Source organism: Poecile atricapillus, chromosome 3, assembly GCF_030490865.1.
Source record: "Poecile atricapillus isolate bPoeAtr1 chromosome 3, bPoeAtr1.hap1, whole genome shotgun sequence".
In the NCBI taxonomy this organism is placed as follows: domain Eukaryota; kingdom Metazoa; phylum Chordata; class Aves; order Passeriformes; family Paridae; genus Poecile; species Poecile atricapillus.
Window position 1 is genome coordinate 23,796,214 of NC_081251.1, and position 101,730 is coordinate 23,897,943.

Here is a 101,730-nt window from a genome sequence, read left to right on the forward strand (position 1 = left end):
CAGTTGAATTGCAATAGCTTTTCACCCCTGAGCACCTGCACCTTTTGCTGCTCGTTAATGATGTTCATTAGTGTGTAGGACCACACTTCTGTCCAGGAATTTGTGGCAAATAGGCTTGGTCTGACAGCACTGGCAGAGTGTGGATAGACCCAGGGGCAGGAAAGAGGTACTGCAAACAAGCACCTGAAGCATATCTTGGTAGCAATGCCACCAAAGTTGTAGTGATGTGTTAAATCTCAGAAGGAAGGACCTTTATGTTCAAAACCTGCCTTTGCCAGCTGTATGTAAAACTTGCAAGACCGCCACTAAATGCTAGTTCTACAATGGCATCCTTGTGTTTAGTTTTGGGGAAGGAATTTGGCTAAGCAAGCATTAACTTACTTGATGGAGAACACAAGAAGTGAAGTGACAAAACATTGTGTCATACTGGAGTGAAGAAATGACTGAGGAGTACACAAGGGGCTCCACCCAGATGCAGTCCTTTGCTAACTCCTCTCAAGCATTTTACTGTAATATTTGTTTTTTCTCCTTTCAGCCAAATGTAGCATACCTGTAAAACTTATTTTAGTACTTAAAAGTTGGACCCTGATTGTTTTGGTATTTTAGCATGCAGAGAATGTATATACTTACTTCAAGGGAGACATAGGTAACTGTTTGATGTTGGGATGATAAAGAGGACCATGAGCAGGTTTGGGATTTTCAGCTTAGTGTTAAAAGGGAAAAAAAGATACTTTTCCCATCACCACCTTCAAATAAAAAAACCCTTAATGACAGAAATTTCAGCTATGCAATAGAAAACCAGCTAACAGGTTCAAGATGCTTTGTTCTAAATATGGAAACCAGAGTTTGGTCCTAACCTGCAATTCTGCACTTTTTAGCAGGGTGGCTCTGGTGGCAGGTCTTGGAGCTAACACAGAGGGGTTTCTCTTGTACTCATTTTCACATTCTTGCCTGTCTCATCAGTTTGGAGTTCTGTGGTCCCAGTGAAGTGTGCTGCACAATTTGCTGAGCATAACACAAAAGAAGAAATTGTTACTTTAGTTTGTGTAATGGCAAAAGTCACACAGGTAAAACACTGCATGTCCAGAGAAGGAAAAGCAGCAGCAAAGCTGAAACAAAGATTAGAAACATCAGCTCCAGTCAGGCATGACCATATCTGACTGATTCCAGGGAAAATTTGTTTTCTGTGTGAGGACCAGTTTCCCTGTCAGCACTGTGAATATTTCTCCCACCTGTCCAGCTTCAGTGCCAGATCTGCAGCCTTACCCTAGATTGACTGTGTTCTCTTTTTTCTGACAAGTCCTTCAGCACTTTTCAGACTGATGGTGAATCTTGGGTTTCCTTCATTTTTCTGGAACCAAAGAATTTCTCTATTTTCAGCCTGATAAACTGCTGGCAAGCCACTGCCACTCACCTCCTTCTAATATGTTCTGTTTTAAAGAATTGCCATTTGGTGGGCAGAGCCAGTGGGAAGGCAGGGGTCTGTTGCTAGTGGGTTGGAAGGAGGCGTTGCTACTGAAAGAGGAGGTGTTGAGCTCTGAGACATTTGGTCTAGGGGAACATGTCCCTGCCCGTGGCAGGTGGCTTGGAACTAGATGGTCTTTAAGGTCCCTTCCAACCAAACTACTCTGTGAAGTCTATATTGGACATCTGAGATGCATCTCCCTCCCTCCTGCCTGTGCCAGAGCCTGCTCCTTCACTGACTGGCACTTGGCATGGCTTTGAGTAAAGGCAAAGGCCAGACACTCCCCTGAAAAACAGTGACTTGTTCCTGGGTCATATTTGTGATGTGAAAGGTCCATTAGTTAGGCTTGTACAAACTATTCCACAGCCTTTTATCTTCTGTGGGAACTTAGTTTTCGAAGGACATTTTGATGCCTTTGTTTGTGTTCCCTGTGTGACTAATTCAAACCAGAGCCATTTCAACCTGTTTGCCTGGCAGGCCCAGAGAACCTACAGAGGATGCAGATGTTAGGGGCAGAAGTTGCTGCCAGTTTTCTGGCTGTGCAGTGACGAGAGCTGCTGGTCAGAACTGCCAGGCTCCCCACAAAACCTCTGCAGAAAACAGGCTCTTCAAATTCCAGTGCCACCATCACAGCCTGTGAGAGGCATCACCATGGGCTGCCAGTACAATCAGTTTCAGAGTGATAGGTCCTAAAACCCACTTGGTTTGTTTGCAAAGTATTCAGAGTGTGGTGTTCTCTCTGTAGAGTGGGCTGGGTCTCACTGGTGCTTTGAAGCATGGATAAGCAACAAGTTGCAGAATTATGCCTGCTTTAGGGCATCAAAGCTCAGTCATTGGGATGAGAAGTAGGAGATACAGTCTCAACAACTTCTGGCCTGAGAAAGACCAGACATACTTTACTTTTCCCACCATTCCATGCCCTCATGTCCCCAGTGCTGCTTTTCACCTGGCTAGGCTGGAAAAGATTTGAAGATTTACAGGGCCAGCATGACTATCTGTTGCGAAAGGCATTGGCTGGGTATGTGTATGTCTGCATTCAGCTTTGGTCCTGGGGCATTTCTGAACTGCCCTAGGAGCAAGGTGGAACTACTGATGGCCCAAAGGTCACACCAGTCTGCAGGCAGAGGTTACAGAGAGGGGAATCGGGGAAGGGTTCCACCCTAAAGTGCCATATTTTTGAAGTGCCTTTCCGTGTTACGAGTGAGTCCAGTGCACCATGGGTACCAGCAGATCTCGTCACCACTACAGTTGTTGTGTCCCACGCTCCACACCAAAACCCTCCTTCCCTGTTGTCTTCAGGGACACTCACAAAGGCTGAAATTGCCAAAGCAGTTTTGAATTTTTGGATATAACCAGACCATCCTTATTCAGTTCTGCAACTATTTCATCCAGTTGGAACCACAAGGGAAACAGAATTTAATTTCCAGTTGGCCAAGATGGGAGGGTTGACGCTGTAATGATCCGAAAAAGTATCAAATGCTGTACAACATCATTAAGCAGAAATAGAGGAATATGCAGATTTCTCAAGGCTGAAACCTGAACTGGAGGTATTAAGTTAAATTACTTTTCATGCTGTGTGCATTACAGTCACTGGTTAAAGCTGTAACAGTTTAGCAGGCATTTGCATCTCCTAGAGTGTCCTATTGCACTTTTAGCAGAAACACTATAGGTCCAGGAAATGGCATTGCCTTTATGCTAGTTTGCACCCAAGTCTTTTAAAGTCTTGTGTGATAAACAGGCTATAAAATTTTGCCTCTAATCTGTATAACCTATGAGTGTTTTTTGGCTTCTATAAACTATAAAATCTTCACTTTTTGTCACACAAGGTATACAAAAAGTTGATTTTACATCAGGATGCTTTAATAAATTCCTGTTTATCACAAATTATTGCTTAGTACGGTCACATACTGAGAAATGTTTAAAAGACTTAAAAAACACACACTGTTTTTATAGCCAGGGGAGATAAATCAAAATGCAGAAATGCTTCTTTCTGGAATCCCACAGTTGTAGCTAGGACTTGGTTGTAGTTTAAGGTGAATAACCTGGTTCACACAGCTGTTTAAAGACAGAGAAATAGAAGTTGCTGGAGAAATGGTGTTTTTATTGTCCAGAAAAGGAAAGGTATTCCAAAGAGCTGACAAATAATTCTGCATAACCCATAGTAGTCCTGTTGGCACAGGATATGGTATTGTTTTCTAAGTTTAAACAGTAATAAGAGATTGTGTGTACATATCCTGATACTGTCATTTGTATTCCTGACAAAATCACAAGAGATTCAAGAAGTCTCCATGCTTAGAACACATCCCCTTTTGCACCAAGGGGCTGGGAATGCCAAGTGGCTGCTGTCGCTAGCTCATCCTGTGTATCCCTTTGGAATGCTGCTTGCAGATCCAGTTTAAAACTGACGCTTATTCTTGGCAGCGCAAACACGTATGAAAGCAGAGGTGTGAACAGGGACATGTACCACCACCAAGGATACTGGGAACTGCAATAAAGCCTGTGCAGCCCATCAAGTAGCCCTGCAGAAGCCAGGAATGGTGATCCAGGCCACCACGGAGCTGCAGTCACGGTGAGATAACCACATGCATGTTTGAAGAGCAAGTCTCAGCACAAGGCTGGGCATTGGCAGCGCCACAGGGGTTACCCCACTTGCATGGTACTGTCTCCAGGGGCCACACCAGGCTCAGCTGAAGTAAACAGAGACTTCATATTCCTCTAACGGCAGAACAAATTTGAAGTGTAAAAAAATAGTCCTCTCCAAAATATATGACATCCTGGAGAGGAAGGAGTACTCCTGAACCCTCCAAGTTTGGAGTAATTTTGGGATCAAATGATGCCATAAAATAATTGAATAAGGGCCTGCCAGGCTGCAGGTTCTCATCCCTCTCTTCTTTCTTTTCCAAAATATGTCCTTCTCTTGCATGTCTCATCTCCTCTGAATGTCCTTCATGCAGACTGGAAACAAATGGGTTTTTTTTTTAAAAAATAAAATCTATACTTTCAAGTATCTGGATTTAAAGCTGTTTTGGCCTGAAGCACTTAGGAGTTGCAAGTTCTAGGGAAGTCCCACTCCAGGCCCTGGAGCCTGTCCCATGTTCATGAACTCACCAGAGAACAAAGCCTGCAATCTCTAACTGGCCTCTGGCAAACACATCTGAACTGCAGCTGGCTTGGTTTTTATCCAAAGCTCTATGAATTGGCCAAATTTTCACTGAGAGTATAAAAAGTCCATCTCAACAGTAAGGTTAAATTTTCTCCAGTTCCAAGTCCTTCTTCCAGTAAGAAAAAAAAGCACCACTGCTTTTCAAGGATTTCCAGAGTACTGGGAGGGGAAAACGGGTTTTTGTTTGTCTTCAATCTGGCCATGCTTAGGTTAAAAAAAAGGTGCTCTCAGAAACATGAACTGTTTTGGCTGGAACCTTGAAGAAAACCCACACACCTGTCAAGCAAAGTGTGGCTTAAATATTTGCTAATTGGGCAAAAAGTAATAAATAATAATAAATATATATAAATGATAAACAAACCCAGGACTGAGAAAGCAACATGCATTGGGCAGTCCAAAACTTAGGCTGCACTATCAGCCATGTATGTAGTTTGCATCTTTCCCTCCCTCAGTTTCAAACTCTGAGAAAATTTGGACTCCAGGATCGATGTGGGATTGGTTGTGGTTTGGATCAGTCTTTGTTTTTAACTGAATGTCTTCAGTGAATCCATTTTATGGTCACACATATCTCGTATTTGCTTTCCATGTAATGAAGTTTGACTACTTGAGCGAAACCCAGTAATATGCCTAGGAAGCTTGGCTATACAAAAGAGGTTACAATGGTTTAACTTCAACCAAAGGGCCGAAGCAGAGAGTAGCTAAGTCTTGTGCAGAATATCTGTTTTGTTTCCTCATGTAAGCAAATACTGTGTTTTGTTCACTGAGTATCAGTTTCTAACACTGTTCCTGAGTGTACCTTCATCATCCAGCACTGATGTGTCTCAAGTGCTTGGAATCAGTCCTGCCACCCAGGTGGGGTCACTGTTGCTATAAACAAACCAGCTGGCTGATATTACTGACTTCTGCCTGGAGGAATTTTGACAATTTGATTATAAAATGCATTAGAAACTTGAGACTTAAGGCTGAAGGGAAGAATGAAGGCTTTAATTGAAAAGAGAAGCAATTCCTGTCATGAAGAGGACTCTACAAGCACACAGTTCTTCTGTCATACAATATGCCAGTACTACATATTAGCAATAGCCACATACCCTGGAAGTTATGGGGTTCATTTTTGGAAGTTTCAGCATCTTCTTTAGCCCCACAGACAAGCTGGCCTGCCAGGGCAGCTGGAGTTTCCATCTTCATGCTGTGCAAGTTGGTTGTGAGAGGCAGAGCTGTAAGACCCTAGCGCTCTGCCAAGCCTCATATCCTTCTCTGTTCTGGATCCAAGAGTTCCTCTTACACCACCTGCCACCTCAGTGACTCTGTTGAATTTGCACAGGAACAGAGCCAAGGAGCAGCTTCAGACAAACAGCAGAGATCTCAGTCAAGAGGCAAGTATGAGCCAAGAGGCTTGTGTTAAGATGTAATTTGTTAACAACAGCAGCAGCTCAGCCAGCATCTTGGATTAAACCCCAGAATTTGGGCCCAGCTGACACATGCAGTGTGGATGCTGTCTCACATATTGTCTGACATGAGCCTCCCCTTCCTCATATCCACTCCCAAGGCACTTGGCTACCACAGTCCTCTGAGGCTCCGTCCTCTGTGTATTTTGCCTTTTTTACTTCTGCTGTCATAGCTGACCAAATTTCAGCCCTGAGCATTGGGGTACCGGCTACTTTTTTCCCTGAACATGAACTCAAATGAATTCAGTCACCTGTCCTCTCAGCAAGCTACAGTCACCAGTGGCTCCATCCCTGCAAGTTCAGTCTCCATTGGAGGTGGGAGCCTGAGGCTGAATGCCCCATCTTATCCTATTTTCCGTCCCCAGTACCTCTGCAGTGACATGGGCTAGCTCATCTTTTTGAGACATTTCACATCTAATTCCTATCCTGGGAGAAGCTCTTACATTGAGCTACGCAGGAGGACCAGAGCGCTATGAGAGTTTGTAAGCCAGGGGGCTAGAGCTGTAAGCAGGTAGTTATTATTCAGCTGCATGCACATGCTGATGCCAGGCACGCTCTGGGGCTGTGGCCGTGCCCCTCCTGGCACCTGCCCTGGCACTCGGGCCAGTGTGTGCCCCACAGCAAGCTCACCACACATGGAGCATGCATGGGTGTTTGGGCATAGGACTGGTAGGCTTTTCTTTCCATTACCTAGTGTTTTCCCATGTTAAGCCACAGATACAGAAGGGATGCGCTGGTTTTCATTGCAGTGAGGAAGTAAATCCCAGATCTTACTGTGTGGTTTATAATGAAGCTTCACACCTGAGTTTGAAGCCTGCATGCACGGCTTTTGTGACACAGTGGCTACTCTAGAATAGCCAATGCCCATTAAGAAGCAACCTACTTTCTGTAGGTCAGATGTTCCCTCAGGAGTCCTGTGCCAGACCGGGCTGTGTTGGACTCTTTCCACCTGCCCTTTGCAGATAATTCTGCTTTGCCCAAACCAGCCCCACTGCTGAGAGCCGCCATCCCTTCTTCCCTGCGCGGTGTGAGCCAGCGCCTGTGGGAAACCCGGCTGGAAGCGGCCCCTGGAGCGCGGCCCCGGCTCTCGCAGCAGGGAGAGCTGGCAGCGCTGGGAGTAGGGGTCGATAGGGAGGGCGAGTCCGAAGATGCAGGGCTGGCACTGTAACACCAAAAGGTAAAGAAGGCAGGAAGAGAGACAATTAAGCACTAATGAGAGCTGAGTGTGCTGCCGGATCTGCGGGTGCCGTAGAGATGGGGGAGGGGAAGGGAAGGGAAGGGAAGGGAAGGGAAGGGAAGGGAAGGGAAGGGAAGGGAAGGGAAGGGAAGGGAAGGGAAGGGAAGGGAAGGGAAGGGAAGGGAAGGGAAGGGAAGGGAAGGGAAGGGAAGGGAAGGGAAGGGAAGGGAAGGGAAGGGAAGGGAAGGGAAGGGAAGGGGCAGCGAGCGCTCGAAGGCAGCTCCAACCCAGCCCTTGCCTCTACCACCATCTCGTGGCGAACCAGCAGATCCCAGCGCCGAGCCCTTCTCGCCATCGGCAGCAAGGAGAAGGGGCAGAGACCTGATCCTCACATTTTACAGGCAGCGCTGCCCCGTGAGCCCGGCGCAGAGGAGAGGCCGGGAGCTCACTGACCGCCAATGACCAGAGCGTGAGGGAAAGCGGCAGCGGGCTCATCCCCAGGCCATGTGCCCAGCCCAGGACAGATCATTCCCCGGTGATGTGCAAATACGTGCCCAGACCAGGACAGACTCGAAAAGGTCTGTCTGACAGATCTGAGCTCATCTGCACCCACAGAACCTGAGTCAGAGACCTGCCTTCCAAGGAGCCCCCAGCCCTGAGAGGTGCCATAAGAGGACGTGAGTCTTCTCCTCCAACACTGGCATAAATACTGTTTGCAGGGGGAAGAAAATATTGTGCCTGCTCCTTTTACTATGGGATGGTCAAATAAACTAAACCAGTGACAGTAGTAAAACAGGCTCACAGTAGAAATTAATAAAATCAGCTTAAAAAACAAAATTTCATGGAAAGGCAGAAAAGGAAGAGGACAGCCAAAATTATGGAGAAGATTTATGATTTCCTAGTGAAAATATGTGAAGCAGTTTTGAGTTTCAGTTTAGCTGCTTTTAGAAACCAGTGACAGTAACAAGCCTTAATACACCATGCTTTATTGTAGGAAACTCAGTTAATGCACCATGGACTAATTCCTACATTTGAGATTCTCTCTGGCCTGATAATGAATCGGAAGTGATCTCGGGGGAGGGGTTGGTGAGGGGGTCAGCGAGCTGCAATCTGAGCCAGATCGCAAGGGTTGAGGACTCAGGCAAAGCAAACCCAGTGTTTCTCACTGAGCACCCTCAGAAAACAAAGTATCCAAGCAAACACTGGGTGTTTCACATGTGGTTTGCCCATGCAGAGCCTAGTTAGCTGGGCCTCAGGTTTGATGTATTGACTGGCCAGAACAGTCTGAGTTGGAAAGGATCCACAAAAATCATTGAGTCCAGCTCTTAAGAGAATGGCCCACACAGGAACAAAACCCACAACCTTGTCATTATTAACACCATACTCTGACCAAACAAGCCACTCTCACAGAACAAAACACTTCCCTCTCGCTCTGTCTCACTATATTAGGAATGGCGATAGTGACAACACAGGCTCTCAAGCTTAGCTGCAAAAGAGAGCAAGTTTTATTCTTCCAGATCCTTTTTTATAGACAGTTCCAAAAGGGCCCAAAAGGGTAAAGCTTTCATTGATCATCAAACTGACACATCACCATCATTGGACAGTTAGGAACACCCCTCGACTGCTTCTTGCAGGTAAACAACAAGGAGACAAACAACATCTGCAAAGGTTGTTTTCCTTCTCCAAGGATTGTTTGAGTTCCTCCTCACAGTTTCTCAGGCCACACTTTCTCAGGCCAGTGTGAGAAGGTTATGTGACTTAGATTCGCACAGACACTGTGCTACCTGCCTGATCTCTCACATTCAGTATCCACACCTCTCCCCGTTATCTCCTACTTTGCTGCAAAAAACAGAGAGAAGAGAGATCCCTGTACTTTGACTTCCATCTCCTCCAGAAAAAAAAGGCTTTCTTGTCTCATTCTTGAGGGATCCCTTGTGTGGACTACTTTGCCTTTGGATCCCATGCCAAGCCCTCTGCATTCCTTTGCTCAATTCTTGGCTGTCTCAGCTAGAAAAAGGGTGTCTGATTTAAATCTGTGGGTGGTGATCAGCAGGTCCCCAAGCTATAGCTGTGCATACAAAGCATTTGGCATCACACTTCTCTCAGATCACTTGAGACATCCATGATATACACAGCTAGAGCAGATCTGGACTCATCTTAGAGCAGACAGAGGAGTCCAGACCCTTTTTACCCTTCCTTTCATTTAGGAAATAAATGCATGTCCAGTGTTTCCTTCACCTGAACAATTTTACGCATGGATTCCAGGACAAGATAAAACAGAGAATAGCCTGATTGATTATATTGACTATATGTCTGCAGGCTGTAAGTAGAGCCCAGCCTGACTGATTATATTGACTATATGTCTGCATGGAAAGCCCAGCCTGAGCAGCTCAGGCACAGACACCCGTGGTGGAGGCTGTCTGCCTTGAGCCAGGTGGATGCTGGGCCCTGTCCCTCCTCTGCCTCCACTGGGATATCAGAGGTGGCTCAGCACCTGCAGCCCAGGGGGAAGGTCTGCAGGAAGTGTTGCCACTCCTGGGCAGAGGGATCACCTCCTACCATCCTCTGCCCCTGGCCTGGGGCACAGAGGTTAAAGTGGGGTGTCAGGGATTTTAACAATCTTAGGGACTGTTAAAAACCAAGCTGCCAAAGTGATGTGTGTGTGGTTTGACTTGTGTGTCTTGAGATCCTCTCACAGGGCATCCCATGCCCCTCCTTTAGGGGATGGGCCTCAGGAGAGATCTGCCCTCTCACCAGATCTGCTTTCTCTGCCTCCTTGTTTTCTTGATATCCAGCTGATATGGAGCTACTTGTTTTGTCCTGTGGAGACCAACAGATGCTGAGTTATATTTAGCAATGTTCCCATACAAAAGATCAGTCTTGTTAGGCAATGTTGGATGTACTGCATCTAGTGAACTACATGGCTAAGTGCCATACTCTGATCCAGAAATTTCTGTTGCTCAAGCAAACAGGAAGCCCAGAAAATGCAATTATGTGCCTACTTTTAGAAGGAAAAAACTAAGCCATGGGTAGATCTATTCCTAACTTACTTCAGAAACTTCTAAAATGCATTTTAAGGTAGTCTGTGGTGCACTTAGAGGATGATCAAGAAACAAACCTTGAAGCTTAACACCATTATTCACACTGAAAGTTTGGCACAGTGAGACAGCTGGGGCTGTGGGCTCTGCGCAGCTGTGACACAGCCCCATTGGGTTCAGAGTAAATTACTCCTATCTGGTTTTCAACAAAGTTGCATGAAAGTCACTGGACTGTTACAAGTTTTGTTTCTCCTCTCAGGCAAGACCACTTACTCTGTGGTGCCGATGATCTCCTAAGCATTCCTGTTGTTTAACTCTCCATGCAGAGTGATGCATGATGAAAGCAGGGCTGTATTTTATTACCTTATAATAGTGTTTCTCAGACTCCTATAATGAAATACCTACATCAGAGCATGTCTGAGGCATCCTGGTGTGTATTCAATGACATACCAGATGCAGCTGTGTGTTCTTCTATCTGTGCAGCCCATGGTCAATGAGAACCAAAGAACAGAGGATGGAGGAATTAGTCTAGTCTCACATTAGAGGACTGGGCTCTATGAGAGCAGAGCTTTGCAGAGCTCTTTGGGACCTGTCTTCCTGAGTGAACTGTGGAAGGACAGATGAGCATCGCTTCTCTCAAAACAGGCCACCATTCTAACTTTCATCCTTGCTAATATACTCACTGCAACTTACAGCTTCCCTCACCTCCACAATGTACCCCTCATCGTCAAGATCATGCTTTTACTGCTCACAGAGAACGTAACTCATATTGCCAACAGCTTGGTTTATATTTAGTTGTCATTAAAAGCTGGGGGAATCAAATAAAAGACACTATTGGCTCTGAGAAGCCCTGCTCTGCAGGCAGTCAGATGAGATGACCTTGAGAGCTCTCCCATTTCTGGTTGCTGCAGTAATCACTGCTGCTGGGAAAATGAGTCCAAACAGGCTGAATTCAGCACACTATTTCATTACATTTTTCTGTGCTTGTGGGTTTTTTTATGGAAAAGCACTCCACATTCTCAGCTTTCAAATTTATTTCTCTATTCAGTTGTCCTAACAGCTTCTATTATCCTTATTTCATGCTGTCTTCCCTCTTTTTGTTCCCTTCCTTGTGCTTTGTAGAACACTGCTCTCTTAGCCAGACACACAGTGTATCTCTGTGTGTTGTTTTCTTGTATGCTTGCTACTTCTGTTACTTTATCTTGGTCCTTCCCTTTGTCTTTTACTGCTCTTCACTTTGAGGTACTCTTTTCCCCACCATTTTTTGGGCTTGGTTTTTTTGGGGGGTTTTTTTTGGGTTTTTTTGTTTGTATCCTGGATTACATGCTGCTTCTTGAACTGGATCTTTATTTTTGCATGTAAAAACCATTGCATTCCTTTAATCTCTAGTACAATCTTACCACCACTTATACTATGTTGACTTCATTGATTTCAGGGGAACTGAAATTGATAAGAGGATAATCCAGTTTGGAAGAGATCAAAAGCCAGATGATACAAAGTGGTAAAATGAGGGAGAGAAAGCTTATAATAATCTTTAAGGTAGATGTTCCTGGGTTGCAAAGGGAAATCTTGGACTGGATCTGCTAGACCCAGCAGCAGATCTGCGGGCATGACTGCAGTGTGCAGCTGGACATGCCATAAACTCACTTGAGCTTTCCAGAGCCAAGTAATACTGGGTCAGGTCACATGCACCACTACCCAGAATTCTTACGGAAGAGCAATGTATTCGTCCACTAGACGCAGTCTCACATTTTACAAGTGAATTTTGGCCTGCAGCTGTCTGGGGAAACTCACATTATGCAACCTGCATTTGATCACCTTTTTCCCTTGTCATTTGATTTCCCTTTTTCTCTGTCAATGATGGAGAGCTCTTCTTTGTCCCACTGTATTTTTATCTGGGCTATGAAACAAAGAACATCTCTCCCTTTGTTCAAATAATCTGATATAATTTTTTAAGGACAGGGAAGTAATGGGAATAGGGAGACTATTTTTATTTATGAAAACAGTGCTATCAGCCCAGTCTCTAGTGTGAGGTAGTCATACAGCTCAGAAGCACTTTCCATTCCCATGGTTTATCCCTTGCCTTGTACTTGGGTCAGCAGGACGATGGCTTAATTGCTAGACTGTTCCAAGAAAAAACGTGTGATCAAAATTGAAAGACCAAACCTAACAGCAATGAGTCTCTGAGCCAGACTGTCACTTATTTCAGTCACCTTCCTGATGACAGAGCTTCCAGGGCTGGTAATGCTGCCAGCAGCATGACAGCAAGTAGGGTGAGGCTTCTCTTTCAGTCTATTAGTGTGAATTCTTAAAAGGTTGTGTTTAATCCAGGCTAACATAGCCACAATGTTTTACTATTTCAAACATGCTCATCCTATATAATTCCCATTAGATGTGTTCATAGCCCCCTGAATGACATAGATGTCATTCCAAGCCCCTTCAAAGTCCCCAGGACATCAAGATAAGTATATCCCCTCACTGTTCTGATAGCTCCAGTCAAAGAACAATTTTCTGGTGTTCAAATGCTCTCTGCAACACAATGGTTTAAAAAACAAAATAAAACCAAAAGCAAAAGAACAACATAAACTAGGAGGCAGGTTCTGTAAGACTAACTGCAAAGCTGACCTGCTGAATAGCCTGTGGTGGCCCAGCCCAACCCAATGGATGCTGGCCATGCCATGGGTTTCCATTACCTCTGATCACTGCAAATAAAGAGCACAGCCCTCCCCAGTGGTGACATAAACTATCAGGGATCACACTCTGTATTTCACATTGCTGCTATCACAAAATCAGGATGGCTGTCAACACTTTGCTGTAAAGCTGAAAAGTGGATAAAATGGATAAAGCTGAAAAGCAGATACAATGTAGAACTACATTAAATCATGTATATTTTAATTACATGGTATTACAAATTTCTCAAAATAGCTGCACTAAAAGTTGTCTTGACAACATTCTCAGTGAAAATGCAGTAATTTTGTTTCTTTTACCTAGAGCAGATTATAATGAGGATATGAATGTACCATTCCTTAAACAGAATTGCCAGCTTTTTTACTAAAATTAATTTCTCCTTTTCACTTTACAATGGATATACTTTTCATAGCAGGAATGATTAAGAGTAAATTTTCCTAATGAACACAGACAGCAGCCTGACTTTCCCATGCTGCCCTGGAGATGCAGTATTGACTTGTGTGTTGTTGTCTAAAGCTGTCAGGATTGTATGTGCTGACTAAACTGGAATTTTGCTTCCAGCTTTTCACCTGTCCCCATGCATGTCCCCATCATTTCTCATCGTTCCATCAGTTTGCATAATTCCTCATACCACAGCCTATAGACCCCTGAATCTTGCTCCTGCTGCCCAGGAGCAAGATGGTCACTGGGGGCTGTCCTTGGCTAAGTGCATCAGGGAAGGCAATGTTTTCTCCTGCCGGCCTTTTCTCAAAGGAAAAATTGACTAAGGTTTGCACAGAGGCTTCATTTAGGCACCAAATGTGCTCAAGTGGTTAAAAGCCAGGCTTGGCACTTGGTGATACCTTTCAAATTCTACCTCTATGACTCTCAACAGGGCAGTTAAGTTTCATAATTCCTCTTGCCTCTCATGGACTTCAGGGCCTACATAATCACAGTATGGTTGAGGTAGGAAGGGACCCCAGAAAATCATCCGACCCAAGTCCAGGATCATCTAGCAGGGTCACTTACAGCAGGTTTCCCAGTACCCTGTCCAGTTATGTTTTTAAAATCTCCAAGGCTGGTTCATGGGGTGCTAGGGTTTAGTCTACCACCTCAGTGTGCTTGTTGAGCCCCTGCACGCAGGCCAGCAGCTGTCAGATATTTCTTCTCTACTCTGCTACTGTGGAGAGAGATAAGATACAGAATTCCAGCTGCTGAAGCAAGGGAGGCAGGTTGGGGTACGTTAGGAATTCCAGAGAAGCACGTAGGAGAATATCATCCTGGACTGAGAGGGGGTTTCAAATAAGAGAGGGGTACATGGGGTTTATGTACTAGTGTAGTGGGGTAAGATTATATTAAAGAAAAGGTGAGGTTGGAAGTGTGTCTCTTTCATGTTTTTGTGCAGCCCATCCAAGGCATATTTGGAGAAAAGACAATTTCTCTCTTCCCCTTATTCTTCCTCTACAGTCCATGCATGCCAGAATGAAAGGGTCCCTGGGTTAGGACTGTTTTTGTGTTGCCTCACTTTTCCTTCCTGGAACCTGTTTTCTTCTAAGCTTTGTGCTTTCAGGTGTTTCAGCTGCAACAATTATCACGTTTGTACCACACAGGAAGCCTGATGGTACATCAGCCTTTCAACTGCCGCCTGTTTGATCAGGTGCACAGAGGTAGCAGGCAGAATTCAAATTACTCTCTGTCTGTATTTGCTTCCTCTATCTCCCAACTCCAGAGCTAGAAAAGAAAGATGTTGTTTCCCATCTTTGCTTCTAAAAGCCATGGTTTTCAAACACCCTTTTGATCTGACTTTCACTGACTGTCAAGGCAACCTGTTCCTGGCTTGCATACAAAGGGCACTTGCTCTCCCTTGCCTGCTCGGGTCATTAAACTTCAGGGCCTCACTCACTGCTCTCGTTCATTTCAAGCTGAGAAACTCCTGCTGTCAGGTAGGTTTGTAATGCTACTGTGCCATCTTTGTAAAGTTTTGTGTCTGCTTTCAGAAGTAACATGTAACTCCATAGAGAGCTGTGCCACTAACATTTCCTAGTCAATGAATTGTACCAAGAAAACCATCTCTCAATCATTTCAATGTGACATAAAGTATGTCTCAAGAAAACCAAAACATTCATGGTGAGTGCAAAGAACAGTAAGGAAGAGTGGACAGACAAATAGTGTGGCCTTGAAGGTTTTTAAACTGCATGAATGTGAGCAGTCTGCATCTGATTAAAGAAATCAATTCCTCACATCTTCTCTCTCCTTTGCTCTGCTTATGGCAAGGGGGAAAATTCATCCCTGCTGTAAGCCAATTGAAGTCATTCTGATCTCTCTGTTTTTAAAACTTACTGCTGTGCTTTTTGTATTTATATGAAGGAATACCATAAATAAAGAAAAAAAAGAGAAAAATTAGGCAAAGTTACAATAACAAGTGAGATACCAAGCAAAGATTAAAGCATAAAACAAAATGTTAGAACTCAGTGTGGAGTCAAACACACAAAAATTCAGCACTATATCTTTATACCTCCTCTCCCCTCTCTGTCTGTGTATTGTCTTCTTAGACTGTCATCAGCTTGCCATCTCACAAATGCCTGGTATATTTCACAGCTTAGAAATTGAAAATGCAGCAGGACAAAATTTCACTTTAAAATAAGGATGTATTTCACATAGGATAAACAAATTCCAACTAACCTTAATGTGTTTGTGTCAAATACAGATGGAGTTTCTCAAGGAAGCTTCTCTTTGCTGTTTGGTGTGGGCTGCCTACTCCATGCCAAGGAAAGCCATAAGAATCCACACTGGAGGTGAAAGGAAAGGGACCCTCACTTTCTGTTCTCACTCTTTGAGTCAAATCTGATGCTGCTTAAGTTTGCAAAGTCTGTACATGTATCTCTTTATATATATGTGTGTTTCTAGGCACCTATGTCTATATATCTGTATATAGGTAATGCCTTGAAATGAATACAGCTCAATCCTGTTGAGTCTTCCAAATTCGGAGGCAGAAAAAGAGTAATTTTTAGAATTGCTGCTTCACATAGACCCATTTAAATCTTGTCTATGTCTTCTTTTTGCCTGGACCCAAACCTCTATGCCTTAGTATACAAGGTATTTATTTTATTTGGTAACATTGCCTTGGAGTAATGAATTGTCCCCTCAGTCCTGACCATTTCTGTTTAGGTAAGAGTAAAATTAAAAGGTTAACTGGCAGTGGAAAATCTTACACATTGGACAATGGAAAACTGCAGGGGTTCAGGGCTCATTCTGTTAATGAGTAGCAATAAATAGTATCTTTTGTCTTCCTATCTAGTTATTTTGGATAAGCCAGCATTGTCTTATGCTCTTTCAATTGCAAAGCCAATTCCCTGCAGAATGCCAAACCTCGCCAGCAGCAAGGTCATGCTATATGCACACATGGGGAAATCTACTGTATGGATCAAACTGTAATAAAGAGGTATCCATGTAAACCCGAAGTTTAGATGCAACCAGGTGTGATAGCTCCATGTACTGAGGTTGCAAAGCTCATGTAGAAAGAAAGACAAATTAGCAGTGCTGGACTGATGGCTTGAGTACCACAGCAATGGCTCATTGACGTGTTTGCACTGCAGACCTGCTCTGCACAAGCACACAGCAACAGTCAGGGGGAGGTGTAAACTGGGGAGTCACACCAAACACTTCTGTTTTCTCCTTGGGGTAAAATTCATGTTGTCTGGGTACAGCTGTGTTTGTGAACTCAGCTGAGAGTGTCTGTCCAGATAAAGGCATCAAAGCTGAACAAGAAAATATGGTTGTATAAGCAAGGCAATTGTCTTTGAACATGAGGTAGGTGCCTAGCCACCTAACACGCTTGCTCTTGAGTATTCTGCCATGTTGAGACATTTTAAAGAAAATGTTGGTGGATGGCAGCTATGATTTCACCCATCTGTACCTCAAGAAGAGTCCAATTCCAGTGGAAGACAATCCTCATAAAAGAACAGTTTACACAGAGCACTGCAGTATTGGTCATGTCAAAAAACATGGCTGATGACTCACTTTGAACAGAGAGCAGCCCTCCTTCCTTTCCAGAAACATTTCTGAACTTCCCGGCAGGTTCAGAAGTTTAACATGAATAGCCTTCTAATTTTAATGATATTTTATATTTACTAATATTGCTATTCCACAGATTCACAGAGTCTTAGAGGTTCAAAGGGACCTCTGGAGATGGTTATCATTCAACCTGATTGCTCAAGCAGCGTGACCTAGAACTGTCTGGCCAGGAGCATGTCCAGTTGGCTTCTGAATACATCCAAGGACGAAGACTCCCCAGCCTCTCTGGGAAATCTGTGCCAGTGCTTAGTTGCCTTCACAGAAAAAAAAATGTTTCCTTGTATTCTGATGGCACCTCCTATGTTTCATATCCACAGAATCACAGAATCACTGGGTTGAAAGAGACTTTCAAGATCATTGAGTCCAACCCATGCCCTAACACCTCAACTAAACCATGGCACCAAATACTACATCCAGTCTTTTTTAAAACACATCCAGGGATGGGGACTCCACCACGTTCCTGGTCAGACCATTCCAGTATTTTACCATTCTTTCCACAAAAAACTTTTTCCTAATATCCAACCTATATTTCCCTTGGCACAGCTTAAGACTGTGTCCTGTCCTTCTGTCAGTTGTTGCCTGGAGAAAGAGACCAACCCCCACCTGACTACAGCAACCTTTCAGGGTGTTGTAGAGAGTGAAAAGGCCACCCTTGAGTCTCCTTTTCTCCAGGCCAAACAACCCCAGCTCCCTCAGCTGCTCCTCACAGGGTTTGTGTTCCAAGCCCCTCACCAGTGTTGTTGTCTCCTCTGGGCGCGCTCAAGCGTCTCAATGTCCTTCCCAAACTGAGGTGCCAGAACTGGACACAGAACTCAGGTGTGGCCTCACCAGTGCCGAGTACAGGGGAAGAATGACCTCCCTGCTCCTGCTGGCCACACTATTCCTGATCCAGGCATGGGGCCATTGGCCTTCTGTTCCCAGTGAGGGCACACTGCTGGTTCATGTTCAGCCGGCTGTCTCCAGCACCCCCAGGTCCCTTTCTGCCTGGGCACTGTCCAGCCACACCATCCCAAACCATCCCATTGTAGGGGGCTATTGTGGCCAAAATGAAGGATGGCCAAGGTATCAGACACAGCCAGCATGGGTTTAGGAGGGGTAGGTCATGTTTGACCAAACTGATCTCCTTTTATGACCAGGTGACCTGCCAGGTGGATGAGGGAAAGGCTGTGGATGTGTCTATTTGGACTTCAGCAAGGCCTTTGACACTGCCTCCCACAGCACACTTCTGGAAAAGCTGCAGCCCTCGGTTTGGACAGGAGCTCTCTTTGCTGGGTTAGGAACTGGCTGGATGGCCCAGAGAGTGGTGGTGAACAGTGCTGCACCCAGCTGGTGGCCAGGCACCAGTGGTGTCCCTCAGGGGTCTGTGCTGGGGCCAGTTCTGATCAATATTTTTATTGATGACATGGATGAGGGTATTGAGTTGTTCATCAGTAAATTTGCAGATGACACTAAGTTGGGAGTGTGTGTCGATCTGTTGCAAGGGAGAAGGGCTCTGCAGAGAGATCTGGGATGGCTGGATTGATGGGCAGAGTCCAACAAGATGATGTTTAATAAGTCCAAGTGCCAAGTCTTGCATGAGTCCTCCAGTTGCAGTGGGAGGACTGGGGATGAAACCTTTCACTTTTGGCTTCCCATATAGTCAGTACAGAGATAGAGCAAGAGCCTTACCACAGGATCACCCATTCTATCCATTCTAATATTGATTTTTAAGAGAGATGGGATAAATCATTGAGGACTATCTGTCACTACAGGGAAGATAGTGAACTGCTTAAGCAGCTAGTTCAGTATAAAACATCTAACTTGCATGCAACTCAGGTCAATAAGATGAGTCATACACTTGCCATCTTTTTAATTTATTTTAATTCCCTAACTGTAAAATGAGGATGCTACGGCTTCCTTTTATCTCCCATCTATTTGAACTGTATGTAACTACTATGTTAAAGCTGAATGGTGTTTTGCCTGGTGTCTAGGAAAATGACAACTGACATATTTTTGAGCTTTATTGTCATCAGGCTACTACTATTAACAATGAGGGGATAGAATACAGAGCTTCTAGAGCAAATAAGTTTTGAGCATCCATACACAACCTAAAAAACTGACATAGAAGGGGCATTAAGGGAAAAATAAGGCAGTGAATTTCCACAATTTCTCATTGTCTCAATCTTCTGAACTGCCGACAACTTAACTGGCGTATTTCTTATTTTGCTGTTTTAACAGCAGATAATTATAGCTCATTGTTCCATAGCTTACTGTATAAAATGCTGAGCAGTACTTCTGTCTGTTCTTCTTACCTCTGAGGAACTTTAACTACCTCTGATTCTCGTGTCCCAGATAATCACTATTAAGCAGTTAAAAGTTCATTAAAAATGAGGCCAAACATAGATGAAAATGCCAGCAAAAACATGCCTGAAAAGACAGATGAATAAAATGATAGTGCCATTAGAAAGAGATTTTCTCAGATTATATTTTTAAACATATCTAAAGAATATTTTATATACTTTAATTATATTTGATGAAATTAACTTTCTTCAGCATAATCCTAAGGATGTGGAATTTTAAAATGGAAATGATACTCCGAAGCAGCACCCAATGAGGACATTTTCTGCAAATACTCATATGTATATCTTTCATGACCTAGAGTTCAAATTTATCCACTGTTTTCCACACTATGGAAATAAATTTAAACTATAATGCACAATTTAAATGAAGATGGGAAAAGCATATTTGAGTTGCAGGCCTGTACTTTTCCACAATTAGGAAGGCAACATTTCCCTTGGGTTTTCTTTCTTTGGCTGTGAAGAAAAATGGCTGAGTAGTATTTCCAAAACATTTCTGTGCTATTCCACATCAATAGCTCAATAAAAGGAGGTTCCTTCTCCCATTATTTTAATCCAAACTCCAGCTAAAAACCACAAAATTAGAAAACATTCCTTTAGACATTCCTCTTTTTTTTATTTGAAGTTCTCCAAATTGAAATGCTGCTCAGGTCACCCCTTCCCTCAGCCTGAATTCTACTAATAAGAAGGTCCTTGGCATTTTTTCTTCTTTGTGGATGGGTAGGGAACAGCCAGTGCTTTTCTTGCTAGCAGATAAACAGGATGGATAAATAGGGCACTGCAATCCTAGATTAAGACAGAGATTCATCACTGACAGATACTACGAAGGTCAAATAACATCTTACCAGAAAATATCTAAAATCGTGAAGCACACTTGGAAGCACAAGTTGGAACTGTAGTTCCTGACCAGGTCACAGCAACCAAATCTGTTTTCCTACATTTAAAACTAACTCTAAACCACTGAACAATTACTAGTAAGCTTTGTGTTTTGCAGCACTGGTTGAAGCAGCGTGAGGAGCTGGCAGAGCCAGGGCTGGCAAACAGGCATCAGGGCAGGATGCAGACCTGAACAAGGCAACAAAATCATGCCAGCACTCTGCACCAGGCCAGCTGTTTGTGCAAATACATGTTTGCTAGAGCCTGAAATAATTGTTCAGAGAGCAAAGTAGAGCAGTTCTAGTAGAGATACAGGCTCAGTAGCCACCCCCTCTGCTGGGCAGTGGCTGTCAGGAAAAGGATGCAGATAACCAGCAATATGACTAAGGGGAACAATTATGAGGGGAATAATTTTTTATTTGCCAGAGACAGCAAATACCAAAACTGTTGTTGGCCCATTCCTAACAGCTGCATTGCTTGCAATATAGTCCCATGAGAACCTGATGGTCATTCAGAGATACAAAATGAGCCTCTTTGTTGGTTCATCTTATGCTGTGGGATGATAAACATGAGAAAAATGTTAAGATCTTATTAAAGAATAAAACAATGTTTCTTCATTTGGTCCTTAACTGCTGCAGGACTTGAATAATGATCCAACTCCAAACTGCTCTGCTTACATGAACCAAACCAGAAAACCAAGAAACCCAGTGAATGTGAAATGTCAAAGAGAAGATAAACAAATTCATAAAAGTACATAAAATATAAAAAAAATTAGGCCAGACGTTGTCATCTTGATAACTTCAACAAAAAGCCTTTCCAGATTGGTTTTGTGCCAACCTAGTGCCTTTCTCTTAGTAAATAACTTCAATGATTTGTAGACGTGTTTGTATGAAGTTTCCTCCTATTTTAATCTTCACAGGATCAGTAAAATGTTAGCTTAGGGATACTTTTTCTCTGAAGCACAGGAGGCTTAGTCAACCTATTCTGCATAAACATGTGAAAATACACAGATCAATTGATTTACAAAAGGCAGTACAGTATCTACCTTGCCCATTCCTTCCTGTCCTGAGGTAGCAAAGATTAGAGATACGGGATGTATTTATTATGTTTTCCCTATGCTTGAACAATCATATGAAAATGCAGTTCTGCTAAGTCTGTAGGCTAGGAACCAAGGATACTTCAACTCCTTGTGTTTTGCCATCACAACAGGTCTTCAAGATATGAAAGCAGATCAGGTAAGCAATAAAATCTCCCCAGGTGAGACAGTGAGAATGCAATGTATAATGTGACGCTGAAATAAAATGGATGGTTCCAAATCTGGCAAAGTGAGCCAGCCCTTTTCCTTTTTTAGGCCCTGAAATATTTAGACATACAATAGGTTTCCTTGATACTTCTGTGTGGCACCTTCTGTCCAAGAGGATCTTGGGGACAGGTGAGTGCTTTCACATACTGCTGAGAGCCTGAAGCTTCCTAGGTGGGGTTCTGGGGCCATGATCCAAGACAGCCATAAGGACTAACACACAGGGCTGAAGGGAGCAGCAGAAGAAACAGGCTGCTCTTAACTAGAGCAGTGCTAGCCAAGTACCAGAGATCTACCCTTGATTTAAAACAAGGCCTGTGACATCTTAAACCACCACAGTTTTTGGGATGATGTCTGGTTGGACAACAGTACCAGCAATGTACCCTCTTTGAACCAACCATTCAAAACATGCATCTTCAGCCTCCTTGCGCCTGTTCTCCCTGGCACCTCATCACCACCCCAACCAACAAATTTGATCACTCACTGGTGAATTACACTGAGAAAAGGACTGACCTCCATCTGACAGTTTTAAAAGCTCTTGTTCAAGGAAAAATATGTCAGATTGGATTTGAGCTTCTCTGGAGCAGCTGAAAGGAGATCTTGTGTCTTGCCATTGTATCTATTTCATAGGTAAAAAAAACTGCAGACCTTGAATGCAGCTGAAGTAGGCACACCTGTATCTTTGCCTGAACACTACACTGAACCCCTATTTTTACCCACTGTTACAGCTGACTGAATTACAAGGTCATGAATTTTGCTGAAGGCCATAACATAAGTCATCTGATTAAAACTCTGCCCTTCACAGCTCACAGTTCTTTTCTCTACTCATTAGTACACACAATGTAATAAAATGTTGGAATATCCCCAGAACGGAGTCTTGCTTAGACCACTTCCTCTGCAGTTCACTAGCACAGACCTTAATTCCTGGCTTAGGCAACTTTCCAGCTCAACTATATGATGCAAAATAACATTTTAAGTTAAATTCCAAGTGGGATAATGAGCAGCTACAGAACTTTGACATTGTTCTATATTTAAACAAAATCACAAGAGGAATTTTAGAGAGTATTCAAGAGGGTAAACAGAATAGAGGCTAAGCAAATGCATAGTGGACACTATTCACCCTTTCTATTTTCCATCTTGACAAGGGTTCTTTGATGCCTTTAGTAACTTATGACCTTCCCCTCTTCTTTCATTTTTTTAGTTTTTTCCCACAATTTTTAGCAAAAACCCTTTACCCAACTCTCTAATCTAGGATAACTGAAAACTGAAATTTTGGTAGAATTAACCATCTGTTCTGACTGATGAGAAATCATTGATAATATTAGATATTGTATTAAAGATGCATTAACACTCTTCTAACACAGTATAAGGAAGGGCTCATTTTATAAACTCCTAGGGTGTTGGAATGAAAGATGTGATAGTTCCCATGTAACCTCATAAATTCTCTTGCTAGTCAGTTTTGAATCTATGAGCTCCAGTAAAATTCTCATGAGAACATAGTATCCATCCATAAAAACTCCTGAACCCCCCATGGGAATCAGCTGGTTTAGAAGGGTTCAGAGGTTCAAGCCTGTGGTTTATTTATTAAAATTTTCTCAGTAAATATATCATGGTATAATAGATAACAACCACACTGTTTTGTGCTAGCAACATCCGTCTTCCATAATATACATGCACAGTAAGTTTCAAAAATAGGAAGGAAGAACACTAAGTTACATTTAAATGTGGGTGCACTGAACCTTTTCTCAAAAAGAGTCTGAAATCATAAAGAAGAGTGAGAATTTGCCTCCTTATTTTTCAAAACCACTGTAATCAAACTTGTCATTGTCCTCAAATGCAGCTAAGATGTTGCTCTATACAAAGGCATAAAAAGGGAATTCACATCACCAGAGGTTTTAACAGACTGGGCTGAGATCATCTTCTAGTCCCAGAAGATGATGGTGACTTAGAGATAACAGTGGTAGAGCACTAGAAGTTGCAGAAGTACATTCCTTCACTGTAGTATTAAAAGTGTGAATCTGACCAGAAACACCATGTCCATGCTGGAAATACAAGCATTTCATAGTCTGTGGTTGAAGGCTCTGAACCAATTCTACATCCTCCCTCTGTAAAGCCTCCAAACCAACCTCTAAAAAAGTGCAAATTCCTTTCTTTCCTTGGAGACAGTAATTCAATAGACAGTAGTAGCTTCTGTGAGGCAATATGGTACCCAGGAATAGCTCAGATACTCACTCCAATGACGAATTGCTGGGCATTGCAGCACAACGATAGCTAGTTTGTGTCAGACTAATTATCCTAACACCAGATTCACACAGTCATTTCTACCTCAAAAGGCTTCCAACAGAAGAAGAATACCACTAAAATCCAAATAGATTTTTTTCCTGTTGGAAAGCAAAGACAGTTGGTCTATATTCTGTGGTGGTGGAGAAGAACACTTCCACCCTAAGAAAGAGTCAGTCTTTCAGTGATAATTTTTGGCAACTCATTTTAGACCTTTCGAGGCAGGCTCTGGAGGTGGCAAGACCAGGGAGGCGACAAAGTCACCTTCCTCCAAGCTCTACAACCAGCTGCCAGCTTCCAGCTCTGAAAATAAAGAGTCAGCTGGCCACAGCTCTCCTGGTCCAAATCACGCTGCTTCATGCAGGTGTGCAGACACTGCAGCCCCAGCACACTGCAGGGGCCAGGACTGCCAACATCACCATTACTCTAAGGTGTCAGGGATGAGCATGCCATAGGCAGCCTCTGCATTCTCTACTCTGCAACTCCTACGTCCTGCACTCTTCTCCTGGCACTATTAAGTATTAAGATCAAATGGGAGAGGAGGACACTACGAGGAAAGGGTGGAATACCCTTGCATATTCCCTGCCTGGCCTCCCTAGGGCACAAATACACAGATTTCATACTCAGCTGCTCTGTGCTCCATATTGCATCCCATACTCAGGGCCCACTGCCTAATGCTGACGGAGTGTTTGCCTACAAAGAGCACAAGGCTGTGCAGAAAATGAGCCTTTAGTCTCCCCTCTCTATAGTCTGTGTGCATGCAGATCCTGCTCAGAAAAACGGGCTCCATTCTGATTTCTGCAACCATCTGCTGAAATATAAATGTGTTTTACTTTTTATTCTATAGAACTCCCAGTAACTTCTCAGGCTTCCGTCACTTACCATAATAGTACCTTGAATATGTTCAGAAAATTTGCTTAGCTTTGATAATAAAGTTCAGGCTTCATATTTCAAAGTAATGTACTTCAAATACTGCTGGGAATGCATTTTTATTAAAAATTCTCTATATCTTTCCCTTCTCTTCATGTGAGCTTGGCATATGTACAGTATTTGAATGTCTGGATTAGAAGGATTAATTAACAAAAATATTCCAACAACTTTTTTTTTTTTTTTTTTTCTGAAAGCAAGCTTACTCTTTGTGTGTGTGTATATCTGACAGAGCTGGTTTCCTTCACACTGATAAACACCCAATAAATGTTTAAATAAAATTCAACAGCTCAACATGTAAAATAAGCATTACAAATCTTTATTAATTTCTCAATGTAATCAAGAGTTTGATCCGATAAGCAGGGTATATTATTTACTGTTAACAGCTATAGCTGTGCACATACAGGGAGTCTGCAGGCACCTTTTCACATTTATACATATTTTCTTTGGAATAGAGCTGGCCTTTCCATTTGCTACATCATTTACACCATATGGAAAATAGGAAAGCAATGTAATACAGCACTGATTGACTTCTGCAAAGTAGAAACCAGATCTGAATTTCATTTTAGCCTAGTCAAACCTTAAGGCTTTAAGGAAAGCTTCTGCTTGGTCCAGAGACAACAGTGACCTGCAATTTACACAGCACATCTTCTGAAAAATTCTTAAACTTACAAAAATTTACAGGGGTCACTTCTGTCAAGAGTGAACTGCAGAGAGAGGTGAAAAATAAGTTTGTGACATAAAGAGATAGGCGACAGAAATTAAAGAAAACAGACCAAGAATAATGTATTCCCTTGAAAAATGTAGAGGATAATAGGTAGATGCACTATAAATTACACTGAATTATCCTCTAGCTCGCAAAAAATGTCAAGAGACTTTGAATACCTACAGATGGTCGGTGCCTCCATTTTCAATTACCTCTGACAGATGGCCCTTCCCTATGGCCCTGTGCTGATATGCCAAGAACAGAGATTAGAGATTGACTCAGAGGCAAGAGCGGTGCCATAATTTGCAGCTGTATTTATAGTCAGACCCAGAGTGTTCTTTGCCTCTGTGTCTGCAATTCAAAAACACTGCATGAAGACATATTGAAACAATAGCAGCCACTTGGTTCTATCCCCTGTCCTGATTTACCACCATAAATCATACTGTAGTGAGACAAGGCTATTCATCAGTTGTATGAAGACCCCAGAATGTATCAGTATCCATTACAGCAGCTAACAGCTCTGCATAGAGTTAATGAATTTCACTATCACTACAACTCTTTCATTCCCAAAAGCTGAGGATTCTGTTATAGATCAAATCATCAGTTAAATTATTGGCCAATAATCACAAAACCCAAGCCAACTGCTGACAAATCAAATCCATAACTGGCATTTATACTAAATTAATCATGCAGGGTATTCGTTAGCACTTTACCACACTGTACACAGTCTGGTTATTTCCTGACTCCAGTTCCAGTTTCAATCATGGCTCTTCATTTTATGTAAAACATCCAAAAAATAAAATGACCCAAATGTCTTTATCACCTGAAAAAATGTAAACTATGGGAGTGCAAAATGTAAATTCTTCACCATCCATTAAGGCTTGAGGCCCAGATGGTCTCTCTGCAATTTTCCCAATGATCCAATTTGCTATTTCCATCCCATTTGTGATGCCTTTATTGAGAATCATAATAGGTGTTCTAAACACATTTAGGGAAGCAACTGTTAATTTGTTAATCTTATTTTTGGATTTTGGAGCATTAAGCGAATCTGGAAATAGGTTTGCTTGCCCACTTATCATTACCTTCAACTGTGTGGGATGCATTCAGAACCCGAGTCACTCTGTCAGGCTGCAGGCTGCTGCTCGGCCATGCCCTTTGCTCTTCCCACTCCTGTGGCCCATGCACCTCCTAGGGAGGGCTCTGCCTCACTATGGACCTGGCAGGTATACACAGCACGCCCTCGGAAAATGGGATAGACAATGTCATCCCTGAAGATAAAGATGTGTGTGAATTAAGTATCTGTCTGTGTCTGCACATGAAACACAACTGCCTGGTCAGCTTTTGCCCAAAGTGATCATGTTACAGAAGATGATCATCAGCCAGATTATGAGGTTCCTGGGGAATTACAAAAAGACTTGACACAAAGCAGGAGCCAGACTGAAAAAAAATATAAAAGAAGTATGAAAACTCCTAACAGGACAGACCTTGGAAGGGAAACAACTGTCTCAAGTTGCATGGGTTCAGCCCCTGACTTGTAGGGAACTGCAGGAATCTGTAAAAAGGTAGAGGATCCGCATCTCCCACGGGAGACATGTAAACAAGGAAATCTGCAGTCTTTGGGAAGGGGGGTATTTTTGTAACCCATACTGCCCATGAGTTGAGGGGGTGCATACAGCTCTGTGCATATGTGTGTCTGCATGTTTCTGGGACTAGCTATAGAAGACTGTTTAGAAACCTTTAGCATGGTTTGCCTACTTGTATTGCTGGTCTTGTTTCCATAGTTCACTGATTGCTGGATAATTAGACTGCACCAATAAAGCAATAAACTGCTTTGATTCATATTTATTTTAAACGGTATGAACTCAGCAGTTTTTCTCCACAACACATAACAAGTTGTTGAAACAACCAGATATCTCTGCAGCACAAGGATTTCATGATTTTTCCAGAGCATTGATTGACACTGAATAAATTCATATTTAGTGAACTGTATCTAACCACAGGTGAGATCCCTTGAGTGCATATGTACAATTATTTCAGATTTTCTATTTCATATAGGAGTTCATATGCAGGTGTTAGATGGTTAGCATTTGTAACTAAACATACTTCAATCTAGGGATCAGCATTCAATGTTGGCACTGTATTTTCCCCTTGAGTTATCTGTGAAAAAACCAAACTGGGCTGATTTGGATGTCTATTACCACAATCTCACAGATAAGTCCCTTAGCTAAGCCAAAGAATCAAAACCAGAACTGTACAAGTGTTTTTTGCATGTTGCAGGGGTTCACTAATCCTACAGGCTTTAGGAGGTTTTTTTTGAAAAACCAATTGAGAATTTCCTTTAGGACAGACAAATCTTTACAATTTTATCCATTTAAGCAGCCTGGTCAATTCTCCTTCCTTCCATAGCTGTAATAATATACTGTAGTATTCCCTAAAGCACGTTTTGCTATGCATGCCTGGGTATACTAGTCAGTGCTAATTTGCTATAATCCTGCTGCCCTGACTTTCCCAAACCACATCACTACAAATGTAGTCAGTTTGGTCCAAAGTGTGGGCTCTGCAACAGCCTGACAGCCCTAAATATCACAGACCATTGATGCATTACCAGTGACAGCAAACTCTCCACACATTCTCACAGTACAGATAAGACACAAGCAGCCAAGCAATCAGAAAGGCTCAAACACTTACCAATTAATGAACTTTGAACAACTCAGTAAAGGAAACAAACATGCACACAAAAAAGGTCAATTTCTGGGATGAGAACGTAGCTGAATATCCCAGCCAAAGATAATTGTATTTCACAAAACTGCAAACCTCACATGAGAGTTTATAGTGGAAAAACACTGACAAGCCATTGTCTGCGGCACTGTATTCACAAGGCTGCGATTATAGCTTTACCATAATGAGTGTAACTCTGTGGTCAGAAAGACTGAAAGAATGATATGATATTTTCCATGGAATATTTCTTCCTTCTTGGATGTTTGGCTTGAAATCTGGATTTTATGTTGCAGTGTTGTTGGCATTATCTCACTTTCATGTTTGAGGCTGATCTATATGAGTACTTTAACTTTCCTTTTTCTTTTAGGTGTACAAATAAAAGTTACTTCATCTTTTCCCAGCTTGAGTAATTGCACCCAACAGTAGAAATGTAAACACTTTCTATCACTTGATGTTTATAATCTTCTCTTTGCACTCACAGTGGTATTCCTTTGGGTATCATCAGCCACAGAAAAAATGGAGACAGCTTTTTTCTCTTTTCTCAAATTAGGTTACTTCTGTTATTAGGCAAGATCCCTAAGGTCTCACTGAGCTGTTCCTCTCCAGGCAGGCTTGGCAAGACATATCCTAACCCACGCTGCCTGATGACAAGCACCATGAGATACCAGTCTCACCACCCACTCGGGGCTCCTCTAGCACATGTTTGTGGAAGGTTCCTGGCTCATCTGCTCTGGAGGAGCAGCAAAAAACCCTCAGAGGAGACAAAAGATCTGGCTTCATAATCAAACAAGCATGAAATACAGTACTTGTGTATCTCTAAGTGTGGGAAGAGCTTAGGAAAAGGAAGAAAAACAACATCTGAACTGTTAAAAGTGTTACTTCTGATAAATGTAAAAGACGGGTTGGTAATCATTACCGGAGATTGCAGAGTAGTGGGTGGTCCTCCTTAGTGGATGTACCAACTCTAATGAGCTCTGATGAGGAAAAGGTCAGAATCTCGATAGGAAAGTGCTGGAACAAGAACATTGCTTTGAGGGCCCAAGCCTGTTCACCACTTTTTCTCAGTTGTGCTTGTGTAAGCAACACTCCTGATGTTAATGTGATTATCTAAAGGCAGAAGGAGTACTCATACAAATAAGGGCTGGGATCCATGCCTAGTAATCTGTCTAATCTGGCACTCTCTTTCCTTCAGCTGCACTAGATGTTTTCCAGCAGATGACTCTTAAATAATATTTCCAAAATACACTGATATCCTGGGGGAAATTCTAACACAGCTTAAGAAATCTTTCCTGAGACATGACTATTCATCAAGTTCTATGCAGACAAAGCAGAAGGATCTCAAGGGAAAGTGTAACATCAGGAGGGCTATAGTTCAGTCTAAGAATCCCTATCTAAGCACTGATATTATGTGGACTGTCCTAAAAGTGTATGTTTGTTTCCTTTATAGGGTACAAAGCACTGTTAGTGACCTACGGTTCAGGATTCACTGAAGTAAGAGAACCCTGATGTATCATCTTCAAAAATTAAAATACAAACTCCTACCTATGATTGCATTTATCCTTATGTACCTGTGGACACAAAATGAGAGCCCTGAAAAGAACATAAAGGATGTCCTAGTGGGTTAGACCAACATCCAGCTATTCCCAGTATCCTTTCTTTAATAACAAGAGATACTATTTAAAGAGAACAAGCCAGGCATATACATTTCCTTTATTCCCCTCCAGCACTCACAACCACTGTATTAGGGATGCTAGGGAGCATGTCTCTACTAAATTATTTTTGCGTCTCTCCATGAATATGCAGTCCATTTAACTGTTTAGTCTCCACTGTGCTGACCCATTTGCTTTCAAAACCTCTGCCAGCAGTAAATTCCAAAAGTTCGCTACATCTGCTACATAAAAATAGTATATTCCCTTTTACCTTTTCTAAACTAATTTCCTTCTGGTTTCAATGACTGCCCCTACTTCTAGTTCTGCAGGACTTGGAAAACATCAATCTTTATTCACTCTACCCACTACCTTGATTTTATAAATCTTGATTACATCTGTTCTCTCCAAACCGAGGCTTCACACTCACTTCAGTGGGTAGCTTCATTTCCTTGTATTTTATCCCTGAGAGTATGGGATGTGGGTTTGAATGAGACTGTCCCTCCACCTTTCGCTCCCTTCTTCAATACATAAGTAAGGATCAGCTCTAAGATTGCAGTTTTGCAGAAAAAAAATGTCAGTGGTGAGCTAAATTTTCTGATGATTTATCATCATGGCTCAGCACAGAGTTCACTGAATGCCAAGCTTGGTTTGAGGAAGGAGAATGGGGAATTCAGCAATTGAAATAGGTTATTTCAAAACCACAGCCTGAGCCACTCTCTGTGCACACCATAAAAGCTAGATCTCAGAGACCCCCTCCTTCTGCGAGGGATGTAATTTCTTACTTTCCCTTCTGTTTGGTGTGAGAATGATCTGAAGGATGCTTATGATGTGGATACTCCTGTCCACAAGCTTGCCCATACTGGACCTGAACAAGGTTCAGCCAGCTCATGCTCCTGTCTATGGCCATGGGCAGGAAAGAAAGAGTTAGAACAGTGGGCTTGAACTGATGTGGAGGAAAGACTAAGGACAGGGCATGTATATATGAACTTCCATTCTAAAGATTCCCTAGCTTCAAACTGTTTTCAGACCAGGAAGCTTTGAGGCACATACAGGTTTTAGGTAATCCTTGGTGTACTTGGTAAATTTGGAGAGGGCAAGTGACCCTCTGTCCTTCAGTGAGCTGTTGTCTGAAAAATTTATTTCTCAGTATGTGTGGGTGAAAACACACCCCTCTGTACAAATACATAGTGGTGAGAGGTATCAGAGATCTGCTGCTTATCACAGGACAACAAATATTAGGGAAAGGGTCTGAAAATATACACACACAAAAATCCCTCCTTTGACTTTCATCAAGAAAGAAACTTTCATCCTCATGAGTTATTTTCAATCAGCTGAAAACACCAAGCAATGACTAATAAGCCACTTCAAATAACTTTGAAATCCCTTAGAGTTTCACTCTGGCCTCATGAACTACTTTAAAATCCACATGCTTAGTATAAAGATGGAAAAATTGGGATATATCAGAAGCAGAGATAGTGGTCCTAATCTGGATTTAGTTAGACCAAGGATTCCTGAGATACTGAAGAGAAAAATCTCCATTTCTTCAGATGAAATCTATCAGCCTTTAAGAACTCAGCTGTGAAAAACAAACCACTACACTGAGCAGATCCCAAGGCAGTTTAATCACTCATTCTTACCACACCTACGGCCCTTTGATTATGCCTGGTGAGCAGAAACAATCTAACATCTGCTCCCTCAAATCTCTGTGTATCACAGCCCCATTCTTGTACTTTGTTTCTATTGACCTCGCCACCTTTACATGTAGCTAGAACCTAACTTCTCACACTAATACTGTGGACATTGTCAGCTTGCAAGGCCCACAGGAAAGTTTCTGTGGGCATGTACCTTATTTCAGTGTTTCCTGGACTCAGCATCTGGGATGATTCCTGAGATACCACTGACCAACCATAATTATCAGTTGCATTTCCCCAAATTTACGAAGAATTTCAGTTGGTGCCATACCCAATGGTTTCTTGCCGGAAAAATTTCCTGACAAGTCAAAGAAAATGCACAGCTTCAGGTTATCTCACTTATTTTTGCTGATGCCTGCAGAGACTCTCCCCAGCCTCCCACCCAGCCATGCAATCCCATCTCTTTCTTTGTGTTCTGATGCTTTGTAAACACTCCTGACTTAACTAATTAAAACAAATGACTGATTGAATGAATTCAGCACAAAGTGATACATTTTTCTGCCTGGTTATGTTTCTGCTGGGCTGCTGAGTTGACTCAGTCATTGAGGACTAGGAGAGACAGAGCAAAACTCATCAACTGCTTCACAAAATAACAGACTGGAGCAAAAAACTGGAAATGAAGAGGTCCTTTTGGCATCAGTGACCTGTTAAACTTGAGCACCATCTCCTGTGAAATCACTGCCCAAGAACCCATCTCTTTCTCCTCTGCAGGCTTTAGTCCATGTTCATATACGTTTAGTTCATAGAAAAGGCCTTAAATATGTGTGTCAGCCTATCAGATTACTTCATAGTTATTATTAAAAGCAGTGTCTCTGCCTTTTACTATTTGATTGATGATTCCAGATCTAAGCTTTCATACTAAATTTTAAAGGAAGTGACACTTCAGAACTGCAGTGTAATAACCCACAAAGTCAGTGCAGAATGGTGTACGTCAATGTGTACATCAACTGCCTCAGCTTTTTAAAACAATCTTCTGTTACTTTGACACCACTGTCCTTCTCACTGCTTATCTACATACGTGTGTATATAAAAGCTTGCCGAATTTATCTGTGATAATCACTTTTTTGTACTGAAACTTAACAACTGACTTCTTCATTAACAACCGATTATTAAATCTGAAGCCTCTGAACATGCATTTCAGAAACAGTATTCTGTCCCCTCTTCCATAATCCCACCCAATGAGAGCAACCTTTGCACAAAAATATTCCAGCACTACTCCTGTCTCAGGGTGCTTAGCTGATTTTTTCTCCCCATCTCATCACCTTTTCTTCTGTCTATGGGATTTCAGAGGCACTCTTCCATTCCACAGATCCCTTCATTATGTTCTGGGATAGCAATTTGTGTTACATCTTACTTTGAAGCTTACAACTATGAGTAGACTTTAGTATTAATACAGGAAAACCAACAAAAAGCACAAGCAGATTACTGCAGAGAGGGGTCTTTTATGTGCTTCATCCTGCCAACACCTTCTCTAACAACAGGTAGCCTCAGCAAAAATGTTCCAGGGGAGGGAGATGGGCTGTGCTATACAAGCCCCTTGGAGGTTTCTTGTTTTAGACAAGACATAAGCAAAGTAAGACACAAGCTCAGACTTTCTCAGGGAAGAATGCCCGCGTTCAGGTGAGAATGTAACTGTGGATAACACAAGGTCACACACAATCAATACAGGTGAAACTTTCTAGGGACAGAGCTGTACAACACTTTTAACTCTTTTTCTCTTCAGGTCACATTTTCCTGAAGATGGAAAAATATATCCCCGAAACTAAGGCAATTTGCTTGCCAGATTTCAAAGTTTGTTTTTCCAAAACAAAGAGATGCAAGGGGCTGTTCAGTGAAATTGTTATGTTTATAATGGACAAAACCGTGTATTTTTGCCTAAATTCATCCTTGTAGTTGGCTCAATTGTTGTAAATGGAACTTTCCAAACCAAAGCAAACAAATCATTATACAAAACAATATAACTGAAACAAACTAAAATAAAACAGCTGGAAGCAAACACCCAACAGGGGAAATTTTAGCTCAGATTGGCAGTAAAAAGCAAGTAAAAACTACACTAGAAAGCACACAGCAACAGCAACACTGGCTATGCTGCTAGCTCTGTTAGAGCTCACTGTAAGGACGAGGTGTTTGATTTGTCATGCTACCAAAAAACGAATTTAATTAATTCTACTCCTATTCAAAACCTCTCATCTGTGCTGTAAAATACAGCAACCATTTAACATCAGACAATAGTTAACTAAAAACCTTAGGGAAAACAGTATAAAATACCTTCTGTAATTGAAAATTGAAGGGAGCTTAACAAGCAGCATATAATTATGTGAATTCAAATTTTACCCAGACTTCAGGGTTACCCAGTCTGCTTAAGTGATGAGTATCATTGAATCAGTAACTACAACTGGTCATTATCCTAGAGGTGCCAAAAGATACTGTTTTTGTTGCACTTTGGAACCCCCTTAAATAGAGTTGCATGGTTCTGCTCCATTTAATTCCCTGTTTATTTTACTGTGCTTTTCAAGACCCACAAGTGTAATAATACTTCATCAAGAAATCCAGGATTTCTGGATTTCAGCTTATGAATCCACTTTTTGTTTGCATTTTGGAGCCATCCTGCCCTCAAGTGTCCTATGTTTGTTTTCCAAAGTTGCTGTACCTTCAGTCTTCTTTCCCACAGACACTGTGGTGAGATAAGGAGAGCAGTTCTGTTTCCACTGAGCATACAGACTTGGACAGCTCATATGGAGTGGGTTTGTATTGCAGCAGTTAAACACTACCAAAAAAGAAAAAAAAACAAAAACAACTGCAATGTTAGGAGTGGAAATTAGATACCTTAACCCTAATGAGAAAGCTGATTTGCTTTCCAGTTTGCTCTTTGGAGCGGAAAACTCCCACACCTTTAAGCAAAGAAATCTAAAGGAAACACAGGATTTTGGCAGAGATTTTCAAATGACCCCTGAAGAAGGCAGGTATCCAAGTCCTATTACGTGGCATTGTGAGTCTCTCCCTGTTGTGGCCATGTTTATGCTCAGTCTGTTTGTGGGAACAAGGGAAGTGTGGGGAATGTCGCACACAGGCACCCCTGTATCACCCCTGAAGGACACATCCTGTGCTGGTCAAGAATCACTCACTTGAGAAAAAGCTAAAGAAACACTGCGGAGGGGACAAAATATGGACAAAAATAGCTTGTGGTGGAATAGGTCCAGAAAACAGGGCTAGCAGACAAGAAGTCGGGGTGTTAAAATAACCACATCAAGCAGTTTCATAAATTAGCTACGTGTTTAGTATCAGTGTTGGGACTTGCGTCCGATGTTTTCCCTGACAAACACATCCGAGCTTTCAGCCTACGTGCCTGCTCACCTGGCTTCATGCAGCTGCCCTCAGACTTTCAAAAAACACAAGCAAGGAGAGAGAGGAACCTGCTTTTGAGAGGGGCAAGGGGCAGAAGGGTGTCTGGCACAGCAGTAAGTGCCCATTGCTGTGTCCCAGGGTGACTGTGGGGGCTGCAGGCACCAGACCCTCACCCTGCTCTTGTCTCTGTGGGATGGGAGTGTTTTAGGGACGAGTGGATCTGCAGATGGGCCTCCTTCATTCGTGAGTTCTTGCATCCCAAACATGGCAAGGCAAAGAGGGTTGGCCTTAAAAGAGTAAAATATCCACGGACCTTTCCAGAGCCTGAAGGGCTGGATAAGGAGTCTCAAGCAGGAGATGCCCACCCTGAAGCAGGGCACTCACAGAGGAGCCCCAACAACGGTGTGCTGCCCTGCACCAGCACAGCCACGACTCACAGAATCACGGAACTGCTGGGGGTGGAAGGGACCCGTGCAGATCATCTAGTCCATTATTAGCACCATGCTCTGTCCAACTGAGCTGAAACTTGGTGCGGTTTAGTCCATGGTCATTGCTCCTGTGTACCACCAGAAAGTCTGACACCACCGTCTCAACACCCAGCTCTGATTTATTTGCATGAATGAGATCCTTTCTCATTCTTCTCTAGACAAAATAGACCCAAGTCCTGCAGTCTATGCTTATAAAAGGGATCCTCCAGACCCCTAGCCACTTTTGCGGCCTCCGCCGGACTCTCCCCAGTAGTTCCATGTCTCTTTTACTGCGGAGCCCAGAACTGGACACAGCATTCCGGATGTCGCCTCCCTAGGGCCGAATAGGGAGGGGAGGGGGGAATCACCCGCCCCCCGACGCACCCCTGGAAACCATCGCCCTCCTGGCCGCAAGGGTGCTGCCGGCTCATTGTCACCCCATTGTCCCCTGCGGCCCGGCTTCGCCAAGCGCCGCCAGCCGCCGCTCCGCCAGCGGCGCTGCGGGCGGGCCGGGCCGGGCCGCGCCGCCGCCATGACGGCGACAGGCGCCCTCCTTCCGCCGCCGCGGGGCTGAGCCCGGGGGGCGGCTCGGCCGGGCCCGCGCCCCACGGAGCCCGGCGGGCGCGGGAGGCGGGGCCGGGCCGGGGCAGGTCAGAGGGCGGCGCGGCGGGACGAGGTACGGTGGGGCCGAGCTGTGGTTGAGGCGCCGGGGGGAGAGCGGGGCCGCCCCCGCAGGCGCCTGCCCTCGGCCGGGGGCTGCGCCGCGGCGTTGGGAAACGAGATGCGGGCTCGGGAGGGAGTCGGCCACGAAGGCCGGCCACATCAAAGGCCTAGGGATCCCTGGTCCCCCGCATCCCTGGCCCCCGCCTCTGCAAACCTCGTTCTGCAGGGTGCCATGGCCCCCTAAACCCACCTTTTGCCCTGAGGGGTTACGACTTGGGGAGGACTGGGCTCGCTGCGAGCTGCTTACTTTTAATAATAAAGGCTTGACATGAAATGCTGAGTAAGCACTCTTCGCTACCACCCTTTAACACTGTGGTCAAGTATGCACACGCTGAGGTATAATAATGATGCTTAATTAAGTGTACGCTTAATTTGGGAGGAGGAGAAAGGTGTGTCCTTTCTCCCGATGGGAGAGAAGTCGTGGTGCTGCAGGGGCTCCCTGCCTGCAGAACACTGCCATTCAGGCATTCATTACACAGCACTGCCAGGCAAGTAGGGACCAGCATCACAACAGAACCTTGAATGTTCTGTTCTCAGAACAGAAGCCTAACTCCAGACAATGCATCAAAATGTAAAGGTGAAATAAAAGGGGCATAGATTCAGGATAAAGTGCCTGTATGTATAGCTTTCCAAAACAGCCTAAGTTTCTGTCTGGAAACTTTGAATAGATTCTGAAAATTCGTACTTTTGCCTGGTGCAAGGTTTGTTACATGCTGCTTGAAATACTCCAGGTACAGTGTGGTTGAAAGGAGATGAAAAGACTGAGCTGAGCACTCAGAAGACTTCTACCTATCCATAGTGTGCACTCAGTTCAGCCATATGGCATGGATGCAACAAAACCTGCTGTGGATGGTGTCAAGCTTTTTTATTGCATACATGTATTTGTGTCTGAGAAAAATGTATGCTACATGTATCCCCTAGTGGAAGTATGGTGTACCCAGATACTGGGGTGTAAGGAAGGGCAGCATTTAGTGAAAGGATGGTACAATAGGCAAGAGGCACACCTTCACCTTCTGAATGTTTTGACACAGTAGTCAAACAGAACTTAGGAGAGTGTAATGTTATTTAGAACCCTTTAAGTAATGATTTGTTTTTTACCAGGAGGAATGAATTTGTTTGCCTTCAGTTGCAATATGTTTGGTTTTTTTCCAGAGCTGGGATCATGGCTGTTGACTGGATTGGTTTTGCATATGCTTCATTGCTGGTGTTTGGAGGTGTTGTAGCATACACTCGTAAAGGTTAGTACTGGGATAGAAGGATTTGGAATCAAGTATTTGATTTCTTCTATGCAGTTTGAGACATGAAAACTTTGCTGTAATTAACACTGCTGCATTTGATATCCATCATGTGCTGCTGTAAATGCACTGAGTCTCATGAGATGTTCTTGGGCCGGCTTAAGCATTTTAAGTGAGTTTGTTTTCAGGGCAAAGAGTTGGGGTTGTTATGTTGTCTTTGACCTTAAATGTGTTTTGGGCTTTCTCATCTCCTTTTAATCATTCCTATGTTCAGCACAGTATGTCCTTGATTAAAGCTTATTATCTACAGAGAAATCCAAGCTTGATTCTGACATTTCCAGATGCACGGTGGGAAAAAAACCTTTACTTGTATGCTCTAAGTTGGTGGTTAATTCTCTGGTAATGTTAGAATTGTGCCTTTTCACAGTAAGATAACGAGTCAGGTTGTAGGTGGCGGTGTGCCACAAAGCTCCGGTATTCCCGGGATTTTTGCAGTCCCGCGGGGGCAGCGCCTGGCCCAGCCCCGCGCCCGGCAGAGGTCGCAGCCGTACCGAGGACGAGCAGGCGGGAGCTGCAGGCGGGTCCCGGCAGTTCTCCGCAGAGCCCCAGCAGCGCACCGGGATCCGACCCTGCTCCATTGGTTTAGGGTCACCGTCTCCCTTCGCGGTGTCCACATGCTTTGCTCTCGGAGACACGGCTTCACATCTGAAATTTCTCACACTCTGTGTTTTTGTGTTTGCAGCCAGCTGCACTCATTGACTATCCCATTCACCTGTCCTCTTCGTTCTTTAATACTTGGTCAATCCTCGTGGCAAATCTAGATTATTTTTTATTGGTTATGATTTACAAAGTCTTGATTTAAAAATACCCAAAATAAAAGGATTGGGAGCTAAATGACATCGGGGGTCTGGGTTCTTTATTTATAAACATCTGTGGGTCAGCTTAATTCAAAGAATGTCTGCTGTGCAGATTCTACACTTTTATCATATGGAACCAAGACAAATGTCTGTTCAGAAATCTAAATATATTAGGGATATATCTGGGATTTATGAACCAGTTTTTTAATAGCACTGCAAGAAGATGCCAAGTTACTTTTAGAAGCCGTGTTTTCATCCTCACTGCCATTTATTTGTTTTTTTCATTCTTTATTCATTAAGTGTGATGTCGGTGATAGCATTCCTTTGTCCAGGACTTATATCAGACTGAAAGGTCTGACACTATTACCACACATGTTTTCCAATTTATATGTATTGACACATTTCTACCATTCTACCATTTTTGGAGACTCCCAAGTGCTGTAAGATGTAGTTAAAATGAACAGACAGTTCAAAGAAATTACAAAAATCTTTCTTAAGTATGATAGAGAAAATAGACAAATTTAGGATTGTATTTTTCCCAAGTTGCAAGTGTTAGTGGATCCTGATCATCTCCCTTTTAGTTGATTTTGCTCCTAATGCCACACATTAGAATGACCCAGTTATAGAAATATTACCTCTCTATTCACACTGGGTGAGGTAAGCTGGAATGTGGCAAAATCAATTCTATTTTTAATATGTTTGGATAATACCGTGTAGACAGACAACTGCCTTATAGAGGTTGAGCTTCGAGACATTGTATTGAGAAATAACACATGAATGATTTCTTGCAGGTAGTAAAATCTCTTTAGCTGCTGGACTCACCTTTGGCTCAGTGGCTGGTTATGGAGCTTACTGTGTAACATGTGATCCGAGAAATGTGAAGATATCATTGTGTAAGTGTTTCACTACAGTAAACAAACAAACAAACAAGTGGCATCCTGAAGCATTTTACTGCATGTAAAATTCTCTTTTTAGTAAATTTTGGGTATTGCTTTGGTTTAATTGTTGGATTTTAAATAGAGTTCAACACTTCAGCTTAGCTTCAGCAGCCATTTACAAGGTAAGGCAGATCATTGACATAAAACCAGCAGGTGTGTTTTAGCACCTGGCAGCACCTCCTTTTATGAGATGGTTGCCTAACATTGCCTAATATTGTGAAATCCAGCTGAGAAACAGGAGGTAGTACTGCAATAAAATCATTAGCGTTACAGATTAGAATTTTGCAATTTGAGCAGTAAAGTGCTGCATAATGTAATGTATCCTCAGCTCCCAGTGAATGGTACAGTTTGACCTAGTGTTGACTTAGTGTTTTTCCTTTGCTGCTAAGAAAGACAGGATACAAACTATGCAGTAATTGTCATGGTAGCTAGTTTTCTGTGAAACCCTCATGGAGGCAAAAAATGACAATCCCTAAGGGGGACATAAACCTCGCACAAGGGATTTTCAATAAGAGCTGTTGGGAGTTTGTCTCAGTCATGGTTTTAGGAAAAGTGTTTAGGCTATGGTTTCATATGCAGAAATGAATTTAAAATACGTTTAATCCAGACTGTGGGAGTACACAATTGTTTTTTTCTCAACTTAGAATTCATGGTATATTGTTAATTCTGGCTTTATGCTTGCACCAATCACAGTTATAAAAACTTCCATTTTAAAAAAATGTTGAACAGCATTGACAGCAAAGTGTTCCCAGCAAGTTCTTCAGTAAAGGTGGTAATTGTGGACCTGATCTGCTCCTAGATGGCCTTAAATTGGATTTCCAGTTTAGCCAGCATGACCTTGTTCAGATTATGTTATCCCACTGTTTTAAAAAAACCCAAAACTCTTTTTGGAATGAAGACAGAGCCTTAAGTATATGTAAATTTATAATCATTAATGTGAGATGCTTTTAAGTAACCTATTGTATTAGGGTCACTTAAGTCACTAATTAGATACAGTATTTATGGAAAAGAAGACTCATAACAACTTAATATATGTTGCCTGTTTCCCAATTCCCAAGTTTTTAAGGGACTAATATAAATTTTTCCATTAATGTCCTTTTGAATGTCTGATACCTAAAACAGTCAGTGTTTTGCATTTCATGTAGTTGTAGGCATGTGAGGACTTTCTCAAGTGGAGAAATGTATATTACTTATTTAGCAGAAGTTACAGCCGTGAGATGAGATGGAGTTCACTACACCTGCCTTGGAAAGTTCTTCTTACATAAAGTTAAAAGAACAAAGACTTTTTAAAACAGTCTTAGTTTAGAATGTTTACAAAGAAATGTTTTAATTGCTTTTTATTATAAATGTGTATTGCTTTTGTGGAAAACTAGAATGTTTTCACTTACGCCCTATGTGCCAAAATGTGAAAAGTAGCTAGAGCACAAAAGAAAGATCAAAATTAAGTGCATGGAAGAAAGTGACTTAGAAACCTCTATAGTAAATTATAATGTAAAACAAGCACCAAAACCTTTAAAAGGTTAGGAAATCTAAAAACAGCCTATCCATCCAAACCATAATTATTGACAATAATTAATATCTGTAATTAATTAATAATTAATAATATCTGTGCAAGACTCTCCTACAGTAACTTAGATAATATTTTATTACAAGACTTTGATAGTAAGGTTGCTGTAACTTGTCCTACATACAAAGAGTATGTAGCCTATGGGTACTCCAAGCAAATTCTCTTAGTTGTTTTATAAATTATTATTTCAGGAGTTTTCCTGCTTCTCCTGAAATAAGCTCTGTGCTTTCTTGGATAAGTAAATGTGTTTTTATGTGTTTGAAGTAGACGTAGAAATTCAAATCTCAGTATTCAAGAGTCAGTAGCATTCACAATGCAAGTTGATTCTGACCTGAATATGACTCACTGGATTGAATTTGTCTTGATTTATTGAATTTCTTTGACTGGTTTAAGGTGAAACAGTAAATGTATAGCACTTTCTAAAACTGTTCTAAAAGTTGAATGTGTTAAAAAGTCTCTGGACTTTTTAAAAGCCAGATAGTAGCAAATGGAAAAAAAACCCAAACAACCAAAACTTACAGAGTGAGTATGCTTTGTAGCTTGTAATAAACCGAAAATATACTCAGGACTCTGGCAAGACACATTCTGTGGAATAGTTCACTCTTGAGACATTCCTGAGAGGATCAAGGCTATGTAACTAGAAAATAAGAGCAATGGATAATGGAGCATAGTATTTTTTTTGCAAGGCATTTTTAATGAGTGCATGTAGTTGGTAGAGTTCTTTAAGATACTTATAACTGCCAGGGCATGTTTGTAATACTGAAGTGAGTTTAAAACTAATTTTTGACACCTATGAACACAGGACTGGCCCCAGGACTAGACAGTGGAGTTTGAAGAGAATTAGCCAGATGGTTTAACTGCTCCATAAAAAGGGAACAGTTCTGTGTAACTGCTATTACTTTGGCTGTGAGAGTGACAAAGCCCAGCTGCTCATGAGAAGTCCTGCCTCTCTTCTCTTCTAGGAAGCATTTCAAGTGACAGTTCTCTAATTAAGGTAGCTATCTTTGCCATTTTATGTGTTCTCCTCAGTCTTCTCATTTATGTAGAAGCCTACAGCCATAGTTCAAAGTGAAATCCCTGTGCCTGATGAGTTCATTGCCACTTCCATTTTCAGATGACTACTCCCAAGAAAAAAATGCAGTTTCTTTCATGATGTTTGTTCTCTGCTGCTTGTGCTGCATTTATTGCCCCCTTGGGCTGCCCACCTCTTGTCAGAGGCAAGGATGGTTCCCTCGTAGCAAAAGGCTCCAAAGGAATTGTAGTCATTGTAGTCATGAAGAATGAGATGTTGATAGCCATATTCTGTATACCAGAGATACCATATTCTGTGGCAAAAACAGGTGGCAAACTTTCCAATATAGTTTTTAAGGCTCAGCAAATAAAAATCTAATATTCTAAAAATAGAACAGAAAATAAATTGAGCTCTAGCTCCTTGAATACTTAGAAAACAGCTGCAATGAATCTAGGGTGATGAGATTTATGAGACACTGTTCCTGTAATTCAGTATACATGTTGCTGCTGTGGCCAAGATTCTTTCTACTTTGCTGGTATCCCCATGAATTTAGATATGGGTGAGTAGAATTGACTGATCTTACCTAGTCTTCATAGCATAGGATTTAGCATTCTGCTGCACATGAAAACTTTATTTGTAGCTAAAAGAAATCATAATGGTGTATTTTGAAAAAGCAAGAATGTTTTTATAGACTCTTATTTCTGATCTAATGTTTTACCAAATTGCAGTTCATAGGAAAACAGCAATGACCTTTGATAACTGTGTGTTCCTGAGTGGTCCACTGAGAAAAGTGAGAATATAAATATACTGGATTGTCTTTTACAGTTTCATCTTTTCTTTTGACCATTATAATGGGAATGAGGTTCAAGAGGTCCAAGAAATTAATGCCAGCTGGACTAGTAGCATTCCTGAGGTAAATACATATTATGGATCTTAATGTAAAGATCTCACTGGTTTTCAAATAGTTGCCATTTCACACCCAATTCAAGGCAGTATTGGTGGAAGTCACTGTCATTCAGCAACTATACACCTTAAGTGAAATTAGTTTGGAAGTCACAGTCCTGTTTCCCGTGAACAACTTTTTCATCCTACTAGCCAGATACAAGTGATGAGAAGTGACTTTCTCAGCGCAGGAGAGGTCAGCAATTAAATATTAATGCATATTGATAAGGCCTTTGGAAGAACCTAGATAAGCCTTAGTGTTTTCAAACACATACACATAAAATTAGTCTAATTTCATACAACACAGTCATCTTAAAAAAAAAAAGGCTAACACTTTGGTTTAGAAGTGCTGCATTCAAAACTACTGGAAGCACACTACTGTTGAAAACCAGTACAGTTTTGACCTTACCTAAGAACTTTGATCAGTATTAATGCAATTAATATTAATTAATTAAATTAGTATTAATTAAATAAAAAAAAAAAATATCTGGCTGTTCCAGGCTGCTTTATTGCTCATGTTCGGCATTCTGGAAAATATAATTTTCTGAACTTACTCATTTGGAGTTAAATAATCGAGGAAGTTCAAAACATTTTCCCAATGAGTCTGTAATAAAAAACATTTTCTGTGTGTAAATCAGAATCCCCATCTTCTGTAGGAATAATAACTGTTGTTTCATTGTTACCAGATTTAATATACCACTATTCTGTTTTACTTCAGTTACATATAGGGAGGAAAAGAAGCAAATATGTCAAGATGCAAAATTTAAGAATCAGGATTTACACTGGAAAATGTTGTTGTCCATTGTGGATTGCTTTTCCAGCCTAGGTGGGCTTTGTTTTGCAAGACACTGAAACTGTAGATCTAGATACCTGAAAAGACAGCTTAATGGAGACTCTAGTGTCAGTTATTTATGACTGCACTGTTATTTAATTACGACTTTCACTGATTTTATTAATGACAGACATATTTATGTTTTCTTGTTTTGGGTTTTTTTTCAGCCTTTTGATGATTTTGAGGCTTGTTTTTATGCTGCTGTAGGAGAATTTGGAACCGAATATGACTACCATGCCCACCAAACAGACATGCTCTCCATACTTGAAAGACCAGTTTGAATACAAATCTTATACTGCATTTATCTCTTCTGTAAAAAATCTGTACCTGTTATTTGATTTTTGACATGTGCTGATATTTTGAAAGCTTTTTTTAAAAATTAGAGCAAGTGTTTTGTTGGTATATTTTTATCTACTTTCATTTAAGCAGTCTATTAACTCATAGATCTTTCTTTAGTAGTTTGATCTCTTTTTGGGGTGCAGAGCACCCCAAGAAATTGAATTACTCTTGCACTGTATTTCTGAAATAATATCTATAAATATATGTTTATGCTAAAAAGGTATCTTGTATTGAAGTATAATTTTGTAGTTTCTGAGATTAAATAATCAGTTCTAAATCAAGAAAGTCTTTGGCCTGTATTGTGTTGCACTAGAAAACCAGCTTTCTTTCCAACACACATTCTTGTTCCTCTGGTTCTAAATATAAAAAATCAGTGTTCAAATAAAATGTAAAATGTTCAGAGCTTGTCAGTTTTTTAACCAAACGAGTGAGACATTTTGTCAATGGAAGAGTTTGGTGTTGTGCTTTGTACTCAGTAGTGGTTTAACACATGTACCATACTGTAAATTGCCAGTAATAAGAACCATGGCTGAAGTTCATCATGCTGTGGAACAGAGAGGTTCCAAGCACTTAGTACTCTGGAACAGGTTTGCCATTCCAGTGTCACAGAGATTATCTTGCTGAACTCCCCCCCATAAACAGAAGAGGCTGTTCAGTCATAAACTGTTCAGGGATTGAAGGTGCTTTCATTTGTGTAGAAAATAAATACTCGCAGGATCTCAAAGCTTGACTAAGACTGTCTTCTGGTATACAGGGAATATAAGCAAAATCATTAGGAAGCAGTAGGGGTGAAGACAAGCAGAATGGGTATGTTTGAAGACAAACAGAAATGTTGCTGCTTTTCATTTTTTTTCTTACAAAGGTTGCTTCTGAAGGTTATCATGTGTCATGATACCGCCTTTGTGATGGTTCCTAAATCACAGCATTAGTTTGGAAGAGAGGAATAGCCCAGTGAAACAAGTACTGTGCTGGCCATGGCAAAGCACTGCTTCCAGCTACTGAGGTAATTTTAATGTAAACCTGTTTGGAAGTCAGCAGTGCCCAGGTGACTGGGGCACTTATGGTTTGTACCTCTGAGATGCACATGGCTCTTAGGCACTAGTCAGGAAAGGAGGTAACTGCTAGGCAGCAATTCTTCATGTACACTGGCTGACTGCTTAATCAGCTGGAGTCCTACTGAGGAGAAACAACTAAGTGCAAAGAAGGATGGTTTATGGCAATGTTCTTAAAGGGAAAAGTGATGGTTCCCTGTTGGAGTCTGAAACACAAAGTGTGTGCCCTTGTTTCTGATGCTTGGCTTTGAAATCCAAGAGAACACTGAATTTCATACAACATGAAATTTATGAGCATGCTTTTATGGTGTTACATGAAAACAACTGTTAAAGTTAGATAGAAAAGTTAAAAGTGTGAAGGTGTCGATTAGAGAGTTTTCTTAAGTCACTGAGTGAAAAAGTTGGTTTAAAGTTTAAGCTAGTTTAGAAAGTAGAAGACAAGATGGAGGATTTAGACTGTTGTTTATTTTCCTTCTTCTTTCTTCTTCATGTTCTTCTTCTAGAGGTTTTTGGGTAATACTAAGTGATTGGATAGAAAATGCCACAGTGCAGCACACAGGTGATGGGTCATTGGGTTATTAAGAAAAATAATATATCTGTCTATTGTTAATTGGGTAAGAATGAGTATAAAGATAAAAGAACTGCGTAGCACAAGGCCATTTTGTACCATCAGAAAGAAATCAGCCAGTTTGCAGTGAATTGAACTTGTGCAGCAAGTCTGGAGAGACCTGCCAAATTTTGTGATAACATCCTGATAAACACAAGAAACAAGATCCTAACAGGCTTTGGAGTTTTTGTCCTGACCCAGAGAACTGTAATAAGCAGGACTCCCCATGAAAGAGTATCCCCAAGGAGCTCAGCTCAGAGAAGACTGAGAAATTCAGGAGTGAAAAGAAGTGCAGAAGAAGTACAGCAGCAGAATCAAGAGAAAAAAAGAAACAAGAATTTAAGGAAGTTATAGTTCCCATGAAATTAGGGTAAAGAATCTGACATAATAGTGCATGCTTTAAGCATCTTGAGGTAAAACTCACTCTTACTGAAAAGGTAAGCAGCCAGTGCATTTGGCTTTATAACTGTGGGAAGTGACTGCAGAAGGTAAAACCTTACAAAATAACTGCTCAAGGGTCATTTGCCTGACCATCCAGCCCAGCAGCAAAAAGAAGAGCAAGTGAACAGGTAGGTGTTTTCAGTATATGAAAACCACAGCAGGCCAATTAAACACAAGGACTTTGATCTTTCAGTGAAAAAAAATTGCTCTTAAGAGATTCATGTGGGGATTAGAAAAGTTTCTTACTTCTGCCTGTAAACTTAAAAGGATCATGAATTTTAATTTTATTTTTAAAGGTTTTATTTACTTAATTTTTGAGCTGTGAAATATAGCAGGGAGACAGTGAACTTTCTAGGAGACCACGTAGAGAACCAACCCAAAAGATTCTAGGCCTGACTTTAAATGACTTCTCAATTTTCACAGTGTGGCTCCTCTATCCTGCAGTTTATAAAAAGGGGGTTGGGGTACATGTGGCTTTTCTGCAGTACTCCAGAAGCTACAGTTGAACATTTTACCCTTCCAGGCATGCACTGTAATTGAACACACACAAAGTGTCAGCATATTTTATTTCATATAACTGCTTCACTAAATTCTTCTTTCTGGACTAAACAGGTCCAAATTAGCCTTTTACTCTAATTTAAAAGTGTATTCACAGTGTATTGTTTCAACACTGGCCATATGATACAAGTTACAGAGCACATCTATGCAATTTACACTTAAAAAGCAAGCTCTGGTAATATACTACGGTTGGGTTATCTTCATCAGATTAGATGTTGAATATTTTCCTCACGACAGCAACCATCTTATCATCTGTTGGTGGCTTCCTCTGGCTGCCAGGCTGTAAGAATTTTTTGATTGTTGGAATGTTGCTGATTCTTCCTTTAAAAGCCTGTAAGAAGCAAGAGCAAAGCCATTGAGATTAAGGAAATTATAATTCCATCCTTTATAGTTTAAAGATCAGGTGACTTGGATTTTTACTTGTCAGACATACTTATTAAACAGAAAAAGGTAGTAGCTTTTTATGATCTGTAATGCTGTTTCTATGCCTTAGTTTCCCAGATGGGAATGGAAGAAATTAATATTAAAGAATTAAGATTCATCTAGTAAAAAGTGGAAGAAAAAAACCCCACATCCTGCATCCCAATCCTGCAGATACGTTTGAGGGTAAAAAAGAAAAAAAAAGCAAGAAGGACAGGAGTATCTCAGTGCAAAGCACTACAGAAGTCAAGGCATACAAAACTTAACTGCTCTTTGTATACAGTTTCTTAAAATAATTTTGCTGGCAAAAAGCAAAGGACAGGAACTGCAGACACACCAGGCCACAGACTTTCCTTCCAATGTTATTGCTGTGCTTGAAAACATGGAAGTAGCCATTAAAGGACCAAATTTGTAGCACTAGTGAGTGAATTCCTGCCAGCTGAGAACAGCTGGGAAAAACAGAACTGAAGAAAGCAGCTCTGGGACAAGGCAGTGCACTGAGTGTAGGTTTTTGTAGTCAGTCCAGAGAAGTGTCAGTACCATGGCTCAAAAGATGCAAATATCAATTAACTTTTAACAACAGTCAGTGAAATTTGTTTGTTACCTTCCCTTCCATATTGACACCAGATGATTACTAACCTGTAGCAAAGGGAATGCAAACAGTACATCAGGCTTACATTCTTCTGCCATTAAAATGGCTTCCAGCAGATGGACATCTGCCCAGCTTAATTTGTTGCCAACAAGATAATCCTGTCCATGATCTTTTAAGGCCTATAAAGTATGAACAAATTAAAAAAAATTAAAAAAAAATCAAATGGGATGTAAAAATTTTATCTAGGTATTTAATTGCAGAGAGATTTCTAAAAAAACACAGCAGAGCAAAGCCATGCAAGAACCTATTAAGTTAGAAAGTGATAAATATTCTTTAAACAAAAAAAATTAAACCAAAATTCATGTTTCAGTGTGTATGATCCCATCTCTCACTCTAACCTACTGCACTAGGTAGCTGTATACCATGTCCAGTACCACAAGAAAGACTTAATCACACAAAAGTAACTGGAAGAGGTAGTCAGGCCAGCTTACATGTAAGCACATCTGAAGTTTTTAAGAAAAAAGTTAAGTGAATTTCCAGATGTTTCAGCAAAATTTGAGACTGCTGATTACAGTTTGAAATATGTCCAGAATGAAGGAATATAACCTTCCCACCCTTTATCCCGTAAGGAAGGGAACTCCTTTATGGCAAACTGCTGATGAAAGAATCACAGACTGCCAAAGCCACTAACAACTGTAGTAGACAAGTTGAGATGAAGGTTGCAGCACAGCTTCAGAGCATTTACCAGCTCTCCAGCCTACCTTTGTCCCAAAGACTATACCCTCCTATCAGGAGCAAGAGAAGGGTTTCTGTGCCTAAGTCACACCAAGACTACTCTTAAGTAAAACGTGCAGTAAGACATCAGTCTGTCGCTCTGGAAGCCAGCTGCTTCTCCAGGCCCATCTGCCAGTTCTACCATAGAGGCAGCAACCATGGGCAGAGTCACAGCTGATACCTTCACGTAGTTATTTCCTACACTGCTCAAACAAGGTCCACGACAGCTTATCAGACTGGGCGGAAATTCCTAAACATAGCATTGGAATCTGCAGGGCTTTATATTGCCTTTTGCTGCTCCATCTGGCTGCTGAGAGTTTGAAGTGAGCACTCACAGCTAGGTACGTTTCCAGTCAGCTTGCTGAATGACTAACACAAAGACTGCAAACCTTGATAAGCTGAATCAATGGACACCTTAAACAGCTGCTACAGAAAGAAAATTATTAACCATTTTAACAAAACTAACTAGGCTAAAATCATGGAAAAGTTCCACTGTGTCTTTACCATAACCAAACAAGGATTACTTTAAAGACTCTCCTACATGGGGCATACATATTAAAACATATCACAACAGTAATTTATGCCACCTAGGCACAGGCTCAGAGAATTTTGGTACATTTTTTAATTGTTTAATATCTTAAAATACATATCAGACTTCTAATCTTTGAAAGATTTGTGTGTGTAATCAATACCTCTCAGCACAGCCCTCCATTGATATGGCAGTGGATATATATGAACTCTGATTACAGAAGTGCTGGATTATGTAATTTACATCATTATTTTAAAGAGCAGCCTCTGTGGATTTTGTTTGTGCAATTTAAGGCTCTAATAAAGTGGGACATGAAATTGCATCAAGTTCTATATTTTTTTGAATGGACTTCAGCTGCCTGGTAACCAAGGCTTCAAGCTGGAAACCCAGCTAAGCTCTGAAACAACACAGCTTTGTACCCTTGGCAGATGTTTGAAGAGACCACTATGCCGTGAAAAAGCACTAGGAGAAAGTCTGTACAGCACAACCACATGTGGTACAAAAGGAAAAGTTACAAACAGAAGCAAACTTGTGAGATGAGGATCACAGCTGGCTCAGTTCAAACAGGAAAATTTTAACACACACAGAATTTAAAATAGCCTTGCAAGAGAAATAAAACAACAGAACAAACAGCAAGTTAGTAGAAAATGGCAATTGAGTAACATCCAGGCAATGTTCCAGGGAGAAGAAAAGAACAATCCATCCCCTCCCGACCAATTCCTCCCTAGCCAAGAAAGCCTCTTCATGTCCTCTAAGGGGATGGCCAGCATACCAATGCCTTCCCCCATAGCTCAGGCTAACTCTTCAGAGCATGCTAGACAGTAAATAATTGCTGTATGCTTCCTATGCTATGTATCCGGCTTGCAGAGCCGCTCTGTGCACACCTAAGGATGCCCAAGTAGCAATTCAAGAGAACGAAAATCATAGTCTCTAAGGGTAATATATTTAAGCAATGGATTTAAGGAAGATCATAGAATTGGATCTTTAGCTGTAAAGCACAAATATATTTAACTTTGAATAGCAAGAATAAAGGAGGCTGAGTGGGAGACCTTATCACTCTCTACAACACCCTGACAGGAGGCTGTAGTAGGGTGGGGGTCAGCCTCTTCTCCCAGGTAACCAGTGACAGGACAAGAGAAAATGGACTCAGGTTGCACCAGGGGAGGTTGATATTACATTTTAGGAAATTTTTGTTCATGTAAAGGGTTGTAAAGCATTGGAATAGACTGTCCAGGGAATTGGTGGACTCACTATCCCTGAAAGTGTTTGAGAAACATGGGGATATGTCACAGGAAGACACAGTTTAATGGTGAATATGATGGTGGTGCTGGGTTGACAACTGGACTTAATGATCTTTAGAAGGTCTTTTCCAATCTTAACAAATCTATAACACATTGCACTTCCAGAAAATAAGTACTGAAGGCTGGCACAAGTATGGAAATGGTGCATTTAGGCAAAACACTGGGAGCCATCACCACTAAACTAGGTTGGAAAAGAAGGATAGCAAAGAGACCCAGTACTGAAACCAGCCAAAAATTATTTTGTGGCCCTCTTTTCACATTGCTGGATACTGGCTCCATTTATCCAGATATATTTCTAGAGTTGTGCTGTCACTTGCCTTGTGGAAAGTAGATGTGTGGGGATGGGGGAGTAGGGTGGGAGTGGGGTAGGAGGGGGAGCCTCTAACTCACTGTCTTTGTGAATTACTGGTGATTTATCACTTACCTTTTCATAAACAGGAAAGTACCTGGTTGTAGCTCGTTCAATGATTAAGGCAAGATTCTTTTCTTTTGTATCAGCTGGTTGAAAAGGGAGATACATGATCATTCCCATTAGGTCTGTAGTTCCCTCCACGTACATATCAATCCTGAAACAAATATTTCCATTTGACATATATCATTCAAACTTTCCATTTTGGTTATTTTCCTGAAAAACAACTCTGAAGTGAGACCTTATCTCACTGAGCAAAATGTTTATTAGTGAATGTAATGTAAGACACTGGTTTATTTTCTTGGTTCTTCCACTTTAAGAAAACTTTCAGTTTTTTTCAAAGCACAAATTGTCAAACAGGCTCAGCATATACAATAAGCAAGATAAAAGGCTGCAATTAATGTATTTAAAGTAGAATTCATGCTGTTTTCCATTGATAATCTATTCATTTACGCTGTGGGAAAAAAAGACTGAATATGCAAATCACTTTAGGAAAAAAAACTAGTTCTGAGGTCTAATCATGAGGGGATGCTGGCTACCAATTGCCGGTCCATAAATAATTTCCACAATCTCTTGAGTTGTTCTTCCATTCTCACAAAATAATCCCTCTGCAGTAAGTGACAGTCTGTTAGGTGTACTCACCTTTAGGTGCAGATACTTCACAGCAACATTCTTCCTGTAAATGTTAACAATCATGGAGGGGTGTTAGTAAGTGGTACACTGTTACCATACCAGGCTCTTTCCTTCAGGTCCTTCCCATAGAGGTTGTACTTTGCTGCAATGTAGCTGAGGATGGCTCTGGTCTGCACCATCCTCATCCCATCAATCTCCACCATGGGCACCTGCTGAAACAGCAGGACTCCATCTAGGGAAGGAAAAGGAGCAATCTACTCAGTCTGCTGAAGGACTACACTGAAAATAAGGAAGAGCCCTGGTAAGAGACCAAGACATTTCTAATTCTCAGGGATGAAAGCATCCACAAGGAAGCAGCTCTTCTTTACAGGTCACATGATACTGCAGGTCCTAAAAAAATACCTCCTGTTGTTCTTTTGTTATATTTGTGTGACTTTAAGTTTAGGGCACAGTTTACAGACTCACCATTGCGCAATTTTTCTAAGTCTTCTTTAGTTTCTATGAATTCTTCCTCAAACTGAAAAAGCAAAAATAGAAAGCAACACTGTCACTCCAAAGGCAGTGGAGAAGTGGAAAGAAGTCTGGCAGTTAGAATCCACCTCTCCACACTATTCTCCATTCTTTCCTCATTGTGTTTGCCCTGTTGAGGAATCCATTCAGTGCAGTTCCAGCTCATGGAGCTCTGGGAACCCAAGGCAAGAGCTGGGAACTGCCTCCATTTGCACAGCAAAGGGCTCGGGACCTGTGCCACTGGCCAGGTGAGACACAGCAGGAGCCCATGACCCCAGAACCTTCCCTTAGACTGTGAGGGTATAAAAGGGATTTCCTTTGTTCCGGGTCCCTCCCTGGAGATACAAGCTCAACCTCTGTTGTTGTACCACAATTAAATTATTTTACGGACTGATGGAGAGGCTCCTGGATGGTCAGACAGGAGTTTCCTTAACAGACCCCCTACTTCATCTCTGCTCCAGCAAATAACCCAAGACTTTGGTGTCCCTAGCCCTATAGGACTGTACAATGCCTTATGCTCCAGAAAGAACTTCCTCATTATAAAGACCAGACTCGTCTGCATGAACCATAAACAGATACCGAATCACTCACTTAAAAAGCAGCTGATGCCACATGAAATATTGAGAAACTTCTTGTAAATTATGCCTCTCTTGCACAGCATTTATCTCACTCCTTAATCTAATGGATTTAATGAGGACATTTGAATATGACAAGATCTTGGTTTCCTCAGCACTCCTGCTCTGCACATTCCCTGTCAGCAACATTCTCAAGTAAGCACCATTTTAAAAAGCCTTTTATTTCCAACAGAGTAAAAATAGTTTAAAAAAAAATATTCAAACAAAAACTTAATGTAGAAATTAGGATGGCCTTCACCTGATGTGAACCTAGACAGATCCCCTAACACTGCTTTTGGGGCAGATCTGCTGATTTATCCTACACAGGTCCTGACCCAAAGAACAAAAGGCACTTTGTTTAGAGAGAATGTTCAAAAGTTTTCATGTGGTATGCATGGTCTTTCAGTGGAGAAAACTCATGAGATACAGAGAAGTTATGAGCATTGAGAAAAAGTCAGTTTTGTCTGTAGTAACAATAACAATCTCAGCTTAAAGTATGTTTCAAAAAATGACACCTATCAATTCTCTTTGTATGTTAAAATATTTTTACTGTGCAACTACTGCTCAAGGAATGCATGAAATACAAGAGTGTATCACTCAATCTAAGCATTCTGCATCACAATATGTGATGATGTGCATATCCCTAAGCACATGTGCAATTGGGAAACCATTACAGAGAATACCTATTTTAATCACAATCACTTTATAAAAAAAAGGTACAAACCTCAACACCAGCTGCTGCTAGCAGCCATCGGATTGACTCCATCTTCCCCCTTCCCTTGGTGTAGTGCAGCTTGGGTTTGCCTGCCATGACTTCAGAGTTCTTGTTTCCTGATAAAATCAAGATTATAATCTTATAGGAAGCATGTTTTAATTAGCATTTTGAATGTCCCACTCCAAACTACTAAATACAGTTGGATGAACGTAAAAGTAGAAGAATAATCAAGTCCTACACACTTGTGCTTGATGCAAACAAGTTTCCTGTGGATTCATGGAATAAAAGAAAAACTACACACTACTAGAATGTGCAGCCATTCAACCCTGTCATGACAATAAACATCTCCTAAACAATATATTATTATAGTTTTCACAGTGTACTGGAGCTTTACAACCAAAGCAGAATTGTAGGGTATTCCTGAATTAACACATTTTTAACCTTGCAGTGATGCAAGCTTTTCAGTAGATGTTGGGTTTTTTCACATATCATACCATACTTGAAAAATCTACTGTAGCAAATGAATAGTATTGCAATAAAGCAGATGAGACTCAGTTTCTTTATGAAGGAAAAGCTGAATCTTTATTGCTTAGGACATATTTTATAGGATTCTCAGAAGGCACTGTGTTAGATCTACTTGGCTAACAGTGACACTTGGTTCATTGGTCGGTAAATGGCATTTTGCATGTCTATTAAATGTCTCTATTCCTGGATTATTTATATATCTTCTTCACTGATTCTCATGGGATCAATTTCTTGTTTTTGCAGGTGCAAACTGATTTTCCTCAGAAGAATAAATTGTTGTGCTAACTGACTTTCATTCTTATGATTTTTTTCTCATGGGAACAATAGATTAGCTGTTAGCTGCACCCAACCAAATTAGCAGACCTAAACCATGATATTATATGATATCTTTCTTTTATATGATTTCTACCTGTCTGCAACAGAATGGCTTCCAAAAAACACCAAACTAGGGTCACCAGCACTATTTTAGTCTCTCTCAGATGACAGTTCAGAGCCCTGTGCTCCTGTGCCTTTACAAATATGCTTTTAAAAGCAACATATTTCATCAGGCTTACTGCATTCCCTATTTAGCTAGTTCTACTACAGTGAAACTGTAACAGGGATTTATATTCTATCTGCCCTGAAAACTTCAAAATCAAAAACCAAACAGATGGGACTGACTTCTGATAAGGCCTGGGCAATGCCCTGGCAGCAGGGGACTCAAGTCAGCCCATGAGATGATGGCACTGGGATGAAACACTTTGTCCTTTCAAATTTCCTTACCATGTGCAGTCACATGCAACTGTGTGACACTGGCAGCTGATGTGAGCTTGCCTGATGCTGGAAACAAAGCTAACACTGTACTCTTATCACTAATGGGTCACAGAAGAATGAAGCAAATTTCATAAGAAGACAAAGGCACAGACTCATAGAATGCTTCATTGTTAAGCCAAGGCTTTATCTGCTCACAGGGAGGCTTATTTATGCTTGCACAGTCTTCACAATACATAGCTGAGCCACAAAGTAAAAATTTTGGTCATAATCCCAAGGCATCAATCAAGAGGCACAAACATCACAACAGCGACAGGGGAGACTTCATCCTTGGCCATCTCCACTGAAGTCCTTTGTGTTGGGAGCTCCACAGGCTCCACAGCACACAGCCATCACTTTATTAGGAACTGGACTCACAGGAGAAAGAGGTGCCCCCATCCAAAATGCAGGTCTTCAAAACCACTGCCCAGCTTCCACCTAGCCCTGGCAGTGTCTGTGTCCCCAAGCACCTCAGTCTCTTGTAGCAAAGTTCTCCTGATACAAAAATATGTGCTTGGCAATAGATTACGTCTTGAGTGGAGCTGGCACCTAATCTAGTGCTGCTTGATGCCTAGCTAGATTCCTGATGCCTGAACAGCAGCAAGGCACTCAAAGAAGTGACCTGGCACAGCTCCCTTACCAGGCCTTACACACATAAGGCCACGACCTACACTTCATCTCTATTTCCCATGTATGACTTACACTATAACAAGTAAGAGAGTTCCTGACCTTCTCTACTTCAAAAATACTTCATTCCCTGATGCTCAGAAAGTAGGTGTTGGTCTCAGCTTCATCAGAGAGGAGAACTGCACTAAACCCTCACAGACTGGACAAACTAACCTCCAGCACATTGGATCAAGGCTGGGGAACACACTATAAGGACAGGTTAGCAAAAGCAGAAAGAGGAAACATCCTTGGTGTCTTCACAAAGCAGAGCTGGAGCTAATAAAATTCAGGGTCCCAATTGCCAGACTCAACTCAGTGCTCCACTCAAAACAGCCAGGAATATCTTCCTGCAAATGCACTGCCAAAGGTCTGAGTTTGGGGTTTAGGCTGAACGCTCACACAGGGCTTCAAACTATTTTGGTAACTCTGTTATGGCTCTGTAATCCATTTGTAAAATAGTGAGTAGTGATAAAATTTTGAGTCGAAAATTGGTAAACTGTCTTTCTTGAATAGCAATAATGGACCTGAAAATTAATCACAAACTTTCTCGATGTTTTGGTGCATCAGACCTCCCTTGGACCACAGCCACGCAAGTGTCAGAGAGGCAGCTACCGCTGTGATCGCTGTGTTAAATTTGGTCCAAAACAATTCAGGCACCAGCCTTCCAGTGAGAAACAAGCCAATGAATTCAGCAGCAAGCTCATAATCTGATCCAAGACATTACACTTTCCTCCTGAGTGGATACGAGCCCCACAGCAGTTCCCTGCAAGGCTTTGTTGCTGGAGCCGGTCCCGCACGGGGCTGTTCCTCAGGACGGCCGGACAGCAGCGCTGCTCAGCCCGCCTCGGCCCCGGACCGCCTTAAGGAAGGCTGCAGCTGCTCCAGCGGCTGCTCTCCACTGCGGCTCGGGCCAAGTGCCGATCCGAAAAGCTTCCTTCCACCGCCCCAGCTAGGAGCAGTGTCCGGACGAGAGGAAAGGCAAAGTATTCCCAGAGATTGCAAAACTTGCACTCCAAAGAGCAGTTCCTCTTCAGTTTCCCCTCTTATCCTACCCAGAGCCAGACACGACCCCTCCTGCGCCCACCCACCCGCCCGTCTTGGTCCCTGCTGCGGGAGGGAGGCTGGGGAATAGCCCCCGGACAAACTCCCCGGAGCAGCACGGCAGGACGTTCCTCGAAGGCCAGCCGGTCTGTCACGCACCTCGCCCTTTGCCCTCCGGGCAGGAGCCCTGGTCCCGGCAAAAACCACACATCGCACCGGGCCGGCATCGCCCGCCCCCGCCGTGACCCCCGCCCGCCGCCGCAGTACCGTCTGTCCGGGCCGCTCCTCCGCCACAGCACCGCTACGGTACCGAAACAGCACCGGCACAGCTCCGACACAGCACGGAAACAGCGCCCGGGCCTGCCGACACACGCCGTCCCGCCCCGCCGTGCGGCCGCTCCTCCCCTCGGCTGCCGCCGCAGCCCCGCCGTGGCCACCGCCCGCCCCCGCTGCCCACCGCACCAGCAAACCCCACCGCCTCCGGGAACAGCCACCTCGGCCGTGGCCCTGCACTCCTGCCGAGCTCCCGTTGCTAAATGTGGAATATGTAAACATTTTATTGAGAAAGGATGTGCTTTTGATCTTTGTATCATAGAGCCTGATCAACAAGAAAGAAGTTTTAATTCGTGGAACAGAGAGCAGCTACCAAACAAGGTTTAAGTGATATCCAACCGTGGGAAAGAGAAATTACTTGTCAGGAGAATTGCCTTGTTAAGGGTTGAACATGTTTTAACGATCTCAAACCTAGGGAGAATTTAGCAAGGCTTGGAAAGGAGGATGTAGCTCTCATAGTGGATACATAAAATACAGAATTTACGAACCACAAGGACATTTGGCAGAACTCCCAAGATGAGGACGAAACTAATAAAGCCCACTCATCAACTGTGCTGAGATCAGCTCTGACTGGGCAAAAGGTAATTCCGTCACGGAGAGATTCCCGCACCACTGACTCACAGCCCATCATCTCAAGAAACCCAACTCAAAAGAAGAGAAAGATTGAGCATGCAGGCTAATTAGTATGAGAAGAGGGAGAATCATTAACCTATAGAAGAGAGAATACTAATTATTAAGAGAACTAAACAACTTGTAATCAATGAACATTAATGCCTTTGCTTGCTAAAATGAATAAATAGTAAAAAGTCGTCCTTAATTTTTGGAACACCACCAAGCAACCAAGCTTGCACAACTCTGAAATTAATAGTCAACATCTCTCTTAAGTGTGTAATTACTGGTTTGTTGCTCACTGGGTAACAAACCCAGATTTTCTGGACATTTCCATTGGGCTGGCTCTGAGGCAGCTGCACCTCAGGGACATGGCCAGGACACAGTGAGCAGGAGACAGGCATGGAGGCCCCGGAGCACCCATGATGTGACCGGGGGAGGCTGGGCCTGCAGCCCCTGTGCAAGGGGTGCCAAGCACGCCTTGTGCCAGAGGCTCTGGCTCTGTGTGGCTGAAAACTGGGATCCTTGTGGGGGATCATGAAACCACAGGGCCAAGTCTGCAGCTCATCCTGGCATTGAGTCAGAACTACAGCCCAAGTTTCTGGCTTGAGTTTCTGACAGCACTCAGCAGCTGCAAGTGTTGTCTGAATGCTTCAGTGAGGCAAGAGGGAAACAGCTCCTGCAACAACTCTCTTTCATATATGCTTTGCTGCTGAAAAACATGCGTTTATTTCCTTTTTTCATGACAAAAAACTGCTCCCAGCTGCATCACATTTCTTATGAAAAAACTGTTGGCTTTAGCAAGAGCTACAGCACCCTGAGTTTGCCCAGCTGAAAGCTGCCAGTGCTCTAGTTGTAGCTGGATTTAGGGCACTGGCTCTTTCTTTTGCAAACTTGGTGTATTTGGGGTTTCAATAATATCACAGAATCATAGAATGGTTTGGGTTAGAAGGGACCTTAAAGATCATCTAGTTCCAACCCTCCTGCCCTAAACAGAAACAGCTTTCACTACAGGAATGCACATATTTATCAGTTCAGCAGTCTTGCTAACCTCAATAGTGGAGCTTGATTTAAGTGATTGGAAGAATGAACAACTCCAGTACAGCTTGTATTAAACTTGGTTTGATATACAGTGATGTAAATCAGTATGGATTCCTACATTCCAAGGTCTCACTAGAGCCTGACACCATCCTGACTCCTCCTTTCTCAATAAGTTTTAAACTGGTGACAAGCATTTGTTCCTCAGATTCAGCAGAGAGCTTTTAGCTGCTACAATAAACCTTCTGATAAAGGGAACCTTGGTGACACTGCAGTACAAGAGTTTGTGTGTCTAGTGACAAAACAGAGGTGCAGTAGGAATTCTGGTCCATGCACATTCCAAGTTAAGCTCAGAGGAAAGCTGAATCCAAACCTTTCATTGTGACCTCACCAGAACCTGCAGACTTGTCCTGGCATTTCCCAGAAAAAAAATACATGGCCTACTGTTTGGGATAATCTCTCCTAATTTTCCAGCAATTCTTGGGAAAGCCAGAAAAACAGAACCAGAGAGACCTTAGGCTAAGAAGTAGCAGCAAGAAACCAATGAACAGCTGTGTTTTGAGTATGAAGAGTGTGAGAAACAACTCTTTAAAATTTTTAGAAGTTTAATAAGGGATAAAAGGGACCATACACAGTGCTGGGTGCTTGGAAAAGTGCCAGAGGCAAACCAATTACCTTAAAACAATTTTCTTATATATTTTTTCATTACATTCGTTAAATGCACTTTCATGAGGCTTATACATATTAAAACATTCCTGTGAGTTTACATGTTCTGGGAATTCTTTTGCTTGGTTTGAGTGAGTCTTGTCTTCATGCCATCCTGTAGATGAAATTCATATGTTTTATTTTTTCTTGAGGCTCAGTTCTGTTGTTTGACATTTTTTGATAAGTGAGTGTCAGTAGTGAATCTCTCCTTGCATTTTTTCTCTTACTGTTTATTTTCCTGGTTCCCTTCAATCTTGTCTTATAATTCAGATAAGATACTACACAGGTACATTAAATCAACATTATCTGAGTTATTCTCACTATTATCACTTAGTTAGAGATAAAAAGGCATTTAACGTTTCAATGCACAACGTATAGTCTCTATTTTAATATTTTTCAAAATCCTTAGCTATAATATATATTTATCACACTGTGCTATACAGGGCATTGGCTACAAAAGCTGACAGGCTATACTATATTAAAGTAGTTAATAGTGATTTTAAACATCGTTGTAATTAATAGTAATTTGCAAAAGCCAATACATAATAGCAAACGCCATTGCCTACACAGTTAATTATAAGAAAGAGTAAGACTTTATTTTAGGTGTTCTCTTCAGTTATTTAAGGCATCCTGTGTTGTCCAATATACCCCCTAATCAGTGAACAATTTCCTCTGCTGATAGAATCAAAAAACTTAGTTTTAAGAGTTTTAATTATTGTCCCACTGCTAGAAAATGCAATGAAATAGATTTTGGAGCTTGAGGCTGCTGCTCAGTGGAAAGCTTTCGAAAATTTGGCTACGTCCTCCTCTCGTACTGGGGGTTTCCTCTGGCTGCCAGGCTGCAGGAATTTCTTTATTGTGGGGATATTGCTTATTCTTGCTTTGAAGCTCTACAAAACAAAACCAAAAAAGCACAGTGCTTGAGAATCATTGCAACTGGCAGACATTTCCATGTTATCCATGCTCTGAAAGTTACATTAAGGCTTGATGCTGCAGAAGAAACTCCGTGCCTCCCCCTCTCATGCTTTTGGAGTGGTAGTGACAGAACATGGCATAAAAAAAAAGGGGAGCTCAGGCCAGCTAAAAGTTCTTAGGGTATCTGATTATTTTGCATGTCACTTCTCACCCTCCCGCTCTCCCATATTTCTCAGCCAGTTTAAATCAGTGGTCATTTCCAATTAATTATCCATTCAAACTGCTCATTCATTTACCTGCAGGAGAGGAAATTTGGCAAGTATATCAGCTTTGAACTCCTCTGCCATTAAAATGAGTTCAAGTAAATGCACATCTGCCCTGCTCAGCTGGTTGCCGACCAGGAAGTCTTTTCCATGGTCTTTCAAAACCTAAAAACACAGAAGCAGAAGGAAATGATGTCTTTTCTCTGTGTTCCTTAATATGAAATCTTCAAAGCAGGGTCATCCATGGCATGGAGCTGTCTGTGAAAGAAGGAGATGCAGTTCAAACATCTATAGGACAAATACTGATCTGATGGCACTGCCATCCTAGGCATAATCTAGCAGCTCTTTCTCTTCTGCACTTCTGTTTCAAGTTGTGCTCATCTTGCCTTGGCTGCTGTAGCTGCACTGAAGGCTAAGCTCTATGAGATACAGAAGGAACTGTCACACTGCTACATAGCATGTATGATAGAGGGCCATCTGCAGCTCAGGAGGAATCTTGATGTCAAAGCTGATGCTGTAGTGTCTTCTGTCTGAAACAACACACAGATACAAACATGGACATTTGGGAACTCAGTGTGTGCTGAATTTTCACAGCTTTACATCTCTCCCAGACTGGAAGGGCCTTCTGTCCCCTCCGTAGTGTCCTGTCTCCACCTTACTCCCAGCACCACCAAAACCAGAGCATTTATATGCCAGTGGTAGTTTTTCTGCTGTTTCTTCCATAAAACTCTTGTGGATCCATGATGGCTGTTCAAGATAACAGTATCAAATGAACTAAAAACTCTTTGCCACATACCTTCTCAAAGGCTGGGAAGTATCTATTTGTTGCTTTGTCCATCATATTAGCAAAATGTTGCTCTTTTTTGTCTGCTGGTTGCATTATATACGTCATGAGTAACTCATACAGATCAAACATTCCTTCCACGTACATATCGATTCTGAAAGGAATAGATCCACTTGGTCAGGTCAAACACAAGTAGGTATGAACAGCACAATTACTGTTCATCAAGATGCTGGGAAATCCCAGTCTCTTCTTTCCCACACACACAAACCCTGGCAAAGTTCCCACAGAAATGCTGTTGCACTGAGGGCAGGCATGAGGGAGCTTGGGTGAAAGACAAATGCAAAATTCCAAGGCAAAACCTAAAGACTGTACCACTCCCAATTCTCACTAGGACTGACACCTCTCTTGACTACGGGTTTTTAAACTTGACTAAAAATTGCCATGTGTGCCATCCAAACTTTAAAAATCCAATCAGACAGGACAACTTTAACAACAGGTCCATATGATTTCTACCAAATATCTTGACATGTGTTTACCAGGGCTTACTAATTTGAAGCACTCAAATATACCTCAGGTCAACACATGTGCCCTAGGAGTCCTGTCCTTTCATTACCTGTAATTAATTCTAATTCTATACTAATTCCTGGTTATTAGAGAGAGGAGTGATTTTGTTTCCTTCAAAGACACTGCCCTGAATGTGATGAGGAGAAAATGAAGCTGCTGACAGCTGCAGGAGAAAATGAAAAGCAGCATGTGTAAGACAATCTGCCCCCCTGAGTGCTTTCTTCTGATGACTGCATTGATCTCTGATTGATGATTTATGGGCTCACACGCCCTAGCTAATCGAGCCTGGCTATCACTGCTGTAGACATCACCTGCAGTCAGAGCCATCTCATGCTGCACAAAACACTGCTCTGCCCCCTGAACCTCGCTGTGAACTGGGTTGCACTGAGCTACAGTGTGAGCTGGGCTCTAACAAGCAAAGGTGGTACTGTCACAGTACAGGGTTCTCTCCTTCAGGTCCTTCCCATAGAGGTTGTACTTCGTTGCTATGTAGTTGGCAATGGCTCTGGTCTGCACCAGCTTCATCCCGTCCATCTCTACCATTGGCACTTGCTGAAAGAGCAGGGATCCATCTGGGGGAAAGGGAATAACACAAGGAGACGTTCAGTCCCTGAATGACAACCACGAGTGTGTGTTAGGCAAAGGAACCACATGGATTACTTTTTAGTTAGAATCTGAATCATTTAGGTTGGATAAAAAATATTTAGACCAACAGTGGAACATTTGAGATTTGAGGAAACAGCCAAATGCAGAACTTTTAGCTGTCGTATACTGAAAAATACGTGCACTGCTTGTCCCTAGCTCAGGTGATTTTCATGGAGGTTAATGAACAGATGGGAAGGCCTGAAGGATCTGACCCAGACACTTTCTCTCATGCTTTGCAAAATATATTTGGACTTTCTAAGCACTGGCTAACACACAAGGTGGTGAATAATAATGAAAATAAATAAGAGTAAACGTAAATGCTTGAACTGCCTTCGTGACTTCTTTATTACCTTTACAAATGGCATCTCATCAATACAGGCATAAAATCAGAACAATGAGCGAGTTCCCTGAGATTCCTGCAAGACCCAAATATCAACTAGTGTGAGGATGGAGCAATGCAACTCTTTTGCAAGCTTGCATGAAAGTAGTGAAAACACCATCAGAAATAGAGGTATCTCTGTTTAAATCAGAGATATGTCAGAGAAGTGAGCGAGAGTTATTGCTTTTTGAAATCCTATTTCTTGATTCCAAAAACTGATCAGCTATGTCCCTCTGTGTAAAGGTGCATTTACCTTTATGCTTGTGTCCCAAAATATTTTTTGAAAGGCAGCCTGTAGCAGGGATATCACGTCAATATTCCTAAAGGACAGCAGGACTGCAAATGCTACCCCTAGCTCAGATTTCTTTTGACAGGCCAGGTGAAGAGCACAGACATGTAATTTGGATTGGAGGAAACATGATTATCATGTTCAGGAAGATGGAAGCTGAAGCTAGCACAGTGGGGAGTTGCCTTGGGAGGCAGGAATGCAGCTGAGGTACAGGCAAACCCAGAAATCTGGAACTCTCTTTTCATAAGAATTATAAAACAACAATTTTGTAGGCAACCTAAAATGCTAATGAATTTCAAGAGGATCTGATGACAAAAGCCTCTGTTGCCATCGGATGGAGGACAATGGACACAAGCTGTAGCAAAGGAGAGCCAACCAGCTGAACTTACAGAAAGGCTTTTTGACTCTCTGGGTTGTCCAGAGAAGCTGTATATTCTCCATCCTTGGAGATACTCCAAACCCAGCTGGACATGGTCCTGGGTAACTGGCTGGAGGTGGCCTTGCTTGAAGAGGGCATGTGGAGTAGACAGTCATGAGAAGTCCCTTCTGACCTCAGCCCTTCTGTGATTCAGTGAAGACTGAAGCAACCGGGTGGGGGATACCAAGTAAGACACTGCAGTGTGCACCTCCGAGACCTTGTGTACAATCCAGTGAAGAGATCTTCTTTTCAAGACACTAAGACTTAAGAATTCTTAGGTGTTCTCAGACAAGTAATTCTAATTCTAATTCTTATTATTATTACTCTTGCTTCTGTTAATAGTTAAAAGTGAAGGAAACTTACCCTTCTGTAACTTTGTTAGATCCTCCTTTTTTTCTATGAATGATTCTTCAAACTGCAGGAAATAGTAAAATTCTGTGTTATTCCATGCTTTAGCTTCTTCTTCATTTAGGTAAAGAAAGTCTAAAGAGCCCTATTGTGTTTTGGGAAATTTTATTTTTTGAAAACATAAGCCATATTTGAAAGCTGTCAGGCCCATTGGCCATCACTGTGACAGAAACCCATGGATCTTGAAACACAAATTCCCCACACCCATTGTGAAACACTCCATCTCTGCTTTAGTATCAGAATCTGCCAAAGGTAAAAAAAATTACTCTGTGGTTTACAATATACGGTACCTTCAAGGGTAAACTACACTGTAGTAGCAATAATAATCTCTTGCTATTTTGCAAGTTGGAATTTAACTGAAGGTACTCAGAATTGCAGGTGCTTGACCTCTGGATCAGACGATAAGAAGCCAGGATCTGCTCCTGGGGTTTTAAATTTCTTCTTTCTCTAGCTACAGGGGAGAAGCTTTTGTGGTGCTACCAGCGGGCTTTGCACATGATGTGTGGAAGTGAGACAGGAACTTGCCCCCTGCTTAGGGCAAGCTCGTGGTCACTGTTGGCTTGCTCAGCAATGCACTAAATGCAGAGTTTGAAACTGCTGCTCAATCACACTCCTCATACAAAAGAGTAAAAACACACATTGGTCACAGGATCTCAGTATAAAAGACCAGAGGCAAACCTCAACCCCAGCTGCTGCCAGTAGCCACCGAATTGGTTCCATCCGGCCTCGTCCATTGAAGTAGTGCAGCTTGGGTTTTCCAGACATGTTTCCTAGTGCCGGACTTCCTAGTATCTGCAATGAAGAAATAACTTTTGCACAATAAAGGTTAACAATCCTGGTTTGGAGTCTCCATCTGGCTCTCGAAGTTGTCTTGTTCAAAACCATCATTTATGGTTCAAGACTTCAAATCAAATTAACAGAGGAGGTCAAAGCTAGATTATATTTAGACTGCCTTGTATCATTCTGCCTTCAAATATTTCTGTAGTGGTTTTGGTTCACCAAAGTGAGCGTTCCTGGACAATGAACCAATTAATGTTTTGGGTTGAGCCCTGGCCCAGTGCCAACACACTCAGTAGAATTATTTATCCATTTTCTGTTGTGAGATATGGATTAGGAAAAGGGCAGAAGCTGGCTCAAAACTTTAAAAGGTGTAAAGAAAACCTTATTAACAGAACTAAAAGAAACATTATAATAAGAAATAGAATAAACTTTCAGAACACTTCTCCTCCCCCCAACTTTTCTTTCTTTTCTCACTGTGGGTGTAAAGAGACAAAATTTGGTATTTTCAGTCAATGTGCCTCTTCTAAAATAATCTTTCTTCAGTTCACTTAGGGAGAGGAGTCTCTCCTGCCATGCCATGGAGACTTTTCCACAAGAAACAGTTTTATCATGGCTTCAATTTCCATGAATAGCAACCACCCACAAATCTGTAATCTCAAAGTCCCTCCCATGGATTGGTAGCTTGCCCACAACTACCACTATCGGTCATTTCAGCTTACTGGGATGCAATTTTAAGGATGAGCTGTTCTAGTATAGAAACAAAATGTTCTCTTTTATCTCTGGGAACAGAGGTTTTCTTCATCTATTCCTGGGGCAATGTTTCTCATCTCTCATCTCTGTCTGTTCAAGCTTCTCATTGGATCATACCTACTTCAACATCTGCTCGTTTCAGCACTGGTGCCTCTGCTCATAGCTGTGGTTTGGACACTACATTCCCCTAATGCATTCCGTGAGTTACAGGAAAAAAAGTCTGATTTATCAATTGTTTCTTCACGATAGCCTTACAAGAGAATTTCAGCCCAAGAATAAGGCTTCTCCTCATTCTCCTCCCACCAGGGATTTGACTCTTTCTTCACCGACCTTGATGCCTCCATATTGTTCCATGTCTTCACCCTTTCTTTTTTTTCTCCTCTCCCTCTCTCTTGGATTGATGTCTGCAAGCTTCATCTGTGCACTGAGTTAATATCTCGCCTGGGCCTATGGATGGCCATGTGATCTCTGCCGGGCAGTGGCTGCTCGGGCTGCACTGCTGGTTTCTGGCCCCTGCTGCATTCAATTGCAGGCACAGGGCTGCTTTCTGCACAGGGCTGCAGGCTCTGTTTTAAGCCACATGATTTTCTGCGGTGCCAGCAGGATGGCTCGGCAGCTCACAGTCAGAGCAGGGCCCAGCTGGGATCCACCTGAAGCCGAGTGGAGCCAGCCATGCCTGCCAGCCGTGGTTGGATCTTGGTAGCAGCAGAATGTCAGCTGAGCCGTGCTGCGGGCTGACCTGGCCATGCAGCAGAGCAAGCCTGGCCCAGGCAGCACTGCAGCAGGGCAGGGCCTGGCCCAGACAATATCCAGTTACCTGTCCAAAGGCCAGAAGCAAGAGAGCTTTTTCCAGGGTTTAGTTCATTTTTAAATCTATTTCCATAGAGAAGCATCAATCTTTCTTAAGTGGTTTAATGGGGCATCAATATTCAAAATTAGACATCCGACTGCTTCAGTCAGGACCAAAGGAAGCGTTCAAGGAAGGAAATCACTACCGTAGCTCATGGATTATTTTCCTAAACTAAAAACTAAACTACGTTAAACCACAACAGTTTCTTACACGTGCAGAATAGTTAAGTAGAACCCTGTAAAATTAGAATAATTGGCCCAGTCAGAGAACCAGTGAATCAAAATCATTTGCATCCAAAGTGTTCTGTTCTGACCAAAAAGCAGAGGGTGCTCTCTGTGTATTTTGGCATGATTTCAAATTACAGTTTACTGTTTAATCAGATACATGCTATAAACTCAGCAATTTCTGTGCTTTCTCCAGCAGCCATTATGCTCCATTAAAACCAGCCAGGATGGAATTCTTTCACGCTGGCAACTTCTTTTACAGCACTTCCTGCTTCTGTAATTTTTTTAGAGAAGCCTTCAAATACATGAAAATTAATTTTGTCACAGCAACATCAGATTTGCCTTTACCACAGGCATAACCACAGGACAATGCTTGCCTGGTCCAGTTCCAACTCTGCTGGAATTTCAAGCAACAGCAGTTCCTAGGAAGCAACTTAAAGCAGCCACAGTTTCTCGGCAAGCTGTCAGACACTCCACTCAGACCCACACGTGCACATCAGCAACAAGCACACACACACAGTGCCCAGCCTATGCCAGCCTCACGGCATTGACGCACTGTCAGCAACAAAGCTGAAGCATTAACAGCAGCAAAGGGAAAATGCCCAAACCCCCACCATTCTCCCCTTGCAAAGAACATGCCAGCTTCTTGATGGTACGAAGAAGGAGGTGAGAGGAGTCACTCCCCAGTAGTGATCTACATTTCATTTTCTTACCTCTGTACACCTCGAAAGCAGCTGATTAAGAATTCAATATTTGGTATACACAATCATGTTAGTAAAGAAAGTACATACACATATTAAATCTATAAAAGCCATTCACTGACTAAGTTTCATATACAACTCCCTGCATGTCCAAAATAAAAAAACCCATTTACCTTGTGCACAGTGTAACTCTAAGCTCTCAGCAGTTCTGCCTTGAGATTATATAACCCTGTAGCCCCTCCTATAGAGAACTGCTTGCAGTTCTCTACAAATGGGAAACCCCTTTCTCTTAAGCAAACAAAACCAATTAGCTCTGTTTAGTTACTTCTCACCTACAGAAAATAAATCCTTGACTAATGCTGACTATGTACAAAGGTAAGATAGAGGAGAGGTCATAATGATTGGGAACATCTGTCCCAGCACAAAATGGTAATATACCTCCTATTTTCATTACTTGGTACCATGCTAGTTAAAAATAATTGCAATGGCTGAAAAGTTCACTCAGTTTAAAAGAGCACTGCTATGCCCATATGTGGAGGAAGCCCAGTCCTCTGACAGGCATCCTTCCTGGAGATCTGCCCCCTTAGATATTACAAAACTGCCTAGTCACTGTGACTAAGCTGTGGACATCTTTCTGCCTTAGGACCCCATCTTATCTCACTGTTAACTATCGGTCATCTTACCCTGGTCTCAGACCATAGGCCCCTTTTCCAGCTCTCCCCTTCCCTATAAAAACCCCAGCTTCTGCCCAGATCAGGGTTAGATCATCACTGGCCCCCTTGGCTGAAGTCTGCAATAAAGGACCCTGTGGAACACCACATGGTCTCTCGTCTCTTGTCTACACGCAGCTGGGGTAAACATTGAACGGAGCTGGCTAGGCTGATCTGAGCTGATCACTAAAAGAGCTGATCAAGCCCCTGCTTATGCTGCTAAGGGTTACTCCTGGCTGGAAATTGCCTGGGACTCCCCAGACAGCGGCTCCTTCCCAGGATGTTTATCTAGGTTTGTTGCCAGCAGAACTGGGGGTCAGAGAGACCCTCAGACCCAGGCAAGACACCAATCCCACCTTTATTCTAATATTTTCTGGTTTTCTACTTTTAACACCTTGCCACTTTATGTAAGTCACATCAACTAATTCAGCTCAGATCTTTCACAAGCTTCCGTGCCTTGCTTAGTATATACTCTTTCAGGATACTTCTTCAGAATTTCACGACTGGACAACTGGGTGGAGCTTTTTTTCCTTTTCTTTTTCTGTCAAAAATGTTTCCTTGAACATGACACAGTGAAAATACACACCAGGGACAACTGTAAGAGACAGTGAATGAAGTGTGGTATCAGAAGGCAAACTGCCCTCTGCACTCCTGACTGCTTTCTTTGGTTGACTGTATTGATTCCAAAAAGTCAATACAGAATAAACTCCCATGCCCCCTCCTGTCTATCTAATCAATGTGGTTAATATTGATGCAGGCATTACCTGCTGTCAAGGTCAATATATACATGCAAAATGTTGCGCAATTGCCCTGATCATAACTGAGAGATGGGATATTCCTCTTATGTTACACAGAGAGGTTGTATATGTTGCAGTGTGTCACACAAAAGAAAATTGGTTGTTACAGTATGAGGGTCTTTCTCCTTCACGTCCTTCCTGTACATTTGCTGCAAGTGTTGTCTGAAGGCTTCAGTGAGACAAGAGGGAAACAGCTCCTGCAACAACTCTCTTTCATACATGCTTTGCTGCTGAAAAACATGGGTTTATTTCCTTTTTTCATGACAAAAAACTGCTCCCAGCTGCATCACATTTCATATGAAGAAACTGTTGGCTTCAGCAAGAGCTACAGCACCCTGAGTTTGCCCAGCTGAAAGCTGCCAGTGCTCTAGCTGTAGCTGGATTTAGGGCACTGGCTCTTTCTTTTGCAAACTTGGTGTATTTGGGGTTTCAATAATATCACAGAATCATAGAATGGTTTGGGTTAGAAGGGATCTTAAAGATCATCTAGTCCCAACCCTCCTGCCCTGAACAGAAACAGCTTTCACTACAGGAATGCACATATTTATCAGTTCAGCAGTCTTGCTAACCTCAAGAGTGGAGCTTGATTTAAGTGATTGGAAGAATGAACAACTCCAGTACAGCTTGTATTAAACTTGGTTTGATATACAGTGATGTAAATCAGTATGGATTCCTACATTCCAAGGTCTCACTAGAACCTGACACCATCCTGACTCCTCCTTTCTCAATAAGTTTTAAACTGGTGACAAGCATTTTTTCCTCAGGTTCAGCAGAGGGCTTTTAGCTGCTACAATAAACCTTCTGATAAAGGGAACCTTGGTGACGCTGCAGTACAAGAGTTTGTGTGTCTAGTGACAAAACAGAGGTGCAGTAGGACCTCTGGTCCAAGCACATTCCAAGTTAAGCTCAGAGGAAAGCTGAATCCAAACCTTTCATTGTGACCTCACCAGAACCTGCAGACTTGTCCTGGCATTTCCCAGAAAAAAAATACATCACCTACTGTTTGGGATAATCTCTCCTAATGTTCCAGCAATTCTTGGGAATGCCAGAAAAACAGAACCAGAGAGACCTTAGGCTAAGAAGTAGCAGCAAGAAACCAATGAACAGCTGTGTTTTGAGTATGAAGAGTGTGAGAAACAACTCTTTAAAATTTTTAGAAGTTTAATAAGGGATAAAAGGGACCATACACAGTGCTGGGTGCTTGGAAAAATGCCAGAGGCAAACCAATTACCTTAAAACAATTTTCTTATATATTTTTTCATTACATTCGTTAAATGCACTTTCATGAGGCTTATACATATTAAAACATTCCTGTGAGTTTACATGTTCTGGGAATTCTTTTGCTTGGTTTGAGTGAGTCTTGTCTTCATGCCATCCTGTAGATGAAATTCATATGTTTTATTTTTTCTTGAGGCTCAGTTCTGTTGTTTGACATTTTTTGATAAGTGAGTGTCAGTAGTGAATCTCTCCTTGCATTTTTTCTCTTACTGTTTATTTTCCTGGTTCCCTTCAATCTTGTCTTATAATTCAGATAAGATACTACACAGGTACATTAAATCAACATTATCTGAGTTATTCTCACTATTATCACTTAGTCAGAGATAAAAAGGCATTTAACGTTTCAATGCACAACGTATAATCTCTATTTTAATATTTTTCAAAATCCTTAGCTATAATATATATTTATCACACTGTGCTATACAGGGCATTGGCTACAAAAGCTGACAGGCTATACTATATTAAAGTAGTTAATAGTGATTTTAAACATCGTTGTAATTAATAGTAATTTGCAAAAGCCAATACATAATAGCAAACGCCATTGCCTGCACAGTTAATTATAAGAAAGAGTAAGACTTTATTTTAGGTGTTCTCTTCAGTTATTTAAGGCATCCTGTGTTGTCCAATATACCCCCTAATCAGTGAACAATTTCCTCTGCTGATAGAATCAAAAAACTTAGTTTTAAGTGCTTTCCTACTGTCATCAAACATAACTAAATAGTTTTTGGAGCTTGAGGCTGCTGCTCAGTAGAAAATTTTTATCACTTTGGCTACGTCCTCCTCTCGTACTGGGGGTTTCCTCTGGCTGCCAGGCTGCAGGAATTTCTTTATTGTGGGGATATTGCTTATTCTTGCTTTGAAGCTCTACAAAACAAAACCAAAAAAAGCACAGTGCTTGAGAATCATTGCAACTGGCAGACATTTCCATCTTATCCATGCTCTGAAAGTTACATTAAGGCTTGATGCTGCAGAAGAAACTCTGTGCCTCCCCCTCTCATGCTTTTGGGGTGGTAGTGACAGAACACGGCATAAATAAAAAGGGGAGCTGAGGCCAGCTAAAAGTTCTTAGGGTATCTGATTATTTTGCATGTCACTTCTCACCCTCCCGCTCTCCCATATTTCTCAGCCAGTTTAAATCAGTGGTCATTTCCAATTAATTATCCATTCAAACTGCCCATTCATTTACCTGCAGGAGAGGAAATCTGGCAAGTATATCAGCTTTGAACTCCTCTGCCATTAAAAGGATTTCCAGTAATTGCACATCTGCCCTGCTCAGCTGGTTGCCGACCAGGAAGTCTTTTCCATGGTCTTTCAAAACCTAAAAACACAGAAGCAGAAGGAGATGATGTCTTTTCTCTGTGTTCCTTAATATGAAATCTTCAAAGCAGGGTCGTCCATGGCATGGAGCTGTCTGTGAAAGAAGGAGATGCAGTTCAAACATCTGTAGGACAAATACTGATCTGATGGCACTGCCATCCTAGGCATAATCTAGCAGCTCTTTCTCTTCTGCACTTCTGTTTCAAGTTGTGCTCATCTTGCCTTGGCTGCTGTAGCTGCACTGAAGGCTAAGCTCTATGAGATACAGAAGGAACTGTCATGCTTTTACATAGCATGTATGGTAGAGGTCCATCTGCAGCTCAGGAGGAATCTTGATGTCAAAGCTGATGCTGTAGTGTCTTCTGTCTGAAACAACACACAGATACAAACATGGACATTTGGGAACTCAGTGTGTGCTGCATTTTCGCAGCTTTACATCTCTCCCAGACTGGAAGGGCCTTCTGTCCCCTCCGTAGTGTCCTGTCTCCACCTTTCTCCCAGCACACCAAAACCAGAGCATTTATATTCCAGTGGTAGTTTTTCTGCTGTTTCTTCCATAAAACTCTTGTGGATCCATGATGGCTGTTCAAGATAATCAATTGAGCTACAAACTCTTTGCCACATACCTGTCAGGGATACTGAGCCAGCCAACAAAACACCCATCCTCCCTTGGAAGGAAGGGATCACTTGGGATAGTTTGCCACTCTCTTTAGGGGAGAAACCTTAGCTGGCCACTTTCACAGGCATGGTGAGGCAAAAAGCCTCCTCTCCTGCATCCATTTCAGTTCATGTTAATTTTGCAGTTTTTATTGTTTATACCTGTTGTGGTGCATTGTTGTTCATTATATTTGATTCAATTACATTCTTTATTGTTAAGCAGTACCAACCCCCATGTTAATACTTTGGTCCCAGTTGTGCCCTCCTACCCTGGTTGCCAATCCACCCTGACACCTGCCCCTTGTTCCCGAACGTTCCCTGTTCCCCCTCGCATTAAGTTGTCGATCCTCCCTTGTGTCAACCCCTGCCTGGACCGCCCCCTTTGGAATTCCCCTATTCCTCCGAGCCCCATTGGCCCATGTGCCCCCCTCTCCTCCCCTTGTGCTCTCCATTGGTTTATGTATTATGTATTATGTATTATGTATTATGTATTATGTATTATGTATTATGTATTATGTATTATGTATTATGTATTATGTATTATGTATGATGTATGATGTATGATGTATGATGTATGATGTATGATGTATGATGTATGATGTATGATGTATGATGTATGATGTATGATGTATGATGTATTATGTATGATGTAACCCCGCCTTGTGCTCCTCCCCTAACTGTTCCCTATTGGTTTATTATTTGTACACTCCCCTTGCTCCTCCCCCACACATAAGTTGCTGTACCCCTGTATCTTTTGTCTTTCTTTCCTGGAACCTTCAAGAGAATAAATCCCTCTTGGAAGCCACCTAGAAGACCTCTCCCTTGTCCTTGCTCCTGCCCTCAATGCTGTACAGCCAGTGCCGTAGAGCATAAGCCCTAAGCTGCCCTGCTTTCCAGGAGCAGCTCACTCTGGGCTCGGTGCCAGGAGCTGGCTGGGGAAAAAATCTGGCACCACGTCAGTACCCTTTTACACACCTTGACCTGTAGGGGATAAAAGGTTAGTTCCGGGTTAGCCCAGCAGCATTTGTAAAGAGATTTCATGGAGCAGAGAGCTGAATTAAAAACCTCCAAAGAGATCAGATACAAAGTCCTGTCTCTCTTAGTCCTGCGTTGCTCAGAGGAACTGATTTTCACTCACAACAGGCTTGCTAAAGGCTAGGGCAGAAGTCACAATAGCCACTAGGAGAGCTGCGGAGCCTTAGTATCCCACCAAAAACCAGCTGACTATACATACCTTCTCAAAGACTGGAAAGTATCTGTTTGTCGCCTTGTCTATCATATTAGCAAAATGTTGCTCTTTTTTGTCTGCTGGTTGGTAGCCATATGCCATGAGTAACTCATTCAGATCAAACATTCCTTCCACGTACATATCGATTCTGAAAGGAATAGATCCACTTGATCAGGTCAAACACAACTAGGTATGAACAGCACAATTACTCCTCGCATAACCTCTCTGAGATGCTGGGAAATCACAGCCCCTTCTCTCACACACACACAAACCCTAGCAAAGTTCCCCTGGGAATGGAGGCATAGGGTGAGTTTGGGTGAAAGACAAATGCAAAATTCCAAGGCAAAACCTAAAGACTGTACCACTCCCAATTCTCACTAGGACTGACACCTCTCTTGACTATGGGTCTTTAAACCCAAACCTGACAAAACCAAATTTGACAAAATTGTCATATATGTTATCCAAAGTTCTTTTAAAAATCCAATCAGACAGGACAACTTTAACAACAGGTCCATATGATTTCTAGCAAATATCTTGACATGTGTTTACCAGGGCTTACTAATTTGAAGCACTCAAATACACCTCAGGTCAACACATGTGCCCTAGGAGTCCTGTCCCTTCATTACCTGTAATTAATTCTAATTCTATTCTAATTCCTGGTTGTTAGAGAGAGGAGTGATTTTGTTTCCTTCAAAGACACTGCCCTGAATGTGATGAGGAGAAAATGACACTGCTGACAGCTGCAGGAGAAAATGAAAAGCAGCATGTGTAAGACAATCTGCCCCCCTGAGTGCTTTCTTCTGATGACTGCATTGATCTCTGATTGATGATTTATGGGCTCACACGCCCTAGCTAATCGAGCCTGGCTATCACTGCTGTAGACATCACCTGCAGTCAGAGCCATCTCATGCTGCACAAAACACTGCTCTGCCCCCTGAACCTCGCTGTGAACTGGGTTGCACTGAGCTACAGTGTGAGCTGGGCTCTAACAAGCAAAGGTGGCTTGTTAGACAAAGGTCACAGTACAGGGCTCTCTCCTTCAGGTCCTTCCCATAGAGGTTGTACTTCGTTGCTATGTAGTTGGCAATGGCTCTGGTCTGCACCAGCTTCATCCCATCCATCTCTACCATTGGCACTTGCTGAAAGAGCAGGGATCCATCTGGGGGAAAGGGAATAACACAAGGAGACGTTCAGTCCCTGAATGACAACCACGAGTGTGTGTTAGGCAAAGGAACCACATGGATTACTTTTTAGTTAGAATCTGAATCATTTAGGTTGGATAAAAAATATTTAGACCAACAGTGGAACATTTGAGATTTGAGGAAACAGCCAAATGCAGAACTTTTAGCTGTCATATACTGAAAAATACGTGCACTGCTTGTCCCTAGCTCAGGTGATTTTCATGGAGGTTAATGAACAGATGGGAAGGCCTGAAGGATCTGACCCACACACTTTCTCTCATGCTTTGCAAAATATATATGGACTTTCTAAGCACTGGCTAACACACAAGGTGGTGAATAATGAAAATAAATAAGAGTAAACGTAAATGCTTGAACTGCCTTCGTGACTTCTTTATTACCTTTACAAATGGCATCTCATCAATACAGGCATAAAATCAGAACAATGAGCGAGTTCCATGAGATTACTGCAAGACCCAAACATCAACTAGTGTGAGGATGGAGCTTTGAAACTCTTTTTCAAGCTTACGGAATCCTTGTCCTAGCATGAAAGTAGTGAAAATACCTTCAGAAATTGAGGTATCTGTCATGAGGTTAGTTTACCTTTATGGAAGTTAAAGTTGCTGGGGGCTCTTGGGAGTCGTTTCTCTTGACCAATTATCGGTCATTGCTGAGAATTGACAGCAGTTTTAGCCATTGAAAAGTAGAATCAACTTTTGAACCCCACACTTAAAGTGTACACCCAGAAGTCTGTGGTGGTTCTTTGTTTTCCTGACTGTGAAGGGTGGCGGAGCTCCGGCTGGCTTTCGGTTCCCTGCCCAGGCCATGCGGCTGGGCGGGGGCCGGGCCGGGCCCGCCGCGTCTCTCGTCTCCCGGCCGGGAGATGGGGCTTGCCCCGAGCCAGGTCGGGCTGGGCCGGGCCCGGCCCGATCTCTGGTTCAGCTGGAGGTTTTGCTGTAACTACATTCACTAGAAAACTGCCGAGTAAAGAAAGAGAAGAGCTCTAAGCCTGCTGCAAGCAGAGACAGAAACCACGCTCTTCAAAAGCAGCTATGAGGAACTTTTCATCGCAGACGGCTCCAGCTCCTGTTCAGCAGAGATCGCTGAACCATCTACAAAAGCTTGGGCAAGATTTTAACTCTTTCTTATCCAGATGAGACTTGCGGATTAATCTTTTCATCCAGAGAGAGAAAAGGAGAGTGATCAACATGAAAAGAGACTTTATAAACTACTAGTGGCAAGAAAGAAAAGAGACTTCAAGAAAGGTAGAGAATTAAGAAGATGCTTTAATTAAGCTGAAATATCTTTCTGTTAAAACTATGGAGATGGACAATGAAGTCCTGAAAAAAACTCCTTTAATTCATAATAGAGTATGGGGAGGAATAAGGTGTTCAAAGTGTAAATTTAAGTAAAAAGTGAAGTAATTGTGGTATAGTGAAGTGCTGGGAGATTTGAAGCCTTGAGAGGCAATGAAAAAACTGTTTTCTAGTGAAGCTCACAGAAGCAGATGAAAAATACTTTTTTGCCTTTGACTAACTTATCCTTAAAAATGCTATCCTCAAACTTATGACCCATAACACATTTCAGAGTGATGTGAAATGGGAGGGGTGAGCTTTAATAACAGTAGCTCTGAACAGCTGATATCAGAGAAACGAGAAACTATAACAAAAATAGTTTTCTTGTGACAAACTCCATAAATTAACAGAAAGGAACTTCTGTTTCTTTACAGAAACTGATGGAAAGACTATAAAGAGAATTAAGATTATTTAAACCATCAAAATTATGAAGTTTTTGTCTCTGTTGTCATGTGAACAAAAGAATAGTGAGCAGTGAGAAATGAAAAGGTTTTTCTAAAAGTTTATTCTGGTGTTCTTGTTCTTGTAGTTTGTCAATAAACTTCTCTTTATTCCTTTTAAGTTTTATGCCTGGTTTGCTCTTATTTTAATCCATATCTCACAGCAAGAAATAAATAATTCTTTTTTCCCCCTTGTTTGTTAATTACTGGTTCAAAACCACGACAGTATCTCTGTTTAAATCAGAGATATGTCAGAGAAGTGAGTGAGAGTTATTGCTTTTTGAAATCCTATTTCTTGATTCCAAAAACTGATCAGCTATGTCCCTCTGTGTAAGGGTGCATTTACCTTTATGCTTGTGTCCCAAAATATTTTTTAAAAGGCAGCCTGTAGCAGGGATATCAAGTCATTATTCCAAAAGGACAGCAGGACTGCAAATGCTACCCCTAGCTCAGATTTCTTTTGACAGGCCAGGTGAATAGCACAGACATGCAATTTGGATTGGAGGAAACATGATTATCATGTTCAGGAAGATGGAAGCTGAAGCTAGCACAGTGGGGAGTTGCCTTGGGAGGCAGGAATGCAGCTGAGGTACAGGCAAACTCAGAAATCTGGAACTCTCTTTTCATAAGAATTATAAAACAACAACTATGTAGGCAACCTAAAATGCTAATGAATTTCAAGAGGATCTGATGACAAAAGCCTCTGTTGCCATCGGATGGAGGACAATGGACACAAGCTGAAGCAAAGGAGAGTCAACCAGCTGAACTTACAGAAAGGCTCTTTGACTCTCTCTGGGTTGTCCAGAGAAGCTGTACATTCTCCATCCTTGGAGATACTCCAAACCCAGCTGGACATGGTCCTGGGTAACTGGCTGGAGGTGGCCTTGCTTGAAGAGGGCATGTGGAGTAGACAGTCATGAGAAGTCCCTTCTGACCTCAGCCCTTCTGTGATTCAGTGAAGACTGAAGCAACCGGGTGGGGGATACCAAGTAAGACACTGCAGTGTGCACCTCTGAGACCTTGTGTACAATCCAGTGAAGAGATCTTCTTTTCAAGACACTAAGACTTAAGAATTCTTAGGTGTTCTAAGACAAGTAATTATAATTCTAATTCTTATTCAAATTTTAATACCAATTCTAATTCTAATTTTTGTTATTACTACTCTTGCTTCTGTTACTATTTAAAAGTGAAGGAAACTTACCCTTCTGTAACTTTGTTAGATCCTCCTTTTTTTCTAGGTAAGATTCTTCAAACTGCAGGAAATAGAAGAGAAATTTACTGTCATTCCATGTTTTAGCTTCTTCCTCTTTTAAGTAAAGAAGACTTAAAGAGATGTGTTTTGGGAAATTTTATTTGTTAGAAACATATGTCATATTTGAAAGCTGTCAGGCCCACTGGCCATCACTGTGACAGAAACCCGTGGATCTTGAAACACAAATTCCCCACACCCATTGTGAAACACTCCATCTCTGCTTTAGTATCAGAATCTGCCAAAGGTAAAACAAAAATTACTCTGTGGTTTACAATATATGGTACCTTCAAGAGTAAACTACACTGTAGTAGCAATAATAATCTCTTGCTATTTTGCAAGTTGGAATTTAACTGAAGGTACTCAGAATTGCAGGTGCTTGACCTCTGGATCAGAAGATAAGAAGCCAGGATCTCCTCCTGGGGTTTTAAATTTCTTCTTTCTCTAGCTACAGGGGAGAAGCTTTTGTGGTGCTACCAGCGGGCTTTGCACATGATGTGTGGAAGTGAGACAGGAACTTGCCCCCTGCTTAGGGCAAGCTCGTGGTCACTGTTGGCTTGCTCAGCAATGCACTACATACAGAGTTTGAAACTGCTGCTCAATCACACTTCTCATACAAAAGAGTAAAAACACACATTGGTCACAGGATCTCAGTATAAAAGACCAGAGGCAAACCTCAACCCCAGCTGCTGCCAGTAGCCACCGAATTGGTTCCATCCGGCCTCGTCCATTGAAGTAGTGCAGCTTGGGTTTTCCAGACATGTTTCCTCGTGCTGGATTTCCTAGTATCTGCAATGAAGAAATAACTTTTGCAGTTTTGAATCTGCAACTGGCTCTTGAAATTGACTTGTTTGAAACCAATGATTTATTGTCCAAGATTTTAATCAATTAACAGAGGAGGTAAAAGTTAGACTATATTGAGAGAATGCCTTGTATCATTCTGCCTAAAAAATGCTTCTTACACATGCAGAATAGTTAAGTAAAACTCTGGCTGTACTTTGAGCAATTGGCCCAGTCAGAAAGCAAGTGAATCAAAATCATTTGCGTCCAAAGTGTTCTGTTCTGACCAAAAGTAGAGGGTGCTCTCTGTGTATTTTGGCATGATTTCAAATTACAGTTTACTGTTTAATCAGATACATGCTATAAACTCAGCAATTGCTGTGCTTTCTCCAGCAGCCATTATGCTCCATTAAAACCAGCCAGGAAGGAATTCTTTCACGCTGGCAACTTCTTTTACAGCACTTCCTGCTTCTGTAATTTCTTTAGAGAAGCCTTCAAAGACATGAAATTAATTTTGTCACAGCAACATCAGATTTGCCTTTACCACAGGCATAACCACAGCGCAATGCTTGCCTGGTCCAGTTCCAACTCTGCTGGAATTCAAGCAACAGCAGTTCCTAGGAAGCAACTTAAAGCAGCCACAGTTTCTCGGCAAGCTGTCAGACACTCCACTCAGACCCACACGTGCACATCAGCAACAAGCACACACACACAGTGCCCAGCCTATGCCAGCCTCACGGCATTGACGCACTGTCAGCAACAAAGCTGAAGCATTAACAGCAGCAAAGGGAAAATGCCCAAACCCCCACCATTCTCCCCTTGCAAAGAACATGCCAGCTTCTTGATGGTACGAAGAAGGAGGTGAGAGGAGCCACTCCCCAGTAGTGATCTACATTTCATTTTCTTACCTCTGTACACCTCGAAAGCAGTTGATTAAGAATTCAATATTTGGTACATAGAATCATGTTAATAAAATATGTACACATATTTAATCTATAAAAGCCATTCACTGACTAAGTTTCATATACAACTCCCTGCATGTCCAAAATAAAAAAAAAATTTACCTTGTGCACAGCGTAACTCTAATCTCTCAGCAGTTTTGCCTTATATAACCCTGAAGCCCCTCCTATCACTAGAAGCAGTTCTCTACAAATGGAAACCCCTTTCTCTTAAGCAAACAAAAACAATTAGCTCTGTTTAGTTTCTTTTCACCTGCAGGAAATAAATCCTTCACTAATGCTGACTATGTACAAATGTAGGATAGAGGAGAGGTCATGATGATTGGGAACATCTGTCCCAGCACAAAGTGCTAATATACCGGCTATTTTCATTACTTGGTACCATGCTAGTTAAAAATAATTGTAATGGCTGATAAACTCACTCAGTTTAAAAGAACACTGCTATGCCAATCCCACTTTTATTCTAATATTTTCTGGTTTTCTACTTTTAAGAACTTACCATTTTATGTAAGTCACATCAACTAATTCAGCTTGTATCTGTTACAAGATACAAGTTACTTCTATGACTTACTTTGTGAATATTCCTTCAGGATACTTCTTCTTAATTTCATTTTGGGATGAACATCTGGGAGGAGCCTTTTTTTATTTTTATTTTTTATTTTTTTTTCTTTTTTCTTTTTCTTTTTCTTTTTCTTTTTCTTTTTCTTTTTCTTTTTCTTTTTCTTTTTCTTTTTCTTTTTCTTTTTCTTTTTCTTTTTCTTTTTCTTTTTCTTTTTCTTTTTCTTTTTCTTTTTCTTTTTCTTTTTCTTTTTCTGTCAAAAATGTTTCCTTGAACATGACTCAGTGAAAATACACACCAAGGACAACTGTAAGAGACAGTGAATGAAGTGTGGTATCAGAAGGCAAACTGCCCTCTGCACTCCTGACTGCTTTCTTTGGTTGACTGTATTGATTCCAAAAAGTCAATACAGAATAAACTCCCATGCCCCCTCCTGTCTATCTAATCAATGTGGTTAATATTGATGCAGGCATTACCTGCTGTCAAGGTCAATATATACATGCAAAATGTTGCGCAATTGCCCTGATCATAACTGAGAGATGGGATATTCCTCTTATGTTACACAGAGAGGTTGTATATATTGCAGTGTGTCACACAAAAGAAAATTGGTGGTTACAGTATGAGGGTCTTTCTCCTTCACGTCCTTCCTGTACATTTGCTGCAAGTGTTGTCTGAAGGCTTCAGTGAGGCAAGAGGGAAACAGCTCCTGCAACTGTTGGAGTCTGAAATACAGACTGTGTGCCCTTGCTTTTAATGTTTAGTTCTGGGATTCAAGAGAACACTGAATTTCATATAATATGAAATTCATGAGCATGTTTTCATAGTGATACATGAAAACTAATGCTAAAGTTAGATAAGAAAGGTAGGTGTATAGATTAGAAAGTTTCTTAAATCACTGGGTGAAAAAGTAGTTTAGAGAACAGGAGACAAGATGGAGGATTTAGGGTGTTGTCCCTTGTCTTTCTTCTTTCTTCTTCATGTTCTTCTCCTGGAGGTTTTTGGATAGTAGTTAGTAATTGGATAGAAAATGCCGCAGTGCATCACAGAGGTGATGGGTCATAGGGTCATTAAGAAAAATAATACACGTGTCTATTGTTAATCGGATAAAAATAAGTATAAAGATAAAAGAACTGCGTAATTCGGGGCCATTTTGTGTATCAGACATGAAGTGTGCCACAAGGCCTTGTTTGTACCATCAGAAGAAAGAAATGTACCAAATTACAAAGATTAACCTTGTAACCAGTCTGGAGAAACCTGTTAACTTTTGTGAGGATCCTACAATAAACACGAGAAACAAGATTCTAACGAGCTCGAGAGTTTATTTCAAATAATGAGAACTGAGATAAGTGGAACTCCCCACGAGGGAGGATCCCAGAAGAATTCAGCCCAGAGAAGGCTGGGGAATTAGAAAAGAACTGTATCTACAGAAAATTCAGCCCAGAGGAGGCTGGGAGACTATAGAAAGCTGTATTCACAGAGAACTGAGCCCAAAGGAGGCAAAGAAAAGAGAGACAGAGGTAACAGCAACAACTCTCTTTCATACATGCTTTGCTGCTGAAAAACATGCGTTTATTTCGTTTTTTCATGACAAAAACTGCTTCCAGCTGCATCACATTTCTTATGAAGAAACTGTTGGCTTTAGGAAGAGCTACAGCACCCTGAGTTTGCCCAGCTGAAAGCTGCCAGTGCTCTAGTTGTAGCTGGATTTAGGGCACTGGCTCTTTCTTTTGCAAACTTGGTGTATTTGGGGTTTCAGTAATATCACAGAATCATAGAATGGTTTGGGTTAGAAGGGATGTTAAAGATCATCTAGTCCCAACCCTCCTGCCCTGAGCAGAAACAGCTTTCACTACAGGAATGCACATATTTATCAGTTCAGCAGTCTTGCTAACCTCAATAGTGGAGCTTGATTTAAGTGATTGGAAGAATGAACAACTCCAGTACAGCTTGTATTAAACTTGGTTTGATATACAGTGATGTAAATCAGTATGGATTCCTACATTCCAAGGTCTCACTAGAGCCTGACACCATCCTGACTCCTCCTTTCTCAATAAGTTTTAAACTGGTTCATGATAAACACGACAAGCATTTGTTCCTCAAGTTCAGCAGAGGGCTTTTAGCTGCTACAATAAACCTTCTGATAAAGGGAACTTTGGTGAAGCTGCAGTACAAGAGTTTGTGTGTCTAGTGACAAAACAGAGGTGCAGTAGTACTTCTGGTCCAAGCACATTCCAAGTTAAGCTCAGAGGAAAGCTGAATCCAAACCTTTCATCGTGACCTCACCAGAAGCTGCAGACTTGTCCTGGCATTTCCCAGAAAAAAAATACATGGCCTACTGTTTGGGATAATCTCTCCTAATTTTCCAGCAATTCTTGGGAAAGCCAGAAAAACAGAACCAGAGAGACCTTAGGCTAAGAAGTAGCAGCAAGAAACCAATGAACAATGGCGTTTTGAGTATCAATAGTAAGATTTTATTTCAGGTATTCTAATTAGTTTAAGGCATCCTGTGTTGTCCAATACACCCTCTTACCCATGAACTATTTCCTTTGCTGGTAGGATCATGCAGATTTATCTTGAAGAGTCTGGAGTAGGATAAAACCAGTCCAGTAGCTAAGTGATGAGTTCGGCGGGAGAAATGCAGCACTCAATATGAATGATCAGCAAGTCTCATTTATTGGTAACTCTAAAATCACTTATATAGCATCAATAATTAGGCTCATACGTAGTGCGAAAGCAAGCTCATTATTGGATATTTCATTTAAGGTCAACTCCACCTAGTTCCACATTCCTGCAATCACTCATCTATGCTGAATTCACATTCTTCTGATCACAGCTTCCTGTTCTCAGTTAACAGTTATCATCACTAAGGTCTTCCTGACTTTGCAACATCTCACACCAACTCTACTCCATTGTCTATTTCTTTCCCAGCTAACTGCTGCATGGGAACGTGACCTTTGCTATCTAGCCATTCCTCTATAATTCCCCTGTTTTCTTTTTGTACTAACAAAACTGTAGAAGTAGCCTTCTTTACCATATTTTGCAAGCATTGCAGTAAGCAAGGAATAAACAGTAACACAATCACAATGATCAATATAACAATTGCCATTTGTGCCAATTTTTTTAACCATCCTGTGAGACCTAGTGATTGAAACCATTCCTCTAATGGATTTGTTTCCACGGTTAATTTTTTCATATTGTTCTGTAGTTGTTGAAGACGAGCATGAATAGACACTGAATGGTCAGAAAGATTCATGCAACACATCCCATCAAAGTCTTCACAGCCATGGCCCTGTGCTAATAGCAAAAAATCAATAGCAGCTCTATTCTGCAATACAGCATGCCTAACACTGTTCATATCCAAAAGCAAATCAGACAAAACCTTTGATGTAATATTAAACTGTTTTCCTGTCCAACATGCCAGTCATCGTAACTGTGTTAAGGCTTGAGCACTAGATACTCCAGGTGTAAATATAGATCACACAATCACTGTAGGATGTTCCCAAAGTTCAACCTTATCTTTGTATTCTGGCCCCAATTGGAACACACTTCTCTTTGTTCGTAACCTGGTTCTATTGGCTCTTAATAGTTGCTGTATAGTAGGTGCAAACAGTGTCAATTTTCCAAAATAACAAGGCCCTCCATAAATGTTTGCTGGCAGTCCTTGCCATGCACGATCTCCACAAATTAGAAAAATACCAGGTGGTAATTGTAGAGGTGTACTGCTAGAATTTACTTTGTGAGACCAATTGCCACAGTATGCATCATTATTTTGCAAATATAGCAAATTTTGTGGAGAAACATTTGTACCATTTGGCCCATGAGACTTTTTCACATGATTGTTCCTAGCCCGATTAACAAAAGTTAAACAGTAATTGCTAGGGGCTGAACCTAATAGTCTTAACTCTTGTGGTTCTGACCCAGTAACATTTAAACCCGTAGCAATGTACCAGTTTTGAGCACCAATGGGATTTGCTGGAATTAAACCTGTGTCACAGATATTGGTCATGAATTTACCTGATGGACTTTCCCATAATGTTTTGTTTGCTTCCTTGGGTGTTTTCCAATTCTTTGTCCAGTTTTTAAACGTCGTGGCATTGAATGAATCATCTAAAGGTGCGCCCACTAAACAAGTTCGAAAAGGATCTGAAGGGGTAGCCATTGAAAGGCAAAAATTATCCTGTCCAGTTTGATTAGCCCACGTTACCCACATATTTTGTCTCTCATCCATGTCAATCAAAAACCCTTCATTTCCCTTTATCATGGTAAACCACAACAACTTGATCAGAGATAGTTCTTTAAGGACTTTAAAAGGATTGCGGCAGTTCAGCCAGCATCTTGGCTGGATCCCATGTGAGATCTTGCTTCCTTTTTCTTTTACCCCTCTGCCTCACCCGTTGATTAGGTTGCTTCGAACCACGGGGTGTTCCATCTTCTCGGCAGCAAGGATAACTTTCAGGGAAAGACTCTTTTTCTCGAGACTGCCGTTTTAAGAATTGCTCCCAATTTTTATTTTTTACCCCTGACTTGTGAATATCACACCTGACCTGTGTCAATGTTTTGCAACAACGTATTGCAATTATTTCAATAATATATGGTAAAGGGGTATTAGAATGATAACAATAATTTTCTGGATTTATTCCAAAAGCAAAAATCTCCCACCATCTATCAGATCCTTTCTCAAATTGTCCTGTTTGCACACCTTCCTGTAATGCAATCTCAGTCAAATTTCTTTCAAAGTTGTAACACTCTGTACAAATCCCTCTTGGGGATCGACCCCACTTAGAATGTATCCACCACTTTTCTTTACACACTTTACAAATACAACATACAAAAGGATAACATTCACAATTTGGTACTGTACACAAAATTTTCATGTGAGAGTTCATGTTCCATCTCTATGTTGATGGTAGAGAGCGAGAAGTATCTGCTAAATTTTCTGGATCAGCTGAAGGTAAATCACTGGGATCAGCAGTGATCAGGTTTAGTCCATCGGCTCGGCACCCAGACAGGCCCTGTGGGGGTAGACACACAAAGATAACCACGTCCCCAATATAGTACCTTGCTAGGACCTCCCCACTGTCCTGTTTTTGGATCTTTATAGCGAACCCATATTGGATTTTGAGTTTTCTCTGCTTCAGGTGCACTATGACGTATTGCTGCAGGCAAATCACTGTTTCCAAAAATACAGAGGAAATTTAAAACAAATAAACAATGCAATAATCGTTCTTGTGGATCTTTGATCTCCCTAAATTTATTCAGATATTGTTTTAAGGTACCATTTGCTTGTTCTACTATTGCCTGACTCGTGGGGGAATGTGGAATCCCTGTTATGTGTTTGATTCCCCATGATTGCATCACCTGCTTAATTCTACTACTACAATAAGGAGGTCCATTGTCTGTTTTAATAGAACGTGGAACTCCCATGACTGCAAAACAACTTACTAAATGTCGCTCAACATTCCGTGCTTTCTCACCAGATTGAGCTGTAGCCCAGATGTAATGACTATAAGTATCAATGGTGACATGCACATATTTAACTCTCCCAAACTCTGCAACATGAGTAACATCCATTTGCCACAACTCATCATTAGCCATAACTCATCATCAACATCCATTAGCCTTGATTATGAAAACTACAAATAGGACATGCTTTGACAATAGCCCAAGCCTCCTCTAAAGGTATCTGAAACTCCCAATGGAGGCCTTTTGCATTTTGGTGAAAGATGGCATGAGCTTCTCTAGCTAATGTCTGTGGTGGGACAGGGCTATTTTGTGACAATGAAACCAATCGGCCTGCCCTAGCATTTCCTTCTCCTAAACCCACATCCCATTTGTGGCTACGAATATGGATAATAGAAAAGGCAGCAGTCCTCAACTTTACTGCTCTTTGAAGTTGCAAAAACAGTTCATATAAACGAGGGCTTTTTACTTCCTTAATGTCTGCTTTTTCAATACGTTCACTCACTCCTGCAACATATAAAGAATCAGTTACCACATTAACAGGACCCTTAAACTGCACCAAAACCCAAACAACAGCGACTAATTCCAGAGTTTGTAATGTGTCCTCCTTTTGAGCTAGAATAATATGATGATTCCATTGTCCTTCTGAATTTTGCCATGTCGCAGCAGCTGTACGAGACTTCTTTCCAGCATCAGTGAACACAGTTGATACCCCTGGTAATGGCACAAATGATCATCTGGGCTTTTCAATCCAATTCTGCTGACCTATCCATCATAGTGGTATTCGAGGCACTTCCTCAGTACTGACTACACTGCTGTTGTCAAGCAATGCTTCTTGCAATGTGGAGCTGTGAATGAAATACCAATCCAAAGTGTCCTTCTTTATTGGTATCTGAATTTCAGCTGGATCTACACCCATAATTTGCCACAATCGCTTCCGTCCTTGTTTTATCAAATTTGCTAAAATTTCAATTTTTTTGAATTAAAGTATGTCTCTGTTGTAGTGGTGGCAACAGCCACTCTAATACCCATATCTCCCCTGTTTTCTTTTGCTGCTGCGTTAAAGCACCGATGAGATGTCGAGGTCCAAACCATACAGTAAGATTAATGTCCAAGTCTGGATCTCACCTACGAACAACACCTGTCTGGATACAGTCCATTATTTTATTGAGAGCTTCTTGTTGCTCACTGGTGACCTGTATAGGTGCTGTAGGATCAGTACCTTTTAACAAAGGTCGTAAAGATTGTAAAAGTTCATTAGGAATACCCACAACAGGTTTAAGCCATTGTAAATCTCCTAGCAATCGCTGAGCATCATGAACAGTATGAAGTGACATGTTTAATGACAGTTTCTGAGGGGCAACATACTGCTCAGTTAAAGTCCACCCGAGATATTTCCATGGGGATGACTGCTGTATTTTCTCAGGTGCAACAACCAGTCCATTCTGAAGTAATTGTGTTTGAATGTCTTTAACTTGTTTATCTGCAAAAGGTTGTGACTGAGCAAAAAGAATATCGTCCATATAATGATAAATAATGGTTGTAGACCACCGAACACGTAGTGGTTGCAAAGCATTATCAACATAAAGATGGCACAAGGTAGGAGAATTACGCATACCTTGTGGTAAAACTGTCCATTCAAATCTCTTGTCTGGTTCTGCTCGATTTAATGAAGGCAAAGTAAAAGCAAATCTGCAAGTATCCTGTTCATGCAGTGAGATAGTGAAAAAACAGTCCTTTAAATCAATTATTAGCAAGGGCCAATCTTTTGGTAACATTGCAGGATTGGGCAAACCAGGTTGTAGCGCCCCCATTGGCTCCATTTGTTCATTTACTGCACGTAAGTCATGCAGCAATCGATATTTCCCAGATTTCTTTTTTATAACAAAAATGGGAGCATTCCAAGGACTTGTTGACAACTTTAAATGTCCTTGTTGATATTGTTCCAGTACTAATTGATGAGCTTGTTGCAGACTTTCCCTTTTTAAAGGCCACTCTTCAACCCATACTGGTTCCTGAATTATCCATTTAAGTGGGAGTGGGAAAGTCCAAACAATGGCCTCTATTTTAAAGGGTGCTCATTGGTCAAGATGACACCAAGTTGTGACAAAATATCTCGCCCTATTAGACATTGAACCTTGTCTGGTAATGGAACAATCGACAAAACAGAACTGATGACCTTCCCATCTAATTGAATTTGGATTTGTGGAGACCTTTTTGCTAAAGTTAAACCTCCCACCCCTGTAACAGTAACCATACTAGGCAACAAAGGCCATTCCTGGGGCCAATATCGTGGAGCAACAATACTTGAGTCCGCCCCAGTATCCGATAATCCTTCTAATTGGTGGGATTCTCCGTTGTAATTGAGAACAACTGTTCGTTTGGGTCTAGTGTTTAAGTCCAGAGTAAGCAATGTAAGTCCTCCTGTAGAACCAAATCCACCTGTACCCCGTGATTGATTTTTCAATGGTGCCAACTGATGTGTATATTGTGGCAGCGGCACCAATTGTGCAATTCGCTGTCCTTTATCAATTCTGGCTGGTGGTGCCAGTGTATATGCAATGATATATATTTCACCAGAATAGTCCACATCAATGACTCCAGGTAAAATAAACAGTCCCATTAGACTAGCAGATGAACGTCCCAACACAATTGCACCCATAGCTTTTCCATTTATTATCACTGGTCCAATAATCCCCGTGGGAATCTTGTACGGCTGTGATGTTAATAAATCCACAGTCACTGAGGCTGCCAGGTCCAAGCCGAGGCTCCCTGCTGTGGCAGGCTGGAGGGAAGTTGCACTGATGTTCCGGCAGCTGCTATTTGTGTCCTGGCGCGGCGGCTCCTCGCGCTGGCTTTCCCGTTTCCTGATCTCCGGCGGCAAGCACTATCAGCATGAGTATTAGACCGACACTGATTGCACCAAACAGATGACACAGTACATTCCTTCCGAATATGCCCAAGGTTGCCACAGCGAAAACATTTGAATCGGGAGGCTGGAATCCTGCCATTGTTGGTTGTAGCCGCTTGTAGGGGTGCAAGACCTGCTAAAACCTGACTGAGTAGATGCAGCCTGCTTCTCTAACCCTTGCCCTAGTTCTTTAATTGCCTGGACTAACAGTGCTTGTGAGCCCACTGGTATATTATACATCCTCTCTAATGTCTCTTCAATAGTCCAGTTAGCATTTAGGGAATTTAAAACTGACCTGGTTGTTGGATTACAATTCTGTAATGCACATTGTTTTAATAATGCTCCCCTCATATATTCAGGAACACCTGCCCTCTCTATAGCTGTAGCTGCTTTATCAATAAATGCTCCAAATGGCTCATCTCGCCCCTGTTTAATACCCATTTAAGATGGAATACCTCCTGGCTCCTTAATCCGATCAAATGCAGCTCGCACTAACCGCATTCCTTCTCTCAACTTACCTGGTCCCAAAATAGCTTGTGCTTCCACTTGACTATATGCTCCTAATCCCATAAATTCTTCCAAGGTTAGCCCATGCAGTGGATCACCTGCCTGTCTTCGCACATTTACACTTTCTTGACAATAAGCTTGCCAGTGTGCATTAAACAATAACTGCTGATGCTGACTAAGAATCAATTTCATAATACTCCTACAATCTGTAGGCAACAAAATCTGTGTACCCCACAAATAATCAATCATCTGTCTAACCGGTTCACTGGTCACTCCAAACTGACTGACTGTAGATCGCAACTGTGATAACCATTTCCAATCTAAAGCTGTAATTTGAGCTTGTATTCCTCCCCCTTGCACTGGTGCAAAGGTTACGGGACATGCTACTTCCAATACAGCGTCTGCTATTTCCTGATATCCTTCTTGCAAAATATTCCGTGCCAATGTAGCCCATGTCTCCCTTCTTTCCCGTGCTATAGTCTCACCTAACTCACGCCCTTCCCCAGGGACAGATTTATTTCCCATAGGGAAGGATGGTAACGGTGCCGAAGGCTCAGTTCCAGAATCAAGGTTAGTAGGTGAAGAAATTTGAGATGGCACAAAAGGATTAGCAGCTGCAGCAGGGGTCAGTGACTGCGTAGGGGGGGTCAAAATTACTGTATTCGTGGCGGGTGGCAATGGACAGTCATTAATTCCCTCTAATAATCTATTTTTTGACATAGCTGCAGATGCCTATGTAGCAGCTGCCTGTTCAGCCTGATACTGCAAAAGAACATTATGAACTGTCCGCCACAGTTTTCCCAATTTTTTAGCAGTTTTATCATCATCTAAAGTAGCTTCCCACAATTTATCTCCAAATTTTCGCCACTCACTTAATTCATGGACTGTATGGGGATTCTGAAAACACCCCTGAGCATACCCATAAGCAAGAATCAAAATCTTTAACCTATTGCTTTTCTAAAAAGCAGGTAAATAAATCATATGTTGCTTGCCTTTCCATCTTACCGTCAGCGCTGTTGCAGCCCCTACAAGGTTTCAGCAGCACGTTACGGCAGGACTCTCCTATAAGGTCGCCGGGGCACAGCAACGTTGCTTTTGATCAGGACTCTCTTGTGAGGTCACCTGGAACGCAGCACAGCTGTTGCTTTTTGCCGTCCTTGCTGCAGGGGACCCATCCCCTGACACCAACTCCCTTGGCCGACTCCTTTTTAAGGTCCCAAAGGTTCCAAAGGTCCCAAAGGTCTCTCTAGGGTCCCAAAGGCCCCAAGGGTTCCAAGGGTCCCTGTTGTTCGGGCGCCATTTGATGAGTTCGGTGGGAGAAATGCAGCACTCAATATGAATGATCAGCAAGTCTCATTTATTGGTAACTCTAAAATCACTTATATAGCATCAATAATTAGGCTCATACATAGTGCAAAAGCAAGCTCATTATTGGATATTTCATTTAAGGTCAACTCCACCTAGTTCCACATTCCTGCGATCACTCATCTATGCTGAATTCACATTCTTCTGATCACAGCTTCCTGTTCTCAGTTAACAGTTATCATCACTAAGGTCTTCCTGACTTTGCAACATCTCACACCAACTCTACTCCATTGTCTAATTCTTTCCCAGCTAACTGCTGCATGGGAACGTGACCTTTGCTATCTAGCCATTCCTCTATAGCTAAGGAAAGAGAGATCAGGAACCATTTCTTCACTCTTTATTGATTTGACATTTCCAATCTCTTAATTAATTTCACTTTGCTACAATCTACAAATACAATGAAAAAGTTTCTGCGGCTTTAGGGTGCTGTTCAGGAGAAGAAAATTTTGATCACTTTGTCCACATCATCCTCATCTGATGGTGGTTTCCTTCGGCTGCCAGGCTGCAGGAATTTCTTTATTGTGGGGATATTGCTTATTCTTGCTTTGAAGCTCTACAAAACAAAACCAAAAAAGCACAGTGCTTGAGAATCATTGCAGCTGGCAGACATTTCCATCTTATCCATGCTCTGAAAGTTACATTAAGGCTTGATGCTGCAGAAGAAACTCTGTGCCTCCCCCTCTCATGCTTTTGGAGTGGTAGTGACAGAACATGGCATAAAAAAAAAGGGGAGCTGAGGCCAGCTAAAAGTTTTTAGGGTATCTGATTATTTTGCACGTCACTTCTCACCCTCCCGCTCTCCCACATTTCTCAGCCAGTTTAAATCAGTGGTCATTCCCAATTCATTATCCACTCAAACTGCCCATTCATTTACCTGCAAGAGAGGAAATCTGGCAAGTATACCAGCTTTGAACTCCTCTGCCATTAAAAGGATTTCCAGTAATTGCACATCTGCCCTGCTCAGCTGGTTGCCGACCAGGAAGTCTTTTCCATGGTCTTTCAAAACCTAAAAACACAGAAGCAGAAGGAAATGATGTCTTTTCTCTGTGTTCCTTAATATGAAATCTTCAAAGCAGGGTCATCCATGGCATGGAGCTGTCTGTGAAAGAAGGAGATGCAGTTCAAACATCTATAGGACAAATACTGATCTGATGGCACTGCCATCCTAGGCATAATCTAGCAGCTCTTTCTCTTCTGCACTTCTGTCTGGAAGCTCAGTTGTGCTCATCTTGCCTTGGCTGCTGTAGCTGCACTGAAGGCTAAGCTCTATGAGATACAGAAGGAACTGTCACACTGCTACATAGCATGTATGGTAGAGGGCCATCTGCAGCTCAGGAGGAATCTTGATGTCAAAGCTGATGCTGTAGTGTCTTCTGTCTGAAACAACACACAGATACAAACATGGACATTTGGGAACTCAGTGTGTGCTGCATTTTCGCAGCTTTACATCTCTCCCAGACTGGAAGGGCCTTCTGTCCCCTCCGTAGTGTCCTGTCTCCACCTTACTCCCAGCACCACCAAAACCAGAGCATTTATATGCCAGTGGTAGTTTTTCTGCTGTTTTCTTCCATAAAACTCTTGTGGATCCATGATGGCTGTTCAAGATAAGAGTATCAATTGAGCTACAAACTCTTTGCCACATACCTTCTCAAAGACTGGGAAGTATCTATTTGTTGCTTTGTCCATCATATTAGCAAAATACTGCTCTTTTTTGTCTGCTGGTTGGATTTCATACATGATGAGTAACTCATTCAGATCAAACATTCCTTCCACGTACATATCGATTCTGAAAGGAATAGATTCACTTGGTCAGGTCAAACACAAGTAGATATGAACAGCACAACTACTGTACATCGAGATGCTGGGAAATCCCAGCCTCTTCTTTCCCACACACACAAACCCTGGCAAAGTTCCCTCAGGAATGCCGTTGCACTGAGGGCAGGCATGAGGGAGCTTGGGTGAAAGACAAATGCAAAATTCCAAGGCAAAACGTAAGGACTGTACCACTCCCAATTCTCACTAGGACTGATACCTCTCTTGACTATGGGTCTTTAAACCCAAATCTGACAAAACCAAATTTGACAAAATTGTCATATATGTTATCCAAAGTTCTTTTAAAAATCCAATCAGACAGGACAACTTTAACAACAGGTCCATATGATTTCTAGCAAATATCTTGACATGTGTTTACCAGGGCTTACTAATTTGAAGCACTCAAATACACCTCAGGTCAACACATGTGCCCTAGGAGTCCTGTCCTTTCATTACCTGTAATTAATTCTAATTCTATTCTAATTCCTGGTTATTAGAGAGAGGAGTGATTTTGTTTCCTTCAAAGACACTGCCCTGAATGTGATGAGGAGAAAATGACGCTGCTGACAGCTGCAGGAGAAAATGAAAAGCAGCATCAGTAAGACAATCTGCCCCCCTGAGTGCTTTCTTCTGATGACTGCATTGATCTCTGATTGATGATTTATGGGCTCACACGCCCTAGCTAATCGAGCCTGGCTATCACTGCTGTAGACATCACCTGCAGTCAGAGCCATCTCATGCTGCACAAAACACTGCTCTGCCCCCTGAACCTCGCTGTGAACTGGGTTGCACTGAGCTACAGTGTGAGCTGGGCTCTAACAAGCAAAGGTGGTACTGTCACAGTACAGGGCTCTCTCCTTCAGGTCCTTCCCATAGAGGTTGTACTTCGTTGCTATGTAGTTGGCAATGGCTCTGGTCTGCACCAGCTTCATCCCGTCCATCTCTACCATTGGCACTTGCTGAAAGAGCAGGAATCCATCTGGGGGAAAGGGAATAACACAAGGAGACGTTAAGTCCCTGAATGACAACCACGAGTGTGTGTTAGGCAAAGGAACCACATGGATTACTTTTTAGTTAGAATCTGAATCATTTAGGTTGGATAAAAAATATTTAGACCAACAGTGGAACATTTGAGATTTGAGGAAACAGCCAAATGCAGAACTTTTAGCTGTCATATACTGAAAAATACGTGCACTGCTTGTCCCTAGCTCAGGTGATTTTCATGGAGGTTAATACAGATGGGAAGGCCTGAAGGATCTGACCCAGACACTTTCTCTCATGCTTTGCAAAATATATTTGGACTTTCTAAGCACTGGCTAACACACAAGGGGGTGAATAATGAAAATAAATAAGAGTAAACATAAATGCTTGAACTGCCTTCGTGACTTCTTTATTACCTTTACAAATGGCATCTCATCAATACAGGCATGAAATCAGAACAATGAGCGAGTTCCATGAGATTACTGCAAGACCCAAACATCAACTAGTGTGAGGATGGAGCTTTGCAACTCTTTTTCAAGCTTACAGAATCCTTGTCCTAGCATGAAAGTAGTGAAAATACCTTCAGAAATTGAGGTATCTCTGTTTAAATCAGAGATACGTCAGGGAAGTGAGTGAGAGTTATTGCTTTTTCCAAAAACTGATCAGCTATGTCCCTCTGTGTAAAGGTGCATTTACCTTTATGCTTGTGTCCCAAAATATTTTTTGAAAGGCAGCCTGTAGCAGGGATATCACGTCAATATTCCTAAAGGACAGCAGGACTGCAAATGCTACCCCTAGCTCAGATTTCTTTTGACAGGCCAGGTGAAGAGCACAGACATGCAATTTGGATTGGAGGAAACATGATTATCATGTTCAGGAAGATGGAAGCTGAAGCTAGCACAGTGGGGAGTTGCCTTGGGAGGCAGGAATGCAGCTGAGGTACAGGCAAACTCAGAAATCTGGAACTCTCTTTTCATAAGAATTATAAAACAACAGCTATGTAGGCAACCTAAAATGCTAATGAATTTCAAGAGGATCTGATGACAAAAGCCTCTGTTGCCATCGAATGGAGGACAACGGACACAAGCCGAAGCAAAGGAGAGTCAACCAGCTGAACTTACAGAAAGGCTCTTTGACTCTCTGGGTTGTGTTGCTATATTTTATATATTAATAAAGGCCTGTATGCACAAACCAGCCTTTGAAATAAGTCGTGATATTAAGGGCTAAAGTCCTTGAAACCTTCATGCTGAAGAGAGAGTAAAGCAAAACAATATCCCTGTGTGTAAGAGAAAAAATGTAAACTGTGTGTGTTAGCCAATAGTAGTTTGCTCTGCCTGCAGACCCTGTAGAACCCTATAAAAGTGTGCTAAAGATAGAAATAAATTGGCATTCACAATTACTTCTGTGAAGACTGGTGAACAGCTCGGGGGTCTTTCAATATTTGGCGCTCCAACCAGAGACACCCCTGCGGGCAGAGGGGCTTTGGAGTCAGCGGAGTGGATCTGGGCATTAATCGTCGAGGGCTTGGATCGGCACCAGATAGGCAGCCTGAGCGCGGTGAGACGCGGTGCGGTTAGACGTGGAAGTAGGGCTGCTGGGGGGGGCCCAGGCAGGCAAGGGCGTGGTAGAAGGGTCGCAACCTTCCCTCTTGCGGGTTGCCGTCAGCATGGATGTGGAATTTGCGGCGGCAGATAAACTGCTTCTCTGCATCCTCGTTAAACAAGGCGAAGCAGCACAGGAAAAGGACCTGGATATGCTCATTATATGGGCTAATTGTCTTGGGCATTTGCAGTGCTCACTGCTTTTTGCGGTGCAAGAACGGACTGATATATCGGCTCTGATATGGGAAACGGCAATTACGGAAAAGAGCAAGGACACTGTGTTTCTCGGTCGAACTTGGCAGATTGTAATTAATACCTTAAAAAACAGAAAAATGAGATATGCTGAAGCTGTGAGCCCGTAATTCTACCTGCGTCACAGCGGCAGATGCCTTTACCTCCCACTGCTGGGAAAGTACTCCTATCATGCTGCCCTTGGAGAGAGGGAGGGAGAGTTAGGGAGAAGAAAATAATGAGAAAAAAAGTTCCACAGCGAACGCTGAAACAACGAACAGAATCTGTTCAGTTATGGCAGGATGTGATACATCCAGAACTATTTGCTTCATTTTTGGAGTCACTTTTAGCACTACAACCTTATTTAAGTTCCATCTTTACCACCCTGGAAGAAAAGAAGCCGGATTTGGACTGGTTTCCACCCGAGCCAGGGGGACATGAGGGAGCACTGAGGTGGGTGCAGAGAACAAAGGCACCCTGGGGGTAGAAGCAGCGCAAGAAAAGTTCCAAGGCCACTCTGAACAATTACAGAAACAACTGAGCAGAAACAGGTGGCTCAGACAGCTTCAAAGACAGACAAACTAGTCAAAAAATCTCAAACTATATGGTATCTAGTTCAAAATTCATCCTTGTAATTAGAAGCTGATAAACCGCAATGATCGCCGTTGTTAGTACCTGGCCGTGAGAGACTTTTCGTGTAAAATCGCCTGCTTTTGCAAAATCATGTCCTTTCTTCCTCTATCGGCGAACAAGAGAGATTGAGAGAAAAAACTGCATTTGTTAAAGTTAACTTTGTGAGGCTTTTTTTTTCTTTCTCTCCGTTTTTCCTCGCTGCGAGAGTATGTAGAGAATGTGAAGAAAGATAAGAGCAGAGCTGCAGCAGCAGCAGAGTGGGCAGCTCACCCCCCCCGCTCCCTCTCTCGGGGGGGGCACTGGGATGGTGCCTGGTTTGTTGCAGGGTCATGATTTACTGGGTTTTCAAAATGTTTTTATATACCATTGTAGAGTTAATTTTGTGTTTTAAGTAATTATGAGTTTATGCAATTGCAGTTTTTAGAGTTTTACTAGAGAAATTATTGTGGTTCTTTGAAGGTTTGGAAAAAAGAAAAAAAAGAAAAAAAAAAAAAAAAAAAGGGAAAAAAGTGATTAACAGAAGTTACCTTGCAATAATTTGTTTTAGAACCCAAGGTTAAAATATGGTGTGGTTTACAACTTCTAGGAAAACCTTCTTCCAATTAATGTTATCTACAGAAGAGATTTGTGGTTTAAAAAATAATGAGTTAAGAGAACTTTACTGTACAAGACAAAGCTAAGTTAAAGTATATATTATCCATTTGCTTGTTTTTTCCACAATTTTAATAAGGTAATTTCAATGTGAGTCCTTTTGTTATATAAAACACATATAACTGCATATATACCAATTTGGATTTTAGATTTTAGATTAAGAATTGGACTTAATGTTTTTGAAAAGTGCTACAAAAGCTGGATGGCAACTTGCCAAATCCTGTGTTGTTGTGGTGGTTTTTCTCTAGAAAAACTGCACTTTAACATCCTAACCAATTTAAGCATATACTAGGCAAATTTCTATTACGAATAAGTATTTTTAGTAACATTTGCAGTTATTGTGAGTTATTCTCAAAGCTAGATGACATAGAATTGTGATGTATTTGTTACATTTTTATAATCTCTATAGTGAATCCATGTTATTGTTATATTGTGTTTAAAAGGTATATATTAAACTTTTAGTTGCTTTTTTGTAGTAACAGAATAAGATTAAGTTAAGTTTTCATTTAATATAGATTAAGTGTTAATAGAATTAAGGATAGTCAAGTTTTATAATGTTTAGGCTTGAATGCTTTTAAGTTAAGTTTTCTAACTTAGATATTCTTTTAAGGTTAAGTTTGTTATTTCCTTTTGTCATATATAATTATTGTTGAGTTTAGATATTGTTTGATTGAAATTGTTTTGTGTTTTCTTGGAGACACTTGTTTAAACTGCAAAGTATAGTTGTTTTCCTAGAGAGAGGAGGATGGCCACAGCTGAGACAGCTGTGATGGAACACTGGTGAACACCTGCTTGTGGATAGAAGTGAATGCAGTCTGTGACACCCTTGACTTTATCGGGAGTTCTACTGGTTGTTGCAATCTCTGCAGTTTTTGTTTGTCATAGCTTTCTTATTTTTTAGTGTTTCCAGAATTTTAAGAAGATGTACCATTGCTGAGGATCAGCTGCCATAGGAGAGGCTTCAGATTAAACCAACTGCTGCATGGTTTAATTGGTCTGGTACCTGAGGCTTCTGATCATTTGCTTTGTACAAATGCATTTTAACAGTTTGCTATGCTGTAAGCATCTCATAGCCGCTACTATTGAGAACCTTGTTTTAGAAATGAGTTAAGAGGCATCTTTCCAGTTTAAAGCCAGGCCCTGGCCAAGCCTTGACTTTACGTGGACAGAATGTTTGCTAACAGATCCAGATATTTTCTGTACCAAAAGAATATTTGAGTCACTTTTTGACTCAGCAATTTGACCCTATTAATATGACAGCTGGATCAATTTTGAAGTGGGCTTGGAGAATCATTTCCGGAGGTGATGATCCAATCCTTCACTGATTTTTTGTTTCTGTTTGTTTGCTAACTATGGGATGCTGGTGCAGTGTTTTAGTAATTAATAGTAGTTTTATATTATATACCCTATTAATAATGTTTAAGATTTAATTGATTTTTAACTAGTATAAGTTCTTATTAATTGTGTATATGGTTTTGTGTTGATGTTGTTGCTTATAACAGAAGTACATCTCATTTTTATTTTTTTTTTAAGAAAAACGGGGGAAATGGATGCCCCACAAGCATTTAATTAGTGTAATTCATTAACTTCAAGGAGAGAAGTGTCTGTGTTTTGTTGGCAGGTTCAAAAAGGTCACCTGTCCATCTGACCAGACTGTGTGCCTCTGAACACACGAGATCCAGTGAACAGAGAAGTCATCACACAGCCTTGGTACTTCAGACAGGGATCAGAAGTGGACCTGTCAGGACACAGTTGTGTCTGAACACTATATAGACAGTTGCCAACAGAGATTTTATGTTGTTATTATGATGTTGTGTCTCTACCAATTTTCAGGTATCCTTTGTTTTAAGATTTAGAAGGATTTGAAGAACAACTTGAACATCAAAGCCCTCAGTCACCGATCAGCTGCCAGCTGACATCATGGGAGCAGTGAACATTCCAGGACTGAATCGTGCTGGAGAAATTCTGTAGAAGACCTAAGAAAAGTGTAGAGACTCTATCTAATTGTATATAAAGCAAAGTGTAGTTGTGTGTTTACCCTTTCAGCAAATTGCTTTCACGCTTAGACTACATATATACCAGAGCACCTGTGTTAAAAGTAGTTAGATAATAGTTTAAGTGTTTAGCTTGTGTAGTAATTGTTATGTTAGTATAAAGTATAAGTATTCCCTCTTCAAGAGGTAATGTAAGCATCTTTGAAAGTTCATTTAATGATTGAAGTCCTAGCTGTGAGTTTGCAAATATGGTGTCATTTACATGGTAAAATGCTTATGGTAATTGTGTTGTGTATAGTCATGACCAACTGTCTGCTAACTAACATCCAAAAGTGACAGAACATATGGGTCACTCTGGCACATTGAACTGGCCAAAGGTCAATGTGTTTGAGCCTAGCCACCCCTGGAGATCCTTTCGCACCTGTCTCGTAGGAGTCCCTGAATGGGATCCTCCAGCATTTAAAGGTTTAATTAGTAATGAGACTCGATTGAATCAATTGGCAATGTTGCAAGAGTGTAGTCGCACTGCTGGCTTCACATTAAGACAACTTGAAGCCTGTTGGCAAGCAAAAATTACCAAAGTTCTTAATGTTACAACCCTCAGAAGAATTAGATTTGTTAAGTTCCACCAATACCTCAGGTGGATGGATAATGTTTGAACCCCCGACAAAAAGTCATTCTAACAAAGTAATGCAGCACTGGGCTGCAGTCAGCCCTATAGCTGATCTCGTTACTACCACTGTAAGTAAAGTCTTTATTCGTGGTGCAATCTCACAGGACAATTACCAAAGCGATCACCTAGTTCCATATTCCTAATCTGTGGAGATAGAGCATGGAATTAGATTCCTGCTAATCCACATAGAAGACCCTGTTATCTTGGGAAACTCACTTTGTTCCACCCAAGCTTACAACAATTCTTGAATGTAGCTAGCAAAGTGAAGAACATCAAACAGTCAAAGCGAAGCCTGAATGAATTAAGGCCTAGCAACTCTAAAAAGGCTCGCTTGCTGGACTAGGAAAGAATTAAACCTAACATCCACAATGTTAAGTGAGCTTTCAGCCGATGTGAGTAGTGTATATCATGCAGTACTATGAAATCAAGTTGCAATTGACCTTTTGCTCTTAGCACAAGGACATGGTTGTGGGGAGTTTGAAGGCATGTGCTGCTTGGATCTTACTGATCCAAGCTTCCATCCATGAGCAACTACAACAGCTACAGGATGGGTTGCATGCCCTGAAGGAAGATAGTGATCCCATCGGAAGTTGGTTCGCCAGCTGGGGCATCACTAGATGGTTGAGGTCTTTTGTGCTAGAAGGGGGACGGACTTTACTTATAATGTTAATTGAGATGACAGTCTAAGTTGTATGTTATCTTATCCAAAGCCTGGTTTGTGCAAAAAGAGAAAGGGGGAATTGTTGCTATATTTTATATATTAGTAAAGGCCTGTATGCACAAACCAGCCTTTGAAATAAGTCGTGATATTAAGGGCTAAAGTCCTTGAAACCTTCATGCTGAAGAGAGAGTAAAGCAAAACAATATCCCTGTGTGTAAGAGAAAAAATGTAAACTGTGTGTGTTAGCCAATAGTAGTTTGCTCTGCCTGCAGACCCTGTAGAACCCTATAAAAGTGTGCTAAAGATAGAAATAAATTGGCATTCACAATTACTTCTGTGAAGACTGGTGAACAGCTCGGGGGTCTTTCAACAGGGTTGTCCAGAGAAGCTGTACATTCTCCAGCCTTGGAGATACTCCAAACCCAGCTGGACATGGTCCTGGGTAACTGGCTGGAGGTGGCCTTGCTTGAAGAGGGCATGTGGAGTAGACAGTCATGAGAAGTCCCTTCTGACCTCAGCCCTTCTGTGATTCAGTGAAGACTGAAGCAACCGGGTGGGGGATACCAAGTAAGACACTGCAGTGTGCACCTCCGAGACCTTGTGTACAATCCAGTGAAGAGATCTTCTTTTCAAGACACTAAGACTTAAGAATTCTTAGGTGTTCTCACACAAGTAATTATTATTATTATTATTATCATTATTATCATTATTATTACTACTCTTGCTTCTGTTACTATTTAAAAGTGAAGGAAACTTACCCTTCTGTAACTTTGTTAGATCCTCCTTTGTTTCTATGAATGATTCTTCAAACTGCAGGAAATAGAGGAGAAATTTACTGCATTCCATGTTTTGGCTTCTTCTTCATTTAGGTAAAGAAGACTTAAAGAGATGTGTTTTGGGAAATTTTATTTGTTAGAAACATATGCCATATTTGAAAGCTGTCAGGCCCACTGGCCATCACTGTGACAGAAACCCATGGATCTTGAAACACAAATTCCCCACACCCATTGTGAAACACTCCATCTCTGCTTTAGTATCAGAATCTGCCAAAGGTAAAACAAAAATTACTCTGTGGTTTACAATATACGGTACCTTCAAGGGTAAACTACAGTTTTGTAGTAGCAATAATAATCTCTTGCTATTTTGCAAGTTGGAATTTAACTGAAGGTACTCAGAATTGCAGGTGCTTGACCTCTGGATCAGACGATAAGAAGCCAGGATCTGCTCCTGGGGTTTTAAATTTCTTCTTTCTCTAGCTACAGGGGAGAAGCTTTTGTGGTGCTACCAACAGGCTTTGCACATGATGTGTGGAAGTGAGACAGGAACTTGCCCCCTGCTTAGGGCAAGCTCGTGGTCACTGTTGGCTTGCTCAGCAATGCACTACATACAGAGTTTGAAACTGCTGCTCAATCACACTCCTCATACAAAAGAGTAAAAACACACATTGGTCACAGGATCTCAGTATAAAAGACCAGAGGCAAACCTCAACCCCAGCTGTTGCCAGTAGCCACCGAATTGGTTCCATCCGGCCTCGTCCATTGACGTAGTACAGCTTGGGTTTTCCAGACATGTTTTCTTGTGCTGGATTTCCTAGTATCTGCAATGAAGAAATAACTTTTGCAGTTTTGAATCTGCAACTGGCTCTTGAAATTGACTTGTTTGAAACCAATGATTTATTGTCCAAGATTTTAATCAATTAACAGAGGAGGTAAAAGACTATATTGAGAGAATGCCTTGAATCATTCTGCCTAAAAAATGCTTCTTACACATGCAGAATAGTTAAGTAAAACTCTGGCTGTACTTTGAGCAATTGGCCCAGTCAGAAAGCAAGTGAATCAAAATTGTTTGCGTCCAAAGTGTTCTGTTCTGACTAAAAAGCAGAGGGTGCTCTCTGTGTATTTTGGCATGATTTCAAATTACAGTTTACTTTTTAATCAGATACATTTGTTACTAGTTTAAAACCACGACACTCAGCAATTTCTGTGCTTTCTCCAGCAGCCATTATGTTCAATTAAAACCAGCCAGGATGGAATTCTTTCACGCTGGCAACTTCTTTTACAGCACTTCCTGCTTCTGTAATTTCTTTAGAGAAGCCTTCAAAGACATGAATTAATTTTGTCACAGCAACATCAGATTTGCCTTTACCACAGGCATAACCACAGCGCAATGCTTGCCTGGTCCAGTTCCAACTCTGCTGGAATTCAAGCAACAGCAGTTCCTAGGAAGCAACTTAAAGCAGCCACAGTTTCTCGGCAAGCTGTCAGACACTCCACTCAGACCCACACGTGCACATCAGCAACAAGCACACACAAACAGTGCCCAGCCTATGCCAGCCTCACAGCATTGACGCACTGTCAGCAACAAAGCTGAAGCATTAACAGCAGCAAAGGGAAAATGCCCAAACCCCCACCATTCTCCCCTTGCAAAGAACATGCCAGCTTCTTGATGGTACGAAGAAGGAGGTGAGAGGAGCCACTCCCCAGTAGTGATCTACATTTCATTTTCTTACCTCTGTACACCTCGAAAGCAGCTGATTAAGAATTCAATATTTGGTACACACAACCATATTAGTAAAGAAAGTACGTACACATATTTAATCTATAAAACCCATTCACTTACTGAGTTTCATGTACCACAATTCCTGGCATTTTTAGTGAAAATTAAAGAAAAAACATACTCACATGGTGCACAGTGTAACTCACTCTAAACTCTCAGCACTTCTGCCTTGAGATTATATAACCCTGTAGCCCCTCCTGCACTGAGCATTCCAGACACGTCTCTGCAAAGAGGAAACTTCTCTCTCTTAAAGAAACAAAACCAAAAAAACCAAAAAAAACAAAAAAACAGAAGTAAGCTCTGTTTAGTTACTTCTCACCTACAGAAAATAAATCCCTGACTAATGCTGACTACGTACAAATGTAGGATAGAGGAGAGGTCATGACGATTGGGAGCATCTGTCCCTGCACAAAATGGTAATATGCCTCTTTTTTTCATTGCTTGGTACCATACTAGTTAAAAAAATTGTGATAGCTGAGAAGCTCACTCAGTTTAAAAGAACGCTGCTATGCCAATCCCACTTTTATTCTAATATTTTCTGGTTTTCTACTTTTAAGACCTTACCACTTTATGTAAGTCACATCAGC

The 101,730-nt window shown here is 41.7% G+C and overlaps 5 protein-coding genes across 7 annotated transcripts; 1 reads left to right on the plus strand and 4 right to left on the minus strand.

The window, feature by feature from the left end:
- Positions 1-35,754: 35,754 nt before the first annotated feature.
- On the plus strand, positions 35,755-44,493 carry TMEM14A (transmembrane protein 14A). Its single transcript, XM_058835521.1, has 5 exons — positions 35,755-36,000; positions 37,200-37,285; positions 38,931-39,032; positions 42,482-42,569; positions 43,598-44,493. Exons 2-5 carry the CDS (start codon positions 37,210-37,212, stop codon positions 43,635-43,637), a joined length of 306 nt encoding a protein of 101 aa, XP_058691504.1. The 5' UTR covers positions 35,755-36,000; positions 37,200-37,209; the 3' UTR covers positions 43,638-44,493.
- A 1,923-nt stretch (positions 44,494-46,416) lies between these two features.
- LOC131577548 (glutathione S-transferase) lies at positions 46,417-56,345 on the minus strand. Its single transcript, XM_058835516.1, has 7 exons — positions 56,213-56,345; positions 52,934-53,040; positions 51,551-51,602; positions 51,185-51,317; positions 50,468-50,609; positions 47,487-47,618; positions 46,417-46,758 (listed from the first exon to the last, which is right to left on the minus strand). The coding sequence occupies exons 2-7, from the start codon at positions 53,018-53,020 to the stop codon at positions 46,636-46,638; spliced, it is 669 nt and encodes a 222-aa protein (XP_058691499.1). The 5' UTR covers positions 53,021-53,040; positions 56,213-56,345; the 3' UTR covers positions 46,417-46,635.
- Positions 56,346-58,483: 2,138 nt separating this feature from the next.
- Positions 58,484-64,087, minus strand: LOC131577550 (glutathione S-transferase-like). The gene is made up of 6 exons (XM_058835520.1): positions 63,974-64,087; positions 63,251-63,302; positions 61,596-61,728; positions 60,605-60,746; positions 59,842-59,973; positions 58,484-59,520 (listed from the first exon to the last, which is right to left on the minus strand). The coding sequence occupies exons 1-6, from the start codon at positions 64,058-64,060 to the stop codon at positions 59,401-59,403; spliced, it is 666 nt and encodes a 221-aa protein (XP_058691503.1). The 5' UTR covers positions 64,061-64,087; the 3' UTR covers positions 58,484-59,400.
- Positions 64,088-69,334: 5,247 nt separating this feature from the next.
- Positions 69,335-79,250, minus strand: LOC131577549 (glutathione S-transferase-like). 3 transcript variants are annotated; one of them, XM_058835517.1, is made up of 7 exons: positions 79,120-79,250; positions 77,485-77,598; positions 76,762-76,813; positions 73,614-73,746; positions 72,594-72,735; positions 70,572-70,703; positions 69,335-70,249 (listed from the first exon to the last, which is right to left on the minus strand). In XM_058835517.1, exons 2-7 carry the CDS (start codon positions 77,569-77,571, stop codon positions 70,130-70,132), a joined length of 666 nt encoding a protein of 221 aa, XP_058691500.1. In that variant the 5' UTR covers positions 77,572-77,598; positions 79,120-79,250; the 3' UTR covers positions 69,335-70,129. The 3 variants fall into 3 exon arrangements, with proteins under 3 accessions (XP_058691500.1, XP_058691501.1, XP_058691502.1); XM_058835518.1 differs by lacking the exon at positions 79,120-79,250 and adding an exon at positions 78,654-78,675; XM_058835519.1 differs by lacking the exon at positions 79,120-79,250 and adding an exon at positions 78,498-78,520.
- A 10,071-nt stretch (positions 79,251-89,321) lies between these two features.
- LOC131577547 (glutathione S-transferase-like) lies at positions 89,322-101,405 on the minus strand. The gene is made up of 7 exons (XM_058835514.1): positions 101,269-101,405; positions 100,071-100,184; positions 99,346-99,397; positions 92,009-92,141; positions 90,995-91,136; positions 90,225-90,356; positions 89,322-89,903 (listed from the first exon to the last, which is right to left on the minus strand). Exons 2-7 carry the CDS (start codon positions 100,155-100,157, stop codon positions 89,781-89,783), a joined length of 669 nt encoding a protein of 222 aa, XP_058691497.1. The 5' UTR covers positions 100,158-100,184; positions 101,269-101,405; the 3' UTR covers positions 89,322-89,780.
- Between the last annotated feature and the right edge of the window lie 325 nt (positions 101,406-101,730).

Coding starts and splice junctions, on each gene's coding strand:
- TMEM14A (XM_058835521.1), top strand. CDS start 37,210: ATGGCTGTTGACTGGATTGGTTTTGCATATGCTTCATTGCTGGTGTTT. Junction 39,033..42,481: donor AAATGTGAAGATATCATTGT/GTAAGTGTTTCA, acceptor TGTCTTTTACAG/TTTCATCTTTTCTTTTGACC. Junction 42,570..43,597: donor GGACTAGTAGCATTCCTGAG/GTAAATACATAT, acceptor GTTTTTTTTCAG/CCTTTTGATGATTTTGAGGC.
- LOC131577548 (XM_058835516.1), bottom strand. CDS start 53,020: ATGGCAGGCAAACCCAAGCTGCACTACACCAAGGGAAGGGGGAAGATG. Junction 51,603..52,933: donor TAGCAGCAGCTGGTGTTGAG/GTTTGTACCTTT, acceptor TTGCTTTTTCAG/TTTGAGGAAGAATTCATAGA. Junction 46,759..47,486: donor TTGCATTCCCTTTGCTACAG/GTTAGTAATCAT, acceptor TGCTTCTTACAG/GCTTTTAAAGGAAGAATCAG.
- LOC131577550 (XM_058835520.1), bottom strand. CDS start 64,060: ATGTCTGGAAAACCCAAGCTGCACTACTTCAATGGACGAGGCCGGATG. Junction 61,729..63,250: donor TCTAACAAAGTTACAGAAGG/GTAAGTTTCCTT, acceptor CCTTTCCCCCAG/ATGGATCCCTGCTCTTTCAG. Junction 60,747..61,595: donor GACCTGAAGGAGAGAACCCT/GTACTGTGACAG, acceptor TATTCCTTTCAG/AATCGATATGTACGTGGAAG.
- LOC131577549 (XM_058835517.1), bottom strand. CDS start 77,571: ATGTCTGGAAAACCCAAGCTGCACTACTTCAATGGACGAGGCCGGATG. Junction 73,747..76,761: donor TCTAACAAAGTTACAGAAGG/GTAAGTTTCCTT, acceptor CCTTTCCCCCAG/ATGGATCCCTGCTCTTTCAG. Junction 72,736..73,613: donor GACCTGAAGGAGAGAGCCCT/GTACTGTGACCT, acceptor TATTCCTTTCAG/AATCGATATGTACGTGGAAG.
- LOC131577547 (XM_058835514.1), bottom strand. CDS start 100,157: ATGTCTGGAAAACCCAAGCTGTACTACGTCAATGGACGAGGCCGGATG. Junction 91,137..92,008: donor GACCTGAAGGAGAGAGCCCT/GTACTGTGACAG, acceptor TATTCCTTTCAG/AATCGATATGTACGTGGAAG. Junction 90,357..90,994: donor ACTTCCCAGTCTTTGAGAAG/GTATGTGGCAAA, acceptor CTGTGTTTTTAG/GTTTTGAAAGACCATGGAAA.